The sequence below is a fragment of the Cibotium barometz genome, chromosome 63 (genome assembly GCF_041138505.1).
Source record: "Cibotium barometz isolate CiBa-2024 chromosome 63, ASM4113850v1, whole genome shotgun sequence".
NCBI classification, from domain to species: domain Eukaryota; kingdom Viridiplantae; phylum Streptophyta; class Polypodiopsida; order Cyatheales; family Cibotiaceae; genus Cibotium; species Cibotium barometz.
Genome location: NC_141108.1, coordinates 4,319,986 through 4,449,804, shown reverse-complemented (window position 1 = coordinate 4,449,804; position 129,819 = coordinate 4,319,986). Strand labels below are relative to the sequence as shown.

General features: G+C 44.6%; 2 protein-coding genes across 5 annotated transcripts; both read right to left on the bottom strand.

The window, feature by feature from the left end:
• Window positions 1-9,976: 9,976 nt before the first annotated feature.
• LOC147603588 (uncharacterized) lies at window positions 9,977-103,613 on the bottom strand. 4 transcript variants are annotated; one of them, XM_086796382.1, is made up of 8 exons: window positions 103,457-103,600; window positions 97,471-97,606; window positions 44,502-45,211; window positions 44,238-44,389; window positions 44,051-44,139; window positions 43,419-43,848; window positions 38,454-38,588; window positions 9,977-10,806 (listed from the first exon to the last, which is right to left on the bottom strand). In XM_086796382.1, the coding sequence occupies exons 3-8, from the start codon at window positions 45,203-45,205 to the stop codon at window positions 10,580-10,582; spliced, it is 1,737 nt and encodes a 578-aa protein (XP_086652508.1). In that variant the 5' UTR covers window positions 45,206-45,211; window positions 97,471-97,606; window positions 103,457-103,600; the 3' UTR covers window positions 9,977-10,579. The 4 variants fall into 4 exon arrangements, with proteins under 4 accessions (XP_086652508.1, XP_086652507.1, XP_086652510.1 ...); XM_086796381.1 differs by lacking the exon at window positions 97,471-97,606 and having other exon boundaries at window positions 103,457-103,613; XM_086796384.1 differs by lacking the exon at window positions 97,471-97,606 and having other exon boundaries at window positions 44,502-45,233; window positions 103,457-103,605.
• Window positions 90,341-96,206, bottom strand: LOC147603589 (uncharacterized). Its single transcript, XM_086796380.1, has 4 exons — window positions 94,421-96,206; window positions 93,964-94,309; window positions 93,697-93,858; window positions 90,341-93,591 (listed from the first exon to the last, which is right to left on the bottom strand). Exons 1-4 carry the CDS (start codon window positions 95,917-95,919, stop codon window positions 93,169-93,171), a joined length of 2,430 nt encoding a protein of 809 aa, XP_086652506.1. The 5' UTR covers window positions 95,920-96,206; the 3' UTR covers window positions 90,341-93,168.
• Window positions 103,614-129,819: the final 26,206 nt, after the last annotated feature.

The window sequence follows — 129,819 nt, the reverse complement described above, 5'->3', positions numbered from 1 at the left end:
TACCACCCAAGATTCATTGCATGATTAAATCTGTCCACACCCCTTTGTACACCTAAAATCCGATCTTCAAGAGTTGCAAACCTTTCATCCAACTTGTCCACCATTTGATGCATTAACATTGCATTCTCATTGCCTTGCCGCACAATCTCACTACTAATGTAGAGCACCTCTTTTTGAGCATCTTTGATTGCATCGGTAAGAGCAATCCTTAACATATCCAAAGTAATGTTACCCAATGAGATTTGATCCTGTCCATTAGTGTGCGTCGGCATTCCTTCATTGACTATTCTCCGCCCACTAATGTTGTGAAGAGGTACTCTATCTTGTTGCATAGCCCTTAAACGTTTCCCATGTTCGACATTGGAATGTGGATTCTCACTCAATGGAGCATCACCCACCTGTACCAAATCATCACAAACAACTTCATTGGCATCATCATGATTTTGGTTATCTTCCACAGGGCACTTGTGCTTGAGATCTCGTTGGCCTTCCCCGATTCCCCATGCTACCAAGTGGTTAATATAGCAAACGGCAACCAAATTTGGATTTCTTTAGTTTGCCGCGTTCTCTTTGACGAGATGAACACTTCTATCACCCTGGATCACCACTTTAAGCACCCTAATACCTCTTTGTTTTGACTTTTTGCTGAAAGTCAACTATGAGAGTTGACCATCTATATGATCAGAACTTATTGGCTCATCGGGAAGCTCCTTAGTAGTGTTTTTAGGCTATGTAGACAACTTCAATTCAGTCCACCCCATTTTTGATTGAATTAGGGTTTTCAACCTAACAGAACTGTCCACTTTGTACCCTGAGATGGTGTCCGAATCAACCACTTGATGGCGCGTTAGGACCGCCTTAAGACACCCTTTTAAGACTTCCAAAGACCCTTGAGAGATCTTGAGCGAGTTGGGACTGAATTGCACTTCTTTACCCACTGCAGAGTGCAGCAGGAAAATCACACTGCAGAGTGCAGGAAAATCACAAAAATTTTGTCATAGTTTCCTTGCAATTTGGCCCAAATCTCAATCAAAATATGCAAAAGCAATTGCCCAATATCCACTCATGATATAATGCCCCAAATGATCATCATCAAAAGCATATGCTTGCTCATGTAACCCTTATGCTTCGACCACAGCAAACATCCATGGCATATCCAATCAAGTAACCAATGGCTTCCATAGCCTCAGCATGCTTACAATAATATAGTCAATTGTGTGTCGAAGAAGAGCTTTATGCTTGTCGATCTCCTGACCAAGCCTTCCAACCCTCGTACCTAGTCCAATTCTAGGCACAAGTTGGGGCCAAGTCTTCACATCCATGTACCTAATCCCCCTCCTTGTTGCTGCTTTACCAAAAGCACTCTCACGACAAGGAGAGTTCATGCCATGCTCCCCCCGAGCCTCTCCTCCAATGCCCGAGGTACCCTCACAAAGCATACTAGATACTATGAATTGAAGTTAGGGCCAAGTCTTCACATCCATGTACCTAATCCCCCTCCTTGTTGCTGCTTTACCAAAAGCACTCTCACGACAAGGAGAGTTCATGCCATGCTCCCCCCGGGCCTCTCCAATGCCCGAGGTACCCTCACAAAGCATACTAGATACTATGAATTGAAGTGGGATACAAGTGAAGTGTATGTGGATGTAACTTCAAAAGGATAAGATAGGAGTACTTACAATGTTTTTAGCATGACTCATGCTATTTCATTTCATCATTATAAAGAGCATGTACTCATGCTTTCCCCATTCATCCAAAGTAGCTCCATCACATCAATCACCACAAAAACAACATCCACATACAATCCAAAATCATGTGATGATTCACAAGCACAACTCACTGATTTGCATCACTTCAACCCCTTTGCCTTTACTCCATGGCTCTCATCAATGCACCAATCAATCAATCATATGGCAAGTAGACTCCAATTGGTTCAATGAACACCAAAGGAGTGATGCTTGCTTAATGCTTAAGCAAATCAAGGGCTCATATGATACATTCCCAAAATCAGTTCAATGGTAGGCACATTGAACATGCAAGGGTCTTCCAAAGCTCATACGCAATGCATACTATCATTGCATGTACCCTAGAGAGTCCAATTGGCATGGAATAAAAGAAAAACATCTCATGCATCAATATGGAATCCCAACACATCAATCTTGCTTATAATCATGATTTCAATGCTTTCATGAGATCCCTTGTTGGAAAAAACTTCAATCTCAACACCAAGAAGCACTAACTTTCTAAGCTCATGACATCCAAAATGTCCATACCCCATGGTTGCATCTCTTTCTAAGCTTGATTAGAAGCTCTCAAGAAAAAAATCGTAGAAAATGTACAACGCATTCCAATAAAAAGAGCCTACTTAAAATGACTAAAGGAAGATTGCTTAACCTTCGTAGATGGCTACTACGTCGAAATCGCCGAAACGTTGCTACGTCTCGTGATTTGAAGATCAAAATCGCCTCAGCTTATGCCTTGCAATGCTTAAACCACGCTTAAGCAACTTAAGCTTACATCAATGGTATTAACGAACAGCACAAATCGGCTCTCATGAACGACGTGAATCAGTTCAGCTAATCTAGCATGAACAGCACGAATCCACTCTACAATCCAAGGGAGAATGGCCACCAATCATCACATCCTGATTAATCTAAACTTACACAAGCTTCTCATGTTGGAATGTGGTGAAATCAACCTCCAATTTGAAGTCCAATAGATGCTTGACTCACAGCCCAAAACAGTGGTGAATATGTCCATGAAAGGCTCCATTGAAGCGCTTGAAAGGAAGCTAAAGAGGAGATAAATCAAAGCCCTAAACTCATGGCATCAAACAGCTATGGATTGAATCCCTATTCTCTCATAATACATCCATGAAGTACATCACGTAGGACTTCATTCTAACTTTCTACCACACGCTCTTGAAGCGGCAATCGTCATAAATATTCCGTCACACCATTACGAGCGCCCATCCAAGTAACTTTGGACACTATTGCTTCATAACTTGAATGTATGACATGTTGGTGTATCTACCACGTATATTTAAGGGACAAAATAAATATTGATATACTTTTCAAGGATATGGACCATTTGTTTTTTGGGTTCTTGTTTGCCTCCAAACAAGTAAGTCTATTCTGCTGTGTAAAAAGAACAAGTTAGTTCAAATAAAGTCTGAGAGTATAATGTATGACTGCTCTATTTGTGTAAAAGGGCAAGTTGGTTTAAATAATTGCTAAAGAAGAGAATGCCATGAAGTTTGCACGTTGCGTGAGAAATCCTAAGCCCAATCAAAACATAGTGATAGGTGAATAAAATGTGTATAAGATAGTGTGTAGAGGATCCATAGTGATGAAAGTGACACATGGTAGACAAGTGGAGATGCACAGGCGTGAAACGAAGAAGGAAGCAGCATGGGCACCGTTTGGTAAGTTGCTGTACAGGTAAATATGTGATAGTCTATCACAAATTATGAGCGAGAAGCTAAACAAGAATATCTTTCAAGCATGGAAGTTCAGAATAACAAATTTCTTTACGAGAAAAGGATTTGGGAGTTCAATACGAGTGAGAAAAATGAGCCAAAAATTGCTAAAGAAAATCCCACCCCATAGCATATAAAGTATGGCATGAAAGATCCAAAAAGATTATACTGGTTATTTGTCAATGTGATAGACTTTGTGATTGTGCATATACAGGAAGCATAGGCCAAGCAACCAAAGACACGCAAGTGACCAATAGAAGGCTTCCTGCCATGCCAAGCTTCGTATGGAGTAATAGACTGCAAGGCCTTAGTGGGACACCTGTTAAGTACATATGCAGCACACATGACAGCCTCAAGCCAAAACGCATGTGGCAAAGCTTGGCTCTTGACCATACATCGTGCCATCTCCATAAGTGACCTGTTCTTCCTCTCAGCAACACCATTTTGCTGAGGGGTATACGGCACTGTACATTGGTGTTTTATCCCACGACTAGCCAAAAATGCATCAAACTCTTTAGACATGTACTCCCCCCCTCGATCAGAACGGAGGGTGCCTACATTACAATTGGATACATTTTCAACCATAAGCAAAAACTGTTTGAAGCACAAAAACACTTCGAACTTTGCCTTCAGTGGATATACCCATGCATGCCTTGAGTAATCATCAATGAAAGTCACGAAGTACAAGTGTTTAACAAATGACGGGGAGCCCACATACATCACTATGTACAAGCTGCAATTTGCAAGTGGCCCGCACAAAACCATCCTTTGGAAACGCAGAACGCTGCATTTTACCCAAAATATAGCCTTCACAAACATGTTTCAATGGTGCCTCAAGAGGGGGCAATGAAGCAACCATATCAAATTTCTGCAAACGCAGCAAACTAGCAAAGTTCAGATGACCAAAACGAGCATACCATAGTTTTGCATCTGAAACTGCCTTTTCATCAGAAACTACATTTGCTGAATCTTCCACACACTTGTCATAAGAATTGAGCCTATACAGCCCACGAAACAAGGTGCCAGATACAATAATCGTATCACCAGAAGTCAAATCATGAACAGTACATCTGTCATCCACAAATTTGACTACAAGTCCAAGTCTAGCAAGCGCAGAGACAGACAATAGATTCTTCTTTATCCCTGGCACATACAAAGCATCTGAAAGTGTGAAAGCGCTGCCATTTGCAGCAGTAAGCATAATTTTACCAATGCCCTTCACTGGGTAAGAAGCATTATTGACACATGTGACAGTATTCCCATTAGGAACAGCCTCAAGAGAAGTGAACATATCACGATGCGAGGTAATGTGCTTTGTAGCACCACTGTCAAAATACCAAACATGAGAGTCAAGAGAAATTACCAAACATGCATCATGTACAGATGGATCATACTGGCAATACACACTAAACGCCCATTCTGTATCCTGCACAACATTTGCAAAATCTGCATTTGTAGAAGCATCCGCTATTGTGGCTGCATTTGACTCTTTCTTCTTTGCCTCTTTAGCCTTTAGCTTAGGGCAATTCTTAATGACATGATCATTTGCCTTACAATAGTTGCACCTGGTCTTTTTCTTGCCAGGAAAGCTAAGTATAAATGATTACTCAGTGAAGAATACAGGGCTTGCAGATGCCCCTGCTTTCATTGGATCGCGAATGATATAGTTTTGGTGAGCTTGAATGGTCTTGGCAAGGAATACAACCATTTTCAGACCTCCATTGGAATTAGAGAGAACTTTTCATATTTTCAAGAACTATTTGCTCCACTCATCCATGAGAAGATGAATATTGGGAAAGATTTATCTTATGAAAATTCACATAAGCATGCCTTCTACTCAAATACAGGTAGTACAAGTACAGGTAGATCATCATCATCAGATTCCAAGGTGCAATCTATTTTGAAAACAAAAATCATGGGTAGCAATAACAACATGAATCTAATGTAGAAACATGTGGAAGACGACACTCTAGAGAAACGGGGAGAGCCAGAGAGGCCAAGGTAGTTTTTCATCGGGGAAACATGTTTGGAAGCCATTAGATGTTTGGAACCAGTGCTATTTTGAGCACACCTGGCAGTGATCCAGGTGTATGCAGATCTATGAGGATTAGATACTATGTTGACAGGTTGAGATATGAACAAATATACAGCCCATCATCCTTGTGATGTCAGGTGTGGTGATGACCAGAACAGCTTCATTGTGGCAGGAGTGATGGCAGTGATAAACCTGCATCGATGCTAGCCGGATAGTCAATGAGGATGAAGTCAGCGATCCTTTGAGACTCTTGTTGAGCATATCGTGAGGGCTTTTCCACCACGAAAGCCAAGGGGCATTTTGTACCAAGGTTTGTTGATCCAAAGGAGCTCAAGTTTGGTCCACAAGGAGCTTAAAGCAAGTACCTAGAGCATCATGAAACAAAATTGGGAAGTATCCCATTACCATTAGATTTTAGATATCCAACATATATTTTTCACTTTATGTGAAAAAGATAGATAAAGGGATCATGCTATTAGTCATTTATGTGGATGACTTGATTACACTAGTGATAGTGATGATGCCATACATAATGTCAGGATGCTTTTGAACCAAAATTCTAAGATGAATTATTTGAGTGAGCTTGGTATTTATTGGGTATAGAGGTAGTGAGATCACCTCATTTTTTTGTTATTACCGATACATTACGGCTTTGACATATTGTCCAAGTATGGTATAACAGGTTGCTGTAAGCCTATTTCAATGTCATTGGAGCAAAACACAAAGCCTTCCACACATATAGGTGAGCTTTTAGAGGATCCCACTATGTACACACGCATAGTGGATAGCTTGATCTACATGATCATAATAACTAGGTTATACTTGAGCTCTGGTGTTGGACTTGTGAATAAGTTTATGCAAGCTCCTTAAAAGCCATGCTTAGATGTGGCTAAATGGATTCTTACAGATACATAAATTCCACGGTTGATTATGGATAGCTAGCTTACAGATCTAGCTACATGGGTACACATATGTTGATTGGACTGACACAAGATCTACCAGTGGCTTTATGTTTTCTTTGGGGAACGCTATTATGAGTTGGAGTAACAAGAAATAGCTGACAGTTGCCTTATCGACCATAAAGGCAAAGTATAGGAGCGTTGCTATGATAGCTTTTATGTGGCAGCTTGGTTTCAAAAGCTATTTAGTAATATGGGTGAGCTCGTAGAAAGGACCGTTGTTATTTATTGTGATAACATGAATATCATACAACTAGAGTAACCCAATCTATCATGCTACGATGAAGCACATTGAGGTACATTATCACTTTTGTGAGGAAGAAGGTTCTAGTAGGTGATGTGGATTTGGTATATATCAACATAAAGGATCCACTGGTTGACATCTTCACAAAGGCATTGGATACAAAGAAGCTCCGCAAGTTTAGCAACTTCCTTGAAGTGTAGTGTAGAGTCGAGTTCAAGGAGAAGTGTCGAGATATCGAGCTCAATTAGTGCTGTCGATGTTGACCCGCCTCGATGATAGCTTCTACACTTATGCCACTAGTACGGTTGGTAAGATTATGGTTGATATGCCGACAATGGATGACACATTGTGTGATGGCCACATTTGAATTACTAGAGTATGGCATAGTCATAACGCTAACTCATAGTTGGGTTCACACTATGGACCGACCATTGTATGTTATAGTAGGAGAGTACTTTCCCTTATAAAATATGCTCTTATCTCTTTAGTTTATGGTTGTATAGAAGAGAAGTTAGAAGTCATCCATCTCTTTTGTGTTGTGGTCTATTGTATGTGTGTTTGCTACAATCCACTTAATGTTCATGATATTAATTCTTTGCATCAGTATCATCCATATAATAAATGAACATTATTGATGTGTAAATATTTCAACTAGAAAATAAAAAACAAAAGTGCACAATATCTAGGCCATATGTACATATACAGTCCCAACATATAGGAGATGCAACACAAAATCAAGCAAATGAACAAAGGAATTGACAGAAGCGAGCCGCACAAGGCCAATGGATCCAAACCCACACAGCCAGCCTGAGCCGTGTCTTGCGACTAGCTTCAATATAGAAGAAGAGGGTGCAAGTGCTACAGACCATAGTCCAAGCTTGCGGACAGAAGACGAAGAACCTACAAAAAACAAGGACCCCAACATAGACATGGAAGTCAACAACAAAGTTTTTTTGCAAACTTTTGTGTACAAGCTCCGACATCATTGGGCTACCAAGCCATTCATGCCAATGAAGCCATGCCTACTAGAGGCAGACTAGGCTACAAGGAAGCATCGATCGAGGAATATGGTGAAGAACATAAGTGCAATGCTAAGCAAACATTCGACACCCCAAATACGAAGTAGAGTCTATGCCATCATCGTCAGTGCAACAGACATTTGTTTTGGCCGGACAATGAAAAGCAGCTGAAGCAAAACCACCGAGCGTGCCAAGTGTTTATCCATAAGAACAACCCCTCCTAGAAGTGTTGCTAACCCTCATGAGAGTCGTCTGACCGCTGCCACCACCCTAACAAATTCCAACAGCACATTAGGGCCATGTGTCCACTACTTGTCACATTGTACAACACATTATTCCTTCACCTCTTGATTGTTACAACCACAGCAGATCAGCATCTCAGCCTATTGTAGTAAGAGGGGGACACTAGGAGATGGAGTTCAGCCATTCTTGAGCACTAGCATTTTTGAGCGATTAGGTATTCTTGCATACATGCATAGTAGTTCATCCAAAGATGCATCCATTGCAAACAAGCAAACTTTCTAACCTTATCAATATAAGACAATTCAACTACATCCATCTACGACCCTCTTGGTCTCTTGCCTTCTCTAAGAAGGCTAACTCAACATGCACGAGTGCGTGTATCGAATTCCAAGTCTGATTATCGATCTTGAATATTGGTTCTAGGCATAGACATATCCAACTAGTCCAGCGCCCGCTTGGACTCCCTTTTTTTCCTCCTTTCGGGGGTTGCAATTCGAGTATTGCACCACTCACACACCACAGATGTGGAGTTTGAACCCGGGTCCATTAGCTTGGGTAGAATAGAATGGCCGGGGCTAGAGCCACGTGACCCTGGACTGTCTTTTGAAATGATTTTCATATGCTCCAGTATTAAAGCTAATTTCAAGAATAGTAATTGGTGAAAATATATATGAAGACTTCAACAAACATGGATAATATGGGATATACTTCAACATGTGGACACTATCTTTGCATTGGTGAGAACTGTTGATAGCTCTACAATTAGAGCTTGCTTACATCACATCCTTTCTTGAAAAGTAGAGCACAATGGCTTACTTGGAGCACCGAGGCTCACTTGGAGTACAATGTACTCTAGTTCAAATAACCCTGATTCTTGCTTCAAGCTTACTTTGCTTGTAACAAACTGAAATAGGAGATCTCGTGAAATTGAGAGAAGAAAAAAGACCTACATTTTGTCTTGACATGGTATGAACCTCATGAGTGAATTAGGATAGCATTGAACAAACAAAAAGTGGAGTCCCAAATCTATCATGAGACTTTAAGATGTGTTGGACTGTCACTCACTTGACTCGCTAGGCCAGCTCTGCCGGGACCATGCAGCAACGGGCATTCTCCTTTGTATACACTCGGTTACCTGGCCCCTCTGTCCAGTGGTGAGGGCGGCATCTTTCCACACTACCAAGCCCCAGCAATGCATGCACACAAACAATCCCCCCCTCCTCCTTTTTTCAATTCATTGCCTCCTTGAGAGACTTTATTTATGACCCTTCAGATGTTTTTAAAAAATAATAGCAGAATCTTGAATTCCAAAAAAAAAGAAGAGTGAGCTGCAATTGTGACACATCCATCCACCTGTCTGAACCTGAGGGGAAAAAGTTCACATGCCTCTTTCCCGTCACAGATGAAGAAGGCTTAAATCATTTCCATATGTGCAGTGAGGTGAGAGAGTACAAAAATGCATCTCCTGTCCTGTTATATATTTGTTGATTGACTGACATAAGTGAGTTGGAAGGCAACAGTATAACATCAAAAATTTTACTTGCCAAGCAGACTATTGTACGTTTCCTCTCTTTCGCCCACAAGGGACTCAGGATTCAATAAAGAAATGTTCACAGAAGTTTTTCCTTGTAGTGTTTGACAGCACCCACAATTTAAAACCTTCTCCCAATTGCCACAAAATACACAGCAAGCACATGACACGCATACCTGAGAAAGCATGTACTGCCCAATTATGTCATTCTGAGGATAGAATATTGAGCTTCAACATGTAATGCATGTTCCACTCTTGCTCCCCACAGACTTGCATTGTAATGTATCCTACGGCGTGTAAGGTTACACCATTATGCTGTGTACCCATTTCTGATTCAAATGTTTATCACGTGCAGGTCATGAAGCATGTCTTAAAATTAAAGGTAAGCTCAAACAACAGATACAAAACATAACCATTAAAACACAATCTTGCCACACCAGCATCGTGTATCTCCAAAGACAGTTAAATAGACCAAGTCTGTCTTATTAGCACATTCTTATCCCACATGGCATTCAAAACCTTCAGCATAGTATCGATTCCACTGCTGCCAATTGATAATAAAAGAAGATTGCTCGCATTCAATCCTAAGATCATTACAACACAACTTTACCACACCAGAGTAGTGAGCCTCCCCAGACAGTTAAATACACAAAGCCCAACTTAACTATCTTATTGAGCAGTTAACACCCTCTTTTGCCCTAAAGGGACTTCAGAGTCGGGTGGATCTTTCTGACAAAGTAGTGATAAGAAAAGATTACCTTGGCATAGTAATATGTGCCCACCCCCCTCCTCCAACTCCTCCAAAACTGGAAAAAAAAGAACAACTGTGGAGTCTGCATGAATTCACCAACGAATAGCCCAGAGAAGCATGCTAAAATGAAAGGGGCGCCCCACTAAGGGGGAACAATTTCTGTCTCCTGCTCACCACAAGCTCATGTGTCAAACTTTGCCTTCTCGTGTTCAATCAAAACCTTGCTCATCTTCCATTGTGCTGAGTTTCGGGGTTTTGAAACCTCAATTCAAAATATGTTTTTATAGCTTACACTAACTGCGGCAACTGCGCTTGATAACTAATAAGGCCAATGACCAGCAGGCCCAATCCGATGATGGGACCTCAACGGACCCACCCCCCCTTGCGTCATACCTTGCTGCATCAAATGCTGAGGGTAGCCCTGGTGGGAAGGCCCCTGCTCTCTGGATTGTATCTCCACTTTGATGCGCCTTCCCAAAATGAACATACCGTTAACAGCAACAGCAGCAGCTTCTGCAGCTTGGGAATTCTCCATGGTAACAATTCCTGAAATCAGCAGTCTGTCATCAGTGTACCACAAAACAGACATGAGAGCTTCACGTTCCAATCTGTTAATGCTGTGCAGCTCTTGGCAACAGGAACTACTGTGCCTTTACAAAAACAAGATCCATCTCTGTTAAAACATCCAGAAAGACCAGATTACAACCCTCATCATCCAGAGGCAATAAATGAGGGGGGACTCCCTCCTTGGCTGGCTTCCCTCAGAGCAAGAATGCTGGAATAAAGGAGGGGCGCGCGAGCGCGCGCGCGCGCGCGGGGGGGGGGGGGGGGGGGGGGGCGCACTCTGTTTTGTTGTGGTGGGATTTGTGTTTGGGTTTATGTTGTGGAAAGCCACACTGTGGGCAGAAAAGATGCCACTCTCCCAGCTTCAAACAAAGAATGGAAAATCGCTTTTCACGTGTGGCCCAGGAACTGTTCTGAATGCGCTGCCAGTGATTGTGGAGAGTGTTGATGAGGTTGGTCCAGATGGCATAAATGACCTCCGCTGCAAGCATCACTGTGCCTTCGCTGGTCTTGCGGTAGCGTGCTCTCCAGACCTAACAGCATGCAAAGTTAGGGCCTATAATGCCAAGTGACACTGTCGTCCCCTCGTGAAAGCCACACTGGGCAGAAAAGATGCCACTCTCCCAGCTCCAAACAAAGAATGGAAAATTGCTTTTCATGTGTGGCCCAGGAACTGTTCTGAATGCGCTGCCAGTGATGGTGGAGAGTGTTGATGAGGTTGGTCCAGATGGCATAAATGACCTCCGCTGCAAGCATCACTGTGCCTTCGCTGGTCTTGCGGTAGCGTGCTCTCCAGACCTAACAGCATGCAAAGTTAGGGCCTAGGAGCAGTGTGGTGCTGCCTTCCTCCATATTTGGAGCCTAGGACCTTTCCTCACGAGGGGACGAGGGTGTAAATAAGATCCATCCGGATAGAGAAAATGTTCTCTGCCAACGGGTTGCCTGTGTCCTCAATGGCCTCCCTGCAACACATCTGCAAGATATGCTAGGCAGCAATGCTGCTAATGAGCTCCCATTGCTGGTTAGTGAGTTTTGAGGGATCCAAGGTGCCCATAGTGCCAGTACACCGGTAGTAGGTAGTAGCCGCAGAAATCCTGAAAAGAGAGCTGAAGCACGAGACTCACACCATCCACCTCATAGAGGACTGCCAGTTTGGCCTCTTCAGCTGTAGAGTTCTTGTGCTTATGTACTAGGCTTTCAGTAGAGAGAGAGGAGATATCAGCAAATTCAAACACAGCACAAACTATAGCCTTAAAACTACCGATTTGTATTATGTACAAGAAAAAAGTGTTACAACTATATTTCAAGTACAAGAGATGGCTGAGAATGTAGACAACAGTTTGCAGCCCACTGCTCTACTGAAGATTTCCCCTCGTCCAGCCCACGCACTGCAGAGAATTGCTCTCCGTGCAATGAGAAATGCAGATGAAAATAATGAATTTCCAACATGCGTGTATGTAATGCCAATAACTGCTGGTCGGCCTGCTGATGTGTTGTCAGCCAGATCCTCAGGACTGCCCACACCTGGTCCACTGGCCAACTGCCACGTGGCACTTAGGCATGTCAAATGGCTCTGAGGTGTGTCACATCAGCCCACGCTATGGTCCCTATTTTTTGACCACCTGGCAGGTTCCCGGGTTCGAAGTGAACAGATGCAGAAAACACAACCAGACCTGCAACACCTTCAGGCAATCCCAAAGGCAATGACACTCCTAGGAAGCACCACACCATACACAAGAGGCACGGCAACCGCCACGTGCCCGCCGCTAGGCACCTGTGGGCAACCAGCCATAGGAAGAGTGTGATCTTCACACAAGAAAAATGTCCCAAAGCCCTTCCAAAGGTCGGAAAGGAAGAGGGGAGGAATGTCATAGGCTACCTAATGTCAGGTAGTCATAGGAGTGCAGTCAAGCCCGTGCAATTGTATCTACCATCCCAGACAGGACAAGCACTCATAGAAGGGGAAACCTGGTTGTTCCACCGAGGCCAATGGATCGCCCGAGTCTCACTTAAGCATGGCCAGGGGGACGGTTCTCTGAAATCCACAAACATCATGAGAGTTCTGTGCAGCCTTTAAGGGGAGGGGTCTTATCATACCATGGGCAGCATTTTGACTGCCCAAGTGTGTGAGGACACATGGACTAACCCTGCAAGGGGGATGTCAAAATAAGAGAAGATTACCAACCACACCAGGTGGCGAGGCAAGGCTAGGGGGTCCACCACTCCGGGGCGACATTGTCATCATTTTGCTTTATGTGAATGACATGATTATGACACGGAATAATGAGAAGAAAATCTGCAAACCACTTGATGACCCTGCTGTAGTAAAGAGCATAGTCCCAAAAAACTTCCAAGTTCATGCATATAATATAGAAGTACAAAATATTATATGTTAGAGTGTCCTTTCACACTTGATGTCCAAGGGGAAAAACCACATGGGAAAAAGTGCCCTTGGTTAAGCCCTGTTCACACATAGCACTACCATAAGTGAGCATATGCCTACATGATTGATCACTTTACTGACAAAGTAATCAAAGCCATCACTTGGGCATTGCGAGTATCCCATCTCTTTTGCTGCTGTGAGGGAGGAGTGGGTACTGCAGCTTGTTGAGCACCATGGCCAGGCGTGTTAGGTGCTATGTCAACAGGGCGTACATCTTCACCGAACACATAACCCCATAATCCTTTGGCCACAAGAAGATTTCGGACGATGAAACTCTAGAGGGAGTAATTACTGCCATCCAATTTGTCCTCTTGGGACAAAACCCCGAATATATCGGTCGTATTTCTAGCCATTTGCTGAAATCTCTTGAAAGAGAGATGTAAACACGTGCAACCAAATATGTTGTAAAAAGAGCCCGCAGGCAAAATCCCAAACGCACCGGAGTGCAATGCTGGGCAACCACAAGGTCCTGTGCAAATGTTTTGCCCCAAATATAAGGCTGCACCTAATTACAATGCTGAAAATTCTAAAATTTCTGAGCACCAATGGGCTGATTTATGTGTTAATTGCACATAATTCACAAAAGCCCCAAAAATCTGTGTACAAATGAGCTTTAATTGTGCAAAAGCACTGATTTTAAGAAAGTCCCAATTTTCTCTGTCGTCTTGGAACTGCAATTGTGCAATTGAGCAAAAATTCTAAAAAATCCCCAAATTTTCCTTGAATCTTGCACCCAAATGTTGCCATGCACTGCTGCCTACACCTGATTTTTACAATGAAGCAAGAATTTCACTACAGCCCCATGAATTCAACGAAAAATCAGTTAGTTGAATGCCCGGAACCCTGATTTTGTTGGGATGCTGCCGTGAATGAGGGCGCCAAGCACATTCTGGAGGTAGGTGCACCCATAGTTGCAAACATACGCGTTTGGATAGTCTAGTAAACGTTTGCTACATTCTCATGTTAGCAACACCTTGCAAACTTGACTTTTTTTTGCAACTTAAAAAAGCCATGTTTTAGGTTTTTCTTGGGTAGCGTGTAAATACTAAACATTGGGTTGCATGGCTTATCAAAGTGTACTGAATTAAAAATGTTGCTGAATGTTGGAAATCGTGCTCAAGTAAACTGCTATGTGCCATTCACCTTTCAGCATTGTGAAGAAGCTTGAAGGTGTGTGATGTACCCCACAACCATAGCCGGCTATAGCCTAAAGCCTACAACCTTCACGTAGAGTGTTTGTTGATATATTTGAAATTTGAATCTCTCCCAAAAAAGCCTCAAATTTGACATTTTAGTCTATTGAGATGGTTTTCTTTTGGAAATTGGCCAATTAGTATCAATTAAAAAATCATCTTTAAACAAATCAGCAATTTGGGCACAAGTTTTATGATTTTATGCATACATAAAAATGTCGCGAATGTATCTATGCCAAGGTTTGAAGCTTTCTTTAGCAAGCTTGGCGAACTCGAATGCACGAATGCTTGCAACTATGGGTGCAGCCCGATCGTATAGGCGAGTAGCTGTGGCTTTAGGGCAAGAGAGGCAAACGTCTGAACTGCTGGTCGTTGGTGGCGATGACTGCAGGTCAAACGGCGCGGGCAAGGGCTGGATCATGGCGTGTGCGACAGATTGGACCACGGCAACGATGGGAGCAATAGGACGGCGAGTTGCCTGCTGATGGTGACGGCACGAACGGATTGGATGACGACCGTGAAGAGGTGGCGACGGACGGGTGCCCCTGCTGGATGGAATGGAGATGGCATTGGAGAGAAAAGTGCGGCGGGGCTCAGCCAGTTGTCGCCCACTGTGGTGCGAGCGCCGCCAGTGGCCCAGGCGGTGGACGACCCCTCGGCACTAGTGCTGCCGGAGTTGGTGGCTGAATCGGGCGGTGAAACGACAGGTGGGCGGCGCACATGCGGCAGTGGCTGGACAGTAGCGGGGAGGAATTACGCAGGCGACAGAGACGGGCAGCTGACGGAAGCGCACAGACGTCGACGGAAGTGCAACTGGCGACGAAACTCTGCCAACAAACGTGCTGAAGGGGGGAACCTTGCTCTGATACCGTTGTGAGGGTTAGGGCGGCACACAGACACAGACACATAGAATGAACAGCAGCAAGAACTCACAAGAGAGTGATGGTGGTTGATGCTCACACAAAGATGATAACATAGAATGTGTGGAGCTTGGGGGTTGACTCCACAATATCAAAATACAATAATTGTGGTGTCCTTTCACACCTAATATCCAAGGGGAAAAACCCAAAGGGAGAAAAGTGCCCTTGGTTAGCCGATGTTCACATGTGGCACTACTCATAGCATGTGTGCCAATAAGATTTGCACCTAGTCTCTTTCGTGCCTAGGACCATTCTAGGCAGGCCTTGCAACAAGTAGTTAGCACGAGTAGACTTCGAGGAGCGACTTCGACAGCCTTTGATCTGGAATCCTATGGTCCGTTTGCCTAGCGGTCACATGCTTGGGGCTTGCCCACGCGTATCTTGGGGAGCCTTGATCATGGGCTCCGCCAAGTCCCTTGGAGATTAGCTTGCATTCAGACAACTACTCCTAGAGGCGCAAGCGAGAGCCCTTATTGGGGCAGAGACCGGCTTAGCCTCGACATTGACTCTTCCATCCTCCTTGAGTGGCTGGCCCCAATACTGGATCCTTCTCCTGTGCAATGGTTGGGAGTGTTTAGCGGGCACCGGCCATGGTATACCCCTGGCAGTTCATGGTGCATACGATTGCTCCTCTCTACTCACCTTCTCTATTGGGCTTCATGGCAGACTGAAGAGATCAAAGACTCCCGTAGAGGGCCTCAGGGGCTGCACCTTGTAGAGGGTGAGGGTGATTGGTTTTCATGCACAAGTGGCACATCGACCCTCCACCGGACAAGGTGGTGAGAGAGAGACTACGGTGGCTATGGATGTGGAGGGCCGGCCTATTACGAGTCTCTAGTGGGACCCGGGAGAGTGGACATGGCAGGATCCAAAGGACAAAGACGAGTCGCCTAGTACTGCTTTCTTTGCTTACACCACATGGTTGGGCCGCAAAATTCAGACGGCAGAGGTGGAGGGCACTCCACCAACAACAATACATTAGTAGGCACAGGGTCTCCCACCACATTCTCTCACGAATTTCTGGAAGCGGTTCTGGGACAGCTTTCAGTCGCAGAAGCTTACTCTCTTCATGTGGTAGATGGCACATTGGAGCTTAGCAGTTGGCACTTGGTTGGCCATTGGGGGCAAACCAACATTACGTCAGAGGTGTGGCCATCCCCAAGAGTCTCAACGTCAATGTCTTTGGGATTGCCCAAATGCCCAGCAGGTCTGTTTGAGGATCCTATGCATTTGCACTTTGGATCGGGCTTCTGCCCGTATTATTACGTGGGGCAAGGTTGCTTGGGTCACTGAGGCCGCGATCAACATGTCGTATGAGGAGGAAGGTGGGGGCTAGCTCTCCAGGTCTCTTACCTACGTATTTCCACAGTACCAGTTCCAACTCTGCCCACTGGTCGTTGGATCCTAGGTTCTTGCCAGCGATGGGAGATTTGCAGTAGCATAGCCGCGTGACATATTTGGAGAGCTCGTTGCAGTGAAACCATTGATGGCACCTTCATCCCGCTAGCGGAGTCTATCCAGAGCGTCTGGCTCGATATCATTCCTACCCTCTGTTGGTCAGTGGGGGCAGGCAGCTTCAAGGCAATAGTGGTGTTGAGCCCACTTGGCATTACAGACCATGTGTGTGGCTATTTCCCCCTCCCCCACACTGGGGATGAGATAGCCTTCTCCTCCTAGAGCAGCCAACCATAGAGAAGTGCATCCTCCCCTTTGTTCATCAGGGCTAGCTTTTCCTTTTGGAGATGGATTTGTACTTAGCCATTTTGGCTGTTTTTCTTGATAACTAATAGAAGGATCTTTTTCCCAAAAAAAAAAGAAATGTATCTTTTGATGTGGGAGTTGAAGGAAACTCTATTTCCATGATATCCCTTGTAGAAGTCCCCAAAGCAATGAAATCGTCTGTTTCCTCGTACTTGCTTTTTATAAAAGACTCTAAAAATAAAGAATTTGAACCTAAAGAGTTCCTCTCTAGTTTGGATATGGAGAGGATTTATTTGTTGAAGAGGTATGAAGATTGTTTTGCAGATTTTTTAACAGATGAACTTCCACTAGAGAGGCCAGAAGATCATCAGATCAACCTCATTCTTGGGAGTTCGCCTCTAAACCGGCCACTTATCCCGTAAGCCTAGCCTAGCGGGAGGAGATTACGAAGCAGGCAATTGAGTTATTTGGAAAAGGGTTTGATAGGCCTAGTTCTTCACCCTTTTACTCTCCAGTATTATTAGTCCAAAAGAAGGATGGGTCTTGGCGCATGTGCGTGGATTATAGAGCCCTCAACAAGGTTATCATAAAGAACAGGTTCCCCATACCTAGGATTGATGATGTCCTAGATAGGTTGGATGGAGGATCCAAAGTGTTCAACATGATAGACTTGAAGAGTGGCTATCATCAAAAGGATTTCTCCATAGATGTGCACAAAATAGTGTTTAGGACTACCTTTGGGCTATACGAATTTCTTGTGCTACTCTTTGGTCTTACCAATGCCCGTGCCACATTTAACAGGATGATGGGTAGAATCTTCAGAGCCCATTGAAAATTCAGGGGTACTTTCTTTGATGATATCTTAGTATGTTCTAATGATGAGGAAGAGCATAAAAAGCATTTGGATATTGTTTTCCAAGAATTGAGAAAGCTCAAGCTTTATGCCAATGGCAAGATGAGTGAGTTCTTCCTGTCAGAAATTCACTATTTGGGCCATACAGTGTCCAAAGATTTGATTCGGATGGATCCAGACAAGGTCAAGGCTATTATGGAATGGCCAGAGTTGACTAGTGGGGATGTGGCACACATGCAAGGGTTGACTTGCATTTTGTGGATACCACACTTTTGGCTCTCTCTCTCTCTCTCTCTCTCTCTCTCTCTCTCTCTCTCTCTCTCTCTCTCTCTCTCTCTCTCTCTCATTTCTGTGTGTAAGCTTCTCCATCCTGCACCCAACCCTAATGTGCAGGTTTGTGTGTGTGAGTGTGTGAGTCCAACACCCAACAATTGGTATCAGAGCTGGGAGCTGCCCCTGGAATTCTGGCCCTGGAAAATCTGCAACAAGCTCAGCGAATTTCCGTCCGTTCTGTCCATCGTTGTGGATTTCCGTCGACGGACCACCTTCCGTCCGCCGGACTTGGCCGACTCTGCCAGCCAAAACCAGCGGCACTAGTGGGGAGCCCACCACCGCCGCTCAGCCCACCGGCGGCAACAGTGCTGCCCGAAGCGCCTCCGCTAGTCAGCGCTCCGTTCCGGATGCCCACGCCGTTCCGTTCCGGCCAACCAGAGTCGCCGTCGCTATTCCGTTACAGCTGCCCAGACTCCCGTCCGAGGCTCCATTCCGGCCCGCTGGTAGACGCCCCGCCGTCGCTGCTCACGACTGCAGCCCGTTCGGGTCCTGGTGCAGCTACGCGTGTTTGCGCTCGCCCTGCGCCTACCGCTCTTCGCACCCAGCGCCAGCCTCCGTCCGCTGTTCACACCCTCCGCCTGGCTCGACACCTGCCCAGCGCCCGCCTCTGACTGGCCCGACACCTGCCCAGCACCCACCTCTGCCTGCGCTTGCCTGGCCCGACACCTGCACCTGGCCTGCCTTGTTGAGACATGCTGCTCTTCAGCACTCAGTCTGCTCGTGCGCCAACTGCTCTTACTAAGGCTCCACAAACGTCAACTCTTCCAACAAAGCAACACATCTGGACCTGGACTGACGCCTGCAAGAGAAGTCCCTGCCATCCGTACTGCACTCGCCTGCAGGCACTTTCCATGTGAGTGAAAATATGCATTGAAATATTAAAATTTTGTATCACTTCTGTGCAGGTCAGATTCAAAGGAAAGTTGCAGGTGCAATTTGGGGGATTTCTCAATTTGAGGCCAAATTGAAAAATTGCAATTTGGGGGTTTTCAAAATTAAGGTCAAAATCAGCAAATTGAACCTCTTTCAATTGCAGAAATTTGGGGCTTTTATGAAAATTGACCAATTAGATGCACATTGAAGCGATCGGAGTGCATAAAAATTGGGGGTTTTCAAATTGGAGCATGTAATTGGGCATCACAGCTGTGATTTGTCGCGTATGTATACACATTGTGTGTAATTGGACAATTTGGTGCAGGTTTACACTTACTTTGGTTTGCAGGCATACATTTGCACACGACATTTGGTTGCCTGGCAGTGCACATTGGTGCTTGGTTTGCTTGCAGGTGTATTTTGTTGACATGGCACAGAATGCTACAGATGTATTTGGTGTGCTCACCCAGGAGGACAAGTTGGATGGATCTAACTACTCCCTCTGGAGTTTCATGATCCGTAATTTGCTGGTAGCCAAAGGGCTTTTGGGCATCGTGTGTGGTGATGACACACGCCCACTTACCATACAGCCAGCCACGCCTCAAAGGGGAGGTGCTTAAAGAGCTCCTGATGTAGAACCTGCTCCCACACAAGAGCAGAAGAGATGGGACTCTAGAGACGCACAGGCCATGTCGTTGATAGCCCTTTAAGTGAAAAGGACTATTATTCCGCACATTCTTTCTTGCAAGACATCGAAGCTTGCATGGGACACATTGGAAGCAATGTATCAGGTACGCAATGAGGCAAGAGTTGCCTACTTGAAGAGGCAATTGGATCTTCTTTCTATGGATGAGGGTGACTCCATGGCAGAGCATCTCACCAAAGTGAAAGATTTGCAGGAACGATTGCTCAACATTGATGAGGTTATCCCAGACAGACAGATGGTCACCAACACTCTTCATTCTTTACCGCCTTCCTACTTGGGCTTTCACACCTCTCTCAACCTCTCAATGAGAGGAGGTGGTGATCCTGTCACTTTTGAAGAGCTCATGGGTTTACTCTTGCAGGAAGAGCAAACAAGAGCAAACTTATCGCGCAACCGTGGTGGAGACAAGGCATTTACAGCCAAGGATAAAGGTAAAGCAAAGAGCTTTAAGCATGGGGGACAACAGTCTAGCAAGGCTGGTCATGGACAGCCCTCTTCTGGTCGTGAAAAGTCTGACAAAGGGGATGCAAACAAGCCCAAAAAGAAGAGCAAATGTCACTACTGCCATAAGCCTGGACAATACATCAGTGAATGTAGGAAGCAGATTGCAAAAGAGAAAAGGAAAGAAGCAGGCAATGCAGTAGCAGACTCTTCTGATGACAAAGCACAGCAATCAGCTAATGTAATCCAAGAAGTATACACTTTTTTGGTCACATGCACTGGTGGCACATCAAGTGCTTCAGACACTGATATGTCTTGCATTGCATTTGACAGACAGAATGCATCATGGTATTTTGATAGTGGTGCTTCGAGCCACATCACTTCATGCAAAGATGTATTTCAACACTTGGTTTATGCTTTAAATGGCCGCACTGTATCATGTGCAGATCATACCACATATCCAGTAAAGGGAATTAGCAATGTCATACTTATTGCAGCCAATGGTGCCAATATATGTATGAAAAATGTTTTGTATGTTCCAGGGATAAAGAAAAATCTGCTCTCCGTCTCAGCCATAAACGACCAAGGTTTAAAGGTTGAATTTGAAGACGGGAAGTGTTTGGTAAAAGACCCATCAAAGGGTTATGAAATAGTCACTTCTGGAACACGATACAAAGGCTTGTATAAGCTGGACAGCTATGACAAGCGTACTTATGATGCAAATACAGTGGCTGCCCACACTCTTGCTATGCATGATGCAGAGCTATGGCATGCTCGTTTTGGGCATGTAAATTTTCAGAGTTTGATGCTTTTGCAGAAGCATCATATGGTTGATAATATGCCGCCTCTTGAGTCTCCACGAAGACATGTATGTGAGGGGTGTATTTTAGGAAAGATGCAACGAAAACCATTCCCCAAAGATAGAGCTGTTAGAGCTGAAAGTAAATTACAGCTCATACATAGTGATGTATGTGGTCCAATGCGGACACCATCCATAGGGGGGCATCTTTACTTCGTCACATTCATTGATGACTACTCCAGGTTTGCTTGGGCTTACCCCTTGAAAGCAAAAGCAGATGTGTTTACATGCTTTCGACACTTTGTAGCAATGGCTGAAAATATGTGTGGATATAAAGTCCAAACACTCCACTTAGATAGAGGTGGAGAATACATGTCAAATGCATTCATGGATTATATGCTTCAAAAGGGCATCAAACACCAATGTACTGTGTCATATACACCGCAGCAGAATGGTGTAGCTGAAAGGAAAAATAGATCTCTCATGGAGATGGCAAGATGCATGGTGAAAGCACAAAAGTTGCCTCACAAATTTTGGATAGAAGCTATAATGTGTGCAACTCATGTGTTGAACAGGTGTCCAGGAACAGGTGTCCAACAAAAGCTTTGAAAACCATAACACCATTTGAGGCTTGATATAGCCGAAAGCCAACAGTGGATTATATGCGTACATTTGGGTGTTTGGCATATGCACATGTGCCAGAACAACTCCGAACAAAGCTAGATGACAAAGCAATTAAATGCATTTTTGTGGGCTACAACAATGAGAGCAAAGGATACCATCTTTATAATCCAACTACACGAAGGATTTTTGTCAATAGAGATGTGGTATTTGCTGAAAACTCAGAACAGCCCATGTACACCTTGTATAAAAGTAATGATACAGGCATACAAGACATGTTTGATGGACTTTTACCCATTGCAATTAGGGGGGATTCAGATCAGCCAGCCCCAACACAACAAAATCCTCATGTAGAACATGTGGAACAGCCAGCCATTCAGCCCCCTTCTATGGAAGAAGTGGAAGATCTTGTCAGGGAAGAGCAAACAACCATAGAAACAGCCAAGTCAATGCTAAGATGGTTGCTGAAAACTTTGGAAGAAAGCAAACTTGCAACTCCACTCACAGGTAGAACAAGGGCTAGTTCCAACCATGCTTTGAATATACATCGTGGGGAGTCTGCATTAGCAATGGGTGGTCTCTTTGATTCAGAAGAGCCTTCTTCTTATGAAGAAGCACATGAGAATGAGCATTGGTTGCAAGCTATGCAAGCTGAAATTTCTTCTATCATGAAGAACAATACATAGGATCTTGTGGAATTGCCTAAAGGCAAGCATGTCATTGGAACAAAGTGGGTGTACAAAGTCAAAAGAAAGTCTGATGGTACAATTGACAGGTACAAAGCAAGACTTGTGGCTAAAGGCTACTCCCAGAAAAAAGGAATAGATTATGAAGAGACTTTTGCTCCTACTTCGAGAATGACCACAATAAGATCAGTGATTGCATTGGCTGCACATAAAGGATGGAAAGTGCATCAATTGGACATCAAAACTGCATTCTTAAATAGGGATTTACAGGAGGAAGTATATGTAAATCAGCCCATTGGTTTTGTAGTTCCTGGTGAGGAACATAAAGTATGCAGGTTACACAAAGCATTGTATGGGTTAAAGCAAGCTCCAAGAGCTTGGTATGATAAGATACATGCTCATCTAACTAGCCAAGGTTATGAGAATAGTCCAACTGAAAGCACATTGTATGTGAAGAAAACCGATGCCGATATTCTCATAGTCATCTTGTATGTAGATGACATGCTCATTACAGGTACTAGCAAAGCACAAATTTCAGATTTCAAAGCTGATTTGAAAGCTGAATTTGATATGTCAGATTTGGGGCCTTTACACTACTATCTCGGCATACAGTTTATGCATACAGATGATGGCATTGTTATGCAGCAAACTAAGTACATAAAAAGTTTGCTAAAAAGGTTTCACATGGATGAATGTAAGCCCATTTCTACTCCAGTAGAACCAGGTGTACGGCTTACTATGCATGATATTGGAGAGCCTTTTGAGGCCGGCATTTGCAGCCAGGCAGTGGGATGCCTCATTTACTTGTGTAACACGAGGCCAGACATATCTTTTGGGGTGTCTTTGTTAAGCAAATTCATGCACAGCCCAGGCACAAAGCATTGGCAAGCAGTCAAACGCATTTTTCGTTATCTTAAGGGTGCCTTGGATCTTGGTTTGTTCTATCCTAGGGGGGACAGCTTGCAGCTTTATGCATACAGTGATTTAGATTGGACTGGTGATTATGATACCAGGCAATCCACCAATGGGAATTGTTTTCTTCTTGGCAGTTCATGCATATCTTGGTTGAGTAAAAAGCAACCCACTGTTGCCACATCTACTTGTGAAGTTGAGTACAGGAGGGCAGTCTTCACAGCTACAGCAGATTGTGTATGGTTGAGGAGACTATTGGCTGATCTTCGTGAGTGCCAGCAGACACCCACCACCATTCTCACTGATAGCCAGAGTGCTATGGCCGTGGCACGAAATCCAATATTTCATGCACGTACCAAGCACGTTGAGATTCATTATCACTATGTCAGAGAGAGGCTACATGCACGGGAGATCAGTTTATCTTACTGCCCAACACAGTATAATGTTGCAGATCTATTCACAAAGGCTTTACCTCGAGAAAAGTTTGAAGCTTTCCGCAAAGCTTTGGGCTTACTCTCATACAGAGAGTGATTTGCTACCTTGTACAGGTTCACACTTCCACTACAGGGGAGATTTGTAGGCATATGCTCACTTATGGTAGTGCTATGTGTGAACATGGCTTAACCAAGGGCACTTTTTCCCATGTGGTTTTTCCCCTTGGACATCAAGTGTGAAAGGACACTCTAACATATAATATTTTGTACTTCTATATTATATGGGTGTGGCACACATGCAAGGGTTGACTTGCATTTTGTGGATACCACACTTTTGGCTCTCTCTCTCTCTCTCTCTCTCTCTCTCTCTCTCTCTCTCTCTCTTTCCATGATACTCAGAGTTTCATCACACCGATTGGAGATTGAGACTGGCAGAGCAGCACGGATCCCCCGAGAGGAGAGGGTATGCAGATTGTGCAGAGAGGAGGTGGAGAGTGAGGAGCATTATGTATGCAGATGCAGAGCATATACAGCCATCAGAGAGAGATATCCCATTCTATTCAGAGAGCCACGTTCCCTATGCCAGATCTTTGAGGCAGCAAACCAGCACATACTGGGGAGATACATTCTAGACATACAGCGACACAGAGAGACATTATTACAGGCTCAGACAGCTCCAGAGGGGGGGAGACAGACACAGATTACTGCATTTTTTCAGAGATCCATCCCCCTCCCAGCCCCTACACGGCAGGGAATTACTCTCCAGAGAGCAGAGACACTTAGAGCCCGCAGGAGACAGAGGACACCTGGCTTTCGGACACCACGCCTATACCAGAGAGAGATGACAGAGATCAAAGCTCAGTTTCACAGAGAGGGTGCGGAGCGACTAGCTCGCTTCAGAGCACACCCAGGCATGTTCTTCAGGGAGCTGTGGACACCCCCTTCACTGATGTATACCATTTTATACCCCCAGTATGGTACAGGATGGAGCTAGCTAGGTTGCATATCATGATTGTATACTCCATGCATATAGCTTTGCATTTCTCCTAGTAGTAGAGCTCCATCCCCTGCACACCCAGATTCAGCTTTTTTTTGTTCAGTACTTTTTCATTTTGTTGGGATGACAGAGGATACCCCATACAGGTACTCCGATTTGTCTCATAGGCCGAGTTCGGTCTTTTGGAAGACGTTAATAAAATCTTTCTGTCTTTCTTTCTCTCTCTCTCTCTCTCTCTCTCTCTCTCTCTCTCTCTCTCTCTCTCTTTTCTGTGTGTGAGTTTCTCCATCCTGCACCTAACCCTAATGTGCAGGTTTGTGTGTGTGAGTGTGAGAGTCCAACACCCAACAAATCATACCGCATATTCGGTCTTGCAAGACCTCATAGTGAGCTTGGGATGTACTTGAAACCATGTTTCAGGCAAAGAATGAGGCTAGGGCTGCATTTCTCAAGAAAGAGCTTGAGAACTTGGACATGAATGATGGTGATAGTATGGCTGATCATCTTACAAAGATCCAAGATATTCGGGAGCAGCTGCTCAATATTGATGAGGTCATTTCTAAAAAGGAGCTGGTTTCCAGAACACTATCATCTTTGCCAGAAACCTACTTGAACTTTCACACATCGGTCACTCTTTCTATGCGGGGAAACCTAGAACCAATCTTGTTTGAAGAGTTGGTTGGCTTGTTACTACAAGAGGGACAGAATCGGAAGAACAAATCTTCCATCATGCGTGGTAGTGATGGGGCGTTTGTAGTCCAAGACAAGAGCAAGGAAAAAGCCAAACATAGTTTTCAGCCAAAGGCTGATTCAAGACAGCCTTCACAAAAGGCTAAAAATGATGCAAGCAAGCCCAAGAACAAGGGAAAATGTCACTACTACAAGAAGCCAGGTCGATACTTGAATGGATGCAAAAAAAGGCTTGTAAAGGAGAAGAAAAAGGAAAGCGGCGTGGCTGTAGATTCTTCTTCATCACGTGCAAGGAAAGATGATGCATTAGTAAATCTTGTGCAAAATGAGTGGACTTTCCTTACTTGAAGTTATGATACATAATTGGCGCACGTCCCTCATTGTCAATGAAAGACACGACATATGGTACTTTGCAGTGGTGCTTCTAAACACATTACCTCACGGAGGGATTTGTCTAAGAAGCTTATGGCTGCCCCCGAAGGCAAGCGAGTAACATGTGCAAACAATTCTTCTTATCCAGTTCAGGGTGTGAGGTGATCCTCACAACATCAAATGGTGAGGACTTATCTCTTCCACGTGTATTGTATGTGCCAAGGATTAAGAAGAACTTGTTGACCGTCTCCTCTTTTGCTAAAAGAGGATATGCAGTGAACTTTCAGGACGACAGATGCACAGTGAAAGACCATGAAGGTGGCTATGCATGGGTCACTTCCGGCACATTGTACCATGGGTTATATCAGCTTGATAGGTTTGATAGGAGAGAGCATGATGACTGTCGACTTCGCCTGCGAGCTCCGCCTCTCCCCCCCTCCGCTGCTTCTCGCCGTCGCGCCCCCCTCTCCCCCCCGCCAGTCCCCCGCTTTCTCCTCCGTCCTCTCCCCCGCCTCCTTCATTGCGCCCTTCCTCGCCATCTCTCCCCCGCCTTCTGCCTCGCATCCTCCCCCTCCTCCTCCTCCGCCTCCTTCCACGCTGCCTCCCCCGCCATCCCCCCCCCCCCCCCCCCCCCGCTTGCTTCCTTCCCCCGACATCTCTTCCCCCGCCTCTCTACCCCCCTCGCCTCCTTCTCCTCCGCCTCTCTTCTCTCCCCCGCCACCTCTCCCCCCTCCGCCTTCTCCTCCGCTGCGCGTCTCTTCCCCTCCGCCTTCTCCCTCTCCTCCCCTTCCGTCTCGCCCCTCCCCCCACCGCTAGCTCCCCCCCGCCTCAGCTCCCCCCTCCCCCCCCGCCCCGCCCCCGCTATCCTGTAGCCCTCCGCCTCTCCTTCTCCTCGCAGGGCTGTGTCCCTCCCGTTGGTGACCCCGGTTTCTGGCCTTTTCCCTCTGGAGGACTCCATGGAAGCCACTCCGACTACCCCTGCCGATTCCGGTCTCCGTCTGGAGTTCACAGCTGAAGATCTTCAGTTGTTTGTTTCCACAGTATCCGCTCTTGAGGCCTCCTCCTTGGTCTGCAAGATAGTGGGTAGCCGTCCGATGCGGAGAGAGCTTCGCGACCTTCTGCAAGGCAGCCTTGTTGGCGTGCCCGCCAAGATCGTCAGCGTAGATTTTTTGGGACGTGGCTACTACCAGGTGGATTTCGAGTCCCCCCAGGCAGCTCAGATGGTGCTGGCTCGGAGCCCCATTGCCCTCCGCTCATCCCGGGCGTTCCTGGCGCGATGGACTCATGGTTTCGACCCCGCTTCTGACCCGCTAGCAGGCGCGACAGGTTTCCCCGTCACTATCTGCTTTCCTGGACTCCGTAGGGAGTACTTGCCCCTCTTGTCATCCATTGGCAAGGCGTTCGGGCAGGTGGTGGAGACGCCTCAGACAGCGGCTTCAGTGATTGCTTGGGCAGCAAGACTCCCGGCCATTCGTGTCGTGGTTCCGTCATCGGAGTCCCTCCCGAAGACGATCCTCCTCCCTTGTCTTTCTGGAGGACATCTGATACAGCGCGTGGAGTATTCGGGCCTCCCCTTCCAGTGTTACACATGTCGGGAGATGGGCCATCTCGCACGCGCCTGTCCCCGCAAGGGGGTTCATCCTTCACGCTATGCCGCCTCTGGACCCCCTGCAGGAGACCCGAGGGGTGGCCATCCACCTCAGAGACCGGACATCCCTGGCTCGCCACAGCAGGCGCCATCATCTGACGAGCAGGCCCCGGCGGAGGATGCCGCGCAGACCCAGGAGGCTGGCGGATGGCAGGAGGTTCGCCGACGGAAACGCCCGGCCCGCAGGGACCGTCGCAGACGCCAGCAGGCAGCACAGGCAGGCGGACAGGCTAGCGGACAGGCGACTCCGGCTGGCGTACAGGCACCTACCCGCACTTATGCTCCAGTCAGGGATAGGCGGCTAGCAGGTCCCACCCCGATGGACGAGGATTCAGACTCAGTGCCCGTTGAGGCCGCTGGTGGAGCCTCCCACGTGGAGACCCCGCTCCCGCCTCCCCCGCGGGGGGCCCGCCCCCTCCTTGGAGCAGATTCCTGAGGATCCCGGGTCGCACTCTGCGACCCCCGGCTCCCCTTCCCCTCACCCAGAGAGCACTCCTTCCACCCCCCCCTCCCCCCCCCCCAGCCCCCCCCCTCCCGCCTCCCCCGACGGCCCCCCCTGACACCTATCCTCTGGCAGATGCCTCTCCATCCTCTCCTCGCTCTCCCCCCTCCTCGCCGCGAGCCCCCATCCCTCCCTCGGCCTCTCCAGGATACTTCGCCAAACCACCCACTGCCCCGGGGCAGCGCAGCTGGGTAGGCCAGAGTTCAGTCCAGCGGCTGTTCCACCGCCACTCCGGGCCGGTGGAGATGGCGATCCTAGCTTCGCCCGCCACACAGTTCTCTCCAGCCTCCCCTCGGGGGCCCCCGCGAGTGATGGGGCTACCAGTGGATTACGGTTTTTTCAGGTGCCTCCAGCTGGATGCTGGCCCGTTCGAGACACTGGTCGCGCCCTTGCAAGTTTGCGTGGTGTGCCATCCCTCTCGTTCTCCTTCAGTGAAGAGCAGCATGGTGGCCTTCTCCTTTCCTCTCAGTGTTGCCCCAGACACAGCATGGGATTGCAACTCTGTAGAGGAAGTTTTGCGTGATCAGATACTGGAGTTTTCTCACCACTTCAGTGACTTGGGGCTCACGGACCTATTGCAGACCCGATTACACTCAGCCCGCATGAGCTTGTTTGGTATAGGAGATTGGCGGGCGGATCCGGTCCACACCTCAGTTGAGGCGGTGCTACTGATTCTCCTCCATGCCGCCCCGAGGGTGCAACCTACCTTTAGATACATATATGCAGAGGATTGGTCTCACGCCTATGCCCTGGACGACAGGGCGAAGGCGGAGTGGGGCTGGACACAGAGACAGGTCACCCTCTTTTTGGAGAGACTCCGCACCCGGACAGACAGTGACTATTCTCCCTCCAAGCCGGCGCCCAAGACTCACAGAGTGGAGGGCAGATCATCCGGGCCGGCTGAGAGGGGTGAGCCAGTGGCGGCTGCTTCACTTGCCATAGCTCATCCATGAGGATCCTCTCATGGAACATCCAGGGTCTCGGTGGACATCGCTGCTACATTGGTCGGGGCAGACTTCGCCAGGAGATCCAGAGGGCTCTCGTTGGAGGACCCATAGATATCCTTTTCATCCAGGAGCACCACCTTTTTGCCGGGCGTACCCGCACCTGCGGGAAGATCTTGCCAGGCAGGAGTCACACTTTTTGGTCACCAGCATATGGCTCCCAGGGGAACCAGGGTGGAGTATGCATCTCAGTCAGCGAGACGAGCAGCTTCTATCCGAGGTTGTGGACTCTGGCACTCTGGTCCAGGGTCGAGCGCAGTGGATCATCCTTCGGGTTGGGGAAGACCGCATTGGCTTCCTCAACTTCTACGCCCCTAATGGGGCGACCGGGAGAGCCGAGTTCTGGAGCACCATTAGGCAGTCCCTCCCATTGGCAGACCACTGGTGCCTAGGAGGGGATTGCAACATGCTGGAGGATGCAGAGGACAGGATGGGGGGCAGCCAGGAGACCATTCATGGGCCGGAGCTCGCTGCCTGGGAGGAACTAGTGCTGCAGGTGAGAGGCCAAGATCCGTGGACTCTCCCGGAGTTTGGCAGGTTGCAAGGGAGTCTATCTTTCTCACGCTCGGATAGACGGGCCACAGGAGTTAACCTTTCCCGCATCGACAGGTTTTACATTGATGAGTGGGCTTGTGATAGAGGTGGCACTGTGGGCATACTTGCAGGCTCCTCGTTTTCAGACCACTTTCCAGTGCTTCTCCAGATCGAGGACCCTACGAGAGGAGAGCGGGGCCAGAGCGTCCGGATTCCAGATTGTCTCATAGAGGAGCCCGAGATTGCGATCAGAGTTGAGCAGGTCTGGCAGGAGCTGCAGTTCAGGAGAGGATCGGCAGCCAGCGATCTTGCCAGTGGCTTGCAGGAGATCAGTCGGCGGATGCTCAGACAGGCTGCCTTGGACCGTCTGGAGGCCTTCAGAGAGCAGGAGAGGAGCTTGCGGAGGAGTCTAGAGTCCCTCCAGAGACTCGAGGAGAGGGATCCTACGAGCCCTTGGATCTCAGAGCAGATGGAGTCAGCTCGCAATGAGATCAGATCCATCGAGGAGAGGAGGGTGGAGTTCCGATTCCATGCTCGGGCTTCTTTTTGGACACAGGCTGGAGACAGAGTGACTCGAGATTTCTTTGAGGCGACAGGGCCTCGCTTCAGACGAGAGGGTCTCAGGCGTCTTCGGCAGGCTGATGGCCAGGTTGTGGTGGATCCCCCCAGGGTTCGGGCGATAGCCACAGATTTTTACAGGGATCTTCTCTCTGCTGAGCCAGCAGATGACAGGGTGAGACAGGCTCGGGAGGCAGTCTGGAGCTTCACGAGACCGGTTGTGCCGGCCCATTTGCAGCACTCCCTTCTCTCCCCCTTCTCGGATACGAAACTGGAGGAGGCTCTTCAGGCATTACCTCGGGGCAAATGCCCAGGAGAGGACGGTCTCTCAGTGGCTTTCTTCCAGAGGTACTGGGGCCTCTTACATAGAGGGTTTCATTCCAGGAGATTATGGAGTCGGGAGTCATGCCGGACAGCATGGCAGAGGGGTTGATTCACTTGATCCCCAAAGAGGGAGGAGACAGACTGGAGATTAGACAGTGGAGACCGATCACCTTGCTAGGCACGGCCTACAAGGTCCTAGCTAAGGCGATCAGCAGGCGGCTTCAGCCTCACCTTCCGGACATCATCCACTCCACGCAGACAAGCTTCATCCAGGATAGGAGCATTCTGGATAACATCTTCTCTTTCTGGGAGGCTACGGCTTTGGCTAGATTTCGGCAAGAGGATCTGGCAGTGCTCCTTCTCGACTTCGAGAAGGCATATGATCGGGTGGACTGGGCCTTCTTGGAAGGCACTATGGAGAGGATGGGCTTCCCCCCTCAGTGGATCCGTGGGGTCTCTGCACTCTACACATCGGCTCATAGCCAGGTGCTGATACAGGGCGTGCGCGGAGAGAGGTTCCAGCTCTCGCGCTCGGTGCGACAGGGGTGCCCCTTGGCGCCCTTTCTTTTTCTTTTTGTGGCGGAGGCCATGAGCACTTTTTTGACGGCACAGGATACAAGTTTGCGGGGCCTCCAGCTTCCCATCCGCACCTTGGAGGAGCTCCTAGACTCGGAGTTTGCGGATGACACTGCTGTCTATCTTCAGGGAGGTGAGGAGAACCTCCGCCGCTTTGCCTCAGCCATGGACAGGTTTTGCAGAGCTTTGGGCGCTTTGATCAACTGGCACAAGTTGTGTGGGTTGTGGGTCAGTTCTATGCCCCCCCCCCGACTTGGAGGCCAGTTGATGGTTTGCAGTGGCTGCCCCCCGGCACTACAGTGCGTTATTTGGGATGCTATGTGGGCATTGACATATCTCCGGAGCAGCAGATAGCCCCCCTTCTTCTGAGCATTCGGAAGAAGCTTCTGTATTGGAGTACCGCTCGTTTATCTCTGGCTGGCCGAGTAGTTGTGGCCAACCAGGTTCTGCTTGCTACCGTGTGGTACATCACTTCTTGCTGGGCCTTCTCTCGGGCGTGCATTGGCCAGGTGCAGAGGCTCATCAGGAACTTTCTTTGGTCCGGTGGCGACGGGCGGCCCGCCAGGGCCAAGGTGGCATGGGCTGTGATCACTCAGCCGAGGGAGAGAGGCGGCCTGGGCATTGTTGATCCTATTTGCCAAAGCCGAGCTTTGCTTGGCAAGTTGGTAGTTCGTGGCCTCCTGCCAGGCGCTGAGCCGTGGAAGGAGTTTCTTGTTTCCAGGATGCTCAGCCGCACTCCTTCTCTTAGCGACCCCTAGACCCCCAGCATCAGGTGGATCTTTACAGAGCAGCGATCCAGAGCAGTGGGCCTTGGCTTCGAGGAGCGTTTTGCAGCTAGCCTTCTGAGGGCCTGGGCGCATCTGAGGCCGTCACTCTTCTAGACTCCCCCGGGCACCGATGAGGAGTGCCTGAGGCAGCCATTGATCTGGAACCCCTTGATTCGACTTCCCAGTGGCCATATGGTTGGATCGCGGTCTCACGTGTCGTGGGGCCCGTTGAGCTCCGGCCCAGCCCAGTCCCTAGACGACTGGATATGTTTTCAGCAGCTGCCTCTAGAGGATCAGGAGAGGAGACTCAGTGGGATGAGGGGCAGAGAGTTGATGAGACAGGACATTGAGGCGGCCATCCCCCGGGAGTGGCGGACCCCAGTACAGGACCCTCCACCTCCACAGTGGATGGGTGTCTTTACTCGGCATGAGATCCTTCTAGCGGTCTGCGGCACAGCGGAGAGAGTCGCCCCACTCACTTTCGAGGTGGGAGAGGGTGGCCAGCTTCAGAGGACACGACTAGATTTGGATGGGCTCCAGGGTTGTATTCTTCAGAGGGTGCGGGTGGTCGGCTTTCATCAGAGACAATGGCATGTAGACCCCTCACCGGCCTCGATAGGGGAGGACTGTTCTTGGAGATTATGGGCTTGGGACAGCAGGCCTCTTATTCGCCTTCAGTGGGATCCAGGTGAGTGGTTTTGGCGAGATCCCTACTCGGCCCCTACCAGCCCAGGCATCCCCTTTTTTCAGTACACAGCGAGGCTGGGGCGGCGGATTCAGAGGCACAGGATAGCGAGCACCCCGGCGGCGGCCGAGCATTGGCGGCGACAGGGGCTCTCCCCTGCCTTTCTTAGGGACTTCTGGCAGCGCCTTTGGGCCAGCTTCCGGCCCCGGAAGGTGACGCTTTTTCTCTGGCTCACAGCGCATAGAGGACTGGCTGTGGGGCTTGGCTAGCTTTTGGCAGACACCCAGCGTCCTGCCCTTGGTGCGGCCATGCACAGGAGTCGCAGCGGCACTACTTATGGGATTGCCCACAGGCACAGCAGGTCTGGCAGCGCGCTCTCAGGATGGTTTTTGCAGGCTCACCAGGTGAGATGCTGGTGACGTGGGGTGCGGTGGCTTGGGCCACGGACAGCGGCCCGGCCCTTGGATATGAGGACGTCCCTGGCAGTGCGACCATCCAGGTCTCTGACAGGGCGATGGCGGTGGTTCCGACGCCAGACTTCTCTTCGACAGCCCCTCAGGAGGGGGTCGAGCACAGATGGGAGATGATCAGCAGCATGACGGCTTGGCACATATGGAGAGCCCGATGCAGGGAGGCCATTGACCGCCAGGCGACTCCACCGGCGGAGGTCATACAGGCCCTCTGGGTGGACATCATTCACACCTTGAGAGGACACTGGGGGAAACTCCAGGGCGACTCGGATCGCATGAGAGGGCGCCGCAAGGCTTTCCTCTGCACTTGGCAGCCTGGCCCTTTCCTCACCGCGAGGGGCGAGGATGTCACTTGGCACTATAGGCCTCCAGTTTGGCTTTTCTCACCTCCCACATGTACTACTAGGTAGCCCCCCCCAGAGAGCGGCCAGCCACGGGGGTGGAGCTCAGGTGTTCACTGTGTTTTTATCCCTCCTTGCGAGGTGAGCTTTGTAGCCTTATGGCGTTTTCTCATTAACTAATAGAAGGATCGTTTTTCCGGAGAAAAAAAAAAAGGAGAGAGCATGATGCTCATGTGGTTACCACTCTTATACCTATCATGCATGAGGTACAATTGTGGCATGCCAGATTTGGGCATGTAAATTATGGGAGTTTGATGCTATTGCAAAGGCATAAAATGGTACAGGATATGTCTCCTTCCCCGCAATACTTGCATGCCCATAGCCGAGTACCTGACCCTTGCTGAGAAGGGGTGTTAACAACCCTCAGGACATTGGTGTGGATTGCCCAGTTTGGGTTAGTCTTGTGCGGCATGATGAAGTCTAGGCGGGAGAGAGAGCGAGGAAATTTGCTCTGCAAAGTTTTGCAGGTACACACAAGACACTCGATTTTGCAAGTACACACAAAATGCCCAAAATTTGGTCGCTTATCTACAGTCGCCTGATCGCCACACGCGCCCCTCGCCACACGCCACATATTTTTTTTTTTTTAATGATTGCGTACGGATCCATACAGTACGGTACCGTACCATACTGTACGGATCCGTACGTGCGTACGGCAGCAACCTTGCTGCATGTGCACTTTGTTATGAACAAATCTCCTAGTCATGAAACAAGTACAGCACTAACATTTCCGGGCACAAGTCTGACAGTACGCAATAGAGATCCCATGCACTTGGATCCACACACTAGCCACTAACGGTCGCAAAGAATTGGGATCCCAGACACTCGAATCCACACACTAACCACAAGCGGACACAAGAAATTGAAAAGGACCATTTAGGTGGCCAAATGGTGACAAAACACCAGATCCAGGAAGAGATTGTCACTTCTACAGTGATGTCATCAGGAGCAATGCTCTCTATGCGGACCAGTTGCAAACAATGTTCCATGATTTTATGCTTCTCATAAAGCAACAAGGAGATCCATTGCTCAAGTAAAAAGCCATGATCCAGGCCCTAGAGAAGCAATGACCTCTCTCCCCTTCCCCCATTCCTTCTCACCCCTCACACTAGTTCTCACCCAAATCCCTACCTCAACTAACTCCACTGAGGAGCTAATGCTTCAAGCCCATTCTCCGCTTGAATTGCAGATATGGGAGCCTAAGCTTCAGATGCAAGCGGACCATGAAGAAACATCTCGTGCCACCTTGTGCAAGAGGACCAAAGACGACACGTGGAACACGAGTAATTCCTTACAGCTCTCAATGCAAGGATGATACAGGCAACCTCCTCAACTCATCTTCACGAGGAGGTTAATTTCAAAAAAGGATAATGGTAAACTCAACCCCATGGCTTTGTATTCTTAATTTAACAGTTTGAAGCTTATTTTGTTGTGGTTAGAGGCACAAGTCAGCACAACCAACCTAAGAGATGGCGGACACAGAAGCTAATAAGTGCAGGAGGAGCTGGAAGGGGCTGATTTTGCAACACAGTAGCTTTTTGTTGATTTTCACAGATGTAGGTAGACATTTTTTCGAAAAAAGAGCTCTTTGGATAAAATCGTCCTGATAACAAGGTGGGAGGGAAAGAAGCGTGTTTCGTTTGAAAGAAATAATTCTGAAACATTTCATTTCATAAAAAATGAATGAAACGCGTTTCTTTGCAACTATGGATGCCAATGGTCATATCTATACATTAGGTGCAAGACTTAGGGTGGTAACTGGCCTATGTGAGCCCTTGTCCAGGACAGATCAGCAGAGAGCGTAATGATCAGGTGTACAAGTCCGTACATGGTCATGGTCACGTGTGCATGTCCCACACATGAAGCTGGTGCATGTCCCACACGTCTTTGGAATGATGTAGAGGTGTACCGCGCATTTATTAGGCTTCCAGCTGGATGCACGAGCACCAGTAGACAGGACTCAGTTGATTGGTGTGTGTGAACCCATACTAATATGGTACCTAGCCACACCAGACACAGGCTTCAAGCTTTAGGTGGCCAGGTATGGAAGGCCTCAGTTAGCCAGCCCTAAAAGCCCCCAATCGGCCAACATGTAAAAAGTGCTTGCATAAACACCAAAATCATCTTGTCATGGGCATATAGGCCAGCATGCTTCGACCTAGCCAAACAGCATGGGTTTGTCCTCTTCGACAGGCCGACAACATAACTCATGGCCTACTAGCATATATGTATCATATATAAGCAGCCCTTCAGACCCAAGCATAAATCATCTCGTATTTTGCAAGTGCTGAAGTCCAAGGGCTTAGACACCCAAGAAAGGGCTAAAGGCAATTATGCATGTTACAAACGGAGTCTCCGACTCTTCTTCATGTTTTCAAGGCTCTCCTTCAGAGTTAATACCTTTTTTTTCCGAAAAAAAAGATCCTTCTATTAGTTATATGAAAAAACCAGCCAACATGCTGAATTATATGCTCAAAACCTCCAAAAGAGGAAAAACACTCGGGAGGGTAGTGCCCTCCATGGCTGGCCGCTTTGGGAGGGAACTACCTCATACTAGAAATTGAGGGGGTGGAGGGGGAAAGCCGAACTTGTGGCATGCAATGCCAAGTGAGGGAATCGACGGTGTCCAAGTGGAAGGTTCCCTGCTGCCAAATGCATAGGAAGGCCTCTCAACGTTTCCACATGTGGTCCAAATCTCCCTCTTGCTTCCCCCACTAGCCGTGGAGGGTATGAATGATATACTCTACAATGACCTTTGACCTCCTTTATATAGGGACCGAGCTACATGGAAGATGGTGGACCTTCAGCAAGGGCACTGCACTATCAACGGAGACAGCTAGCTAAAGATGGTGTTTGTAGGACGAATGCAGGGGAGAGGGTGAGCTTGAGCTCCTTGCAAGCAAACACACACACACACACACGAGTAGACAAGCACATGAGAGATGGATGGCTGAATTTTCTTCTGTTCGCTTCTCTTCTCATCTACAACCATAACATAAAGATAAGTGTACATACTAATAGGGAAAGCACTCTACTACTAAAACATACAAGGTTGATCCATATAGGGGCAATGTCCTGGGCCATAGTTGCATCAATACAGCTTTTTGTACATATTTAACCAAATTGCTGACCGTTTGCCGTTATGAACCTATACCCATGAAATACATGTTTTGTCCAATAGAATATTATTTCTGCCGAATAATTTGCATGATTACCAACCATATCATGCATATTTAAATTTTAATATTCTCGTATTCATACACTTGAAATTCTCCAGTATTGAATATGTTCAGCAGTATTGATGACTATACTTTGGGAGCCTATAGGGCTCTCAAAACTGCCCAAATCGGACCATATTCTGCCCCTCGTCTTGCCTGAGAGGTGGCTGATGCTGAGATCCATGAACATGTGGCATCACAGATGTGATGCACATGACACAGCCATATGTTCACATAAATCGGCAGTAAACTTGAATAAGATTCTCAGTCCTTTTTGCTATGCAAAGTTTCTTAAAGAAAAACTGCTAAATTATGCATGCCACAACCTTTGAATCACACTTGTCTTTTCACACATGGCATGGAAGCCTGAGGTCAACATATGCTGCCGAGAAGCAGATCAATCATGGCAACTCCAATCAGCACACGAGAAGCCATACCAAAGACAAGGAACTCTCACATGGAAGGTGACATGGCTCCTTTGATTCAGTAAGGAGTCCAAATTCCATATCATGCATGCACTTGATTATGTAATGAAGGCTCACTTTCCCTGGAGTGTAAGAGATATGGTTTTGCAGGAAGGCAAAACTTCTTGTCTAGGAGACAGCAAGATAACAAAACCAAACAATGGAGAAAAGAAAGAACGAAAGAAAGTTATATTAAACGTCTCCAAAAGACCCAATGCCTCTATGAGACCAAAGTGATACAAAGCTATCCATGGTATTTTTCATTATGGAAGAGGGACATGTTCTCAGCAGTGGGCAAGGCAATAGGTTTCCAATAGTGGAGCTCACCGGGAGGATAATAAGATTAGTACACTGCTTTTGTTAAGATCGCAGATAGTCGTTGTATGCAAGACTCGAGTGTAGAGCCCTTTAAACATGTCAAGTCAGGTCTGATTTATGTTGTTGGTCTGAACTATGAAGCATGAATTTGATTCATCTCCATGGGAATTGCTTGAATTACAATGCTAAAGCTTCTTATTTTAAGCATGGAGGGGATTGACCATTGCTTAGAGTGCACTTTTAATTATTTCATCTATTCTTTTTTTAAATAGGGGATATGTTTATTACTTTGCAAAGCGAGGTGGGATTAATTTTAAATGAATTCAAAGTTAACAGTCTAAGTGGTTAGATTAATTAAAACGTAAAAATGAACCTTTCAACTGACCCTTTCAAGCATTAAACAACAAAAAGAAGCACAAACTTTTGTGGCACACGTCAATAGAGAAGAACAGAGAGAGCTGATCGTGGAGGCCATCTTCACAAGCGTGAGGCGAACAGCCAGTTGAACAGTTTTCTAAAGCTGTCAACAACCCACCATACCCCACACATGCAAGACTGCAAGCACAATTCCAGACTGCTCCTGAAGTGAACAAGCTGTACAGGGGGCTGCATGGAGAACTTGAAGCTTCTGATATGGCTAATTGTACAATCAGCACTCCCACACAGGGCTTGGACTGCAAGTGGAGGCAGTGTTCTAGGTCAGGAATGGAGCACCTCTACCACAAAAACAAGACCTTCAATTTTCCCAGTATTGGTTTGCAGATCATGCTTGACACACTCCAGTGTGGCAACAAGAATCCTTGCCAAGCATGCAAAAAAGCAGTGCAATAAATGGCTTTTGAATGTAAGTTCACCTGAAGGGATCATTCCATCTCTAGTTGCTAGAGAGTACCAAGAACTCACAGCCTAGCATACAAATTGTGCATCATGCAAACTAATTTTACTAGCGCTTTATGTGAGATCCATGAATGATTATTTGAATGTTTTTACATATTTCAAAGTAATTAAGTGGTTAATTATGATCTTCAACAAAATGAAGTTCCTCCAGAATCAGAAAGTGGAAGATTAACCCCCACATCTACTCTTGTGACCACTTTACAGTTAACAGCAAAAAATTAGCTATCAGCATCATTCAATAAACTGGAGCACCACATACTCTAGCAGCAAATACAGACAAAAACATTACCATAGTAGTGACTGGGTCCAGACTTTGTATCCATCATTACTTTTGCATGTAGAATCACCCCATATGGATGAAATAAACTTGCCAGGTCACGGTCAGTAATTCCTTCAGATAGTCCAAGAACTGAAAGATTTATCCCTGAGAACAACGAGAAATCATAACAGACTATGTAAAATCTCTCTCTCTCTCTCTCTCTCTCTCTCTCTCTCTCTCTCTCTCTCTCTCTCAGGATTACCTAGGGATTAGTGTTAGTTTTTTTTGTTATATAGTTTTTTTTTCCATGATGGGATTCCATGGACACACTGTACACCTTTTGTCTCACACACCCGTTCGTTCTTTTGCAAGACGTTAATATATATCTTCTTCTTCTTCTCCTCTCTCTCTCTCTCTCTCTCTCTCTCTCTCTCTCTCTCTCTCTTTCCATGATACTCAGGACATGGATTTGTTGTATACAGATTTGTCTCATAGGCCAATCTGGCCTTCCGTAGACATTAATATATCTTTTCTTTTCTTTCTTTCTCTCTCACACACACAGGTTAGTGCCCTATCTACTATGAGATCAGAGGGAGATTTCACTGTCTATTCAGAGATGGCTTTGGACCCTTATCCCGGATCATGGCGTACCCAGATTAGAGGTGTCTTGGACTCTTCTGTTGGAGCTCAACCAACACAGAGAGTCACTACTCAAAGATCCTCGCCCCCAACAGCCCTCCTCTCACCTTACCATCACCATTTTTTTCTAGCCAAGAGGGGTGGATAAGGAGGCACCAGAGCCCACCACAGTGGCTACAAGAACCTATACCACAATGCCCCCTCACAACAGGCCCATGGGAGTCATATTAGATCAGGCACGCACACTCCAAGGAGCTAGACGCCCTCGTCCCGTCGGACCCCAACCACCCCCAGCTCATCAACCCCGGATTCAAGAGATTCTAGCCTGCCATCGAGCAGCGTCATCCTCACACCAAACTATCGACATCTCTAGCCTTCTTGTATCACCCATGATGGACATCCTGGATGGGCCCTTGCCTCACATACACAATTGATTGACAATTTTTATTCAACTCTCCCATATCCCATCACTTATTGTACCCTATACCTGGCATAGTAGCTTTTCATCCTATCTAATCTCAGAGTCTAAGATCTTAGCTTTCAATTTTCAGTTTTAGTTTACTATTTCTTTTTCTTATTTCATCCATGACGAGATTTCATGGACACTATGTACACATCATTTTGGTCTCATAGATCCTTTGGGTATTTTGAAGACGTTAATATAACTCTCTCTCTCTCTCTCTCTCTCTCTCTCTCAGGTTGTAGCCAGACACTCTTTCACATAAAGAGGAGATGAGCTTGACTTGGTCAGATCGTATGTATATCTAGGGATCACTTTCACCCACCCACTTTTTATGCACGTGGATACCCAAGCACAATTGGCGCCAAGATATGTTGCCCTTGTGGAGAGACAATGTTTTCAAGCCCATTTCCAAGATCCTCGTACAAAATGCTGGCTATTTGATATTTTGGTCCACCCAGTGGTACAGTATGGGGGGTCTTTCTAGGGACAAGACCTGCGAGAGGAGGATTGGCCGAGAGAGGAGACTGTAGGTTATGATGCTCTCATGCATGATCAAGAGTAAGCCATCAATGCCACATTGGCCGAGTTCAGATCATCCCCTCTTCTCAAAGATGCCATGTTCCAAGCCGTCACATACATTCAACACATCTACACACTACATATAGATCACCTCCCATGCGTGGCCTTGGAATCCTCTAGACATCTGGCAGAGGAGGGTCGCAGCAGTCAATATGCACGCACCACCACTTGGTGGTTTGAGTCACATGGCTTTCAGATGTACCACCTCCTCCCTTTGAAAACAGCGGACTCCCCTTACCTTGATCTCTCAAGGCAGGAGATCAACCACATTATCCATCTAAAATCTGAGAAGACCTCGTACATACCAGCGTTCTCCAAAGCTTCAATCCTGCAAAGAGCATTCCTTAAGGGTCATGCGGGATGGTTTTATTGAGAGGCCTAGATATCTCCACAAACAAATCTCCCACACCATGAGGATCCCTTCCATGATCTCTCACAGCATGTGACACACCTAACAGTATGCAAGGCAGAGCCAAACATCGCATACCAGCCGACACACAATCAAACAACGCAAGTGACACATGGCACTGCCACATGGTAGTGATGATGTGGCACTAGTGAAGTGGCAGCATATTCTTCTGCTTTCCTCAATGTTGGACTTCGCAGAGCGTTTCTCTGTAGGTGAAGTGCTAGCCAAGAGTGTACATAGGTCACAAGGCTTCGATTTGACGTCTTTATTCTCATCCACATCTTGCACTTGAATTTCAATTGTATTACTTCTTTCTTGTACATAATACAAAGTAGTTTAGGACTCTTGTGTGTGTTTTCTTGTATTTTACCAAGGATAAAGAACTCCACTTGGGTCATAACAAAGAAAAACCACGTCGCCTTCTTCAAACTCGCGGCTCAGCCTTTTTGGATCTGCAATGCTTCTGTCTGCCTTGAGCAACTTTGATATCTTCTCTTATAGATTGCATTTGATTGTCCATCTCATCAAGCATCTGCTTCAAAATCTCTACCTTGATTAGAGGGTCAGACCAAATTAAGGGTGTAAGGCAACTTGACTATACAGAGCTTTGAAAGGACTCATACTAACACTTCAATGATAAGAAGCATTATAGGCGAATTCTACGAAATGTAGGTAGTTCAACCATCTTTTTGGCTCACATCCACAAAAAGCTCTAAGGGTGTCTTTGATAACTTGATTAGCCCTTCCAGTTTGACCATCGGACTCAAGATGATACGTTGTGCTAAGATCAAGGAAAGTGTTCCAACTATTTCAAAGAATGATGTCCAAAATCAAGAAGTAAATTTCTCATCTCTATCGCTCACAATCCTGTGAGGTAATCCATGTAAACGAAAGAGATCTCACAAGAGTATTCTGGCAATATCTGAGGCACTGTGTAGGGTCTCTTTACCGGTATAAGATGTGCAACCTTGGTAAGTCTGTCAACCACTACAAATATGTAATCATATCCGGAACTAGAAGGCAACCTGGTGAAAAAATCCATACTAATGCACTCCCATTTCATCGTTGGAATATCCAAAGGATGTAATTTCCTAGGTAACTTGACTCTTTTAGCTTTAATCTTTTGACAAATAAGGCATTGACAGGCATGATTCAGTATATCTTTTTTTTATTCTTGGCCAAAAGAAGCATTTCTTGACTAAGGTAAAGGTCTTCACATAACTAGGATGTCCTGCAAATTGCAATTGGGCTATCATGGGCCTCAGCAGAAGCAGGCTGTGATGAAAAAGGACTGATTTTACCCTCTTCTGCTAGATTTTCACCATGGCCTGCAGGGAGCTTTTTGAATGATTATCTATCACTTCACTTCTCCTTTGAAGTCAACCTCATTATTGTAGAGGTGCCCAAACACCTTGATTTTTTATAATTTGAGAACTTGGGAAAAGAGGGAAAACACTGGATTAATGACTAACTAGGATGCTAATGATTTAACTAACTAAAGTTATCCTAGGATGCATAGATGATCAAGGGATGATGGTTGACTCTAATACAAAGTTGAATTTATGGCTACCCGGTGCCTAGAGAGGAGTAGGGTGTGTAGAAATGGATTAATATCAGCATGCTGACAAAAAGAAATGCAAGAATTGAATTAAGGCAAATGACAACGCTATGGCATAATGACAAGATGAAAGATTAGACAAAAACTCATGCATGATTGCATTAGATAGAGGCCTTTATATAGGCTTGAGTACATCTCCATTAGCCACTAATTGTGACTCATCTACTTGATTAAGTCATCCCCTAATCCTGCCTAAATTTGAGGACCATCTTCCTTGATGTGGGCACCCACTTGGAGCTTCTTCTCACCTAATCTAGGCGCCTTTTTTGGGCACCCTTTGAGCTGGACTTTCCACATTCTCCTTCACATTTGTACCTCTTTTGGGCCTTTGAACCTTACTAATATGACTTGTACATCTGTTACTTCATTTGAGGGTCACACAACACTCCCCCTTGCTCCTAACATTCACGCGACATCACTTGCTATTTCAACATTACTAAGCCAGGGGGCAAACACCATTAACTTTGGGCTGTCCCAACAGCAATATGAGGATTACAAAGTGAAAGATGTTTTAAATATGGCAGCGAAGATCATGTGGTTGCCAAAAGCCCAAAGAATCCCAGGAATGCAGAGGCAAATTTGGGAAAGCCTCATGTTAATGTGGTGCCTAATGTACAAGGCAATACAAGGCATGAGCCCATAGCAGAGTGTCTCTGCCATTCCCAGCAGGTCAAAAGCCCGCACCACCACATCTCAATAGTGCCAGAGCCGCTTCCGAATTGCCACTGATAGCCCACAAATAGTTTGCCGAACAGAGTTGGGCAGCACAGGTGGGTGGTAAAATAAAACCTTTTCTTTAGGTTTTTCTAAATAATCTTGAGAGAAAGTTCACATGGGCATACTTGAAAGACCAATTATGTGAAGCCCTGCCAATGATCAAATGGGGTGTATTTTCCTGTGTCTCACGACAAGGCAATCATGCAATTATCACTCACCGCAACAAATCTGATAAAATTGGCATTCTCAAACAACCGAACAAACTTAGAGACACAAAGGTACGGATAACAGAAAAACCTAATCATCCAGTGTGAAGACCGCAACACTTTTCCTGCATGAGATACAGAGGCTCATGGGCAAAGGAGGCGAGATGACCATCAGCAAAGGAGCAAAAGGTCCTTGAGTTCTAGGGCATGACATTACAGTGATCACGTCAAGTCTCAACAAGGATTTCTTGTTTCAAAAAAACTACACAGGAAAAAACCACTCATAATGTTTTTGGCACCAGTGGCATACTGCATTCAAGAGCAGCACTATTTTGCATGTATAATGAGCAAATGTTAGGCTCACCACTATTGGCCTGCTGTGCCTGAAGTTGTGCACCTTGCTGTATCGCAGCTGGTGAAATAGGCTGCTGGGCTGGCTGCTGTTGTTGCAGTGCTGGCTTTTGCTGCTGCTGTAGTGTAGCAAGTTCTGGATTTAGATCTTGTGCAGCTGGACCATGAGCTTGTTGAATCTGCCTCTGATGCAATGCATAAGCATCGACACCCGCAATAGAAGTTGGCTTATCCCACTGTGTAGCACCAGTGGCCACATTGTAATAAAAGGACCTTCCGTTGGGTGCAGCATGCTTGCTCCACTCTCCTGTTGGATCAGAATTAGCAGCAGTAGGCTTAGGCAGACGACCCTCTGAAGCTTCCATCCCAGCCCCATACTTTGCAGCATCGGCAGCTGATTTGTTTTCAGAACTAATAGCACCTTGACCACCTTTTAAAGGATCCTGCAATGAGGATTAGAGAAGAGGTTAGCAGGGTACAGAGTTAGTTCTAAAAAGTGTGACGGTACCTGGCAAAGTAGGGCTTGTCAATCGCAAAACCTGCTGACTCCATACAAAAAAGCATGGCCATGACTTGTAATTGAATAGCTTAGCTAAAAGGTAGACCACTGTTCCCTGAAATATCACAAAACAACAAATCCAATACCTGTGGAGTACTGTAATTATTTTCATAAGCACCCACTGGTTGTGCAGACTTGTGCAAAGCTGGAGCAGCACCAGTGCCGCCACTTGATGCTATAGAACAAAATGTCCCAACATTTTTATAAAAAAAACATACATCTTGGCAAGCAAGCATACAGACCAAGTGACATAGAACAGTGTGAAACCCATACCTGATGTATAAGCATGCTGTCTTCTCTCTGTATTGGTTAACTCAGCACGCAATCTCTCTATTTCTCTTGCCATTGTGAAGGCATTCTTCTCCATTGCCTGTTGTTGCTCCAAATGCTCAAGGTTCAATTTTTTCTGCAGCTCAAAATCCATTCTGCTCAAGCAAAACCAGCAGCACAGCATTACGTTTACTAGTGGCACATTCTTGGAAACAGGAGCTGAAACACATCTCCTTTAGGCAAGACTCCTTCAATAGGCTGGCTTACCTGGCTTGCTGATGTCTCTGACGCAACTCATCAACTTCCCTCTTGAGAAAAGCCATCTCCTGATCTTTCACTGGAAGCTTTTTTACCTCACCTGACAAATGCTCAACACGTGCAGCAAGCTCATCTCTCTCAAACCGAAGCTTCTCAAAATCACCTTTCAAAGACTCTGTTGCTTTTAGTTCTGCTTCCATGCGTGTGGCCCTCTCAAAGGTTGCTCTAATATGTTGGTCTTTTTCTGCACGAAAAGCATTCATCGCTTCCTGTAGCCTGTTTACCTCCTCCTTTGAATCTGCAAGTTCCTGTCTCAAAGCTACTTGTGTGATGGTAAAGCGTTGCTCCTTCTCAGTGTCAGTCGCTGTCCTACTTTGCTGCGAACGCATTATTTCTTGCTGTGCAGCAGCAAGTTCTTGCCTTAGAGCTACGTGAGTCACTGCAAGGCGTTGGTTCTCACCAAGCAGCCTCTGTATTTCAGCATGTTGGGCGGCTAACTTCTGCTCAATTCCTATTGGTGGAGTTTGAAGCCCATGAGGACCCATAATAGACGGTGGAATCTCAGGATCCAATCTACTTGAGGGTGGGCGTGCAGGCCCTGGTATAGGTGGTGGATCTGGAGATGCTGCACGTCTGGAACCTTCCTTTGCGTGGTGACCATCTCTTGATTGTGGGCCCTCGTTCAAAAAATGTCTAGGTCCTCTTCCAGCCATTCGGACCTGACAAGAAAAACGTTTGTAGCTGAAAAGCAACTGTAAATGTTCTTAAGAATCTGCTGAAGGTTGAACTGTAAGGTATCAACTAAACAACAAACTGCCTCAAGGCAATGAAAGAGACTAAAAAGTGGTGATGTACAATTTGAGGCAAATTGAAAGTCTTATCATGGTGAACACAAACAAGACCCATTCAGGAACCTACCAATGTAACAAAAACCTCATCATATGTTTAATATTGCATACTCACAAAAGCAATACGATTGCGTTCATTAGATGATGATAGAAGGCCCATTGATTGCACAAGCTCTGATTCTTTGTGTCTTATCTCAAAGACCTTGACTCTATTTCTAGCAACTACAGGTACCCGAGGCTTGCTCTGGGGTCCTCGAGACAGCTAGCACTCGAGCGCCATTCTAGAGTATGGTATGCCTTAGTTTCCACTTGGTTCTCAGTATATAGGCTCCGCATGGACCACCTACCACCCCTTCAGTACAGTATGGACTCCCCTTTTCTCCGGCTCTCTCAGGAGCACACCAACCGGGTTATCCGGTTAGATCTTCTCAAAGACCTTGATTCTATTTCTAGCAACTACAAGTACCCGAGGCTTGTTCTGGAGTCCTTGAGACAGCAAGCACTCGAGCGCCATTCTAGAGTATGGTATGCCTTAGTTTCCACTTGGTTCTCAATATATAGGCTCCGCATGAACTGCCTACCACCCCTTCAATACAGTATGGACTCCCCTTTACTCCGGCTCTCTCAAGAGGACACCAACCGGGTTTATCCAGTTAGATCTTCTCAACCTCTACACCCAGTGCACATGGATAACACCTTCGGAGCTCCCAGCCAAGATGCACTTCTACAGAGATCACTTCCTCACACTCACTGAGAATGGATTCATCCAACAGCTGGGCTACCCGAGTGTTCACATGTCCCATGTCATGCAGATTGCGATTGGTCAGATACGAGTTTCATCCCACTGCCTCAGAGTGGAGACAGGTAAAGCTGAGCACATCTTCAAAGCTGGGGAGCTCATACGGAGACCCAGAGAGGAGAGGATCTGCCGATTATGCCACACAGAGATTCAGACAAAGGAGCATTACATATGCCACTGCCCAATATACTATGAGATCCGCGGGAGCTGTCTGTTTCGTGAGGGATTCGGTCCACTCTCTAGGATCGTTGACTTCCCGGACCAATGTTGCCTAGGCCTCTTCCTGCTTGAGCTCCACAAACACAAGGACACTTTCTTAAGAGAGCTTCAGCCCCAGCCACCCCGACCCCTCCCTCACCAGCCAACCATCACCAGTTTCTTCCAGACCCAGGAAGTGGAGGACACCCATACAATGGATCTTGTGGACCCACCTCGGGCTGCTCCAGACCCACCTCGCCCGAGAGGAGTTACCTCGAATCGGGCCTCCACATTCCAGCGTGCACGACGCCCCCGGCCACCCCGGCCACCCCGGACGTCAGCCATGACCCTCTCATGAGCTCTAAATCTAGGACATGCTCCACCGCCATCGAGCTACCTTTCCATGTGACATAGCTGAGGGAGACATCTCGACCATCTCCATGAGCCTCATGCTTGATATTTTGGAGACTGGTATACCATCTATTGGGGGCTGATGCTCCTCTCATGTTCCATGTTCCATGTATTCCACGAAGAATTTCAATGGACAATTTTGTATCACCCCTGTGAGATAGTTATATACCTAGATGAATCCAAGAACATGCCCAAATTCACCTTTTAGGAACAGGCATGTTATATACTCATGGTAGTCAAACCACAAGACTATACAACTATCAACTCCATTATGCATAGTATGGACTAGATAAACATAACTATCTCACCCCTGTGAGATAGTTATGTTTATGTTTTGTTTCTATTTTATTTTCCATTCCATATGGACATTATTGTATCACTTTGGTCTCATAGGCCCATTGGGTCTTTAGTAGACGCGCTCTCTCTCTCTCTCTCTCTCTCTCTCTCTCGTCCCACCAGCTGAGAGTGGAGACTGCCAGATATGGACCCAAGGCGGTGCACCAGAGGACAAGATATGCCAGCTCTGTCCAATAGAGCCCAAGACAAAGGATCATTAGATATGCCGATGCCATGTATACTATGAGATTCAGGGGAGGTTCCACTGCCTCTTCCAAGCTCGGTTCGGATCACTTTCCAAGATCATGGACTTCTCGGATCAGAGATGCCTGGGACTTTTTCTTCTAGATCTCCACTGACATAGGGTGTCCTTAGTGAGATCCAAATCAGTTATACTTGCTCGAGGACCAGCACAGAGAGCTCTCACCAACTTCTTCCAAACCAGTGCTCCGAGGGCCGATCCACCCACCATACCCAGACCACAGGCTAGTGCAGGGGCTCAACTGAGAGGTGTGACACTCGACAAAGCCACTGAGTTATGCAAAGCTCGACGCCCCTGACCCCATGTCCCTCGCCCACGGCCACGCCACCACCACAGGAGGATCTAGGCCATCATCTCCCATCATCGCAAGACCTTCTCGCGCCGGCTCAGTTTTACCACCCTGAGCACCATGTCACAGCGGCCCATGAGGGATATATTAGGGTGATATGAGAGCTCTCTGCTCGTGTACCTAGATCAGATTTTATAATTCTAGATTTTTGTTATCTTTCTTTATTAGTATTTTGTACCCAGGATGATGTACCTCATGGGGGATATGATGTAACCTTTTGGTCTCATATGTCATTGTGGCCTTTTGAAGATGTTAATACAACTTTCTTTCTTATTTCTTTCTGTCTCTCTCTCTTCCCCTACAATCCTCCCAGCAACTAGTAGCAAATGGACACAAGTCATGGTATAGCCGAGAATGCACATGATTGAGATAGGGACTCAGGATGGATTCCCCCCCCCAAAAAAACTCCACTCCAGTATGACCCGGACTCCCCATTCATTAGGCTCTCTCAGGAGGGCATGAACCGGGTGTTCAGATATTATTTATTGGGACTATGCATACAGGATACCTGGATCACAACACATGAGCCACACTCACACAAACGGCAGTACTACATGCATACTTTCATGAGGCTTACAGAGAATGATTTCATACTAAGGGCCAGATATCTTGACATATACATGTCACGTGCCATGTGGATTACAATGGGCCAGTTGTGGGTGTCATCGCACCGCCTAAGGATAGAGAGAGCCATGCAAATACCTCGTGAGAAGAGAATATGCACTATGTGCCAGCAGGAAGCATTAATTTATAAGTGAGTGTGTACACACTTCATTAAGCTTTGGGCGACCAAAACTCACTTATAAATTATGACCAATCCTATGTTCGCACACACTGATATCCCAAGGCGGACAAAACTCAATGCCCACCGCCCAAACCTTATCCCCTTTGTACAAAGGAAGCAACCAGCCATGTGTCCATCTCAACTTGCACCACAAGTCACTTGTCCTCTCTACCTGATACCTAGGGTGGACATCTCATCGTATCTCTCTTCCCTCTCTCTATAGAAGTTGGCGCCCTCCTTCATGAGGCCTTTTGGTTGTATTTTCAACACTTTCTTCGCATCAAGTTGAACCATAGGGGAAGCTTTCCCAGGGTTCCCTTTATCCTCTTGAAGACTTTTGTCACAAAAGATCACGAGAGATTGAAGATTTCAACACTCCAAACGCTTCCATCACGAAGAATTCTGCTATCATCGACTCTACTTGCAATTGGTAAGCTTTGATGCTTAAATATGGAAGCAAGTAACAGCAGGGAGAAGCAAGACTCCATGTTCACTTACCCTGTGTAGTGTTCTCTTGTCCTGCGTGCTCTCACATTGTTGCTACCCTACGTTGGTGAAACAATAGAGAGCAAATGGTAGGAAACATGGACACTTGAGAGGGTAGTGTGAGTTGCAAGTCTACAATGACAACCACATTGTTTGCAATATTGTATTCATATGCATTGGTATGAAAATTTGGTCAAAAATACCCATGACACTAAGTACTTGATTCTCCCAAGATCAATATATTTTATTTGAGGGAGGAGCCGGCCGTTCCGGCTCATTGTGTGTCTCTTGTCAATTCAGCAAATTACTTCTTGTATTTAGCATGTTGTCCATTAAATCTTAGTGTATTTAAGTGCATTGATTAGCATTGTGTTCAACCAAGTTACATTGGTATCAAAGCATACGGTTCTCTTTCACTTCTATCGTGAAAGACGATCACCACGAAGTGTGCTTGTGAGTGAGAAGCTATGGGTGAAAATGCACCAATGTGTGTTGAGGGACCAGTCTTGCCTCATGCTTACAACACACTTGTATCGATGCCTAATGCATCACCTTTTGTTCCTAAAATGACCCCGCTGCCCCAATGGACATATATGCGGGAAAACATGTTGAGATGCAGGCTAATGCATCAAAGTCTCTTGACTTCAAAGCCGGAGACAAATCTATGAAGTTTGATGCATATCATGGGAAATATGATGCATCAAAGGCACTTGCTTTTATTGCCCAGTCATGTAAGCATGTTCATGAAAGGCACTGCTGCCCATCGGAGAAGCTCTCACCAGATCTTAATAAATCATGGGAAGAGTTCAAGGAGAGGTTCTATGCCCAGTTCTTGCCTCCCAATGCATTGAATGAGATAACAATGAAGGGGATTGGGCAAAGCAGAATGAGGGAAAAACGGTGAATGCATATATGCAAAAGGTTTGGAAAGTGCTTTTGGAGGTGTCTCCATTTATGCATGTCACCGAGGCGGAAAGGAAGAGAAGGTTTCAATCGGGATTGCAACCCATGTACAAAGCAAGACTACAAATGTATCCTGGTCACACCTTACACCAACTGATCGCAACCGCCACTACCACTGAACAATTGGAACTCAAGTTGAGTCGATCCAATAAGGCTAAACTCTCATTTCAAGGCAAAGAGAGGGCTGTCCAAAACCTGTAAAATAATGGACAGTCACCTTAAAAGGACCAAAACCAAGATAAAAATGATCCAAAGACTGAAAATAAGTCTACCAAGAAGCATCCCTTCCAAGTGAGAGAATATGATCTCACTCCGAAGTAGAAAAAGCAATATATGAGCGAGAGGAAATGCTTTGCTCGTGGTAGGACTGAGCATATTGCAAATGCATGCACAAACAAGAAGCACCGTGATAATGCGAATGCATCAAAGCCCAATGTGCATGTGGTTCCGGATGTGCAAGGCAACACTTCACATGATAGCAAAGACAAGGTTGTATGTAAAGCTTGGGGACAGCTTAAGGATTAGCCTGCTTTGTTCATGTTTGATGATTGTGCAATTGAGAACTTCATATCTACACAGATGGCAGCTGCTTTGGGTATTGAAGTGGAGAACATGGGTTCTCAAATTGAAGCAGGTGCTACCTTTGTTGGTAGAGAAGAGCAGGTTATGTCTATTATTGGCAAGTTGGACATACATATTCAAGGCTATGTGGATCATGAGGACTTTCCTGTAGCGCCTTTGAATGGTTGTGATGTATTACTTGGAAAGCCTGGCACATGCGCATTGATCCATGCAAGGCTTACAAGACCAACACGATCACCTTCATGCATAAAGGCCGAGAGCATGTCATTGATGCTGGTGAAGAGGGTGATACCATTCCCCTTGTATCTCATGTACAAATTAAGAAAGTAATGAAAAAGAGTGTTTTTGTGTACTTGATTTTTCACCTTCATGCATAAAGACCGAGAGCATGTGATTGATACTGGTGAAGAGGGTGATACCATTCCCCTTGTATCTCATGTACAAATTAAGAAAGTAATAAAAAAGAGTAATTTTGCGTACTTGATTTTTATACGGGATCGTGTTGAAGAAAATAATGTGCATGTAAACACTCTTAGTAATGACAGGCTGAAATTCTTCCAAGAGTACAACGATTGTTTTGCTAATGAGTTGCCACCCGTACGACCACAAGATCATCACATTGATCTTGTGCTGGTTAGCTCACCACCTAATAGGCCAACCTATCATATAAGTATATCCCAAAAAGAGAAGATCATGAAGCAGGTAAATGAGCTTCTTGAGAAGGGTTTGGTTCAACAAAGCTCTTCCCCATATTGTTCACCCGTCCTCTTGGTTAAAAGGAGAATGGAACTTTTTGTATGTGTGTGGATTATAGAGATTTAAATAAGCTCACCATCAAGAATCGATTTCCGATTTAGCGTTACCACAAAACATTTCACCCCGAAACGCAAAATTGCAACCCAAAAAGTTTCACTCTGTGTGACAGGCACCAACTGAAACGCTGCACCAAAACACCTATATATATATATAAAGTCAAGAGAGATAGATACTAGGTCTACTATTTGTTAGTATAAAAATCTAAAAATTACTCACATAATACATTACCACGAGTGGATAACACAAGTATAAAAGACATCTCTACTATTGATATTTAAACTTCAAATCTCAAAGTTTCCAAAATTTAAAAGTTTCACTTCGAAGGTTTCGCTGAAACGTTGGAACACGCATTTGAAAGATTTCCGTTTCAGGCTGCCTAAAATGCGTTTCACGGTGAACATGTTCGGATTCCACGCATAGACAACATCCTTGACAAGTTGGATGGATCGTCATGCTTTAGCCGAATTGATCTCAAGAGAGAGTACCATCAAGTTCGCACAAAGGATCAAATATTTGCAAACTAATGAGTATGTAAGAGACTTGGATATTGCCTTTGCTCATGTGCAGACAGCCATTGCAAGGTCACAAGACAAACATAAAAAGGCTACCGACAAGCATAGAAGGCAATTTGATGTAAAAGAGAATGATTGGGTATTGCTGAAATTTGAGAAAGCAAGACTTGCAAAGAGGGTGCATACCCTAAGCTTGCAACCACGTACTATGGGTCTTTTCGAGTGATCAAGAAGCTCAAGGAAGTGGCTTTCAGGTTGGCATTGCCTAGTCATTGGCATATGCACGATGCTTTTCATGTGAATCTCCTTCGTAAGTATGTGTAGGGCCAGAGCCCAGTGAACCACTCATTAAGGATCCACCAGAAGTGGATGAGCTTGAGGAGATTTTGCAGCCAGAACAGATTGTGTATCACAAGGAACGCAAGCTTGCTGCAGGCAAAGTTGTGAGGCAATATCTTGTCAAGTTCAAGAACTATCTTCCCATTGATGCTAAATGGGCAGATGAAGAGTTCTTTAGAGATTTCCCGCATCTACTTTAGACATATTTGGATGCTTTTCAACTGCGGACAACTATTTAGAAGCCGGGGGGATGTCACAATTTGGCCACCCAAATAGTCTTCTCATTATGTATGTACATTGGACTGGCGTCCATAGCAATTGCATATGCCGGGGATTGATGCCGCTCTTGTGATACTATGGACTTGCCTTTCTGTTGGGACTTGTGCCTCTGAGAAAATGTCTGGAAATGCCTAGAGGATTGGTGTTCCATTGGTTCTGGTACCTTGTGTACTTGCCTAGAGCACGTCTATTTTGATATAGTCTGATTGTCTATACAAATGTTGCATTGCTAAGCATCTTTATGTGCTTGCTTGCAATTTAATTTGCATGTTGTTTTCATGCTTGCCTCACCAATGTGTAGTTCCGGGTGAGGGGACGCCCGCCCGTGAATTGTTCATGTGAAACTCCATATCCAAGCTTGCTAGTGTGTTTTCCAAGCCTCCAAGTGTGTTTCCAGGTGGTGTTCACTCTCCCACACACTCCCAATGACTGAAATTCAGTAAAACAACTCTTATATTTGTTGTAATGTCTGGTCATTTTGCTGAAAACCCTAATTTCAACTTTCCTTTCTCAAGTTGAACCATAGGGGAAGCTTTTCTAGGGTTCCCTTCATCCTCTTGAAGACAATATGGAAGCAAGTATGTTCTTGGGTTTTTCTCTTTTGGCAAGCCTCGGCCCTGCATCTTTAGAGGCCTCCACTCTCATATGCAAGATTGTCGGTAGCCGCCCTTCGCGCGGACAACTCAGAGATATTCTTCCGGCAAGCCTCGTTGGAGTGCCTGCAAAGATCACAGACATTCATCCTTTGGGACGCAGCAACCATTAGGTTGAGTTCAACTCGCCCGCGGTGTCAGATCGAGTCATGCACCTAAGCCCCATTGCATTGCGAACGGCCCAGACCTTCTTTACGAGGTGGCAGCATAGCTTCGACCTCCCATCCGACCCACAGGCTGGCGTTTCAGGCTTTCCTGTGATAGTTTGCTTCCCAGGCCTCAAGACGGAATGTCTTCCTCTTCTCCCAGTGATTGGTGGAGCCATTGGGAGAGTGATGGAATCCCCCCACTGTCGCTTCGTCCCTCGCACGGGTGGTCGGGATTCCATCCCTTCACAACCAATTGCCTCGCCGGAGACAGTGCCTCACGTCATATCCCTTCCTTGCCTTCGAGGAGACCCCATCCTGCAAAGAGTGGAGTACTCAGGCCTTCTAGACCAATGCTTCATTTGCAGGCAGATGGGACACCTCGCCAAAGCTTGCCCTCGAGGCCAATCCAAGAGATCGCCTCCGGTAGCCCCCCCCCCCCCCCCCTCTCCCTGGTCCCAGCTCAGATCATCACCAAGAGACAAGGAGAGAGACAAGCTCTCAGGCAATCGAGCACCAGGACCCGGCTGCGGACGACTCTGCTGCCGGAGAGTGGCAGACCGTTGGCTCTCACCAAGGCCGCCAGTCGACCTCCAAAGCCGAGCACCGCCGCAGCACGAGCAAGGCTGGCAAAGTATAAGAGGGTTCAGTTCTGTCAGAGGACTATTTCGAGCATTTATCACAGCACCTACCCGTCAGTGATCAACCCTCTCCTGTCATTGTGAGGGTCCTACCTCCGGTCCCTTCGGTTTGGTGACCGTTACCCCACCGAGACTCCTTGAGTTCTTAGATTCCAATGAGGCCAACCGGCCCCACTAGACCACCATAGTTGCAAAAAAACAAATTTTTTTAAAAAAATAAAAAACGTGTACGTTTCAAAACGTCCCAATTTTTGGGACACGTTTTTTTATGGCAGTTTTTTAATTTTTAAAAAAATTAAAATTTTAAAAAAATATATTTTTATAATTTTTTTGGGACGCGTTTTTTTAAAAACAAGAATGCTCAATGTTGAATGGTCATTGGTAAATCAATATTAAAGTTGGCATTGCCGCCACCAGACCCATGGGGGCCTGGGGCCATGTCAATGTTTTATCATTATGATTTAATGAGTTATGATAGCCATAGGCTTCAAATTGTTCACTCTTGAGTTCATATGCACAAGTTTAACTTTTATACATGAAATCTGTGGTTCCTAGGGTTAAAAACTATATATATAGGCCATAATTATAGCTAAAAAAATTAGTGAATAAAAAACTTATTTTAAAAACTTCTCCAAAAATAAAAAACGTTTTTATAAGTATAACACTCGTATAATACTTCCCGCTTTAAAAACGTCTGGCAACTATGCACTAGACCCCCAACCAACCCCTCTCTGCACCGTCCCTCTCTGATGGATCACTCCTGGCCGCTCTTATCCGCCTCCCCCCTCCCCTCCCCCCCCCCCTTCCTCATCCCCCATCCTCGTCTCCAACTCTTCCCGCAACAGTCCCCCCTGTCCCATCCTCTTCCTTTGAGCCTACACTTCCCCCTCCCCCCGCCTCTCCTGAGCACTCCTTCCATTCTCCAGCAACACCTGACCCAGAGCAGAGGCAGTCGGCGAGCTCCATCCGCCGTTTGATTCATCGATTCTCGGAGCCAGTTGAGATGACCATTGCCGCTTTCCCCCGTGAGGGCTCTCCCACCAAAGTCCCCCAGGTGGTCCCCCCCCCCCAGGATCGTGGGGCTACCTATGGATTACAGTTTCTTCCGATGTCTTCCGATGGAAGGAATTAATGTTTTGAGGAGACAGTGGCTCCCATTCGGATCTGTGTGGTGTTTTATCATTCCAGACCATCTACGCCAAAGAGTGGTGCGATGGTGTTCTCCTTTCCCTTGAGTGCAACCCCGAGAACGGAGTGGGATTCGGAGTCGATAGCTGCCGCCATCCAAGGGCAAGCAATAGAGCTCTCATACCATCTTCATGATCTGCACATCACCGACGTGCTCACCCATCTATGGCCCCTGGCTAGGATGGAGCTCGAAGACTTATGCCATAGAGATCAAGACAGGGAGGGGGTGTCCTCCAACCTGGAGGTGCTGCTCTTTGTGTTCCTTCATCAAGCCCCCATAGGCAGAGAGATGGTATTCGTAGGTTGTGTGGCCAAGATGGAGCTATTAATTCCGACCCCCCCCCATGTGAGAGCCATTGCCACGGTTTTTTTAATCCCTCCTCACGGGCGCCCCCATTATCCCCACAGGTGGTGGACACGCACGAGAGGGTCTAGCAACACGCGAGAGAGGTGGTTCCCCCCGCTCTCCGGACCTTCTTATTGACTCCCTTCAAAGCAAAGGAGCTGGCAGAGGCATCGACGGCTCTCCCTAGGGGCAAATGCCCATGGGCGGACGGGCTTTCAGTTTCCTTCTTTCTTCACAACTGGGATCTCATGGAAGGCGGCCTTCAAGCAACCTTCAATGGGATTATGATCACAGGTTAGAGGGTTTGATTCACCTAATTCCTAAGGAGGGTTTTTTTTTTATCCCCACAGGTGGTGGACGCGCACGAGAGGGTCTGGCAACACACGAGAGAGGTGGTTCCCCTCACTCTCCGGACCTTCTTATTGATTATCTTCACAGCAAAGGAGCTGGCGGAGGCATTGACGACTCTCCCTAGGGGCAAATGCCCACGGGCGGACGGGCTTTCATTTTCCTTCTTTCTTCGCAACTGGGATCTCATGGAAGGCGGCCTTCGAGCAACCTTCAATGAGATTATGATCACACAAGTTAGAGGGTTTGATTCACCTGATTCGTAAGGAGGGTGGTGACAGATTGGAGATCCGATAGTGGAGACCCATCACCCTCCATTGGACCGCCTACAAGATTTTGGCCAAGGCCATCAGCCGAAGACTTCAGCCTTTCTTCCTTGACTTGATCCATGACACTCAGACAAATTTTGTTCAGGATCAGAGCATTCTAGACATCTTCACTTTTTGGCCCCTTTTCTTGCTCGGTCCGGTAGGGCTGTCCACAAGCACCTTAACTTTTCCTATTCGTCGCCGAGACTATGAGCAGTTTTCTCTCAGCTCAGGAGACCGGGCTCCAGGGATTGCGTCTCCCCATTCGTACTCAGGAGGAGCTACTACAGATCAACTGGCACAAGTCGTGTGGTTTTTGGGTAGGCTCTGCACCCGCCCCGACTTGGCGCCCAATTGAAGCTTTCCAGTGGATCTCGAGGGGCACTCCAGTCCACTATTTGGGATGCCATGTGGGCATCGATATCTCCCCGGAGTAGCAACTCGCCCCTCTTCTTCTGAGCATTCAAAAGAAGCTTTTGTACTGGAGTTCTGCAAGGCTCTCCTTAGCCGGCTGTGTGGTGGTGGCGAACCAGGTCCTCCTTGCCACCATGTGGTACATTACTTCTTGTTGGGCCTTCTCCCGAGCATGCATTGGTCAGGTACAGCAGTTGGTCCGAAACTTCTTGTGGGCCGGCACTGATGGGAGGTCTGCCTGGGCCACGGTGACCTGGAGAGTGATCATTCAACCACGACACAAAGGGGACCTAGGCATCATTGACCCCGCCATTCTGAGCCGCACCCTACTAGGTAAGTTGGTTGTTAGAGGACTCCTTCTAGGTGGACAGCCTTGGAAGGACTTCCTCTTGGCCCGGATTTAAGTCTTGGCCCGGATTTCAACCCGTAATCTAAGCCTAGGGGGGCCCCCGGCCGTAGAGCACCAGATGGATCTTCACAGAGACGCAGGCCCACGGATTTAGCCCAACTTTTGAGGATAGATTTGCACCCAGCCTACTCCGAGCTTGGGATCACCTCAGACCAGCCCTTAGGCAATTAGCTCCTACAGCCTCGGAGGAGCATCTTTGACAGCCTTTGAACTGGACCCTGTTCCGTTTACCCAGTGGCCGTATGTTGGGGGCCCGACCTCATGTATCATGGGGAACGTTGAGCATAGGACTTGCCAGGTCCCTTGGAGATTGGCTTGCACACAGACAGCTTCCCCTGGAGGCTCACGAGAGAAGCCTGGCTCGGATCTGGGGTAGAGACATACTCAGTCTCGACATCGACTCTGCTATTCCCAGGAGTGGCAAACCCCTATCCCACCCCCCCCCCCCAGTGGCTAGGCATGTTTACTAGGCATGATATTCTCTTGGCAATCCACAGTACCGATGAGGGCTCTGGCTTGCTCACTTTTTCTATTGGTCCCTATGGCAGATTAGAGAGATCAGAACCCCCTTTGGATGACTTCAGTGGCTACACCTTACAAAGGATGAGGGTGATCGGATTTCAAGCACACGATTGGCACATAGACCCCCCGCCACCCAAGGTGGCCAGGGAGAGACTCTGGCGGGTATGGATTTGGGAGAGCTGGCCCCTCACGCGCCTCCAGTGAGACCCAAGGGAGTTGACTTGGCGTGATCCTGCTCATCGGGAGGAGACTCTAGATACCCCTTTCTTCGCATACACCGCGCGGCTAGGTCGCAGAATTTAGATGCCCGAGGTTGAGGGCACCCTGGCAGCAACAGTACAATGGCAGTCATAGGGCCTCTCACAACAATTTCTCACAAATTTTTGGAAGAGGCTCTTGACAGTTTTCAGCCTCAAAAGATCACCCTCTTTCTTTGGCTAATGGCACAGAGGTGCTTGGCACTCTGCACGTGGTTGGCCATCGGCGGTCGACCACCAACTTGTGCGAGATGCGGCCACCCTCAAGAGTCTCACCGACATTGTCTTTGGGATTTCCCGAAGGCTGAGTAGGTTTGGCAGCGAATTCTTCGCATTTTCACGATGCACAAGACCTCGACAAGTATCATTGCACTGTCACTTGGGCCACAAAGGCTAAGGTTGTCATGGCTTATGAGGAGGAAGGTGGGGGGCTAGCCCTTCAGGTCTCTCACCTTCGCATATCGGTAGTACCAATCCCAATCCCATCTACTGATCACTGGATTTCGGGTTCGTGCCAGAGATGGGAGATTTGTAGTAGCAATGCAACCTCGCACATATGTAGAGCTCGATGCAGCAAAGCCATAGAGGGTACGCACACTCCTCTCGTAGAGTCCATCAAGATCCGCTCGACATCATTCAAACCCTCCACGGTCAGTGGGGCAAGTTGCAAGGTGGCTCTAACCGCATGCGAAAGTGGCGAGAAGCTTTCTTGAGGCTCTGGCGGCCTGGCCCTTTTCTCACAGATAGAGGTGTTGATCCCACTTGGCATTACAAACCACCTGTGTGGTTATTCCCCTCCCCCTCCCCCTGTATGAGATAGCCTTCTCCTCATAGAGCGGCCAGCCAGAGGAGAAGTGCATCTTTCTCCACCTTTGATTCTTTGATCCCCGCGCCGTACATGGAGGCGAGTTTGTATCAAGCCCTTCGTGGTTGTATTTAGCCCTCTATGGCTGGTTTTTTGATAACTAATAGAAGGATCTTTTTCCTGAAAAAAAAAAGGAAGTCACACATCAAGAAGGTGGTGTTAGCTAGTTGCTACATCAAAGGGAGAGCCATCTCTAGGCGGACTCGTTGGACCCAGGTCAATTCCAATTAAGGAGTTGTTGCTTACGAGTGGACCAATTTGTCACTAACCTCAAGAATCAGTTCCTACCGCCTCATTATCTTGAGTGACTCAACGACAAGCATCGAGAATTGCGCCAGAACGCACTAACAGTCCTCCAATTTACAAATAAAGTAACCTAGCTTTACAATTGCGGAAATCGTATGCGGACAAACGAGGTCAATTCCTCTATGGGACACGCAAATCCAGTGAGATGTGCACACGTTTGAACCTAAGACTTTGATCGGGCAATTTTGCTTGCAGAAAGTGCCGAGATGAAATACAGCAATGGAAAACCGAAGACCTCCCAGCCTGTAAGTAGCCAAGGCAACCACTGCCTCTAGCAAGGGCCAGAACCAAACCCAATCAGGGTCTATCGTGGGAGCCTCTAGCTCCAAGAACTCGAACAATGGACCTCGCCTTACTCGAGACCAAAAGGCTTTGGCCAGCAAGACATGTGGTAAGCTCAGTCCTGAAAAGCACGAACAATACAAGGAGGAGGGGTGGTGTTTCTTTCGTCATACAAAAAGACACACTTCTAAGGTATCCCTAAGAAGACCCCTGCTCAGACTACCACCCCAGTCTCAACATCTTCCGTGGTGAGCCAGCCTCCCATACTAGCCCCCTAGGTTGCTGCTAGTCCTCCAGCTCCCACTCCTGCAGTTGGCATCATTGTCAGTCGAGAGCTCAAAGATAAGCAAAAGGGCTATATAGGTGGCCAGAGAACCGTTGTCTTGTTTGACAGCATCAATATGGAGGACGTGGTCATGGAACAGCATGCTCGACAAGCCCGACTTCGGTAGATAAGAAAGTGGAGAGATTTAGCACGGGAATGACAACGAGCATCAAGTTTGAAGCTTGCCCTGCAAAAGTCATCCACGGTACAGAATTTGTACGCAATTTCATGGTTTCCACTCTTATCAATGCAGACATAATCTTAGGGATCCATGGTTTCACAAGTTCACCCCAAACGTTGATTGGGACCAGCACACATTCCGGATTACCTGAAATGTGTCAAAGGCTCTCATGATCATGAAGCCTGAACCAGGGATACTAACTTTCCGATCATTACCCATATACAAGCTAAATGAAAGATCCAGAAAGGTGCACAGTGTGCGGTGATCTACGTTCAGGCCACCCAGACAGAGACGAGTGCTTCGGAGAAGTACCATGCCCTACATGACCGGTTCCGGAAGATCTTTCTTTGCGATAACCTATCTCCCAAACTATTGGCATATATGCTATGAGTAGTGCCACATGTGAACATGGGCTAACCAAGGGCACTTTTCCCCCTTTGGGTTTTTCCCCTTGGATATTAGGTGTGAAAGGACACCACTCATTTATTGTATTTTGATATCGTGGAGTCAACCCCCAAGCTCCACACATTGTATGCTATCTTCTTTGTGTGAGCATCAATCACCATCACTCTTGAGAGTGCTTACTGCTGTTCAAGTTCTATGTCTCTCTGTCTGTGTGCAGCCCTAATCCTAACAGTGGTATCAGAGCTGGATTCGCCTGCCTGGACTCGTACCTCTGCTACCGGATCTGCACCCATCCGTCCGCAGTTCCATCGTCCGCCATTCCGGCCGTCAACATGCCTATTCCATCGATTTCCAAGCACCTCCCTCTCGTCGCCTATTCGGCGTTACTCCGCCCTTTATCTCCTCCAAACTGGCCGGCGCTAGTGGGGAGGCCTCCACCACCACCCGGCTGAGCTGGCACCACATTGGGCGACGGTTGGCTGAGCCCTGACACACTTGTGGCTTACGTGGCACATGCCACATTTTGGTAAAACATTTGGTCATAGTTCCATCGTCATCTCCACTCAGACCGGCAGTCGTCGTCTCCAACCCGTCCGACGGGCACGCCCGTCAGTCGTTGTCCCGATTCCGTCGTCATACGCCGTCGCCAACAACTCGCCTTAATGTCGTCAACAGCATCTCGCTGTCAACTGCTCCCATCATCGCTTTCATCTCCCCGTCGTCAACAACAACCGTCTCTTCACGGCTGTGATCCAGCCCGTCTCGTCATTGTCAACAACAACCGGCGCCTTCCAACTTTCGACCACCAGCAATGATGCTTCAGCCTGCAACTGCCGACAACAGTGCACATTGCCGCCTCCTTGTCTACAATTGCCCACCTGAAATTTTGCAAAATCAAGCTTACATGTAACTAATTTTTTGGTTCAGTTCAAGGGGCTTTTGTACATTTCTTGCTTCATTGCAAAAATCAAGTGCAGGCAGTGCAGGGCAACATCAAGGTGCAGGATTCAGGGAAAATTTGGAGATTTTTCAGAATTTGTGCTTAATTGCGCAACTGCAATTACGCGACACGCAGAAATTTGGGGCTTTCTTAAAATCGGTGCTTAATTGCACAATTAAAGCTCACTGGTACACAGATTTTTGGGACTTGCATGAATTATGTGCAATTGACACATAAATCAGCCCATTGGTTTTGTGATGTATGAATATGAAAACAAAGTATGCAAGCTTCGAAAAGCACTTTATGGTCTCAAACAAGCTACCGAAGCTTGGTATGAGAAGATACAAACTTATTTGACCACGCAGGGATTTCGCATTAGTCCAACGGAGAGCACCCTCTATGTGAAAGAGGATCATGGCACTTTCATTATGCTCATTCTCTATGTGGATGATATGGATAAAATTTCAGCATTCAAAGCTAAATTGCAAACGTCATTTGAGATGACAGATTTGAGATTGTTGCATTATTATTTGGGCATACAATTTGTGTAGACAGATATTGGGATCTATGTACACCAATCAAAGTACATTCAAAAGCTGTTGCACAAATTTGGGTTCCAAGATTGTAAGGCCATCTCTACTCCAATGGAGCCAAGGCTGAAATTGAGCATATATGATGTTGCAGATCCTTTTGATGTGAGTGTTTACAGCCAAGCAGTGGGCTGCCTCGAATACTTATGCAACACACGCCCGGATATTCAGTTTGGGGTTTCCCAGTGTAGCAAATTTATGCACAGCCCAGGTACAAAGCATTGGCAAGCAGTGAAGTGGATCTTCTGCTATCTTCACGCTCCCTGGATCTTGCGTTGCTATATCCCAGGGGGAGCAACTTGCAATTACATGCTTACAGTGATTCCAACTGGGCTGGTGCCTATGATACACGGCAATCCACCAGTGGGAATTGTTTCTTTTTGGGGCATTCAAGCATATCATGGTTGAGCAAAATGCTGCCCCTTGTTGCCACATCTACTTGTGAGGCTGAGTACAAGGCAGCCTTTACAACCATAGTAGATTGTGTATGGCTGAGGAGATTGATGACTAATCTTCGTAAGTGTCAAGAGACACCCACCACCATACTCACTGATAGTCAGAGTGCTATAGCTGTGGCATGAAACCCAATGTTTCATGCACGTACTAAGCACGAAACCCAGTGTTTCACTATGTCAGGGAGAGGATTCATGCAAGGGAGATCTCATTATCTTACTGCTCTACATAGGACAATGTTGCAAATCTATTCACGACGAAGGCGTTGCCTCGAGAAGTTTGAAGATTTTCTCAAAGCTTTAGGCTCTCTCTCCTACAGAAAGTGATCTGCTGCAGACCTTATACGATTCACATTGCCACTAAGGGGGGACTTATTGGCATATATGCGATGAGTAGTGCCACATGTGAACATGGGCTAACCAAGAGCACTTTTGTCCCTTCGGGTTTTTCCCCTTGGATATTAGGTGTAAAAGGACACCACTCATTTATTGTATTTTGATATTGTGGAGTCAACCCCCAAGCTCCACACATTGTATGCTATCTTCTTTGTGTGAGCATCAATCACCATCACTCTTGAGAGTGCTTGCTGCTATTCAAGTTCTGTGTCTGTCTATGCGCAGCCCTACCCCTAACACAAATTTCCCCCATCTAGACCAGAGGACCACAAGATTGAGCTCTTCCCAAGTTCCGAAACCCCCAGTAAGTTTTCATACTACCTAAGCAAGGCCATGGAGATGGAGTTGGATCGTCAACTCCATGAACTGCTAGAATCCAATTTCATACACTCTACTTTTCTCCATTCGCAACCCCAATCCTCTTTGTGAAAAGGAAGGATGAATCCTCTCGGTTTTGTGTAGATTGTCAAGCACTCAACAAGCTGACAATAAAGAGCAAGTTCCCTATGCCTCGGATTGATTACATCTTCGAGAGGTTAAATGGATCGAAGGTGTTTTTAACTATTAGGTCCTCCAAGCTCTTTTCACATGATGGAACTATTAGAATTGTGCATCTGAGTGTTCTAGGGCTTTACCATTTATCTGGGCATTTTATTGTATTTCTCCTATTTATTTGTCCTATGAGCAATCGGCCAGCTCACTGAGGCACTATATAAGGAGTTCCCCTTTATTCACTTCTTCATCCAACCCACTTGCACATAGTTCAACATACAGTTGCTGGCCATTGCCATTGTAAAGCTTTACTGCTGTTATAAAAGGTGATCTTGTCCAACTCTCTCTATCTCCTTTGCACTCTCTTATTTGTTTATTGTTTATGCTTCCGCCTGTGCTATCTCCTTCATGGTATCATATGCTTAGGTCCAAGCTGCTCCACATCTTGCAAATCTGCCCACTTCTGTTGTGCGTTTTACCTCCATCACTTCTCCGGCTGCCATACAGTTGCTGCGTTCTCAGTACCTTGCTGCATTTCTGGTCCAGTCCTCTTCTGATTGCTGTCGGCCAGCCCTACAAGCTGTGTTTTGCTCTTCGGAGGTAAATCTTGAAGTGTTTTGGCTGCGTTTTCTCCTACAGAGGCTTTCCGGCCAGTTTTGGTGGCTGCGTTTTCTTCTACAGAGGCAAACAGTGGAGTTGTGGCTGTGTTTTCTGCACTTGCATCAGATTTGGTGAGTTCTCTTGCATGTGGAGTTGCCACACAAGTGGCTGTACATTTTCTTCTTTCTCCACGAGTCCCTGCCCTTCCGGTAGGAGGTTCCCGGTGGATCTTGGACTGTTTTGCTACTGTCCCACCTCTTTCTCCCTACGGTTTGAGAGGGGGCTGATTGTTCCTGGTGCCTCGCTTCATTGGAAAGCACTTGAGAGAAGTGTTTGAGAGCTCAGATTTGTTCTTTGCTGCTGTGGATATGGCTCCCCCCCTGTACGAACAAAGATGACAAGTTGAAAGGACCCAATTACGCTCATTGGAAGCTTCAGATGCGGGGTCTGGTTTATCCACAAGGGTTTGTGGGAAATTGTTCAGGGCACTAAAGAAAGCCCGAGCGTCCTCAAAACTCTAGGAGGTGGACTCAAGATCAGGAGGATGAATTTGCTATGGAATTACAAGACTGGGAGAATCGGGACTCGAAGGCGCATTTTGTGCTTGTGCGGACCATCACCGAGGTCGTCTCACCGGCACTGCAAACTCTCTCCAGTGCTCATCAGGTATGGTCAAAGTTGGAGGATCTCTTTGCACGAGATTCATCGATGAGGACAGTTACTTTGCAGGGGCAGCTCTACAGTTTGTTATTTCCTTAAGGCAATTCCATGCAGTCTTTTCTCATGAAGGCCAAGGTTATCCATGACCAGTTACTGGCTATGGGTGCTACTTTGTCCTCTTCTCAATTGGCTGCTCTTATCCTCACCAAGCTTCCTCCGGACTATGATGTTATTTCTCAATCTCTGCGGTGCCACGTCACATCCACTCAGTTGGATTTTGATGATCTTAGCTCCCTACTTTTGGAGGAGTCGCCCGTTCTCATCTCACAGGGTAAGTTGAAGGTGTCACTCAACAGTTCTGACCAAGCACTTTCCTTAGTTCAGAAGAAAGGTTGGAGTCGTTGCTTCTCTTGCGAGAAAAGAGGACATCTGTCCAAGGATTGTTTGTCCAAGAAGAAGGACAAGACCAAGGGCAAGGCTTCATCTCAGAGAAAAGGCAAAGACACGACACACGATAGTGATACAGATTCCAGTACCACTTCTAGGGCTCCCAGGGCGCTTCTGGCTCAGGAGACCCCAGATGGTGTGCTTCTCTAGTACACATGCAGTTCCCCCCTCCCCCCCCCCCCCATGTGCTTCTAGCCAAAAGAGGCTTGTGGGCGGGAGAGGGGGCCGATTACAGCTCCACCTACTGGTGCATGGGGACCGTGATTCGGAGTTCCAAGCATTAGACATATGGCAAGACATGGTTATCTATGGTATAGCAAAGATTATGAACTGGATCTGTTCCAAGTTCATTGTTCGAGGCTTCTGGGACATGATGTGTTTCATCCACTGTTGGGGATTATGAGCGCGGTGTGTCCAGCAGCTCATCATCTATTCTTGGAGTTCATTGCACACTTGTGTAGGAATTCGTGGCCAAGCAAAGTTCCTTGTTGTTTGTGGTGGCATCTTATTTCAAGGAGACAGGTTGGTGGGTACTCTCTCCAAGGTGATTCCAGTATTCGCGGTGCTGGAGGGTCCATGGTTGCATCTTCATCGACTTATCTTCTTCCGACTCTTGCACACTATGAGTTGCAGAGGGGGTGTTAGAATTGTGCATCTCAATGTTCCGGGGCTTTACCATTTATCTAGGCAATTTATTGTATTTCTCCTATTTATTTGTCCTATGAGCAGTCGGCCAGCTCACTGAGGCACTATATAAGGAGTTCCCTTTTATTCACTTCTTTATCCAATCCACTTGCACATAGTTCAACATACAGTTGTTGGTCATTGCCATTGTAAAGCTTTACTGCTGTTATAAAAGGTGATCTTGTCCAACTCTCTCTATCTCCTTTACACTCTCTCATATGTTTAATGTTTATGCTTCCGCCTGTGCTATCTCCTTTAGGAACTCATGCCCGGACACATGGACAGGTTGCTAGACACATGAAAATAGGGTTTATAAAGTTGGCACAAGAAAAAGCACCAATCTTGGTCAAAAAGCAAGAAAAAGTAAAAAGTCAAACTGTGTTGACCACGAGCTGAGGGCACCATTGGAAAGAGGACACTGAGCTGGATCAAAAAGCTAAAAGCCACTTTTCCAAAAAGCAGCTCCAAGGCCAAAAAGTAAGGCCCTAAAGCTACAAAAGCATAAATCAAGAACTTTGACTATATTTGATTATTATTAAAATAATTAAAAGGGAAAAGACAAAAGCAAAGCATGGCAAAAAGCAGGGACTCCCCTATAAGTATAAAAGAAGCTTGTAACCTTTTGATGAGATATAACAACTTGGAGATCAATCCCGTGGAGAGCAAAGTTGTGATTCGTGAAGAGCAATCTTGCTGAGAGATCTAGCTTGTGAGATCACCATCATTAACTTTTTCATCTCCGCCCTCCTCTGTCGTGCATCGCCCTGCAGCACCACTGCTCCGCTTGAGATCGCCACCCTCCGCGTGTTTGCGCCACCTTGCGCCTGGCTGCGCCGCCCTGTACACCTACATCACCTGCCTGCACCACAACACCACCACCCTATGACACTTGTCTCAGCCAACAGTGCCAACAACGGCCAGTATAGCCGGTTGCACTACCTTGTGCAGCGCCGCTACTCCGCCACCTACCGCCTTCAGAGCCCCGCCACCAACACCTTCAAAGTGCCGCCACCGCCGTGAACTGCCTTCTGCCCTGCCTAGCAACCACCACCTTGGTGCTTGCCTTTTCAAGATCCTTTCCACATTGGGTGCATAGTTCCTGTGAGTATCTGTGATCCTCGAGATTTGATTCAGACTTTGGATATTGGTACTAGCTCGGTGTAAGACTCTTGTGGGTCATCCTCGTGGTGAGCTCGGCATCAGAGGTCTTATACCTCGACACCGACTTCATCCCGACCTCGTCATCGACATATTTGTTTGCTATTGTATTCATTTGTTGTATTGGTCCTGGCTTGGAAAAGCTCGTGGATTGCTCCTAAAATAAATTCTTGAAAGGGGGCAAGGCATGTTCCCCACTCAATGTGGTGTACTGTGTAAAATCCCTATAACCTCTCTCTCTTCCCCTTCTCTCTCTATCTATATCTCTTGGACAAGTGGTTGAATCTGTCACTACACGCTCTGTTGGGCTTACAGTGTTTTCCAAGATTAACCTCAAAAGTTGGTATTATCAGGCACTAATTGTGGATGGGGACATCCCCAAAACTGCATTCTAAACTGAGCGGGCCCACTACGAGTTCGTGGTCATGCCTTTTGGTTTAACAAATGCCCCAGCTACATTTAACCGCATGATGGTGCGGGTTTGCACAGACTTACAAGAAAGTATGTCTTCATCTTTTTGGATGACATACTAATTTCTAAGCTACAGAAAAGCAGCACGACATTGACATGGAAAAAGTGATGAAATTGCTGGAAAGCAATGAGCTTTATGTCAATTAGAAGAAATCGGAATTTTATTTATACGAGGTTCACTACCTCGGATATATAATCACTACCAAATGCATCCGATTAGATCTTGCAAAGGTGCCAAAAATCCTTAATTGGGAGATTCAGAAACGACATATGACATTCGGTTGTTTGTGGGTAATGAATCCAAGGTGGCAAGAGACGCATAGCAGCCAAGGGTTAAAGCACAGGTGGCCAAACGAAAAAGGAAACAGTATGGACGATCGAGTGAACCAGGCTACGCAGATTCTAGAAGAGATCAAGGCGGCAACGAGGTAGAAGAGGGAGAAGGGCGGTTTACCACAAGTGAGAGGGGAGAACCCAGATTGCATTTGAGTGGACTCCTACAGGTTGCAGTTCGCAGGCTAGAGAACCTGCAGTTTGTGAAGATTGCAGAGAATGAGGAGCAAAACATTGTGAGAGTTTTGATTTGGATCAGAGCAGAGGAAGGGCTGTAGTCCAGAGAAGAATCTAGGAGGTGTGAGCCCTAGGGTCTCTCTGTAGCTGAACTCTGTTAGATACTTGGTCCAGACCAGAACTTGTCAATTGATGCAGATTTCTGTGAAGTTTCACGTTGTGGATAAAGATGAAGTTGTGAAAAGTTGTCGCCAAGGACTATCAATGAAGGACCCAAGAGTTTTCTATGTTCTCTTTCTCTTGGAGTCCCAAGTCTCAGGGATGTTGAGACTGTTTGTTTTCGTTTCAGTGAAGAATAGAGTGTCTGTGAATTTAGTACCATGATGCTATAATTAGTTTTTTTATTTGAGATTATGGAGGGGGAACATTTTTGAGTGCAAACCTATAATCTGTTGTGTCAGAATTGAGTCAATCAGAATTATATGAGAGGTTACAATGTCAAAATCATATGAGAGGTTACAGTGTCAGACTGAGTCAGAATCGTATGAGAGGTTACAAACCTATAATCTATTGTGTCAGAATTGAGTCAGTCAGAATCATATGAGAGGTTATAGTGTCAAACTCAGTCAGTTAAATGTCAGAACTTGTCAGCTGTGTGTATTGAGTGTGAGATCTAGTCTATCTGGTTTGAGTGGAGTCTAGTTGGAGTTTGGTCTTACAGCGGACTATCAGCAATCAACAATCAGAAAGACTAGTGGGCTGAAGGTGTTTCTATGGCAGCAAGTAATCAGTTGCTGTCAACAGAGGGTTTATTGTGATGGATCCAGGCTGGGTTTGAGTGTTTTGAGAGCATAGAGGTGTCAGAGGACACGGGAGGAAGATTTCTGAGTCATCTGTCAACTAGGTCAGTTCGCAGTCAAAGAGGTGTCCGCATAGAGCAGTTGGCTAGTTCAGAGAAACTCTAAGGGTCAAAGCTTGAGGTTAGATGATGATTGAGGAAGGTTGGAGAGCTTGGAGGACATTTGTCTGATTGGGGACAAGTGTTAGAATTTTGAGTCAGATTTCGGACAGCTGTGGGTCAGCTGGGGTATGTCCAGGTCAGAAGGTCAACAAGGAGTGAATTGGGGTGTGCCCACGTCAAAAGGTCAACAGGGAGTCAGCAAAGGAGAGCTCATAACGTAGGTGAAGCCTTGGAGCAAGGCTTTGAGGCTGGCTGACAGTGGAGGACAATCTGTGAGTTAGGCGGATAAATTTCTGAGACTGGGCTGAGCAGTCTGCTTCCGAATCAGGTCACAGTCAAAATCTGACCAGTTCTGTGTCAGCTAGGAGTTGTTTTGGTCAACTAGATGTCAGTTGTGGTCAGGAGAGGCTCATAGGTGAAAGATCAGAAGTACTGACCTGGGAGGACAGCTGAAGGAGTCAACCGGATCAAATAGGAAGGTTGGGAGGGTGTTGAAGTGTCCAATTGAGTCAGCTAGATGGCTAAGAACAAGAGCCAGGTTGATTGGTGCCCTTGGAGCTAGGATTTCGGTGTCCCCCAATTCTGATCCCATTGTGTTTTCTTCTTGTGTGTCTGATGGAGACCATCACCCAACCACCACACAACGGCTATCAAAGACATTGCATGTGCATCTTGAGAATCCCACCTCCTTGGATGATGGATCTGCATTAGGAGGAGATACAGTTATGTCCCAACAACTCTTTGAGCATGGAATCCCACCTCCTTGGATCTGCATTAGCAGGACATACTGTAGGTTCAACATTTGTCCCAACAACTCTTTGAGCATCGAATCCCACCTCCTTGGATCTCAATTAGGAGGAGATACAGTAGGTTCAACATTTGTCCCAACAACTCTTTGAGCATGGAATCATCCTGTCAAGTGCACACACGTGGACATGGCTAATTCCCTGGCTAATCCCTGATTTGGCAGTAAGTGTAGGATCAGTATAGGGTCTTTAATAGGTTCTCACACGCAAGCCCAAGGTCCAAGTACCAGTCAGCCAAGTCATAGGCATCATATAGATAAAGTCAGAAACACTAAAAATGAATTAAATGCTCGTCTCTGCTGGCCAACAGCAGTTGGGCTGTTGTAGGGGTATTCCCATGAGCCTATAAATAGCAAGGCTAGTCAGTCATTAGATCATCTGATCCCCCAGACGTAGGCACGTCAATAGTCAGTCCTTCTAACAGAATTCAGTCCATTTTGGAAGGCCAAAGGCGACAGTCAAAGACATCTTTTTGTATCATATTAATATATTGAAAACACGGTTCATCTCTCTCTTCTCTGATGTCTAATCATTGCCTTTGCATTAATGTTCCTAATGAGTAGAATTAGGGCTGGATCAAGTCACACACCGCATGTCACATTGATGTCATAGCATCAAGCTCAACCAAGCTAAGCACTAGAAGTGCCAAGAAGGTGCACAGAATCCATAGCAAGAAACGCAGCCAGGTTAGCACTCATGGGGCTGGTTGGCAGCAGGCAAAACCACAGGAAAGCAACCCTGAGAGTTGTATGCTCAAAGGGGCATATCAATGGCTCTCAAGAACAGTTCCAAGGGTGGAGTAAAGGCATGATCATCCTCGGAAAGACGACCATTGTTGTGTTAAGAGACACGGATTGCAAGCAAGGGGACAAAGTGGAACAGATGCACAGTTTTCAACATCAAACTTGGAGTTGAATCTGAGGAATGGCAAGGTTTTCAATCCAGGCTGCTAGGAGAAAAGGATGACAAGTTTTTGGAGTCCATGTGCAGATAAGGGGGATGATGGCAGTCATCCAATGAAAAGTAAAAGGATGGAATCCAGTCATCAAGTTTAGCAGGAGCGTATGTCATGCACACACACGTGGACATGGCTAATCCCTGATTTGGCCATAAGCGTAGGATCAGTTTACCATATTTAACAAGTTCTGATAGGCAAGCCCAAGGTTCAAGTACTAGTCCGAAAGGTCATAGGCATCATATAGACAAAGTCCGTGGCACTAAATGAATTAAATGCTTGTCTCTGCTGGCCGACATTAGTCGCGCACTAGGGGGGTTCCCATGAGCCTATAAATAGCAAGGTGCCAAGGCTAATGTGCAAGCAATGGGGGCAGAAAACAAGAGAAAGAAAGAAAAAAAGATATATTAAGCGTCTACTAAAGACCCAATGGGCCTATGAGACCAAAGTGATACAATAATGTCCATGGCATATCTCATCATGGAATGGAAAATAAAACAGAAAGAAAACATAAACATAGCTATCTCACTAGGGTGATACAAAACTGTCCATAGAAACTCATCATGGAATACTAAGAACATAGAAACATGAGAGCAGCTTCAGCTCCGAGTAGATGGTATACCACTCTCCAAAATATCAAGCATGGGGCTAATGAGTATGGCCAAGAGGTCTCCCTCAGCTATGTCACATGGAAAGGTAGCTCGATGGCAGTGGAGCATGTCCTGGATCTGGAGCTGATGAGGTGATCATGGCCGACGGTCAGGGGTGTCGCGCACGCTCGAGTGCGGTGGCTCGGTCCAAGGTAACTCATCTCGGGCGAGTAAGGTCCGAAGCAGCTCGAGGAGGATCCACAAGATCCACTGTATCAGTGTCCTCAACCTCTTGGGTCTGGAAGAAACTGGTGATGATTGGCTGGCAAGGGAGGGGACGGGGTGGCTGGGGCCGAAGCTCGTGTCCCTGTGTCTACGGAGCTCAAGCAGGAAGAGGCCTAGGCAACGCTAGTCCTAGGAGTCAATGATTCTGGAGAGTGAACCAAATCCCTCGTGAAATCCGCGGATCTCATAGTATACTGGTTAGCGGCATATGTAATGCTCCTCCGTCTCAACCTCTGTGTGGCATAATCAGCAGATCCTCTCCTCTCCGGGTCTCCGTATGAGCTTCCCGTCTCTAAAGATGTGCTCAGCTCTACCTGTCTCCACACTGAGGCGGTGGGATGAAACCCATATCTTGCCAATCGCAATCCGCATGGCATGGGACGTGTGAACACTCAAGTAGCCCGACTGCTGGATGAATCCATCCTCAATGAGTGTGAGGAAGTGATCTTTGTAAAAGTGCATCTTCGTGGGGAGCTCTGGAGGTGTGATCCATGTGCAATGGGTGTAGAGGCTAAGAACTAATCGGATAACCCAGTTGGTATCCTCGTGAGAGAGCCAGAGAAAAGGGGAGTCTAAACTGTACTGAAGGGGAGGTAGGCAGTCCATGCAGAGCCCATATACTGAGAACCAAGTGGAAACTAGTGCATACCATACACGAGAGTGGCCCTCGAGTGCTAGCTGTCTTGAGCACTCCAGGGCAAGCCTTGAGTAGCTGTGGGGATCCATGTGACTAATGCGATGGAGGTATGTGACTGTCTGGAAGAGTACATCCACTTCCATCAGGCTGCTCTGCAGCAAACTCTGCCTAGATAATCTGGTGTGGGATTGATGGTTTGCGGCAGATCATACAGGAGAACATCATGACCTGGGGTCTCTCAACTCGCTACCAATCCTCATCCAGATAAATATGACCCCCAGAAGGCTACTCCATACATCAAGGCTAGTGTGACGAGGGTGTCAGAAAGCCAACCCTTCGTCCTGGGCTCCTTGAAATGTGCCCGGAAGCACTGCCGCTCAAGTAAGCTAAAGGCTGCATACCCCTGTGTCACGCTGGCATGTGCTGCGAGAAGCATGGTGAAGCGTGGGCCATTGAAAGTGACACCAAGGTAGACATAGGATGAGACAATCTCCACAAGATCTCCTCTATATGTGAAGCTCAATTTGGATGTGAAGGGGCGAGAGGTATTGAAGACCATTACCTTGGTTTTACCAAGGTTAACAGAGAGGTCCCACTGAGTGCAAAAGTCCTGTAAGGCATCCAATTGTCTCTGAAGCCCCTCGGCTAAGTCTGTGAGGAGGACGATGTCATTTGCATAAAGTAGTATGGGATCAATATGCCTGCCAGTGTGGGACCAGCCCCGCCTAATCCGTCAATGAAGCTCGAGATCTCATCAATGTAGAGGCCAAAAAGAGTGGGTGATAGAGGGCAGCCCTGTTTCACCCCAACAGTGCTGGAAATCTCATGTGATGTACCTCCTGGGGCTCTCACTCATCCGGTGACAGACTCATAGAGGGCGATGATGCTCCAAACCATGTCAGATGGGGCTCCTATCTCCTGTAGAGGGTGTAGGAGGCGGGCTCGGGGTACAGTATCAAAAGCTTTGCGGAAATCCACAAAGCTGTAGTAAATCCTCTGATGTCGTGCTCTACCCTCCTTGATGAGGGCACGGAGGGTGAAGATGTGGTCAGGGGTAGAGTAGCTCCTCCAAAAGCCAGTCTGTTCGGAGGGCCGAGGCTCTGCATCCCTCGCTCTTTGCAAATGAACTGAGCTCCGCCTCTAGCATTGATCCATGGAGTTTGGCCAATGCGTGGCCAATCATGATGGTCCTATAATTATTAGGATCAAGTGGCATGTAGGCTAGTATGGGTGCCAGGGTATCATCAGCATGCAAGATGTACTCGGCAGTGAGTCCCTCACGATCAGGGAGGCTCAAATTTGTGTGCTTACTCAATCTTGTATGGAAAATCTGGGTCTACAACTTTGCCGCATGCAAAAGTGAAATGTCTGGGGGTAGTTATGGGTATGGAAGTTGATGTTTTTGGGGTCCGTTGTATAGTAGATTGCCATGTTATGCGTGCTGGTTTAGGTGCACAATAAAGGGGGATGGAAGAGATATGATATGTCTAGTCGAGAGGAACTCATTAATATTAGTGAAGATGAGATGAGTGAAGAAGAGACTGATGATGAAGAGAGTAATGATGAGTGTGAAAAGGAAAGTGAGGAAACTGATCTTGAAGAAGAGGGACAAGTATCTTTTTGCTTAACGAAGAAGACTTGCATGTGATGCACGTTCAAAAGACAGATGCAGTCAAAGAAGAGAGCACCGTAAAAACCATGGAAGGACTACTGCAACCTAAGGCACCTACTACAGTAAAAGAAGACTCGATAAGGGGATGCTAAGTTCAGACTTAGTTCTTTTTGAGCAAGAAAAATACCTTAATCTTCAAGACGCTAAGCCGTTTTTCCAAAGACTAAGAAGAATGGGGAGAGAGCAACTTCAGGCACTTGAGGAAGAGGTGACTAAATTGTTAAAGACTAGTTTTATTTATCCACTAGAGCACTCAGATTGGGCCAACCCAATGGTCATAACTCCAAAAAAAGATGGAAGATGGCGGGTACAAACCCTTGAATGTTGCAACCAAAAGAAACCATTATCTTCTAGCTTCTCAGGATATTTCCAGATTGCCATTGCACCAAAGGATCAAAAGAAGACAACTTTCATAACACCTTGGCTTTTGGGTGATGCCTTTTGGTCTAACAAATGCACTTTCATGGTATCAGCAAAGGGCCAATGAGGTATGTGCTCCATTTCTTGATAAGTTTGTTAAGGTTTTTCTTGATGACACCTGCATCTACAGTTCCAGGATGGAACACTATACTCAATTGGAACAAATCTTTCAAAGGCTTGATGAAAGGGGTAGGAAGTTGAATCCAAAGAAATGTTTTTTAGCACAACCCAGAGTTAAACTCCTTGGGCATGTGGTTTCTAATAATGGAATTGAACCTGATCCCGACAAAGTGAAAAATCTCATATTGTTGTCTTCTCCTTCTACTACCAAGTAGTTACACACTTTCATACAGAAGGTGAAATATATGTCAAGGTTTATTCCTTTGAAATCTCAACTTTTATTTCCTCTGCAACAAGTGGCGAAGAAAGACCCTCTTCATTGGACAGAAGAATGTGAGGAAGTCTTCCAAAAAGTCAAGGAAGTATTGGGAGAAGTCACCAGTGTGCAAGCACCTGACTTCAAAAAAATGTTTTATGTGAACCCATCAGTGGGTCCGGATGCATTGGGAGCAATTCTACTTCAACAAGGACAAGGTTCAAGGTATATGCAATCAGTCTTATGCTAGCAAAGTAAAGACTAAAGCAGAGGGAAGGTGTAATGAGGCAGAATTAATACTTTCTAGCTTAGTGTATGCATGTAGAAGGTTTAGATCTTATTTGCTTCCTAAACCTTTTATTGTATTAACAAGTTACACTCTTTTGCCTCAATTGATCAATAATGTTAATTTGGCCAAAAATATGATAAGGTGGATAATTGAGGTGCAAGAGTTCAATTTCTCTTTTTTAGTGGAAGAATCCACTCGAGCTTCATTAGCAGATCTTCTTACCTACAAATATGTGTAGAAAGAGGTGCATAAGGAGATGGAGCTGGACAACGCGTATACTGTTTTTTTAATGGCTCTTTTAAAAAAAGTCTCAATGAGGCTACATGAGGGTTTGTCATCCAACATCCACAAGGACAGATAGTGAAACGCCAAAGTCTTCAATTGAAAGCTACAAGTAACAATGAGACAGAAAACAATGCCTTACATCAAGGTTTGCTGGAATGTTTGTGACTAGAAATAAGGAGTTTAATGATTAAAGGTGATACTTTGTTGATTGTCAAACAGATGCTAGGTGTTTGGCAAACCAAAAATGCCAAACTCAAGGCTTTAGTCAACCAAATCAAGAAACTTCTTGGTCACTTTGAAGCATGGAGACTATGTCATATAGAGAGAGCAAAAAACCATCTTGCTCATGAGGCGGCTCAAGAAGCTATCACCTAAGCTCTGTATGCAATGAAGGTAGAAGGTCCCTTATACCTTGGACGGGAACATCTGGCTCAGTATGAAAATTTTCTTATGATGGGGACAATTCCTCCGGATCTTCCAAAAGCAAAGAAGTACCAATTTTTAAAGAAAAGTCAGCAATACATCCTCCTTGATGATGCTTTGTACATGAAAGGTGCTGATTTGGTATTGAGAAGAGTATCCTGGCGAGAAGAGTTATACCACATATTAGAGGAGAACCATGAAGGAGCTTGTGGAGGGCATTTTGCCTTTAAGAAAAATACTGCAAGAAGGATATATGTGGCCATCTATCCACAGAGATGTTCAACACTGGTGCAAGTCTTGCCATCAATGTCAACAAATGAGCAAAAGAATCCTCAGATATGAACCTAGGAATGTGATACTTGCACATGATATTTTTGAAAAAGGGGGGATCGATGCTATTGGTCCATTACCAATTACTGCAAGGCGAAAATGATATATCCAAACAGCCATCGATTATTTGTCTCATTGGGCTGAGGTAAAGGCAATAAAGCAAGTCAATACTAAAGAGGTAGCTAAGTTTGTGTATGAAGATGTGTGTTGCCGCTTTGGTGTACCATTAGAATTGTTGTCTAACAAGGGACCAGGTTTCCGAAATGAGCTCATGGACCTATTGTGTGAAAAGCTAAATATTAAACATCAGTATGCTACCCCTTATTATCCTTAGTGTAATGGCCTCAGTGAGTGGTTCAATGGAGAATTAATCCGAATGATAAGCAAGATGATGAAGAGTCATGGAAAATCCTAGGATCTGGACCTTCCATGTGCATTGTGGGCTTATAGGACATCAATTAAGGAGGGCACCGGTTTCTCACCCTTGCACTTGCTCTATGGTAAAGAGGCTTTGCTTCCTCTTGAGGTGGAAATTCTTGCTTTGAAGATGCCTATCAAGCTTCAAGAAGAACCCTTGAGTTATTATCAAAACAAATTAACAACTCTCCAGACCATGCAATTGGATCGTCATGCAGCATTTGAACATGATGATAGCATGGGCTAAGGCAACATGGAAATATAACTCTTCGAAAAAGACAAGAAGGTGGCTGACGACGTGGAGACGGAGCAACTGGTCGACAGAATGGCAAGAGAACCTCTTTGGCAAGCTATGGGTGTTATAGCATGACTGCAGGCGGCATCGAAAGGTACACGACTGAACCATTTTAAGCAAGTCGAGGACCTTCTGGAGTAGCAGGTGGATGGCACATAGCAAGGAAAGAAGACGGGATGGCTGCCAGCAAGAGCTACGTGGAAAAACTTACTTACTTACTTAACATGTCCTGTACAACGTAGACAACCTCACACTATATAATTGTCACCATTTGGCCATCCAATTGGTCCACCCGTGCTTTCTCATCATGTATGTAAATTGGACTGGTGTCCATGGCAGTTGTATATGCCGGGGATTGATGGCACTCATGTGATACTGTGGACTTGGCTTTCCGTTGGGACTTGTGCCTCTGTGTACATGCTCGGAAATGCCTGGTGGATTGGTGTTCCATTGGGTTTGGTACCTCGTGTACTTGCCTGGAGCACGTCTATTTTGGTATAGTCTCATGAACAGGGATCGTCCATACCAATGTTGCATTGCATAGCATCTTTATGTGCTTGCTTGCAATTGAAATTGCATGCTGTTTTCATGCTTGCTTGACCAATGTGTGGTTCCGGGTAAGGGGACACCCGCCCGCGAACCGTGCGTGTGAAACTGTCTACTAACATGGTTATGTGGCATGTGACAGGTGGTAAGTATTGGTCATAAACCTAGCCTTAGGAGTTGGCACTAATTTATACGTGAGTGTGTACACACTTCATTAAGTTTTGGGCAACCAAAACTCACTTATAATTTATGACCAACCCGGTGTTCACACACACACTGATGTCCCGAGGTGGACATAACCCAATGTCCATCACCCAAACCTTATCCCCTTTGTACAAAGGGAGTAACCAGCCATGTGTCCACTCTAGCTTGCTCCACAAAGCACCTGCCTGCCACCTACACTAGACAACTCACCACCTCACTCCTCCTCCTCTCTCTAGAGATTGGCGCCTCCTTCATGAGGGCTGTTGGGCTGCATTTTCTGCACTTTCTCCTTCCCAACTCCATTTCCAAGCTTGCTAAGGTGTTTCTCAAGCTTCCAAGAGTGTTTCCAGATGCTAGTCACTCTCCTACACACTCCCAATGACTGAAATTCAGCAAAACAGCTCGTTTTATTGCTGTAATTTTTGGTCTTTTTCTTGAAAACCCTAACTTTAGCCCTCCTTTCGCAAGTTGAACCATAGGGGAAGCTTTCCCAAGGTTCCTTTCATCCTCTTGAAGACTTTTGTCACGAAGAAATGCGACAAATCGAAGATCTCTTCACTCCAAGGACTTCCATCGTGAAGACTTCCGCTGTCATCGACTCTACTTGCAATTGGTAAGCTTTAATGCTTAAATATGGAAGCAAGTAGCAGGAGAGAGGAACCGGATTACAAGATCACATACCTTGTGTAGTGTTCTCTTGTCCTACGTGCTCTCTTGCAGATTGTTGCTACCATGTGTTGGTGGAACAATAGAAAGCAGATGGTAGAAAACATGGGCACTTGAGAGGGTAGTATGGATTGCAAGTCTACATCGACAACCACTTGTTTGCAATACTGTATTCATATGCATTGGTATGGAAATCTCGTCAGAAATGCCCATGACACTATGTACTTGATTCTCCCAAGATCAATATACTTTATTTGAGGGAGGTGTCGGCCGTTCCGGCTCATTGTGTGTGTCTTGTCAATTCAGCAAATTACGTCTTGTATTTGAGCAAGTGTCCATCAAATCTTAGTGTACTTAAGTGATTTGATTAGCATTGTGTTCAACCAAGTTACAATAATGGAGCCCCGAGAGCAACAGGAAAGAAGAAAAACATTGCTGTATAGTGAAACCTTAGAGAAGAACTCGAGCTGGGGCAAAGAGAAGCCGCCGATGCGTTGCCATTCCGATGCTGACTGAAGGAAGAGAGGAGGAGCTTTGGCTACGTAGGAGGGTGGTGGTGCTATAGGAAAGGACAAACACCATTGAAGAGAAGCTGATGCACTGAAGCCAAAAGACGATTTGCTGCTGAGACCAGTGGGCTGCAAACACCACTCTTCGTGTGACTGAACGCCTCTCTATACTCAGTTCTCTCAAAAGCTTAAATACTACCAGTTTTCTCAAAGTGCTTGCTGGCCTCCACTCTAATGCCATTAAGTATATGACGGGTTCTTGTTGCTTGCAGCTTTACATTATGGTTTGAGTATTATGCAGTGTTTTTTTCATGTGAGTATTGGGTGGGGTGAGAATATGAAAGATCAAATGGTTGTCTTCTTGTCGTGGGACTCCATGGCGTTGTTTGTGAGCAAGAGGATTGAATTGTGAAGCAATTGTTTCATTCTAAAAAACCGTAGTAAGTTTGGTGTGGTGATAGCCAGTAAGTCCAAGACGGTGATTGTTGCCTTGGTATTGAGAGGTGTGTTGTTGTGCTCAATGTGAGCAAAAGACTCGTACATGGAAGTAAGCCAAGAAGACTACAATTGAATGATCTTTCTCCCTACTCTCTCAAACGGTGAAGGTGTGGGTGTAGGATTGTGAAAAAGAGTAAAGAACAACATCATGTACCTTTCTCTTGTAATAGAACCCTGGGGGCGACATATAAGGAGTGAAGGGACGTGGTTGGTTCATTCTGGACACAGTTCTAATGGTTTGTATTGATCATGCTTCCTCAATGGATGGAAAATGTTACTATTCCCTTGGAGCTACCTAAGGGGATCATAGATGCTAAGTTGTAGAATGATATTGAAGTAGATTGAACCATCCATCCACTTGATAAATAAACACTTGCTATTAGTTCATATACTCAAAGTATCTTTTGTTGTTTTAATATATCCTCTTGAAAGCTATTACTTCCGTTATACTTGTCGTATACATATCTAAAATCTATATTGTCTCTAGAGGGTGGAAGTGACAAAACATTGATTGCATGTCACCATTTGGCCACCCAATTGGTCCACCTATGCTTTCTTATCATGTATGTACATTGGACTGGTGTCTATGGGCAGTTGTATATGCCGAGGATTGATGCCACTCATGTGATACCGTGGACTTGGCTTTCAGTTGGGACTTGTACATCTGTGTAAATGCCCGGAAATGACTGGTGGATTGGTGTTCCATTGGGTCTAGTACTTTGTGTACTTGCCTCGAGCATGTCTATTTTGGTATGGTCTCATGAACAGGGATTGTCCATACCAATGCTGCATTGCATAGCATCTTTATGTGCTTGCTTGCAATTGAAATTGCATGCTGTTTTCATGCTTTCTTGACCAATGTGTAGTTCCGAGTAAGGGAACGCCCGCCTGCAAACCGTGCGTGTGAAACTGTCTGCTGACATGGTTATGTGGCAAGTGATAGGTGGTAAGTATTGGTTATAAACTTAGCGTTAGGAGTTAACACTAATTTATAAGTGACTGTGTACACACTTCATTAGGTTTTGAGCGACCAAAACTCACTTATAAATTATGACCAAGCCGGTGTTCACACACACTGATGTCCCGAGGTGGACAAAACCCAATGTCCACTGCGCAGACCTTATCCCCTTTGTACAAAGGGAGTAACCAACCATGTGTCCTCTCTAGCTTGTTCCACAAAGCACCTGCCTGCCACCTACATTGGACAACTCACCACCTCACTACTCCTCCTCTCTAGAGATAGGCGCCTCCTTCATGAGGGCATTTGGGCTGTAATTTCTGCACTTTCTCCTTCCCAACTCCATATCCAAGCTTTCTCAAGCTTCCAAGAGTGTTTCCAGGTGCTAATCACTCTCCTACACACTCCTAATGACTGAAATTCAGCAAAATAGCTCTCTTTACTGCTGTATTTTTTTGGTCTTTTTGCTGAAAATCCTAATTTCAGCCCTCCTTTCTCAAGTTGAACCATAGGGAAAGCTTTTCCAAGGTTCCCTTCATTCTCTTGAAGACCTTTGTCGCGAAGAAATGCGACAAATCGAAGATCTCAGCACTCCAAGGACTTCAATCGTGAAGACTTTCGCTATCATCGACTCTACTCGCAATTGGTAAGCTTTTATGCTTAAATATGGAAGCAAGTTGCAGGAGGGAGAAACCAAATTACAAGATTGCATACCCTTTGTAGTGTTCTCTTGTCATGCGTACTCTCTTGCAAATTGTTGCTACCATGTGTTGGTTGAACAATAGAGAGCAGATGGTAGGGAACATGGACACTTGAGAGAGTAGTGTGAGTTGCAAGTCTACATCGACAACCACTTGTTTGCAATACTGTATTCATATACATTGGTATGGAAATGTGGTCAGAAAAGCCGATGACACTATGTACTTGATTCTCCCAAGATCAATATACTTTATTTGAGGGAGGCTCCGACCGTTCCGGCTCATTGTGTATCTCTTGTCAATTCAGCAAATTACTTCTTGTATTGAGCATGTGTCCATCCAATCTTAGTGTATTTAAGTGTATTGATTAGCATTGTGTTCAACCAAGTTACAGCATAAATCTTGTGACTAGGTGTTGTGGTATTGTCAATTTCCCATAGTGTAAGTTGGGTTTGCTATAGAGGCCCCTCGTTTAGTTTTGCTCAACCTAACAGTGTCCTCATGGACTCTCGACAAGGACAAGCTCTAGCGAGGTGTTCCATTTGTCGACAGATGAAACATTGGCCTGGAAGGCCAGAGGACTTAACTCTCTGCAAAATAAGGTTCCCCGCGAAGATGAAACATTGGCCTGGAAGGCCAGAGGACTTAACTCTCTGCAAAATAAGGTTCCCCGCGAAGATAGGAAGCGATATGGCATGAGGTACTGACTCCGGAGAGGCAATGTAGATACAAAGGGATGGGATCTCGGCCATCCAAGAAAGAATCAAAGTAGCACTGGAGGGGATTCCATCACCCTCCCGATGGCACCACCAATCAATGGGAGGAAGGGAAGGCATTCGTTCTTGAGACCAAGAAAGCAGTCTGTCACACAGGAAGCCTGAGACGCCAGCCAAAGGGTCAAACACACTAGGTCGAAGCCATGCTACCACCTCGCAAAGAAGACCTGGGCCGTACACAGTGCGACGGGGCTAGCCTCAGCTACATGACTTTGTCTAAAGCTGCAGGTGAATCGAACTCATCCCGGTAGTAGCCATGCATCAAGGGATGAATATCAAAGATCTTTCCAGGCATGCCCAACAAGCTTGCTTGTAATAATTCCCTAAGCTGTCTGAGCGCCGGGCGGCTACCCACAATCTAGCATACTAGGGTGGAAGCTTCCAAAAATGCGACTGTCAAAGTGAGGAGCTGTATGTCTGCTTCTAAAAAGATAGGCAAGGGAGAGCAGCCTCGGTTGGGGATGACAAAGCAGCTGCCATGGAATCCTCCTGGGGGTTCAAAGACCAGAAGAGGCCGAAACTTGCCAAGAAAGAAGAATGCCCGAAGGCTGAAAACCTGCCTTGAGGAAGCGCTGAAGGTAAGGAAGCGAGGGGGGTCACACGAGCAGGAAGGTAAGGGGAAGGCTCAAGAGAAGGAGAAGGTGTGGAGGAGGAGAGGCCTGTTGGAGGGACGAAGTTGCAAGGGAGAGAGGAGCAGGGGCGGAAAGCTGAGAGAGAGACGCCCAAACAGGGGCGCAGGAGGCGGAAGGGGGGGATGCGGGCAGGAGGCAGAAAGGGGCAGCGCGCTGGAGGAGGAGGAGGAGGGAGAGGAGGGGGCTGGAGGACGGGCAGGAGGCGTAAGGGGAATCACGCAGGCAAGGAGGGAGGGGAGACTGCTGGGGGGAGAGAGGCACAGCGCGAAGGGTACAGGGCAGGGCTGGGGGGGATCACAGCTCATTAGCCTATTCCCAGATGCAAGCTTTGCTACCAATGTTACAAGTGGAAGCTTAATGGAACCCTTTTACTTCATTCGCAGGGCACACTTCACAAAACTGAATTATGCAAGAGATAGACAGAGTGCACACACAGAGAGAGAACCTTACACATGATTGGGTCCCAATAACCTTCAGAAGGGCCCCCACAATTTGGTGTATTTGCTTTTATTGCTGTATGAATGTAAAATACTGACTGTAGGGCTGAATCCCCTTGTCTGTACTGTGGCTACAGGCTGAATGCTGGTCGCGCCTTGTGCAACACCTACTGGACAGCACTATGCTATGTGTTTTCCTTAACACAGCTGTTTCCCAATATCACTCTCCCAGCTCAAAGGTCATCGCCACCTTCTCAAACTGCTGCATAACCTTCGCGTAGCATGAAAAGGCTGCCAACTTAATCATTTAAGGTCGCCATGCTCGACTTGCTTCGAGATGGCTACATGGGTGGGGGCTTCTTGTGGATGAGGGCTTCTCAACCAGTTTGTTGCCCATGTCTCTATGGGAGGTCGTCAACTTGCTATTTCTGATGCATCTCTACAGATCGCCTATATAAGCTGAACCATCTTCATCATGATTATCTTTTTAGTCCTCAGTCTTTGTTCAAGCTTGTTGGGGTATTCGGAGCCTCGTGTGTGTGAAACAGCCCTTAGATGGCTTAGCGTGTTTTTGTGTGAATTCAAATCCCCACCGGATCTCCTCGTGGAACGCTCCTGGTACGAGACTCGAAACCTGCAAACAAACAAACAACATGGGGGTGCAAGCCTGACTCACCTCCCAACCATGACAGTCGTGGGCAAGCCCAAAGTCTTGGCTGTCCCCACCGAGCCACGAGCTGGGCTAACTAGGTTGACGTACCGACCAATCTCCTCCTCGCGACGTCCCATACCGCCACGAAGCTACCCTCGCGGGCCTCGAGATTGCTGCCGGCCTTGGCTGGGTAAAGCAGGTGCACGTCTACACTAGATCCAGGCTCCAGACCATAGAGCTCTCACAAATCATGCGAGACTCTATATGACTAATGACTAACCTAGGCCACCCTTTTATAGGCTCTTGGCCGGTCATCGGGAGTCCACACTTGGGCGCCCGCCCATCCATACTCTACTCTCTCTCTCGCAACTCTCTCTCTCTCTCTCTCTCTCTCTCTCTCTCTCTCAGAATGCGCAGCGGAAGACTAACGCACGTAGGAGACGCATCACCATCGAGCTCCACGAACACCCCCAACGGGCACTGCAGCATCCCTCCACCGGGAGATCTGCCCAGGAACACACACACCCGGGCTCTGATACCATGTCAGAATGCGCAGCGGAGATGATGACCAAATCTGGGAACACGAGCAAAAACGCAGGCAGAAAAACAACACAAGAGAGAGACAGATGTAGGCGTGTAACTCTGCTCTATATACACAAGAAGATCCCGAGAACTGATACAAATAAGGCATGGGGGCTGAGGACCTATATATACCTCCCTGGAAGGGTAGTCGGCCAGCACTAAAAGTGTCCACGACTGAAGAAAGAGGTCCACGACTGCATATATGCAGTCGGCCAGCTATCTGATGCCCACGACTGGTAAAAGGCAGTCGGCCAGCAGCCCTGAAGCCCACGACTGATGAAGATCCAGTCGGCCAGCACTGGGGTGCTCCCGGCATCATCTGGCAGCCCTCCCAAGCCTCAAAAAAATGGGAAAAAATAGGGGAAAAATACGGAGAGTGGGGAAAAATGGGAAAACACCTCATAAGGGCGGGCACACCCACAACAAAGGCCCTAGTGTATAAAACTAGACAGGAGATGACTTCTAACACTCTCTAGACTCTCTCTAGACTCTCTCTCCCTGCCTCTCTCTCTACTCTCTCTCTCTCTCTCCCGCAACTCTCTCTCTCTCTCTCTCTCTCTCCCCCACAAGGCTCTCTCTGCTGCACCTCCCCGGACCCTCACACACACGCTGAAATTTTATTCTTATTGTGCTTGAATTTTGAAATATATTTGCAGTCATGACTCATCTTGACATTTCTCCATTTTCTTGATTGCTTTTTGTGCATATGCCATAGATGCCTCGTGCACCGAGTTCCGTATGGGCAAGGCACACCATCATTCAAGGCACACCCAACACCCCAGGTGTCGGTCGCTCCAACACACGCGTGTGGAAGTGCAAATATTGTGGAGGAATATTTACTAGCACATCCACTCGTGTTATTTATCATGTTGGCGGCATTGGACCATGTTCATTGATGAATCTTCAAACTTCATATTTCAAAAGTTTATAAGTATATATATCAGGGGCAATGTTCACTATGTTTGGAAACTTTTCAGCACGTTTTCCAAACGTACTGTACGTATCGTTCACTACGTTTGGAACCACCTTGGCGTAGGTGATAAACAATGATGTCATATACACTTGCCATGTGTCATTGCCCCAATGAGTGTGATGTGTCAAAGAGAAGGGTCGTAAGCCTATAAATGGCACTCTACTCTTTGAAGCTAGTAACACATGAATCAATAGAAAGCCCTATACTCACGGCTCTGCATACAGAGAGCCTTGGGAGCCATCACAGAGCAGGAGTCGAGGAGAGAGATAAGGAGACTTACTCGCCGCAAAAGGCGGGCCTTCGCAGAGACACAGGAGCTAGAGATCTTCCATTTCTTCATGAGTAGAGATAGCCCTTGTCAGAATACGCAGCAGAGATGATGACCAAATCTGGGAACACGAGCAAAAACGCAGGCAGAAAAACAGCACAAGAGAGAGAGAGATGTAGGCGCGTAACTCTGCTCTGATATACACAAGAAGATCCCGAATATGATACAAATAAGGTATGGGGGCTGGGGGCCTGTTTATATGCCCCCAGGTAGGAACTCGGCCTGCTGAAGAGGCCTCCACGACTGCAACAACAGTCGGCCAACAGCAGCAGATCAAGCCCACGACTGCATACATCCAGTCGGCCAGCATAACAAAGGTCCATGACTGATGTCCAGGCAGTCGGCCAGCTACTGATCCTCCAGCCGCCTCAGGGCTGCCTCCCAAGCCTCAGAAAAATGGGAAAAAATAGGGGAAAAATACGAGGAGTGAGGAAAAATGATAAAACACCTGATAAGGGCGGGCACACCCACAACAAAGGCCCTGGTGTATAAAACTGGACAGGAGATGACTTCTAACACCCCCTCTCAGCTCCTGGCTGTGTAACCAACCACTGGGAGCTGGGGTGCCGCCCGAGCAAGTCCTGAAAGAGCGACTTCGTGAAGAGGTCCACCGTACTGTCCTCCGTCGAACAGAACTCTAGCAAGATGTCATCAGCAACGATCTGTTCACGAACAAAGTGCCTCTGGATGACCATGGGTTCCTCCAGTGGAAGCCCAAACCTGCAATGTAACCTCCTGCTGCTGCTCCGTAAAACTGCTCCTGGGCCATAAGTAGATCTCCTCGTGTCCGGATCTCCTCCCCAAACTGAGTCACTCCAACCGTGGAGTCGGACTCCATCCAACAATCCCCCTCCTGTGTACAAGAGTCCCTGATCCTTCGCATGCCGCAGAAACCACAGGAAACGCAATCCTGCCTCCCAAAGAGTCATCCGCAACCATGAGCTCAACCGCCTCATCAGGAAGCTCTCGTCCAATCTGGTGTCCATCAACCAGATCAATGAACCATACAGCTTCTGAATCACAGAGACATCACACTGCTCACAAGGATCATCACCTGTTACGGTGCACAAACAAGTCCTCGAAACCTGATGAAACCTGTCAACCACCCCCTCTGAATCCAGAACCACAAAGCTTGGAGAAACCACCTCCTTCTGCAAGTAAGCACCTGCCACCTGCCTGGCTTTCCGAAAGGTCCCCGTGGAAAGAACATCCTCAACTACCGGAAGTTCTATGTCCCGAATACTACGAGACATCAGCAACGATCTGTTCACGAACAAAGTGCCTCTAGATGACCATGGGTTCCTCCAGTGGAAGCCCAAACCTGCAATGTAACCTCCTGCTGCTCCGTAAAACTGCTCCTGGGCCATAAGTAGATCTCCTCGTGTCCGGATCTCCTCCCCAAACTGAGTCACTCCAACCGTGGAGTCGGACTCCATCCAACAATCCCCCTCCTGTGTACAAGAGTTCCTGATCCTTCGCATGCCGCAGAAACCACAGGAAACGCAATCCTGCCTCCCAAAGAGTCATCCGCAACCATGAGCTCAACCGCCTCATCAAGAAGCTTCCGTCCAATCTGGTGTCCATCAACCAGATCAATGAACCATACAGCTTCTGAATCACAGAGACATCACACTGCTCACAAGGATCATCACCTGTTACGGTGCACAAACAAGTCCTCGAAACCTGATGAAACCTGTCAACCACCCCCTCTGAATCCAGAACCACAAAGCTTGGAGAAACCACCTCCTTCTGCAAGTAAGCACCTGCCACCTGCCTGGCTTTCCGAAAGGTCCCCGTGGAAAGAACATCCTCAACTACTGGAAGTTCTATGTCCCAAATACTACGAGACATCAGAGCATAAGTGACCTGTTCAGCTTCCTCTGACTCACGAACACAAGAACTACCAACATCAGTACTGGAAAATTCCTGCCAACTGCTGCCATCTATTGGCAAGCTATCCACCATCTGGTCCTGGAAAGCCCGCACCTGCAGCGTATCCACACTTAAGTGGCCATTACCAGACTGCCACTCATCACAAACCTGAGGACTTGGGAGAGAGAGAGTGCTGAAAGCCTGTAAACTCCATTCTCCACTCCGCCTTCCCAAACTACTTGGCATGTTGCTTTGTCCCGAAGAGCAACAAAATGCTCATCAAACTCCACCCGTACGCCAATCTTGCAAACCTGATGCACTGACAACAGATGAAAACCAAGTGCCGAAACATACAACACCTGGGAGGAATGCTTCCCCCTCTGCCATCGGGAACTATCTCCATCCTGCCCTCATTGTGAACTGGGATAGTGGACGTATCCCCAGTAAGAATATGACCAGAAAGCCTGCAGAGATCCTGTAAACCGGAACGGGAAGGAGTCATGTGCCTGGAAGCACCACTATCGAGAATCCACTCTCGAGTATCCGTTGCGGAGAGTCCTCCAATCTCCTCCCTGCCTGAAGAAAATGAAACATCGGTGTCCATCACCTCCAGGTGCACAAAAGCCGGAGTCTTCATGATTGCTGCTCTGAGGAGTCTTCACCCTTCTCGGTCTTCCGCTTGGGACACTGCTTCCAATAGTGGCCTTTCTCGCCACAATCATTACAGGTCCTCTTTGCCTTCGGTTTCTCTACCTTCATCAGAAGTTTTCTCCGATGAAGCCTTCCCTTTGCCCGAGTTACGGCCTTTCGACCGTTGGCCAGTAAAGGCCTCCGAACCTCCACCCTGAGAAGGGTTCGTGAATCGTTCCTCCTGGTCCAGGACCATGGGCACAAGCTCCTCCCACGTGATGGTGCTGAGCTTGCCACTGGTAATCAAAGAGGAGTAAAATGCTGAGTACGAAGAGGGCAAGTGTGACAGCAACGTGATGGCCATGTCCTCTGACGATATCTCCTTCCCAGCCTGAAGAACTTCCTGCTGAAGAGCCTGTAGCTTGTTAATATGCTCCCGCATCGTCGACGACTTTGCAGGGCTCATAACCCGCATCTGTACTTCCAAGGAAATCCTCTTCATGGGCGATATGCTGTTGTAAAGTGAGGCCAAATGCTGCCATATATCTTTGGCCAGCGTCATATGCTTTACATGATTGATTACCTGCGGTGTGCAGTTGAGGAAAATAAACGAACGGACCCTGGCGTTGACACGATCCCACATCTGTGTCTGGGCCTCCCGGTCCTTTCGGGTTGACGGTAACTCCCCTTCCTCTACTTCCGGCCGTGGAACACCAACAACGACGAGATCGGCGAGGTCGTAGGACTCCAGAACGGATTCCATCATCACCTTCCATATGCCGTAGTTGCTCCCGTCCAACTGACGGTCCACCGGGAACGTGGGGAGTGTCGGAATCTTCATATGTCTCTCGGCCATCTCAAACAGATCTGCCATAGCGGGGATGTACTCTGAAAAGGGTGGGTCGGTGGGAACAAAGAAGAACTAAAACCTGCAAGTGGCTGTCCAGCAAATCAGCCCGCCTTCCTCTTGCTTCTCCTCTTCCCGATCAGCCCAAAACAGTCCACCAATCAGCCACAAAACAGTCCCCCTGTTGCTCACACAAATCCCAAGACCTATCTAGAGCCTAGGCTCTGATACCATGTCAGAATACGCAGCGGAGATGATGACCAAATCTGGGAACACGAGCAAAAACGCAGGCAGAAAAATAGCACAAGAGAGAGAGATGTAGGCGTGTAACTCTACTCTGATATACACAAGAAGATCCCGAATATGATACAAATAAGGTATGGGGGCTGGGGACCTATTTATATGCCCCCAGGTAGGCAGTCGGCCTACTGAAGAGGCCTCCACGACTGCAACAACAGTCGGCCAGCAGCAGATCAAGCCCACGACTGCATACATCCAGTCGGCCAGCATAACAGAGGTCCACGACTGATGTCCAGGCAGTCGGCCAGCTACTGATCCTCCAGCCGCCTCAGGGCTGCCTCCCAAGCCTCAAGAAAATGGAAAAAAATAGGGGAAAAATACGAGTGAGGAAAAATGATAAAACACCTGATAAGGGCGGGCACACCCACAACAAAGGCCCTGGTGTATAAAACTGGACAGGAGATGACTTCTAACAGCCCTATCTCATGGCAGCACTTGAGAGAGCCCCGGACACCGACACCCATTGCACACCCACAGACATGGCACACATATGCAAAGGGCCTATACCACGCCCCACAGCAGCCACCTATACCACAGCCACAGGAGCCTCGACCTACCACAGCTAGCTTCTTTACCCACTCAATGGTAAAGGAAGCTATCCGCCGCCTACAGCATGGACGGGCCGCCGACCATATGGGCCTACAGGGTGAGCATCTCATATATGCACTAGATTCTTTGGCTCCTTTTCTTGCACACCTGTTTAACAGGACACTAGTAGAGGGTTTGCCTGCGGAGTGGACGATGCACACCATTGTGCCGATCCACAAAACAGGGGATATGCTCGATCCGAGCAACTACAGGACGGTTATGGTTGGCCACGTGTTGGCCAAACTCTATGGTGCAGTGTTGGAGCAAGAGCTTAGCTTATATGCTGAGCGAGCAGGTTTACGCTCATCACGACAGGCAGGCTTCAGGAGAGCTTTATCTACCACTGACCATGTATTCACTTTGAGATGTATGATTGATCAGACCAGAGTGACGAAGAGAAAGCTCTATTGCTGCTTTGTGGATTTCCGCAAGGCATTTGACACAGTACCACGAGAGAGGCTCTTTCAACGCCTGCAGTCTCTTGGCATACCAGCAAATATGACATGGGGCATCTACGCATTATATGAGCAAGTTTTTGGGCGAGTCAGATGCCCAGGAGGTATGTTTGAGACTATTGCTAGCACCATTGGTGTGAAGCAAGGATGCCCACTTTCCTCCACGCTATTTGGGTTATACATTGATGAGGTGGCTGACTTCATTACACAGGGAGGCGGAGATGATCTAGCAAGGACCTCGGTACATATTATGCTTTATGCTGATGATATTGTATCAGTGTCTGAGTCTCCAGGAGGTCTACTGCAGCATCTGCTGCACTCGATGATTTCTGCACACAGAGGGATCTTACTGTGAACCTTGGGAAAACCAAGGTTATGGTCTTTCATACATCGAGACAGGGTAGGAGTCAGCTGACATTCACTCTCGCAGGACGCCAGGTGGAGGTGGTGACATCATACATGTACCTAGGGGTTACCTTCTCTGCAGCAGCCACGCGCTTCACCATGGGTTCAGCAGCCAGAGCTAGATTCAGAGAGCCACATTCCCTACGCCAGATCTTTGAGGCAACAGACCAATGCATACTAGGGAGATTCATTCTAGACATACAGCGTCAAAGAGAGACATCATTACAGGCTCAGACAGCTCCAGAGGGGGGACGACAAACACAGATTACTACATTTTTTCAGAGATCCACCCCACTCCCAGCCCCTACACAGCAGGGCATTACTCTCCAGAGAGCAGAGACACTCAGAGCCCGCAGGAGACAGAGGACACCTGGCTTTCAGACACCACACCTATACCAGAGAGAGATGACAGAGATCAGAGCTCAGTTTCACAGAGAGGGTGCGGAGCGACTGGCTCGCTTCTTCAGAGCAGACCCAAGCATGTTCTTCGGGGAGCTGTGGACACCCCCTTCATTGATGTATACCATTTTATACCCCCAGTATGGTACAGGATGGAGCTAGCTAGGTTGCATATCATGATTGTATACTCCATGCATATAGCTTTGCATTCTCCTAGTAGTAGAGCTCCATCCACTCCCCCACTCATTGTACTTATTGCACACCCAGATTCAGCTTTTTAGTTCAGTACTTTTTCATTTTGTTGGGATGACAGAGGATACCCCACACAGGTACACTAATTTGTCTCATAGGCCGAGTTCGGTCTTTTGGATGACGTTAATAAAATCTTTCTTTCTTTCTTTCTCTCTCTACACACTATGAGCATCTTTTATCCACCTTAACCTTGCTGACTTGTGCTAACCCTGATACCTACAAAGCTAATAGCTGCTGTCCTTTTTAAAGGTGATGCTGCCCTGAAGCTGTTGAAGACTCCATTGAAGCACACTAAGGAGAAGACAACTCCACGCATGCTTTGGGATTTCAAGGGGGTCTACATCTGCTGTAAAGAAAGCTTCAGTATAGACATCAATTAAATCCAGGTGTATTTGCTTCAGCGCTACTTTTATACCTGTGCTTGAATACAATCTTGTGTTGGGTAAAACCCTTGAGTTTTGCACTTATTATATGCTGTCTACAGTTCTGAATTTACTATAGCCAAATGTAGTTTTTATCAAGAATTCAACTTAGTCCCTTGTTCCAATCTTTCACCTTTTATCTGTGCACAAGTTATGCATACAGTTCTGTGCATTTGTGCTCAGTCTACAATACACACTTCTGCATTTGTGTTGTTGAGTAGGGTAGTGCACATAGTCCTTCATCATCTGTCTCATAACTCTGATACACCTTTTACATGGGCCCTTGCCCATGGCCCATGTGCACCCAGATCTCCATGGGCCCCTTTATGGGTGGCCGATAGAACTGCCCAATGAAGTGCTTTGGCCTTTGCCTCCCCCAAATGTGGTGCCATTACTGCCATGATATGAAATCGTACACACTGCCATGATGCATTTGACCTAGACCCTAACACTACGATACGAACTGGCCAGGTGGTCTGAAAAGTACCCAAGATGACGTACCATGTTTACACCATACATGAGGGTTACAAGTGAGTGCCTAACATGCATCACTGACTTGTGCGGGACGTACTCAACACTAACTAACCCTAGGCGGTACACTGGCGACTTGTCCCTCGACAAGGGCTCACAATAAATATGCCTAGCGTTCTGGCCTCTGGACCTTGCACTTGTCAGTGATGTATGTACGCGTGCCATCCAAGTGTCGTGATGCGCATGACAGACAGCACGGGTTTGGCACTTCGACTCACTCACATACAGATCATGGCCGTCTTCGTGCATTCTGCCCTGGTGTCCCCTTGGACCCTACAGACCAATGCAGACCAAAGATAAGAGCTTCTCATCAGCATTGTGGCCTCAGACACATGGCCAGCTCCATGCAACGTGGTTATCAAGAGTTTTATCACCCCGCCAGCAAAGACCATTGGTCGAACCTCACACGCACGCTTGGGATGGCACTATGGAGCGGTTGACATGCAAGTTTGCAACTCAGACATGATGCAACAATGCCAAGTTGCTTTCGTCCACGCTTGAGCTCAGGCCCCTTCCTCACCCAGGAGAACTCACAACTAGTTTGGCATTCTTGGCCCCCAATGTGGCTGTCACGTGCACACCTTCCAACGATGTGACGCAGACATGTCCACACCATTTAGCTACTTTAGAGGACTTGTTTGTAGTGGAGACTTGGTAGATGGGTTGGAGGCCAGCTTTGAATTTCCTCATCTCCTCCTCTTCGGAGATGGGCATGAAAGGAAAAACCTTCCAGAACACTTTCGAAAGCCATGCATGGTATGCCTCCACTTTCTCATGCTCTTTCTGACCAACTATCTCCCATTCTTTGAGAATCTTCTTCTCAAAGTTAGTTGGAAGAAAATGCTTGTAAAAATTGGCTTTGAATCCCTCCCAAGTCTTAGGGGCTCTGCCACACAATTTCTTGGCCAACCACCAAGAGCTTGTGATACCCTTGAGGTGATGGCTCGCTTGCCTCAACTTGGACTACTCCGTGTAACCTTCTTGGAAGAAGGCTACCTCAAACTGTGAGATGAATGCCAAAGCTTTGTCTACATTCAAATACCCTTGGTAATCAAATGTGACATGTCCATCTCCTCTCTTGAACTCCAGAAGCTTCTTAGAAGAATGATGAAGATCTTGCGGCTGATCCTCCTCTTCCAGCATAGGTATATTTCTATTGCCCCTATTGCCAACCATAGGCAGAGCAAAATCCACCTTTGCCTTAAGTTTACTGCTATCCATTGCATCCACAGGCATCTTGCCTATATCCTGCATAGGCATCCTCATACTTGCCCCCAACATAGGGCCCTTTGCATGCATAAATGGCAGGGACTCATCTTGCCCCTCATCAGTGGTTTCCATAGAGGCATTATGGGCTGTAAATAAGGGTTTCAGTGGGAGAGGCGGGCCAGGAGAAGGAGAATACACCAAGGTGGTAAGGTACGTAGTGTACGGTACGCTATCAGTACGTACGGAACGTACTTCTGTACGGAACAAATTTTAAGGTACGTAAACAGTACGTACCATTTGTAAACAGTCCTAGAAACCTGAATATTTTGTAGACATAGCAACCAAAATACTTAAAATAAAGAGACTGAACCTCATTACTTAAAGTTTAAATCAATTATCAGTTACCAAGCCCATTACACAATACCTCATGTTAACATTAAACAGTCATAGTGATATAAGCAAGAACCATGAGAGTCATAGATAATAAAAGAGAGTACAAATATCATGTCTACAGCTGCCAGCACATGTCCTGGTCCACAAGTGCAAAAAGCAAAACAATGAAACACTACACACTTGTCTAGACTCTAGAGTCTAGACGCAAGAGTCTCAAATCTCATCATCAGATGAAGATGATGAGTCTTCTGAAGAGAGCATGCCTCCATCATTGATACCATTGCCCTCTTCATCGAACTCTGGCTCAGTAGCAACAAGCTCCAGTGCATCCTCATCATGTGCCTCGGGAATCTGAGTGTGAATGAGTTCGACAGCCTCATTTGCACGCCTCTGCTGGGTGCGACGAACTGGAAGCTTTCCCCTGCGAATGCTCTCTCGTCTCGCAGAGCCTGGATCTGGAGCTGCCGGGCGTAGAGGAATGCTGAGAGATCGTGCACGTGAGCGGGTCACACAACGATCCACGCTCTCAAGCTCTCTATGTAAAGCTCTCAAAATCTCCTCTTGCTCATCTCTAATCTGCCGATCCACAAGCTCCGGGCTGGGTTCATCTACCATTTTGAGTAGTGTTGGATCAACCTGTTTAAACATGCCACAAATTGCATATTGGACAATGGACATCCATTGAACTACAAAAAAATTTCTACTTCTAAGTTCTTATTGAGTCCAAATTTCAATGTATACCTGCTTCGGTGACCCCAAAGCATGGTAGCTTCGCACGAGCCTCATGTTAGCTCTGCAATACACCAACTTCTCTAATTGAGAAGTACTAAGGCGATTCCGAATCTTAGTGTGTATAAGGGAGTATGAGCTCCAGTTCCGCTCACATGCTCCAGCTGAGCAATCCTGTGCAGAAATGAGTGCAATGCGAGCAAATTTGTAAATCTTTCAATGCTAAAACATCAATCTTCATTTCCGAAGATTATACTTTAGAGATTAATTACAAGTTACCTGAGATAGAACACGAAGAGCAACTCGTGAAAGGTTTGGAAGACCAACCCTTCCATAAGAGTGCCACCATGTCAAAGGGAATTTCATGGCTTCCTTCCTCAATGACACAGGTCTCGCAAATGAAGCACCAATACCACTCATGTAAGTGGTGAACTCTCTATCAATCTGAAGTTGCTCCTCCTCTGAGAACATCCTTCCCACATACTCTGACTGCTTCATGCTCAAAGCAGTATTATTCCATAGCTCTGGCGACCTGTAGAGAGGATGGAGCATGGCAGCCATCGCATGGATGGGACGGCTCATGAATGTCCACCGTTTGTCTACAATGTCCAGGATCTCACCTCGGCTGAAAATGAGAGATTGAACATACATGTCTTAGGTTATAGTGCTAAAAGAATCGAGAATCGAGAAGTCATAAAAATCAAAGAAAGAGGAAGAAATTAGAACTATTGCTTACCGTTGAGCAGTCATCATGGAGCACTGAGCAACATGGTCTTTCATTTGCATAAACAAATGAAAGACCAGCCCCAAAGTTGAGCCCTCCATGTCTGTAAGTCGGAGAAGGACATACACGGGCTTAAGTGCAACTGAAAGGCTATGAACTTGCTGCCAAAAATCATCATCCAGGATCCGCCTCTGCAAGTATTTTGTACGCTCATCCTCTGAATTATGCATCTGTCGCCACCTTGGATCCACAACTGTTGATGATAGTGAATCTCTTATCTTGTAGAGCCTATCCAAGACCAAGAACATGTAGGCAAACCTGGTCTTGGATGGTCTCACCATATCCAAAGGGCTATGGCTCCGAAAGATGGCAAGAGCCTGATGCTTCTTGCGGAAGAAGGTGGTGATCTTTACAGCATCTGCAACAATGGGCTGCACCCAAACAAGCTTCCCAATGTCTTCCATAAGTAAATCAAGACAATGGGCAGCACATGGAGTCCACACTATATGTGGAAACTCTGCCTCGACCATTTGACCCATTGCCTTGCAGTTAGAGGCGTTGTCGGTCACCACCTGCACAACATTGTCCTCCCCAACCTCAAGGATAGCCTGTCGAATGTGGCCATAAATGAACTCCCCTGTGATCCTGTCGCCTGCTCTCCCTGCATCCACGGCACGCAAGAAATAGGTGCCCAAGCAAGATGACACAAGGATATTGATGATGTGCCTCTTGCGAATGTCTGCCCACCCATCTGAAATAATAGTGCATCCAAACTCCTGCCAACCTGCTTTCACAGGTGTGAGCGCCTTGTCTATCAAGGCCTTCTGCTCATCCAACATGGATGTACGCATCTTCGTATACTGAAGACCTGTCCATGTCTCAGTAGGCCCTACCTGCGCAATTGCTTTCACCATTCTTTTCCATTGGTCTGTCCTTAACACATTGAAGGATATATTACACTCAATAAGAGTGCGACAAATCTCCATTTCTGCCACCCTTTGCCGCTCTTTTACCCAAGCTTGTGATGAGATACAAGAACGCAGAGTGGATTGCTTTGATGCCTCCCCTGTACCTCTCGCATCTTGTGGCAGGAGGTCCTCATCATCAGCAATACGTGCCCTCTTCCTGCCTGTGGTGGATTGGGCTGAAGCCGAAAGACTTTCACCCTCATCTACTGTACCTGAACCTGTAACATCTCCAATAAAAGCATCATGGAGAGCATCTTGCGTACTTTCACCACCTCTAACACTGCTTGCACCACCCATTGCAGGACAATTCTCCGCAATCAATTGGTCCCTCACAGCTTGTGGTATTTTATCACATGGACCACATTGATTGGTGCACCCGATACCTGTCATGTGCTTGATGACGCGAGTTATGGTGCTAGTGTACTGCTCCCCGCAATACTTGCATGCCCATAGCCGAGTACCTGATCCTTGCTGAGAAGGGGTGTTAACAACCCTCAGGACATTGGTGTGGATTGCCCAGTTCGGGTTAGTCTTGCGCGGCATGATGAAGCCTGGGCGTGAGAGAGAGCGAAGAAGAGCGAAGAAGCTACTCTGCAGAGTTTTGCAGGTACACACGATTGTGCAAGTATTCACATGGACCCAAAATTTTTTGGCTTAATGCCCAAAATCTGGTCGCTTATCCGCAAGCGCATGGTCGCCACACACGTATCGCCACGCCACGCCACTAATTTTTTTTTATTAAAAAAAACCGTACGGATCCGTACAGTACGGTACTGTACCGTACCGTACGGCTGTACCGTACTGTACGGATCCGTACGTACGTACGGAATCAACCTTGGAATACACAGAAGCTGCTTGTGTCCGAGTTCTTGCACTTGCACAGGCTGTTTGGGCAGCTGCCCCTTCAAGAGGTAAGGTGGGTGATTTCACAAGAGTAAGGCCACCCTCTTCATTTTCCATCTAGTGAAATCTTGATCAACTTGAGATTGAGGGACAACTTGTTTACCTTAGTGCCCGTTGTATGTTCAAGTCATTCTGAGTTGCTTGACGATGGCCTCCTGCTCCTCAAACCACTTTCGGAGTCTCTCTACCTCTTGTTCCTTGTTCACCATAGTTTGTTGCTGGTCCACCTCCAATTGGACAGCCAAGTGAGCTTTGCGAGAACCACTCACATGTGAAGGTGAACAGTTAGCCATCCTTAGTTAACCCCGTTAATAGCTACTTAGCACAAGAGAGGACTTCTTCCACCTGAGAGGGAAGGGAACCTCGGCTCTGATACCCATGAAATGTGGCGGGTTAAGAGCCCTAAGCTTGCGGATAAATAACTATTAAAGAGAATAATGCCAGACAACACTTCACCAACACACAACACAAATTAACACAGTACACCACACTAGGGCCGGAACAGCCAACCCTTCAAAAAACTTTATTCCAATAAGAATATTTTTTAGTACAAGATAGTGGGAGCTAAGCACCAGATTTCCAAATACAATATGAAACCAATAAAATAGGTACCCCAATCCCACGCCACTCAAGGAATGGAGTCCACCACCCAACCCACTAAGCAAGGGTTCACAACTAGCCTATGTGGATCTCGCAGGTAAGACCAGTCTCACATAGACTACTTCGTGGATCTTGTAGGCCAAGCCCAATCTCACATAGACTCAGGGACAAGGCTCCCCGGTCTTCAACACCACCAGGCACCAACAACAGCAAATAGGAGGTAAATGCCATTCAGCTTCGTAGGCAGGCCATACTGCAACTGGGTGTCGCTGTACAGATGCTGGGTAGTGTCTGGAACATGCGAGAAACAAATCGTGTAGCTATCATACAGTCCGTAAAGGTCACAAGCAGCCGCTCTGGCCGTCCAGGTGCACGGAGATGATGCAAGTCGACTAATGCACCTAGTCCAACAGAGGATTGGAGAGGGTGGTAGGTGAGGTAGGTGGCCATAAAGGGAATTTCCTACCAAGTGTCAGGGTAGCCCACTGTTGGGGCTAGGGTTTGGAGCAGCAGCTACACACACACACACACACACACTCACACACAGAGACACAGAGAGGACATCTAGCACTTTATGGGTATAGAGGGTACCTAGTTTTCCTAATTGCCCACTGCCTGATTGAAAATGTTCACTCACTTGTTAATGAGTGCAAACACTTTAGATTGAAAATTTGTGTAAGTCCAAAAACATGGCTTTTGGGCTGAATTATGGCATCAATTGAAAACCCTACAAAATGCCAACCACCAGTCATCAAGAGACAAGGGCACTCACACAGCCTTGTCAGAACCAAAAACCAAATAAGATGACATTGTTAATAAATATGATTGTTAGTCAAGGACTCCTATATAAAATCTTTAGATTTAAAGAACCTAATTATAACACAAGACATTTCATAATCAAGTTATATTGGTAAAAGTTTAAAAACCAAATACTTTTCCATGATTTCTCATGTCGTTGTATGTGTAGCTAGTGTTTCTTCAAGAGGCAGTATTCTTTAACAATTGCTTTAGGTTTTGCCAAATTCTGAGAGGCTTATAGATCACCTCAATGATAACTCCTTGAAAAAGCACATTAAGTCCCTAGTACTTAAAACAAGGGCTCACCTTTCCCGTTGCAAAAAAAAGAAAGTAAGCTAGAGTATAGTCCCAATGATGCAATTTGTGACTAGTCACTACTAAATAAGTGTGTTAACCCAATGATTTTACATGACAAAGTTTTCTAGAATAATACAAACAAATGAGATTAGGATTGTGAAATTCAACACAACACACCCTCACTCTGCAGATCAATGGCTTCCCACCTCCCGCACCCTCACCTCTCAAGTGTGACAAGAGCGTTCGCCAAGAGATCTCAATTATCCACTTAATCAAACTTTATAATGCAAGATGATATGAACACAAGAATAATCACCTAATGTGTGGTGAATATGAGTAGGACACCACACACGAGGCTGAAGATGGACATGCCCCCCAAACCCCAAAACTCAATAGGCCCGTAAGGTAATTGCTATGTACGACATTCTTCAAGTGTTGCACTAAAGATGACAAGGAGGAAGGGAGTCAATTGATACAATAGAAGACAAATTTTTTCCTACCCCCCCATGTGTTCAGTATCCTTTTATTAAATTGTGGACTTTTGAATGCTTTCCTTGCTATAAGCTTTGATACCTAAAAAACTAAAGGTTATTTTATAGTAATAATAAGGTGGGTTCTTACACTTACAACCTGCAAACACACACAAAGCCACCATTTAGTGCACAGACAAAACCATAACATTGGTTGCATGCACACACGCATACTTAGGATATTTTGACATCCTTGATGCGGGCAAACAACCATATGCATAAATCCACGCAATGTCTACGCACAAAAACTGCATACTCAAATTTCATTTCCCAAGCAACACGACAAAATCACGGCATACAATTTATCAAAGATAATCCCCATCTTCCAAAGCTTTATATCACCCAATCTTGATCTAACCGACCACGGCGAAACCACAACCAAGTCACCCAAACATATGGGCATCATGCACCCAAACATGTGGACACAGTTTACCTAAACATGTGGACATGGTTCTCCCAAACATATAAGTTTCCCCTCCAACAACGAACCTCTCCCAAACATAAGGGTTAAATTTGATCACGGGCGAAGATCAAATCTATGTCAAATATGGCAATGTCCACTCGTGTGCCACTCAAAGATGGAACCCATAGGCTACGACCAAATCTGTCACACATGGCAATGTTTAATCACATGCCACTCAAAGATGACACCATAGTCCTAAGAAATACAACAGGTGAGATTCCCCTCGGCTTCCACCCAACTGTCCTCACCTGTAAAGCTTCCATCTATACCTTTAAGGAGTGTCGAGATACTCCCTAAAATCTATCCATTTTGCATCGGTATCGAGTTCATCCTTAATCTTCACAAAAAACCTAGACGGAAGTTTCCCAAAGAAAGATCCATGGCCCCCAATTGAGGAGCAACTACATAAGATAATTCCAAATGACTCTTCATCAACTCACGAAGTAAAACCTTTGCTTTCTTTGCCTATAGCATACGACAAATTCATAACATTAGAATTATGTATTGCCTCACAAGTTAAGTATGAGTTACAACTGGTAAGTTGAGTATGAGTTACAACTAGTGCATCAAGAAGACCTACATCGATCACATGATCCTTTCCCTTGTGTACAAAAGTTATCTTCTTTGACCTGCAATCATTGGTGGGAGTAGTATGTATGCCATGGCATGCCCAATATTACATCACCGCCTTGGAGAGGCATAATCAAAGAGTTTTTATAATCCAAATAATCTTGAATGTGAACACGCAACTTGTTAACGTGGGCGTAACATTCATATCCTTACCTTGAAAAGATAAATTTGCATCCACGTGCGCCCCTACGTGCAACGCCTTGATTCCAATGGTAGCTGCCATCTCCATAAATATGAAGTTTCCCATCAAACAATCATCAAACATGAAGAGTGCCACTTGGTTCTTGAGTTGTCAACAAACCTTGTGTCATGTGCATGCACATGGACATGCCTAAACCAAGGCTAATCTTTGAAGGGCAACATATTAAAACAATAGATTTAGGGCTCTAGCATGGCCTCGGAATGGTCTAGAAGAATCCCATTGGACAAGAGGTCTGTCAGCCAGGTGGACAGCACTCCACATATGGGGTTGGCAATATTTATTGTTTTTGGTGTCCTTGAACTAGCCGACAGCCAGTCGACTGGTTGATGACATGGATGGAGCATCCAGTTTTTAGTAAAGCATTTGACTCCTCACTTGAGGGCAAGTCTAGGATAGGTTTTGTTACCCCTTTTTGGAAGGCCTACGGCCACATACGTTATAACCTTTTTGGTATACTAGGAATATACTGAAAATACAGCTCTCTCTCTCTCTCTCTCTCTCTCTCTCTCTCTCTCTCTCTCTCTCTCTTCTTTGCGTTTTGCATCAAGATGTTCCTATGAAAGGTGTTTAAGGCTGAAAGAAGACACACAGCTCTTGCACATGTAACATTCGTACCAGAGCATTAGACTCAACAAGGCTAAGCAATGATGGTGTCCCAGATGTAGGTGCACAGTCCAAGGAGAGTAGCACAAGACATGGAAGAAGTTCCCAAGAGGTTGGTTGGTGGTGTTCCACAAGACCCCAAGGGAATGGCAGCCCTATGAGTCGGGCGCCGCTTGGGGCATACCAAGAAAGGCTTTCAGGAAAACGGTTCTAAGGGATGATGATCATCCAAGGGGTGGAGCGAGGATGCCAGACTCAATACACAGGAAAAGAAGACCAAAGAAAGTATTCAGGGATAGGGCATCAAGGGCTAGGGCACAAGTGAAACAGATGCACATATCTACACCAGACTTTGGAGTGGAATTAAAGACCTAAGACAAGGTTTTCAGTGAAAAGGTTGCTGGGAAGGGAAAGATGACACGTTTGAGGACCATGTGTGGAGATAGGGGATGATGACAGTCATCCACAATGAAAAGTTGAAATCCCGTCATTGAGTTTAGTAAGAGGGGATGTCATGTGCATGCACATGGATATGCCTAAACCAAGGCTAATCTCTAAAGGGCAGCAAATTAAAACAATAGATTTAGGGCTTTAGCATAGCCTCAAAATGGCCCAGAAGAGTCCCATTGGACAAGAGGCATGTCGGCTAGGTGGACAACAGTCCAAAGACGGGGTCGGCAGAATTGATCGTTTTTGATGTCCTTGAACTAGCCGACAACCAGTCGGCTGGTTGATGGACATGGATAGGGCCTATGTAAAGGCGCATCCAATTTTTAGTAGAGCATCTAACTCCTCACTTGAGGGCACGTCTAGGATAAGGATTTTGTTACCCTTTTTTGGACGGCCTAAGGCCACATACATCGTAACCTTTTTGATATACTAGGAATATACTGAAAATACAGCTCTCTCTCTCTCTCTCTTCTCTCCATCTCTTCTTTGCGTTTTGCATCAAGATGTTCCTATGAAAGGTGTTTAGGGCTAAAAGAAGACAAAGAGCTTTCCCGTGTAACACCTTGCATAGCTTCCAATGCTCTACTAACTCGGCATTTCCTTGCACATCAAGAATCAAGTTCACTTAAGCCTTCTAACCTTGTGCCTTCACAAGCTCTAGGCAATTTACAAATAGATTATCCTTGTTTTCACATTTGAAACACCTTCCTTTACGTCTTTAATATTCTCTTTGCTGATTTGAAACTATAGAAAAAAAAAATCTTGCCTTCTAGCTTCGTTTCTACTACGAGACTCTTGAAGTAACTCCCGCGGTCTAGCTCTACAAGTTACTCCCATAGCAAATGTCTAGCCAATGGCACAGCCTATCTAACCTTAGTTCATAGTCATGTCCACATGCATTTGGATGAGTTATGCATGTGATGTAAACCTACATGTCACATGAGTGATGCGACTAGAAAATTATAGATTAACGCTATGCACATGAGTGATTAACGCTAATCAAAACTTAGCAAGACAATACAGATGAGATATGTAATCTACTGTGTATTGCAAAACATGCTATATTTGCAATAATGATCTTGGATCTTTGATCCTCCTTATGCATACAAAATGTCACCACCTATCCTCCACTTGTACATATTGTAATGCACACGAAGGCACTTGGTCTTGCTACTTCACATCTTATGTGGTGATCCACGACACCTTGGTTACTGCTACCCATGGTCTTGGCTCTCTAGCCCTTGGTCTTGTCTTGGGAACCTCTGTATATGAATGCCTAAGAATGACCCTTGACCTTTTTTTCTCTCTCTCCCTCTCATTGACCTTAGGCCCAAGATCCTCCCGTAGTTACCGTTTTTCACCGCCCGTATCAACCAATAGGTGATGCCACCAAGGACCTAAGAGAGTTCACTAGAGAGGGACCCTCAACATCAAAGTGGCCACTGCAAGTAGCCCAACTCTAGCACCAAGATATTATCCTACACCAAAAGTGCGACCACAGATCACACCACAACAACGTTTCTCTCACTATGACAATCGGAGGGTAGGGGAGCCAACTCGGCCTCCCATAAAAACCCAAGACCTCCTGGTCCTAAGCAAACACCTTCACCACTTGGGCTATCACCTCATTGGCACCCTTGACCTCCGTTTGTATAGGGATGTGATAACAAGTCAAGTTCAAGTCAGCTATGGATTTTATGACCCCAAAACATCATGAAATAGGTCTTCCATTGCTTTCATGTAGTGCCCAACTTGTGTCCCAACGATTGGTGCATGTCATAGGGACCTCCAGGAACCTATTGGGCTGACAAATTTACCCCGTACTTTGCCTAGAAGGCAGCTGCAAGTAGGAAATATGTCCATGTGACACTCACATGGGTGATGCATGTGACGCTACAGTTCAAAAGTTCCATTACCAAACCCACAAAGTGCAAAGGAGTAGGCATGCAGAGCCTACTCCCAAACAGAATATAAATCAATGGAAACTTCCTATCACTACTTAGGGAGTCCAAGACTGCCGCCTTAAATGTGGTAACACAGCAGAAGCCCCGTATATTCAAAGATATACATCACTAATAGTGAACAACAAAAACACCTCCTGCAACTCAGACACTAGAAAACTATTGATTGCCAGAAGCAGCAGACCCTGATAGGTGGTGGTACACCAAACTGGGTGCTAGAAATAGCAAGGCAGCCACGACGAGGAACAAAGATAAAACCTGGAACCGGCTCTACAGTAAAAAGCCAGCAAATCAACACACTGCCCTGGAATTTTCTAAATCAGGCACACTACTTATGAAGTTAATACTGAGTCTCTTTGTTCTGATGCATAATGCATTAATTCTGTGCATGACTGTAAGGTTTCTGCCATAGCTGCAGCAAACTACGTGCAGTAAGGCCTGGGAGAAACCATGACAGAATACAAAAACAAAAATAAAACAAGCCTCTAAAACCCTGAAATGGCCAGAAAACCATTACAGAACAAGCTATTAAAACCCTAAGATGGTGAAGAAACCTTCAGAGAAACAAGCCACTGAGACTCCATACTGGCGGTACAGATCAAGCGACTGAAACCCTGAACTGCTGAACAGAGAGGTAAAGTACCTGTAGCACCTGGTGTGGAGGTTGAAGCAGAGAGCTCGCCTTGCCTACGCCAACAACACAAATACTAGCAACTCAAAGAAGCCCTCGAGACGAAATTTTTTTAACCTTAGTAAAAACACGAAATCATCGCTAGCATTCAAAATCCCATTTCTTCTTGTTCTAATGTCTCATGGCATGTTTTATATGTGTGGACTCGCCCAGAGCTTTCACTAAGCAAGGTTTCAACCCTTGCTCTTCTCGTGTAGTTGGTTGTAGTTACATAGCATTCCCTACCTCTAGCGAGCAATATTTCTCTAATAGGCCACCATGTTATGTAACTAGCTGCCCTACCTGGAAGACATGCGAGGACTTTGATAGCGAGCAACATTGCTCCAACACGCCACCATGTTATATGTAACTAGTCGCCCCCAACAACCCCACTTGCCCATGTCCTGACCACTAGCACATCGATACATCTCCCAAAGACGACATGGTCCATGTATGTCTATGGAGTCTCTATTGTTTAAGAATAGTATATGTTGGACTTATCACTGCTTCATCATGGTGTTCTCACATATCAATCAATATTACATGGTGGTGATATAACCACTTTGTATAATATTGGATCTTTCTTAATATTAATGACTTGGGATTTAAGCTCTTTTATCATTGGCTTCATTGAACAAACATATGCCTCAATAATCAAGCTCTTTGTGTTTATGTATTCCCTTAATTTGCCCCACATCACCTCGTTTGAGCTTAATATGCCTAAAATGAGCTTGAATAATGTTGAATTAAAGTTAATTATGGTTAATTGACCTAAAGTTACTATTATTAAAAGGCATTTTTCTCAAAAGACCTTAAGTGACCTTAAATGATGTAATACCCAATAGTTCTACATCAATATGTTTCTAGTTTTCTACCAATGGCTAAAAATTAAGACCACTTAAGCACACATGGCATAAACTACGTATTTTGGATATGAATGGGTTACATATGCACACCCATAATAGATTGAGGGGAGGAAGTATTCCTGTGTGGTAGACAAAGGAATTCAATATTTGCATAAATCAATATAATTGTGCCTAGTGGTTAGCTCATTGCTTCTTCTTTTTTTGCTAGAGGTTAGGATTTTGCCCATGTCCACTTGCATTCAAGGTTTTCCAAAGAAGTGAAATTTTTGTAAAAACGTGGCCATGACTGCTTGCCATCTGGTAAGCTGAAATTTACAACATCACACATATCTTGGTCCCAAAATGCTTTGGTGTGCTCCTTATCACCAAGAAAACAGTCCCAAAATGCTTTGGTGTGCTCCTCATCACCAAGAAAACATTCTTAAAACCTTCAAACAACATTTGTAACTTTCACATAACTCTATATATATACATCAAACCATTAGCAAGCTCAGGACAAAAAATGCAAGGCATCCTTGTGCACATAGTAAGATGAAATTTGCCACACTCTTGAGTCTTAAACATATGCCACTTCATCCATAAAACTATAAAAGAGAGATATGCATAGTTAACATCACGTAGAGGTTGGAATGGGCCAACCTGTTGGGATATCGAGCTCAACTAGTGCTACAAACATTGATAACCTGCATAGGTGATATCTTTTGCACTTATGCCACTGGCATGGTTGGTGAAATTATGGTTAATATGTCACTAGTGGAAGATAGGCTATGTGACAGCCACTTTGGAGTGCCAGAGTTATGGCATAGTTGTAGCACCAACTCATGTAATCGAGTTCACACTATGGATTGACCATTGTATGTTATAGTAACAGGAGAGTAATTTCCCTTATAGTATGTACTCTTATCTCCTTATGTGAAGTCTATACAGGCCCAAAATATTGTCACAGGTATGCCAAAGTTTAAGGTTGATGGTATAAATGAGGTATGTGAAGCATACCAACTTGGTAATCATGCTAAACATGCTTTCCTGCATAAAAAACGTGTCACTACAAGGCCATTGGATGTTATACATTCAAATGTATGGAGACCGACCAACAATTACAAGTTACTCTTATCTCTTTATGTTAATGGTTTTGTAGAGAAGAGAAGAAGATAAAAGAAAATTCAACCATCCACCTCTGTCTTGTGTCTTTCTCTCTCTTGTGTGTGTGCGTGTTTGCTTGTAAGGAACTTAAGCCCTCCCTCTCCCCCATATTCTTTTTACAACCCCCCCATAGTATTTTATTACCTAAGGAGAAAATATAATGTACAAGCTTTGAGGGCCTTACTTTCCCCACCATGAGAGTTTCTGGATTGTTGATATACAACCATCATTTGACCATACACACATGGCTCATCAAAAGAAGCTCCAAAATACCATGAATGTGTGCAAACCACCTCTTCTTGTGAGGGTATTGATCTTTCTCGTACTCAACACGTATTAAGGTTGAGATTGAGATTCCCATTGCTCTCTCCCTCTTTGATCTCTACCTAAGTGCTAAGCTCCCTTGTGGTCACACCAAGGGAGCTTAACAATTGGGTATAGAAAGATTGAGCTTTTCATAGTTTTCTTCCTCTTTCCATAGCTCCCTTGTGGTGATACTAAGGGAGACAAGGAAGAGGACCCTAGCTTCTCCTGTGAAATGCATAAATTAGGGCCCAACAATACTACACATTAATGTGCCATCCTCAAAATCATGTCATTCATCCTTGTGTAAACATTCATGGAGTCCCTATTATTTGAGGAATTGTATGCAATAAAAGGATCTTGATGAATGTGAAAAGAAATGTGGAGTTTAGATTGTCACTTCAAGTTGGAGACACTTGATGCATTGTCACCTCTTCATTGTAATGTTATCATGGATCAATTGACAATACATTAGCACCTCAAAGAGTCTCAAATACCCATTCAGTGTGGATGTCAATGCATCTCTCAAAGCTGATATAGTCTATGTATTTTTATGGATTCCCTTTTGTTTAAGAAGAAGTATTGTTGCTCGTATAGATACTTAATGTGATGTCACTTCAAGATGGTTTTCTTGCATATCAATCAATAATATTTGACAACTATGTGATGTAACCACTTCAATATGGTTTTCTTGCATATTAATTAATAATATTTGACAACTATGTGATGTAACCACTTCAATATGGTTTTCTTGCATATTAATTAATAATATTTGACAACTATGTGATTTAACCACTTCAATATGGTTTTCTTGCATATTAATTAATAATATTTGACAACTATGTGATGTAACCACATTGAGATGTGTGATATTTGACAACTATGTGATGTAACCACTTTGAGATGTGATATTTTCAACTATTGGATTCCATAAGCAGATCAATGCCATGATAATCAAGCAAACCTATGCCATGATACTTTAACTCTTGGATTCCCTAAGCAAACCTATGCCATGATAATCAAGCTCTTTATGTTTATGTACCGCCTCAATTCATCACAATTAACCTCAAATGACTTGACCTACTCGAATTCCCCCCCACATGACCCCGTGGAGACCGAATGATGTCAATTGAGTTCAAGTGATGTAAAGTGATCTCAAATGGCCTTGATTTTAATCCATCTCAAATAGTAGACAACTATAACGTAGAACTAAGGAGTTTACATCACTTAAGGTCAACTGAGTTCATTCAAGGTCATTCCAATTATGGTAATTTCAAGTCAACTAACCTTACTTTGACATCATTTGATGTCGAGTACATTTCAATGAGAAATCGCTTAGTTGAGCTCACAATTTGAAAGCAAAGATAGAAATAAATAAAATTTCTATCATAACTTGGTTGGGCTTTAATGTATCCACTTCTTAAATTGTAAGACTAACTAAAGTTATCAATTAAAATGTGTGTTGGTTGAGAGGTGCTCAAAAACCATGTCATATGTATGTGGACTCCTATTGTTTTAGAAGAGGAATTATCTCTCTAGAAGCGCTCGCTATGCTTATATCATTTCTTCATCATTGTGTTCTTGCATGTCGATTAACAAAACCTGGCACCTAAAAGACTCTTATGACCCCATTTTGTAAGGATAACAATACATCTCTCATACCTATAATGATGTAAAACTCTTAAATGTCCTCCAGTGATGTAAAACCCATGGCCATTAGTTTCTTATAGTTCTTTCTATTAGCTTCAGAGATTGTGGTCACTTGAGCACAAATTACATCAACTAAGCTCAATTTACATTACATATGCTCAAATGATGTTAAATTGAGATTAGTTAGCCTAAATTCACCATTTGTTGATATTACCTTGAATGACCTAAACTTATATCAAATATTGTAAAACCCATTGATCAATTTATAGCTATCTATTAATGGGTTTAAATTAAAAGCCCTCTGGTAGAAATGAACCTAAATTGAGCTCACTTTGCATTTTTTGCACTTAATTGACATCATTTGGCCTCAATGGGGTTTAAATTGAGGTGAATTGGGGGTCTAAATTAACATAAACTAAGTAATTTCTCATAGAAACGCACACAATTGAACTTAAATTAATGTCACTTAAAAAAGATATTTAACATTCCCTTGAAAACAAAGGTATAAATGAATAAACTTTTCATTACTCAACATGGTCAATTGCCCCCCCTAATGTATACACTGTCTCAATTGCAAGGTTGACCAGATATGTAATAGTGAGGTCCTCCTATATCATGTCATCCTTGTACATACGCTCATGGAGTCTCTATCGTTTGAGAAGAGGAATTGTGGATGTTGGTGTTGATGTTAGAGACACTTGATGTTTTGCCACTTCTTCACATATGTGCTCTAGGATTTCAATCGACATACCTTACCACCTTAAAGAGTCTCAAGATCCCATTCAGAGAGAATATTAATGTATCTCTCAGAGATGACATGGTCCATGTATATTCATGAAGTCCCTATTGCTCGAGAAGAAGAATTATTGCTCTTGGTTGGAGACAATTGGCACGTTGTCACTTCTTCATTGTGGTGTTATTGAATATTGTCACTTCTTCATTGTGGTGTTATTGAATATTGATCAATAATACCCTTATACCTATGTGATATACCTTGGCAAAATAATCGACCTTTCTCAAATTTATCCACTTAGAATGTGATTTCTTTCACTAATATCTTCCATAAATAAACCTATTCCTCAATAATGTGATATACGTTGGTAACATAGTCAAGGTACATCACCTTCATAATTATTTTACCAAGGTATATCACCAATTTTACCAAGGTATATCCTTTATTCACCTTCTTCATTGTGGTGTTATTGAATATTGATCAATAATATCCTTATACTATGTGATATACCTTGGTAAAATAATTGACCTTTCTTAAATTTATCCATTTGGAATATGATTTCTTTCACTAATATCTTCCAGCTTCCATAACTAAATCTATTCTTCAATAATCTAGCTTTTCATGTAGATGTATAACGTGAATTGATTAGAATTAACCTTGTATGACCTTAAAGTGGCTCAATTAATCCCCACATGACCTTATTTTAGCTTAATCAACCTCAAACACACTTATATTATCATCATTTATGTAATCTTTTTCATTTGTATTACCTAAAATAGCATTAAATGGCCACATATATGTGTGTGTGTGTGTGTGTGTGTGTGTGTGTATAATGATCTTTTCATTTGTATGCCCTTTTAATTACCTAAAATAGCATCAATTTATGTGACCTTTTAATGACCTAAAATAGCATCATAGCTGTCTACCATTGGCTCAAAATTGGCATCACATGGCAATAGATATAAAATCCATTGGTTTTGAATCAATGAATTCACAGTTGTCTACCATTGGCTCAAAACTGAGGTCAATTGAGCATAGATGGTCATCCTCCTCAACTAAGGGCACTTTTCTTTTTTTGAACTTAATCGACATCATTTAGCCTCATGGAGTCTTCCTTAAATTATCTATCTCTTGTATACACCACATGTTGTATCCTCTTACATGGTATCAAACCTCTAGCTTGGTACAAATCTTCTTTGCTACACCAATCATCCTCCTTGAAGCTATTCTTTCCTCCTAAGGGCTCTAGGACATCACCATTGGTGTTGATGTTCATCCCCACCAATAAGGGATGTAGATGCAACTTTCCTCCTATGATCTTTGGGACACCATCTCATTGGTATTGATGTTCACCCCCCACTAACAAAGGGATGTAGATGGAAACCATATACCACCAACTCTACTGCCATGCTTATCCAAGCTTGAGATGAAAGGATACAGATGCTCTCTTGCCCATGGTCACTAGCATGAAAGATAATGTGTTGACCACATGTCTCCATAGCTATAGAAGCATGGGATTTGCTGCATAGCCAATACAAGACTAGGAACCCTTTAAAGATTTAGAATCTCAAAAATCACCTTCAATAAGAGAAGTTGAATAAAGGTGAAGCAGCGGATCTTCAAGAGATGAGATGAGATGGATGAAATCGGTGTGAATGTGCTCTCCTCAGATCTTGATCATCGTAGCATAAGGATCTTGCTGCTTAAATATGATGGTTTTGTTATATCTTTGAATGCTGGTGTGAGGTCTACTCCTCTCGTATTCAAGGAGTTCAGCTCATTACTTCAAGATGAGGAGATGTGGATATAAAGTCACAATGGTGGCAAAACTAGGCCGACTCCTCTCGTACTTGAGGAGTTCAGCTTAGTACTTCAATATGAGGAGGATGTAGAGTCACGATGGCAACCAGGCTTTCTCCATTAACATAAAGAAGAAGGATTTGAGTTCTAACACACAAAGTCACAATGGTGGTAAACCAGGCTTTCTCTATTAACATAGAGAAGAAGGGTAAGGATTCTAAGCATTTAAATCATATAAAGGGTAAGGATTCTAAACATTTAAATCATATAAAGGGTAAGGATTCTAAACATTTAAATCATATAAAGGGTAAGGATTCTAAGAATTTAAATCGTATGAAAAAGGTTAAATGCTTTTACTATAACAAGAAAAGTGTTGAGCTAACAAATGAATGAAAAAGCATGCATATGATGATGCCAAGAATGGCACTCTCAAAACCAAGGAAGATTCCAACCATACTTTATAAATGGAGTTGTTTGTTACTACATTGAAGAACTGTGCAGTGAGATAACTTCTATTGCACCCTCTGATGATCCTTGGATCATCAATAGTGGAGCTTCTATGCCCTGCGAGGATTGGTATTCTTGCCTAAGGCTTATGGGAGGTGACTGTTGACATTACATGGTGCGGATCATTGAAGTAGGATCAGTGGAGTGGGATCACTAAATGAAATCACTAAAAAAAACTGGAATTAGTTGAGCGGTTGAATCGGCAAAAAGCCGCCGATTCGATCGCCAATTCGACTAGCTAGATCGGCCAATTATAAACCTAAAAACGATCATAGAGTCGAGCAATTAACACCCAAAAATGATATGAGATGAAAACAATCACAGAATGAAAATGATCGCAGAGTTGAGAGATCGCACCTAAAAATAATTCGAGAAAAAAATGCAGAAACACGAGATTCTTGTTTGAAGTAGAAGAGTTGATTTAAGAAGAGGTAGCCTCGTTCACTATTCACAAAGAAAGAAAGCTTCAATAAAAAGCTTTAAAAGTTGCACCACCATTGAAGAGCTCTAACCTAAAAGGTTAAGCTATGGAAAGCTTGAACATAGTGTAGATGAGAACCAAAAACTAACCTCTAAAAAAAATTAGGTCCAATACAGTTGTTAGCTCACATAGAACGGAGAACTAAACTCACACACACAATTCTTAAAGACAAGAACACAAGGGTGTAGAGTGTAAGAGAGATTGGCAAGCTCAAAGAAGAGAGATGAAGCTCTCTACAAGTACAAATGAGCAAGCAACCCTAAACTGTGAATGAAGTTGCTAATACTAGCTAACCCCCTATTCACACCTAGATGGCCATGGCGGGGAATCCAGTGATATGAAAGTGCTCATGGAACCCAATGATATGAAAGTGCTCATGGAATAAGTGCATGAACTCATAGTGTAGTACTACAATATATCTAACAATATGATCACTAACTTGTGAGAAATGAGATGTAGTGGTGTGAGACATGTGGTATTACAAAATTCTAAGGAAGGCCATAGAATTCTTGATAAGAGTTTGTGGAAATTTATCTACTCTCATCTCATCAAAGCTATCAAATTTCAAATGCATGTTATGCTAGCAAAAAATAAGGGTGTTTAACTTATGGATGTTATAATCACAAGCACATCATTGGACTACCTTGGATCATTTATACATAAATCCTCATTCATAATAAAATTTTAGGTCCATGTTATCAAAGATCGAATCATTTATATATAAAATCTCATTCATAATAAAAGTTAAGGTTTTTATATTCTAAAACCAATGTGCATTTAGTTTCTATATATGTTATGGTAAAAGTTCTAACAAGCTAGCTATTTTTTTAATTCTCTTGGGGCAAGCTAGCTAACTGGTTTATTTTTCATGTTTCTTGGCCAATAAACATGTAGTAGCCTAGAAAACTAGCTTGTTTGCTATTTTTTAGCTAGCTAGCTACTTGGATGATTGCTCAACTACTAGAGAATTAGCTAGCTAGTTAGTTCTTCTCATTTAGTAAGTGAGTCAGCTAGCTAATTTTCTTCACCATTCAGCTAGATGATTTTTTGCAGCTAGTTAGCTAGATAATTTTATAGCCAGCTATGATTTTTGGCTAGCTCTAATAAGGTAGATGCTAGGAAAGTGCCAATGGGAAAGTTCTAAGTACAATACCCACACACATTTGGGAAAGCCAAAATGCCAAAGATGTGAGTCCAAGAACCTTAGAGTTAAATCAAACCTTGTAATTGAGCCATGTAAATGCTAGCTAGTCTCCATCTACCACGAGTAAAGAATCTTTTACAAATGCAAGTTAGAAGATGCTTAGCATTAGCTATGGCCCACCATGTATCAAGGAATGCTCTATAACCAAGGGGAGTAAATGTATCAAGGGATGATCTATAATTGAGGGGAGTGAATATAGGAAAAGGTGAGGGAATAAATGAGACAATCTAGGAGGAATCCCTTGGATTTATGCTCTTGTAACTTGCCTATATATAAGAGATATGAATCACGAATAAAAATGATAAATATTGATCTAATCTAGCATATGTTGTGTTAGTAAGCTCTTATCTCCTAATGATCATCATTAATGTTGATCACATTTCTTAATAGTGCTTTCTCTATGCTTTGATCTACCCTAACTATGCTATTAGCATCAATATCTCAACTCACAGCCTTTTCTACAATTGGTATCAGAGCCATGGCACTCTAATAAGGCTTATTTTTACCTCACATTAGGTCTTATTTACCAAAAACCCTAACTATCCCCTTTCTACTAATCTCACTCATAAAATAATCCTTGCTAGCTCAAATCTCATGATCTGATCATTTCTACTAAAAAATAATGTTATAGCCGTGTTGCCCATGTTCTTAATGCTACTCTAGAGCCCTCTAGTACATCATCTCACCTCAAATGAATTGAGAAATTATGGATTTACCATGTACCTATAGATTCCTCTTTTGCCTTCAGTCATTGTCTCTACTTTGAATTAGTTCATGCCCACTTAAGAGCATGTTTTCTATGGTATAAGCTACCCATAGATCTAATCTTGAGCCATTCTACTTATTGTGGTGGTGGTTGGCATAGTCTCTATAAGGAAACCAAAAAATTACTTAATCCGTCGCCTCTTTTTCAAATTATGTCAAGATGCTTTGTTGAGCCCAATGGTCACACTAAGATATATCCTCTATTCAAACTTGGTAGCATTTGGTTGAATATCTGACGAGATACACCACTTTTCCTCCTTCTATAAGTTTTTGATTATTAAGAATATGATTAATAGTAATTACTATATCAATTATTGCACCTATGGGTTCAAAACATTAGTTGGAGAGTTACACCTTCATGGTATGATGACATTCATTCTCTAAACCCCTCTCAGTTGGGTTCAAAAAATTAGTTGAAGAGTTGCTCCTTCATTATATGATGGGTTCAAAACATTAGTTGAGTGAAGAGTTTCTCCTTCATGGTATGATGACATTCATTCACTAAACCCCTCTCATTTAGGCACTCATTTGCTTTCACTAAACCCTGCTCATTTGGGCACTCATTTGCTTTCTCAAAATCAGGGTACATTTTGCATGATCTCATTAAGGGGAAAGTGAGATTAATGATCTTATTAGAATAATCATTACACCAATCTCAACCTTGTAAAGGGATTAGACATTACCCTTGTGTTTACAAACCAAGTGGTAAGACCTCTTCCCTCACTCTCATAACATCATCTCATTCTATGCACTTGGATAAATTTGATGGGAATGGGTTCCATACATGGAAAATGAAGGTTAAATATCATATAATGGGAGAGAGTATATGGAGTATAGCTATTGCAAAGGAAAATAAGCCAAACACTAGAGAGGGTGAAAATGCATGGGTATAAAGGATGACAAAGCATTCTCCATCATTGCATTCCACACATGGCAAATGAAGGTTAAATATCATCTAATAAGAGAAAGTATATGGAGTATAGCTAATGGAAAGGAAAATAAGCCAAACACTAGAGAGGTGAAAATGCATGGGTTATAGAGAGGTGAAAATAAACCAAACACTAGAGAGGTGAAAATGCATGGGTTATAAAGGATGATGAAGAATTCTCCATCATTATATTAGCATCATCACACATTTCAAATCTTGATTCATCTTTTGATGTTGCATGGGAGAAGCTTGAGAAATTATTTGGGGCTAAGGGCAAGAATTCAAAAATTGCATTAAAAATTTAATTCTTTAAGCTTAAAATGAAACTACATGTTTCATTTTCTACTTACGTAAATCATAAGAAAAGCCTTATGACCTAACTCTCAGCCACCATTGGACTAGTGTCTAACAATGATGCCATAGCCATGCTTCTCAAGAGCATATCTCATGACATCTATGGTCTCATTATCACTACCTTAAAGAACATCCTAGGTCCAACCTTGGAAGGCTTCAAGAAGAAGGGAGGAAGTTCCAAGGTAATAAGCAAGAAAGAGGAAACTACAACTCACCATACTTCTTCAACAAAAGCTTCACGAGCGGGTCTAATAAAGGGCCACATAAAGCAAAAGGCAAGTTGAAGTACAACTACATTGCGATAGAACTAAGCACATGGAGAAGGACTGCTACTTTAAGAAGAAACTACAAGCCAACATTGCAAAAGATGATAAAGATGAGAAAGCCTCTAGCTCAACAAACAAGGCAAACAAGGCCTAATGGTCATACCCCTTTGTAATTAACTCCTAAGGCTAACATGGTGAAAGCCTATAAAAAAATCAATATAACCTAGAATATCTAGTAAAATGGTGAGTTCTACAAAAAGTTCAATCCATATGTGCCATAGAAGGTGGATATTAATTGTTGAAGGGGGAGTTTGTTGGGAAATACCCACACACATTGGGGAAAGCCAAAATGCCAAAGATGTGAGTCCAAGAACCTTAGACTTAAATCAAGCCTTGTAATAACTAAGCCATGTAAAAGCTAGCTTGTCTCCATCTATCACCAATAAAGAATCCTCTACAACTGCAAAAAGATGCTTAACACTAACTATAGCCCACCATGTATCAAGAAATACTCTATAATCAAGGGGAGTGAATGTAGGAAAAGATCGGCTTTAGTAGTTAATGTTTACAGCCCACCATGTATCAAGGGATGCTCTATAATCAAGGGGAGTGAATGTAGGAAAAGGTAAGGGAAGAGAGAATATACAAAAGGCATGAATCATGAATAAAAGGTTAGGGAAGAAAGCATATATAAAAGGCATGAATCATGGATAAAAATGATGATGATTGCTCTAATCTAACTTGTGTTGCATTAGTAAGCTCTTATCTCCTAATTATCATCATTACTCTCAACTCATAGCCTTTTCTACAGTAGATTTCCAATTTCCTAGCTACTTAAAAACCAACCAGCTCTAGAAAATAATAAATTAACAACCTATACTTTGACAATCCTATTTGGTGTGTACTCTTCTTGACTAGTAAACCAGTAGCAATTTGGTGACTTTTCTTGTAACTAGAAAACCTATATGATGTTCAGCCCAAAATAGCAGCTAGCTGGCTAGCTATGTAGCCGATAAGCAACCTAAGCTGATTCTTTTGCTAGTACTTCTTGACCAATAAACTTTCACAGAGATAGTTTTTTATAGCCATCTAGGTGGCCGATTTCTCCGCCTACCTGTGTGGTTTTCTCAACCCCAATAATCTTGCTATCTGGCTGATTCTCTTAGTCATTTACACAACAAGTTTTTTGCAAGTAGGTAGTTGGTTAGATTTCCAAGCTACTTGGATGATTTTCTCAGCAAGTGAGCTAGCTAGTAAACCCCCCTTTTAGGGTGGTTAAACTTCCACCATGCACACATGAGAGATTATGACAATTAACAAAGTGGATCAAATATGACAAAGAAAAAAAATGACAGACATTTTCATGGCCCACTAGTTCTAGCTTAGAAATATTTTCTTAGGGTATTCATTATATGTCATTAAGGTTCTAAGCTATTACTAGTGGGCCATGAAAATGACACATTTTCATGGCCCACTAGTAATGGCTTAGAAATGTTTTCTTAGAGTACTCATTATATTTTCATAGCCCACTAGTAATAGCTTAGAAATATTTCTTAGAGTATTCATTATATGTCATTAAGGTTCATGTCAAAGGTCCTACTTTCATTAGTTTTTTTTTTGTGTGGAAGACTTTGAGAGGCCCTTAATGCTTTTACCACATCTAATCTCTCCTCACAAATAGTGATATCAAGCATGGTCAAGGATGTGCAACTCCTCTATCCACATATTGGGCAATGACATTTGATAGATGCAAAAGGATGGCGAAAAGGCTATCAAATTTGACAAAAATCTATGATGTGGCCACTAGAAATATATCATGCATTATGATAATTTTCCAAAGGAACAACTGCTATGATAATCACAGTTATACATTGCTTCTTGGCAAGGTGTTTCTTGATTGTGGCCACCCTCATCATCCTAAGAGTGAAGATAGTCTCCTTTAAGCTCTCCACCCATAACTTGTGTTAAAGGCCATTTTATATTTAACTCCTTTAAATGTACTTTCAATACCTCAATATCTCTACTTATATGAGTGTATTATCCTTACAAGAGTTTCAATAAAGCTAGGAGGATTGCCTCTCCAAATTATCAAGAGTATAAAAATTGTTGGAATTAGGGTTAGGGTTGCAACAATGCACACACACAAGATAGAGAAGCTTGAGAGCACACAAACTCACTAGATTAGAATGAATAAATGTGTGCCAGATACAAAAGATAAGTACACATCCCAAAATGAGTAGATAAGAGGGTGTACATACACATGGCGGAAAAAATCTCCTAGTGAGGGAAAAAAGTGCCCTGGCAGTCCTAAGTGTGTTCACACACATCACTACCATATAATGCTACAAATCCCCCCTGGAGTGATGATGTGAACATGTACAGGGTATGGCTGATCAATCTTGAAAAGGAAGTAAGCCCAAAGCTTTACAAAAAGCTTCAAACTTTTCACAAGGAAGAGCCTTCGTGAATAAATCTGCCATGTTGTCATGTGTAGGCACATAGAAAAAGCCGATCTCTGCCTGCAGAGAGTCTTTCCCTGACATAGTGATAATGCACCTCAATGTGCTTAGTGCGAGCATGAAACACTGGGTTCCTCGCAATTGCTAATGCGCTCTGGATGGCAGCAATGAAAATCGTAGTGCTATACGACTGTCCCAACACCCAAATCAGCCATAAGATATCTGAGCCACACACACTCAACTGTAACTGTAAAAACTACCCTGTCCTCAGCTTCACAGCTAGAAGTGGCCAATGTAGGCTGCTTCTCGGTAAGCCATGATATAATGGCGAAAGAAAAACCCACTAGTGGACACTCGTGTGTCATAACATCCAGCCCACTCTGAATCACTAAAAGCATGCAGCTGTGACTCACGCCCTTTTGGATAAAACAATCCAAAATATCGAGTGCCCTGTAAATAGTTGAAAACCTGCTTAACAACCTACCAATGCTTCGTACCTGGGCTATGCATAAATCTTCTCAACTATGAGACCACATATTATATATCTGGCCTCATGTTGCATACATAAAGAAGGGATCCAACAGCCTACTGATAAAACTAGCATCAAAAGAGTCTCCTGCATCTTGAAGACTAAGTTGAGTACCTGTCTCCATAGGTGTAGCACAGGTTTATAGTCTTCAAGATTAAACCTCTTCAATAGCTTCTGTATATATTTAGACTGCAGCATAACAATGCCATCATTATGCTACATAAACCGAATCCCCAAATAATAATGCAACGGCTCCAAATCTGATATCTCAAATGATGACACTACAAATTAGCCTTAAAGACTGAAATCTGAGTAGCATGTCATCAACAGATAGAACGATGACCAAAAATGTTTCCTTACTTCTCTTCACATAGAAGTTACTCTCTATTGGACTGTTGCAAAAATAATTTGCAACCAAGTATGTATGAATCTTCTCATACCATGCTCTAGGAGCCTGGGTAAGGCCATAAACAGCCTTTTTCAACTAGCATACTTTAGACTCTTCTCCTTTCACAACAAAACCAAGAGGCTGCGATACACCTCCTCATGTAAATTACCATTCAAGAATGCAGTCTTAATGTCCAAATGATGTACATTCCACCCATGATGTGTTGCCAAAGCAATGAGACACCTAATGGTAGTAATACGAGATGTGGGTGCAAAGGTCTCATCATAATCAATGCCCTTTTTGCTGAGCATACCCCTTTGCAACAAGTCTGGCCTTGTAGCGATCAATGCTACCATCTGCTTTGCGTTTTAACTTGTAAACCCACTTAGTACCAATGGCCTTCTTGCCATGAGGTAGATCTGTGAAATACCAGGTGTCATTCTTGAGTATAGAGTTATACTCATCCTGCATAGCATGCATCCAATGATCTTCATCCTATGCTTCCTCAAAGGAAATAGGTTCCTCCTCATTATATAAAGTAGAAATGAGAACATGATCCACATGAGAATAATCTACATAATGAGAACCTGGACGAGTTCTGCAAGGTAAAGGAGCTGCCAACTTGCTATCCCTCAATGTCTACACAAGCCATTTTGGCATATGCCTAGATTCTTCTATGGTTGCTCTCTCCTCATTCACTACATTCTCAATAATTGCCTCATCAAAAGGCTGATTTGCAGGCTGATTTTTCACCTGCAAAGGCTGAATTTTAGCACTTGGTTGAGCATTCAATTGCTCTACATATGGCTGCCCTTCATTAAACAAAGGTAGGAGTGAATCAAATATGTCCTGTGAGTATACATTTTACTATTTTTTGCATGAAAGCATGGGCTGAACTGAGTTCTTGACAAAAATCATGCTACAACTTCTCAAATACATTCATCTTGTATAGGCCATGAAACAAGGTACCTGAGGAAATGATAGAATAACCATCATTTCTATCCTGAACTGTACGTCTGTCATTCACAAATTTCACTGTCAAGCCTAACAAGGCTATGGCTTAAACTGACAGCAAGTTCTTCTTAATGCGTGGTACCTATAAAACTTTAGAAAGAGTAAATGCACCCCCATTTGCAGTAATGACCACAACTCTACCAACTCCTTTGCCAGGATATGAGGAACCATTTGCACATGTGATGATTCCTGCACTTGGGACAGATTCCAAAGATGAGAACAATTTTTTTTGTGAAGTAATGTGCTTACTAGCACCACTGTCAAAGTACCAAGCATCCGATTCCGTCTCACTGACATGCATACATCATGAACATAAGGTACTGTCCATGGCCAATCATCTTGAGCAAAACTTGCAGATTCCATGCAGATGCATCAGCCCCACAGCCATGCCCGATTCTTTCTTTTTCTCCTTCTCTAGCCTTTTCTTGAACTCATTTATGTAGTGCTCTGGTTTCCTGCAATAGTGACACTTTTCCTTCTTTTTAGGCTTATCACCTTCTTTCTCTGCATCCTTACCTGAGGATTTTGATTCTGGCTTATAGCCACCATGCAAAGAAGCTTTACCTTTGCCTTTCTGATTGGCAACAAAAGCTTGGTCACCAACTCGCATAACAGATCTATTTTTCCTAGACTGCTCTTCTTGCAAGAGTACTGAAACCATCTCATCAAAGGTAAGGGCATTCACTCTGATAAGAATGCGACAATGCATTGAGTACTGTGGGCACCAATGTACTATCAAGATATATCTCATCCATACTAGTAAGCTGCTCCTTAAAATCTTTGATCTTGGTCAAGAAGCTGTCCATTGAGTCTCCCTCATTCATGTGCTCAAACTCCAACTGTTTGTGTAGATATACAACACGTGCTTCTACCTAGTATAATGCAACAAGTGCATCCCATGCCTGTTTTAAAGTCTTACATGACAGAATATGACGAATAATGCTTCGCTTCACAGAAAGTGCAAGCAATGCATGTGCATGTGCGTCTCTTCCATTCCATCTTGTTTGAGCAGCAGTGGGAGGTACTGGTGGTGCATGTGGAAGAGCCACATTAATATCAGATTCTACTTTAGATGTACCTGCTGCAGCACCTGGTTGCACTGGTAGTTGTGAAATAGGATGCGTTTCACTATCACTGACTACATTCCAAAAAGGCCTTTAGCAACTAGTACATGCCTCATCATATAGGACCACAATGGGTAGTTAGCCCCATCAAGTTTGTCCTCAGCAGACAACATGTTGAATACATCACTACTGCGAGCCATGACTTTCTACCAAATGTAAAATCTTTTAACACACTGCAAGTACTCAATATTCACTGAATGCAACCCCCTTAATGGCTGAATCACCTGCAAAGTGTATGAAAAATAACACAGAGTAAAGAATAGAGTGTTATTGGCGAAAGTATGATGGTCTATGAAAATCCAAAATGATGCCTCTCCAAAACGTTTGTAGAAACCTTGCGGTGCCCAAAACGCGCCCAAATCACACCATGGACCCCGGAAAAGCTATATACTTTGTATACAACACACTACAATATATACCTTCTTCTCCTAAGAGGGTATCTCAATCGGAGATAGAAAAAAAGGGTCGTGAGATGAGGAGGGAGGCAGACTACTAGATCAAGTGTCAAGGAAGCTAGCTCTGATACCAATTGTTGGAATTAGGGTTAGGGTTGCAACAATGCACACACACAAGATAGAGAAGCTTGAGAGCACACAAACTCACTAGATAAGAATGAACAAATGTTTGCCAGATACAAAAGATAAGTACACTCCCCAAAATGAGTAGATAAGAGGGTGTACATACGCACGGGGGGAAAAACCTCCTAGTGAGGTAAAAAAGTACTCCGACAGTCCTACGTGTGTTCAAACACATCACTACCATATAATGCTACAAAAATAGACTATTTTTGCACTTCATAGTATGCGGGCTAGTATAAGGCAATTGCAAGATGATGATGATAAATTTTTGGTAGTTTTTCCAAAAAGTGAGACACCCCTTGGGCAACAATTTCAAGTGGGCACTCTACCTTGATTGAGGTTCCTGAACCACAAAAGAGAAACACATATCTATTGAACACATAACTTGATCAAGGTATATGTCCTTGCCAAGCTAAACCTTAAACGAGGTCACTGGACACATTGATGCAACACATCATACAACACGTAGATACCTCATTCGAGGTATCTACGTGTTGTATGATACCTCATTTGAGGTATCTTTACACATTGCCATGTAGATACCTTGATTGAGGCTCTATGCTAGGTCACATTCCATGCAAAAATATCCATATTAATTACCAAGAAAAAGAAAATATGCAAAATCTAGATGGCTAGGATGCATCAAGGACCTCGATTATCAAGAAAAAGAAAATATGCAAAATCTAGATGGCTAGGATGCATCAAGGACCTCGATTATCAAGGTTGATATATCTGCATCATCAATAGCTAGGTCGAGAAACCAATGGCCTTGATTACATCCAGGACCTCCATGATGCATCCTCGCCATCATAATGGATGGTCCAAATTGCATCATCTCGGACCTCAATCAACGTTGCGCATGGAGGCATTTGAGATCTTGGCCACCTTTCATGTGTTCCAATGGCCCAGATCTTGGCCACCTTTTGTGTGTTCATGAAAGGCATTTGACATCTTGGCCACCTTTTACATGGAATCTAGACTGTTCATGAAAGGCATTTGACATCTTGGCCACCTTTTACATGGAATCTAGACTGTTCATGAAAGGCATTTGACATCTTGGCCACCTTTTGTGTGTTCTAAAGAGCTAGATTGACTCCAAGACCTCCATCGAGATTTTAAGTACATCCTAGCCATCTCCTTAAATGTCTCCTTGGATGGCCGACATTTAATCCTATACCTTGATTGAGTTCATAGTGATAATCTTGGCCATCCCCACGGTGTCAGGAGACCTTGATCGAGCTATAAAAACTCCTAAACTCTCTCATTTTCACTATCTTATCGACACACGAGTGCACTCTTGACTTGGGCTAAAGAAGGTAGGCATCTTAATCCCTAATCTTTTTATTACTTTTAATTAGTTCTTTAATTTAATACTTCTAAAATTTTGTTTAAAAATATAAAATTTATTAATATGAATAATTTAGGTTAACCAGACCCTTATATAAGAATTTTTCAATTAATATTTCAGACCTTAGGATATCACCATTAATTAGGCCTTACTATAAACAAAATTCAATTAATGAAATTTGTAATTTATAATGTATTTTCCAAGACCTTAGGATATGACTAAAATCTTAGGATCTTAGAACCTTAGGAGGACGACATGAGTAATGTTTCTTGCCCCCTTAGTAAGGGCCCATACGCTACTCTCTTTAATGATAATACCCTTAACTGTTAATCAAATTAAGTATTATATGTATGTTCTTTTCTTTTATGACATAATAAAAAAGGTTGTCTTATATATTGTTTTTAATTGATTGTCCTCTTTTGTTTATGGTTTTCCTCTTTAATGATAAATACCATTGACTATTAATTAAATTAAGTATTATATATACTTTCATTTCTTGTATGATATAATAAAAATAAGTTGCCTTATATATTGTTTAAATTGATTGTCCTCTTTTAATTGTCTTATATATTCCAAGACTTTAGGACATTACTAATGTTTCTTGCCCCCTTAGTAAGGGCCCATATAGTACTCTTAATGATAAATACCATTGACTATTAATTAAATTAAGTATAATATGTTCTTTTCTTTCTTTTATGGTGTAATGTATTATTTTAATTGGTTGTCCTCTTTTGTGTGTTACATGTGCAGTACTTGTTTTCATTTTTGCCCATCGCCTGCTAGGTTATCCACATGGATTCACATGAGCCTAGTGCTAGTGGAGGAGATAAGCATGAGCCTAGTGATAGTGGTGGACATAGAATATTTGAGTCGATTGAGAGGGATTTGAGAACTATTAGGAGATTATGCAATAGGAGTAGAGATTCCTTCACCATGATGCACACTAGTGCTAATCTAAAGTCCATGCTTGCATCACTTCATAATAGAGCCTTGATAGCTTTCCAGATATAGATGAGTGGCTAGTGTAGAGAGAGCATCTCGCATGGCATATCGATACATGTCTAGGATCCATGGGATTAGATAGGGAGTGCTAGAGGCTTTTGGGTATAGTGGTGGAGTTTAGTCTAGATTAGCACCCCTCTGCATATCTACATGTACACATCGTGGCATGGCGGCACATGTATGTAGGTGGTATGTTGCTGCATATGGTCAAATGCCTCACCACCATGACATCCCTTTGTACTTTTTGCAAAATAGTTATACATAGATGCTCGTGGTGGCAGTACGGGATGCATGTAGCAGCATGATAGGGGGCCTCACCGAGCAGCCCATATCAGCAACAACAGAGAAATAGCTTTTATTCCACTCAGTAGTGTTGAGGTGGAGGTAAGATTGGCCACAAAGATGATCGAGCATGTGGTTCATTAGTTCTTATAGTTTACCACTCCACCTCTTATTAAGAAGCATTACACTCTCTCTCTCTCTCTCTCTCTCTCTATATATATATATATATATATGTATATATATATATATATATATATATATATATATATATATATATATATATATGTATATATATATATATATATATGTATATATATATATATGTATATATATATATATATATATATATATCGATCTTGGGACATTCTATAAATTAACAGTGCTTGATTATTTGGGTAGGCTCCCCTAGAGCTACTAGTGCTGAGACTATTGCAGTAACAAGGATGAGAGAGGAACACTCACTCAAGAGCTACAGAGTAAGCGAGAGATGAGATCGAGTGATTGACACTTACATTGCAGATGGCAAGAGACACAATTGCTATAGAGGTGCGTCAAGCGAGAGATATTGGCATCATCTACCTAGTAGGTCTCTTGCTTTGTAATTAAACTATTTATATTTAAGATATAAACCTAAATTACTTAAATTATACCTAATTAGAGAGAATAACCAAAATTTTATGTGCTTTACTTTTTGAGTAGGTAGTTCATGAGATGGAGACAACTTTAGCAAGCCAAAGGCAGAGGTAGAGAGTGCTAGAGCTGAGGTAGAGGAGCATGAGAGGATTGCCTAACATAGAGTGGAGTAGTTAATCTTGCATGTCTAAGAGTTTTGTAGGTCCTCCAACATGACAGCGCCTTACCTTCCTTTATATCCACGGCCTACATAGGTTTTTTGATGACCTATCTCTTGAGATGCACCACCATTTCTCTGTGTGAGGCTTATTGTGCTCTATGCCTCAAGTATATGGATGCCTTTGGTGGATATGCTCTTGGGTGTGGACATTTTTCATTTGTCTTGTAATCAAGAGCTAGTATATTTCTTGACATGTCCATCTTGCCAAGCATGAGTTGACTGATTTCTCGGCATTGATGACCTCCATCTAGGCTTTGCTTGTGTTGATGCTAGGATTTGCACGTCTTTGGATTTTACCTCTGCCACAGTGACATAGAAGTGATGCCGAGGATAGAGTACATGAGCCTGAGGTGCCTCAGGAGAGATTGAGTGGAGTGCACATGAATTCGATGCCTACTAGTCCTTCAAGAGAGGAGGCTCACTGCACATGAATGTTAGGTGGTGCTAGTCCCAATGGCACCTCAAGCAATAGTGGTGGGAAACAGTGCCGCTTCATATGAGCAGCGTGTCCTTATAGGTAGCCTTACAGGGTAAAGGATATTATACTTGCAGAGTGGCATGCTTGGACCATAGTAGTCGATTAAAGATTTTGGGTTTACATACAAAGATGTCTTACAATAGCACGACATTGAGAGAGGGAGCAGGTTGGATCTTATAATGAGTGTGTTGTATGTAGGGGTGGATTTACTCCCTAAATGTCACTTTGAAGTGACAATGTGGTGCATATTTATCCACGAGAAGCACTGTGCTTAATGAACACTCCTCTTGTGATTCTCTTGCGTAAAGCTTTCTTGTTAAAAACTTGCGAGGCATGAAAATTCTCCTCCCAAAACCTTTCTATCAAAGCCCTAATGGTTTCATCTAGTAGGCGACCATGCCTAGCTACATGACCACTACTCGCCTCACCACAAATCACCAGCCTCATTGGCATCTAAACATTTCCATCTACTAGAGCAAACTCTAAGTGCATGTGGTGCTATGGAAAGGATGCAAGATGTGGCACTGAACTTAGCCTTCATTTGGGAGCTTCTCATGGCTGCCATAATAGCCTGTCGAGTAGCCAACGCATTTGCACAGTTCCTCTTCTTGATAAAACCACACAGGAATGGTGAATGAACACATTGTAGCACCACCATGCCAACTCTCCTCTCTCTTTGACCTCCAATGTTAGAAAGCACCCTACACTTTACCATGTTGGGATGATCGATCAAAGCATCATCAAGTACACATGATTGCGATAAAGACGTGAGGTCTTTGAAATAGAATTGGAAAATTGTATGAGCATGGCAATGCACCCTTGACTTTGATAGTTCGTTCTTAGACACAGTATGGGTGCCCAGAGGAGGGGGTGGGTTCTTCTGGGGTTTTTTTTTACAAAATCTCTATTTTTATAATGTAAAAAACATAATATTTTAAAATTAATTATTTTTAAATTTTAAAATATTTATTAATTAGATATTTTATTCTTTAAAGTTTCATATTTGTTTTTTCTTTCTATGTACATTTCTCATGTATGATGTTATCTTCAAAAGAAAAAGATATATTAAATTAATTTAAAAAAATTAAAAAAATAATTTGAAATGGAAAGGGAGAGAAGTACCACATGGAAAAGGTGTGCCCTACCATGTGGGAAGGGAGAGAGGTGCCACATGGTAGGCGTGCCCTGACATGTGACACCCACCCTGCCATGTGGCACCACTATGGCTAATGTGGCTACTCCCCATGTCTACAAGGATTGACATGTGGAGGGATGATGTGGAAGGGTGCATGACATGGCATTCCATGATGTGGCATGTCATGTCACCAAGTGTGGGGTGGCATGCAACGGTGGTAAGATGATGTGGCATTAATGATGATTAGGATGATGAAGTGAAAAGTTAACTACGTTGGCCATGTTGACATGGAGGGTGGAGATGGCAAAGTAAGGTGGCATGGTGCTTATATGAATTCTCCCCAAGTTGATGTGGACCAAAGTGGCATGTACATGTAGGATTTGTGCTCACCCAAGCCTCACACATGGCATGATCTCTAGGCTTTGTAGATTACCAAGCCTCAATTTCCAAACCTAACCAGGATTAGTTTTAGACTTGAAAAGGGGAGAGTGGACACAATATGGGGATTTTCATTTGGGAGGAGTGAAAATGGACCTTTTGATACTCAAATTAAGCCATTTTTAAAAATAAATTCATGGTAACAAGTATAGTAATCCCTTGAGTTTTTAGATAAAAAGATTCAATATTTGATTTTCTAGAATTAAATTACAATTGATTTACTCGGCCAAACACCATTTGCTCAATTTGTATAGATCTAGTGATCATTGGATTGTGGAAGATTATGAAAAATCTAACAATTATATTTTTGCAAATATAATTATAAAATTTATTCTAGCTGTTCAAAGGCCCACTAAATCAATTGTATTTTTGTAAATATAATTTATAAAATTTATTCTAATTATCAGAGGTCGAGTAAATCAATTGTAATTTAATTCTAGAAAATCAAATATTGAATCTTTTTATCTAAAAACTCAAGGGATTACTATACTTGTTACCATGAATTTATTTTTAAAACTGGCTTAATTTGAGTATCAAAAGGTCCATTTTCACTCCTCCCAAATAAAAAGCCCCATATTGTGTCCACTCTCCCCTTTTCAAGTCTAAAACCAATCCTGGTTAGGTTTGGAAATTGAGGCTTGGTAATCTACAAAGCCTAGAGATCATGCCATGTGTGAGCCTTGGGTGAGCACAAATCCTACATGTACATGCCACTTTGGTCCACATCAACTTGGGGAGAATTCATATAAGCACCATGCCACCTTACTTTGCCATCTCCACCCTCCATGTCAACATGGCCAACGTAGTTAACTTTTCACGTCATCATCCTAATCATCATTAATGCCACATCATCTTACCACCTTTGCATGCCACCCCACACTTGGTGACATGACATGCCACATCATGGAATGCCATGTCATGCCATGTCATGGTAGATGTGGTAGGTGGAAAAAATGGTGTTTTTTTTTACAATTGTAATGCCTTTTAAATGATATAGAAAATAAAAAAACACATAAAAATACTATATAAATCAAGTTCAGCTCTATGTTATGTGAATTTGTGATACGCAAAGTGGAAACATCATATGAGTAGTGATGTTAAAGTTATAGGCAATTCACTCTCATTTAGTCTACCTGTCCAGGGCTTATACATAGATGTTGTACCCAAATAAAAAGGGCTTTGAAGTTATTGGATATTCAATTGGATTATAGTTTTAGGTGCCTAACTTTGCATGTAGTGCTTCATTAGAAGACCTTGATGTGAAACTCCTTGGCTAACTAGGAGAGATTGGCCATTCTTTATGAAAAGCTACTTGTTTTTACTAAATAAAACTAGATAACCACATCTTGCAACCACCCTATTACTCATCAATTCAAAGCAAGATATGTAATGAGATATTCCCTTGCTACTCTTTGTTTGCTTTAATAATTGTTTATTCTCAATATTTCTTGTAAAAGCTTTGGTTTTCTTGTTGTACTTATGTAATTATTCTAAATTTATTGTCTTTCTCAAGGTGCAATTTTTGTGCTTAGTAAATCTCTTTGTAAAGTTGTTCCTTTTTAGGTTTTTAACACTCTAATTATTTTGCAATGGTGTTCGACTCAGCCTCTGCATTTTCCATATGAAATTGAGCATCCTTTAATGTCCACTTTAGGTCCTTAAGGCATGTCTGTGCTGCCTCTTTTTTATGTCTCTCCTCTTAGGCTAGCCTTGCTTTGATCTTAAGAGCCTCAACCTACTATTGTACTTGCACCACCTTAGCATTTGCTTAGTTTTTCCTAATAATGTGCTTGGTCTTCCATGGATTTTTCATACTTTTTCTTTACTTCTATATCATCATCCTTGCTCTCAACACCCTTATCTACTCTCCTAAACTCTTTGCTTTTTGAGGAGTTAAAATTGCTAGGTGTAGAGCAATGCTCACTTATTGGATAGATAAGTTTGATTTGTCCTTTGGTGAACTCTTCATCTTGATTATCATTATCTTAGTAACCATTCTTGAGTAGGAGATTGGAGCTCCTTGAATGTGCTCTATTGTAGCTTGAATGTGCTCTATTGTAGTTTGAACTTGCCAATATCTTAAAGTACTATGAGTGTCACAAAAGAGATACGTTAGTAAGCTCGATATATCTTGACTCCACCATCATTGTTGCTAATATGAGTATTGAAGTCCTATTTTTCCCATGATTTCTCAAAGAAGTTTGCATGTGAATTGCTTAGAAAAGGGATCTAGAGAGCACATCCGTGTGTTCAATGCACACTTTGACATTTCCATAAACTATGGATCCTTCTTTGCATAAAAATTGCCTAGACAAGGGACCTAGAGCGCATGCTCAACCATGCGTTTTTCAATGTGCTTTGTATCAATGTCTGAGCCTTTTTACATCTAAATTCTACTCATCCATGTATATACCAAAGAGACACATGTGTCTATTCATTTTAAGCATATTGTAATGCTCAAAAATTTTCACAGCTTTGATACCACAATTATGTGGCTTATAGATGTTTATGAGGAGGATTGGCAAACTTTTTACATAACAATGTCATTTAAACAAGTGGAACATGTAGTAAACTAGAAGCTCTAGGGTTCTCACATCACTTGGTGTGTTAGTGTTTTCTATGGGTTGAGCACCAACATAGTACGTTTAAATTTTAATTTACGATTGTATAATTTTGTTAAAAAAATGATGCTATATGTATGAGATTTTAATTACAAAAGCAACTAAACTATGCAGATTATTAATAAAAATTGATTGAATTGCAAAAAACAAAGTAGCTAGCTAGAAAAATAGCTAGCTAGCTAGTTTGTTGCTTTGCCAAAGAAGAACCAACTAGCTTGCTGATTCTAAACTAGCAAAACCTATTTATGTTAAACATAGTAAAACATAGCTATGCTAAATTAATGTAGTGAATTTTAACCATTGAAACCTAATTACACTAAACGAGTATAGTGGCACACGTTGTGCAAAGGGAACTAGCAAGATATTTTTAATTATTGAAACCTAATTACACTAAACGAGTACAGCGGCACATGTCATGCAAAGGGAACTAGCAAAAAATGTGTAGCACATGATATAAAGATCCCCACCATCACAATGATGATTACATGGCATAGAGGGAATAAGCTTGGTTGACATAGATTGACATTAAGGTGACACGTGCGATATAATGAGAGCAACATGGTGTTTGTTTACTGTTAGCACAAACAACTACATGGTGACACATAAGGGAAGTAGTAGTACAATAAGACTACTGTGGAGGAGTACATGTGGCAAATTTGGTTTGCAGCTATGGAGTTTACACATGGAATACTTTTTGTAGGGGAGAAATAAGTCATTGCATGACTACATTTTCATAAGACTATGATACTAATAAAATCCCACTTAATCAATGTTGTATGACTGCATTTTCACTAGACTATGATACTAATAAAATCCCACTTCATCAACGTTGCAACCATAGCTAGTCTTTCCTTTGAAGAGTCCTTCTTGTACCATCCTTCCAAGTAATTTTCTCACATAGATCTAACAAATTTTTCGACATAGATCTAGCACACTATCAAACTATTTTAGATCATTCTCCTCCATTTTGGGTATAACTTCACAATTGACGTACTCTTGTAAACCCTCCTTGACTATATCGTGATGATGCTAACCATGCCTCTCTTTATCTCTTCTTTCACCTTTGTAATAATTTTAATTTCTTCTC

Excerpts from the sequence above, each read along its gene's own strand:
- LOC147603588 (XM_086796381.1), bottom strand. The coding sequence starts at position 45,205 with ATGGCTGGAAGAGGACCTAGACATTTTTTGAACGAGGGCCCACAATCA. Across the intron at positions 43,849-44,050 it reads ATAATTACAGTACTCCACAG|GATCCTTTAAAAGGTGGTCA; the intron begins GTATTGGATTTG and ends TCCTCATTGCAG. Across the intron at positions 38,589-43,418 it reads GGCACAGCAGGCCAATAGTG|GGATAAATCTTTCAGTTCTT; the intron begins GTGAGCCTAACA and ends CGTTGTTCTCAG.
- LOC147603589 (XM_086796380.1), bottom strand. The coding sequence starts at position 95,919 with ATGCCGCGCAAGACTAACCCGAACTGGGCAATCCACACCAATGTCCTG. Across the intron at positions 94,310-94,420 it reads TCCATGATGACTGCTCAACG|CCGAGGTGAGATCCTGGACA; the intron begins GTAAGCAATAGT and ends TCTCATTTTCAG. Across the intron at positions 93,592-93,696 it reads CTTTGGGGTCACCGAAGCAG|GTTGATCCAACACTACTCAA; the intron begins GTATACATTGAA and ends ATGTTTAAACAG.